The sequence below is a fragment of the Canis lupus genome, chromosome 1 (assembly GCF_048164855.1).
Source record: "Canis lupus baileyi chromosome 1, mCanLup2.hap1, whole genome shotgun sequence".
In the NCBI taxonomy this organism is placed as follows: domain Eukaryota; kingdom Metazoa; phylum Chordata; class Mammalia; order Carnivora; family Canidae; genus Canis; species Canis lupus.
In genome coordinates this window covers 76,486,090-76,592,143 of record NC_132838.1, presented here as the reverse complement: position 1 = coordinate 76,592,143, position 106,054 = coordinate 76,486,090, and the positions used below count along the sequence as shown (strand labels likewise).

General features: G+C 37.9%; 1 protein-coding gene and 1 pseudogene across 5 annotated transcripts; both read right to left on the bottom strand.

Moving 5' to 3' along the window:
* Window positions 1-11,687: 11,687 nt before the first annotated feature.
* Window positions 11,688-17,007, bottom strand: LOC140638814 (large ribosomal subunit protein eL6 pseudogene; annotated as a pseudogene).
* Window positions 17,008-19,205: 2,198 nt separating this feature from the next.
* On the bottom strand, window positions 19,206-105,355 carry KIF27 (kinesin family member 27). Of its 5 annotated transcripts, none has more exons than XM_072836520.1 (18): window positions 105,200-105,355; window positions 99,827-100,213; window positions 89,885-90,112; window positions 86,620-87,578; window positions 80,224-80,367; window positions 75,676-75,882; window positions 66,062-66,231; window positions 65,543-65,637; window positions 64,111-64,266; window positions 60,501-60,706; window positions 55,887-56,084; window positions 48,138-48,251; window positions 42,408-42,584; window positions 35,358-35,573; window positions 30,540-30,746; window positions 27,408-27,606; window positions 24,751-24,915; window positions 19,206-20,107 (listed from the first exon to the last, which is right to left on the bottom strand). In XM_072836520.1, exons 2-18 carry the CDS (start codon window positions 100,122-100,124, stop codon window positions 19,629-19,631), a joined length of 4,218 nt encoding a protein of 1,405 aa, XP_072692621.1. In that variant the 5' UTR covers window positions 100,125-100,213; window positions 105,200-105,355; the 3' UTR covers window positions 19,206-19,628. The 5 variants fall into 5 exon arrangements, with proteins under 5 accessions (XP_072692621.1, XP_072692644.1, XP_072692641.1 ...); XM_072836543.1 differs by having other exon boundaries at window positions 89,885-90,085; XM_072836540.1 differs by lacking the exon at window positions 105,200-105,355 and adding an exon at window positions 104,644-104,803 and having other exon boundaries at window positions 99,827-100,211.
* Window positions 105,356-106,054: the final 699 nt, after the last annotated feature.

Here is a 106,054-nt window from a genome sequence, read left to right as displayed (position 1 = left end):
GAAATGACAGTGAAGCAATAAAAAAAAGTATAAACCCATAACATGAAGCCTAGGAAAAGATCCCTGCTGAAGAAGGATGTCAACAAACCTTAGGAACATGAAAAACAGATGGGTGAGTGATAACTGACTTACCAAAACTGAGAAAATTAATACCTAAGCCTTTGGGAGGGGGTAGAAACAACCAAAGTGAACCCATTCACATCACAGACTCTGATGTGTGAAGGCTCTGAAACTAGAGCTGCCATGACTCTGAAAGCAGAAGTAAAATGGACTGAAAACCAGAATTCATTACGAAAGTTGTATGAAGAACAATGGGACCCTTCCTTCCCTGGAATCCCTATCCCATTCCATGCTGCCTTACCTTAGTAGAAGATAAGATGTTTATTTTCTGAAGAGGTTGAGTCAGAGCTCCTCTGGACACCAGGCAAAGCTGAGGACAGGAGTGACTCACTCCACAGAAAAGCAGAATTAAATGAAGTTGTATATATTGAATCACAAGATATCCCACCTGCTTTATTCCCAAATTCAGGTTCTAGATATTTGAAGAAACCTCACATGAAAAATCCTCAAATTAACTAACAGAAAAAAGAGAGAGGAGAGAGAGGGAGATGAAGGAAGGAAGGAAGGAAGGAAGGAAGGAAGGAAGGAAGGGAGGAAAAGAAGAAATAGAGCTAATGCAGCAAACAGAAAAAGATGTCAAAATGGAAAAAATCTCAAAAATTCTAACTCACACATGCTCAGGTAGCTACTGGAGGAGGTGCCTCACCAAGATCGGTATAACCCAAGACACAGAAACACACAGGACCTGATAAGCAGGAGTTCTAACAAAAGAATAAAAAAGAGAATTCCTGAGATGAAGAGGACACCTGTGTAGCAGCCTGGAGAGCAACCAGTCCATTCCAACAAAGGAGAGTGGAGGGCTCCAGAAGGCATGTCACTAAGAAAACACAAAAACAAAAACGCAGAAACTGATCAATTACCTAATGTGTTCAAACCTTATAAACAAAACCTCAAAGTTCCAATGGAACATATAGAGATGAAATGGTGACAAGTATATAGAAGAGTAAGCAACCCCAGAAAAAGAAGATTATAAACCCCAGGGGAAACAAAAAGATTTGTGATTGGCTGTGTGATGGTTTAAGAATATCTGATGTTACCTCCCTGGAGGAGAATTATACTTCCCTGTCCCATCATGAATTGTGGTGGCCAGTGAAATAGTGGCACAAGTGAGTATGTCACTTCCAGCCAGAAGCTTCAGGAGCCACGTCTCTGCCCTTGCTATAAGACAGGCACTGTTCAGAGGCTGCCTCTGGCCATCTAAGTCCTGAGTGAAGCCACCATGGCACAGAACTCCAATTGATCTGCCATCAGATAGAAAGTATAAATTTAGAAGTCAACCTTTATTGTTGTAGGCCACTGAGGTTTTGGTATTTATGAGTTTGTTAATGTAGCATGATTAACCTCTCCTGGCACAACACACAGCCCTGTGGACAACATCTAGTAGACATTAAAATATATACAATAAATACTGAATGATATGATGGAAACATATTGGGCAATTAGTAAATGGCACAGTGTCTAAAACTGAAAAACTAAGATGTGGCAGTAGAAATAAGACCTTTAGAAATGTGGAGTTAAGTAGCAGAACAACTTTTCTTTGAGAAGCAGGCATCAGAGTGACAATAGAGCAGGGATTCTGTTTATCATTATGAGCTTTGTAATCATTTGGCTTTTAAACCATATACATTGTCACTTTGAAAAAAATAAAAATTACATTTATTTTTTAAAATTAGCAAGTGAAAGGAGGGGGAAGCTGTATTATTGTTTTTGATTCAGCCAGTTTAATAGACTGACCATTAATCATCCCACAGTAATACTAAGATTGTAAGTAGAACCTAATCTTTGATTAATATTTTAAAAATACCTTGTTTCAAGAATATCAAATAAATCAAAGCATTAGAAGCTAAAGTTTGTTCATGTATTTTGCCCATTTCATGATTGGATTGTTTGTTTCTTTGCTGTTGAGTTTAATAAGCTCTTTATAGATCTTGGAAACTAGCCTTTTATCTGATACGTCATTTGCAAATATCTTCTCCCATTCTGTAGGTTGTCTTTGAGTTTTGTTGACTGTATCTTTTGCTGTGCAAAAGCTTCTTATCTTGATGAAGTCCCAATAGTTCATTATTGCTTTTGTTTCTTTTGGCTTCGTGGATGTATCTTGCAAGAAGTTACTGTGGCCAAGTTCAAAAAGGGTGTTGCCTGTGTTCTCCTCTAGGATTTTGATGGAATCTTGTCTCACATTTAGATCTTTCATCCATTTTGAGTTTATCTTTGTGTAGGGTGCAAGAGAGTGGTCTAGTTTCATTCTTCTGCACGTGGATGTCCAATTTTCCCAGCACCATTCACAGAGGAAGACATAGATATGGCCAACAAGCACATGAGAAAATGCTCTGCATCACTTGCCATCAGGGAAATACAAATCAAAACCACAATGAGATACCACCTCACACCAGTGAGAATGGAGAAAATTAACAAGGCAGGAAACCACAAATGTTGGAGAGGATGCGGAGAAAAGGGAACCCTCTTACACTGTTGGTGGGAATGTGAACTGGTGCAGCCACTCTGGAAAACTGTGTGGAGGTTCCTCAAAGAATTAAAAATAGACCTGCCCTACGACCCAGCAATTGCACTGTTGGGGATTTACCCCAAAGATTCAGATGCAATGAAACACCGGGACACCTGCACCCCGATGTTTATAGCAGCAATGTCCACAATAGCCAAACTGTGGAAGGAGCCTTGGTGTCCATCGAAAGATGAATGGATAAAGAAGATGTGGTTTATGTATACAATGGAATATTACTCAGCCATTAGAATGACAAATACCCACCATTTGCTTCGACGTGGATGGAACTGGAGGGTATTATGCTAAGTGAAGTAAGTCAATCAGAGAAGGACAAACATTATATGGTCTCATTCATTTGGGGAATATAAATAATAGTGAAAGGGAATAGAGGGGAAGGGAGAAGAAATGGGTAGGAAATATCAGAAAGGGAGACAGGACATGGAAGACTCCTAACTCTGGGAAACGAACTAGGGTGGTGGAGGGGAGGAGGGCGGGGGGTGGGGGTGAGTGGGTGGCGGGCACTGAAGGAGGCACTTGACGGGATGAGCACTGGGTGTTATGCTATATGTTGGCAAATTGAACTCCAATAAAAAATAAATAAATAAATAAATAAATAAATAAATAAATAAATAAATAAATAAAAAATGCCCACCTTTTGTTGAATTGTGTATACTTTCTTTTGTGAAGTGTTGCTTTATCCTTTTGCTCATTAGAGGGGGCATTTATATACATTATAAATAATTATATATATCTTAATATTATAATAATATATTACTATATATATTTAAAAAAAGAAGCTAAAGTTTTTCATTCTACCGTCACACTGTCCACTGCAAAATAGAAATGTTAATGCTGCTTTCCTAGTATTTTGACTCAGCTACCCCCCTCGCCCTTACTGTGATGTTATTTATAGTGTACTATTTATATGAAGTCAAATGTCACTAACTTGAATTTGAAAAATGACCTACATGTATATGGAATTATGTTGTGTAAAACTATTTTATACTTTCAAAATGATTATTTTTTAAAATACCCTCTTAGAGTAGACAATTTTTCCCTCAGATGCCTTGCAGTGATTAAATTGATGTTATGTATAGTTACAGATATGCATATATATATATATATTCTGCATATATTTATAAGGTTCAGATATGGATCCTATATTCATGATTCACCTATAAATTATTAGTAAACAATTAGTTCTACTTAATGGGTTTATAACACTCTTCTGGTATTTTATACACCATTTGTCTATGTCTAAAGGATCTGGAGCAGCAAAAGTAAACCAGTCCAATTGCCATATAAATTGAACAGAACGAATGCAGCAGGATTTCCATAGCCTTTGGACTCTTTACTGTGGCCTCTTTGTGATCTGAACTCTTTCCTATCCTCATTCTCAGTTGTCCCCTATACTCAGCACAAATTCAGTCTATCAACAGATACTTATTTGGGGTCTCCAGTGTACTAGCATGCAGTTCCCCGAGTATATGATGTTGTCTCTTACTTCTTAGCCTTTAGAATTTAGCCAAAGGAATTTCCTGATCTAAAATGCTATTTCTTCCATTCTTATACCTGCCAAAAGCCAACCTCCTGTCCATTAAGACACAAGGGGCACCTTCTTGGGAAAGCTTTCCCTTAACCCTGAAAGTTAAAAGCCCTTTCTCCATATTCCCATAGTACCCTCTATATTTTTACCAGAGCTATTATATTCTCCTTTCTATTGTGAGCCCCATTAAAGCAAGAACTTGGCCTGTTTTACCCACTGTTATGTCACTAGAGTGCCAGGCTCATTATATACATTCAAATGGGCAAAATGTTATTGTCAGTCTTTCCTCAATGGGCCATATGCTTCTTGATGGATGTCTGTGATTTATTCACCTTTGTTTCCTTTGTTTCCTAACACTTAGCACTCAGCATAAGACCTAGCTCACAAGAATTTGCTGAATAAATTAGCTCTCTATGCATTATCATTAATCCTTAATATATATGCATTGAGGAATATATAGAAAGTATCCTCATGATACAGAGAGACCAGATGCTGAGGATTATTCCATTTGTGTTTTACTTAAATAGGAAAAGTACATGCAAAAGACCAAAGACTGGAGACCACAAATGCCAAATTATCCAGCTGTGCTCTATGATCTTACCATCCTGACCTAGATAAGAAAAACAAATAATTCTGAAAGGAATAATATTAAAATAACCAGTTAAAAATTTATCAACAACAGCAATAAGTTGGGATTTCTGCTCTTTTAGTTAATTTGTATGGGTAAAAACTACCCTCATTCCTTGATTTGTGGTATGGTGCATTTCTAACCCAATTTACTATCAGTCAAAACAAATTACGATCAATGTACAAAAAACAGTTGTATTTCTATACAGTGGCAATGAACAACCTAAAAATGAAACTAAGAAAACAAGTCCACATATGATAGCATCAAAAGGAATAAAATATTAAGGATCAAATTTAACCAAAGAAACATACGACTTATACACTGAAAACTAGAAAACATAGTTGAAAAAAGTTAAACAAGATCTAAAGAAATAGAAAGACAGCCCATGTTCATGGATTGGAAGACATAATATTGTTAAGATGGCAGTACTCCCCAAATGGAGCTACAGGTTCAATGCAATTCCTATCTAAATTCCAACAGCCTTTTTTTTTCTTTCCAGAAATGTGTAAGTTGTTCTTAAAATTCATATGGAAACTCAAGGGACCCCCAAATAGCAAGACACATTGAAAGAGAACAAAGCTGGTAGTTGACACTTCCCAACTTCAAAATTTACTACAAAACTATAGTAATCAAGGCAGTATGGAATTGGCATAAGGAAAGACGTAAGCCAATGGAAAAGAATCAAGAATCCAAAAACAAACCCAAATATCTGTGATCAGTTAGTTTTCAACAAAAGTGCCAAGACAACTCAATAAGCAAAGAATAGTTTTTCTCAATAAATGGTTCTGGGACAACTGGGTATCCACGTGAAAAAGAATAAAGTTGGATCCCAACCTCACATCATATACAAAAATTAATTCAAAATATACCCAAGTCATACATATAAGAGCTAAAAACTATAAAACTCTTAGAAGAAAATATATGTATAAATCTGCATGATCTCAGATTAGACAATGGTTTCTTACATATGACAACTAAAGCACAACAAACCAAAGGGAAAAAATAAATTGATTTCATCAAAAGTAAAAACTTTGTAATGCAAACGCCACCATCAACAAAGTGAAGACAAATTATAGAATGGGAGAAAATATTTGCAAATCATATATCTGATAAGAGACTTCTATCTAGAATATATAAAGAACTCTTACAACTCAACACTGAAAAGACGATTTAAAATAGACAAAGGATTTGAATGGACATTTCTCCAAAGAAGATGCAAAGATGGCTAATAAACATGAAAAAATACTCAATGTCATTAGTCATTAAAGAAATGTGACTTAAAACTGCAATGAGATATATCTCATATCCATTAGGATGGCTATAATAAAAAAAAGACAATAATAAATGTTGATGAGCTGACCCTCATACACTGCTCATGGGAATGTAAAATGATATAGCTGCTTATAAACAGTTTGGCAGTTTACCCAAAAGTTAAACAATTACCATGTGACCTTGAAATTCCACTTAGGCATATACCCAAGAGGATTGAAAATATTCACACAAAAACTTAACACACAGATGTCCATAATGGCCAAAAAATGGAAATAACCCAAATGTCCATCAATTCATGAATGGATACACAAAATGTAGTATATCCATACAATGGATTGTTATTCAGCCATAAAAAGGAATGAAACAGTTACATACTGCATTAGTGAATCTTGAAAACATTATCCTAAGAAGGCAAACACTAAATGATACATACTGTATAATATCATTGATAGGAAAAGTCAAGAATAGGCAATTCCAAAGAGTAAATTAGTAGTTGTCAGGGGATGAGGGAAAGGGGAAATTGGGACTGACTGCTAATAGGGACAGATCTGCTTTGGGGGGGGTGGGGGAGATGAAAATGTTCTGGAATTAGTATGATTGCATAACATAATACCTATACTAAAAACTATTGAATTGTACACTTTAAGATGGTAAGTTTTATGTGAATTATATCTCATTTTTAAAGTGAAATCTGATCCTAAACTTGGAAAAAAGTCATAAGCAATTGTGATCAAAGCAGTATATCTAGGGGTGTCTAGGTGGTTCAGGCAGGTGGGCACCTGACCCTTGGTTTCGGCTCAGGTCATGATCTCAGGGTACTGGGATTCAGCCCCTCATCAGGTGCCACACTCAGCACGGAGTTGGCTTGTTCCTCTTCCTCCCCCTGCTTGCACTCTCTTAAATAAATAAATAAATAAATAAATAAATAAATAAATAAATAAATAAATAAATAAAATATGTATTTTAAAAAGCAGTAGAGGGGGACCCGGGTGGCTCAGTATGTTAAGTGTTTACCTTCGGCTCAGGTCATGATTCTAAGTCCTGGGATCGAGCCCCACACCAGGCTCCCAGCTCAGCAGAGAGTCTACTTTTCTGTCTTCTTCTACCTCTCTTTCTCAAATGAATAAATAAAAAAATCTTTTAAAAAATTAAATATTTAGAAAGCAGTAGATCCAGAACAGTTTTCAGTTTATAGGATAAAATGGCCTAGCAAAATTAATCAGTGCTCTTGTCCTCTCATAAAAACTGGTTGGATGAAAGATTGGGATCATCCCCTGCATATTCTCAGACCATAATGCCTTGAAATTAGAACTAAATCACAACAAGAAATTTGGAAGGATCTCAAACATGTGGAGGTTAAGGACCATCCTGCTAAAAGATGAAAGGGTCAACCAGGAAATTAAGGAAGAATTAAAAAGATTCATGGGGGATCCCTGGGTAGCTCAATGGTTTAGTGCCTGCCTTTGGCCCAAGGACATGATCCTGGAGACCCGGGATCGAGTCCCACATCAGGCTCCCTGCATGGAGCCTGCTTCTCCCTCTGCCTGTGTCTCTGCCTCTCTCTCTCTCTCTCGCTCTCTCTCTCTCTGTCTCATGAATAAATAAAATATTTAAAAAAAAAGATTCATGGAAACTAATGAGAATGAAGATACAACCGTTCAAAATCTTTGGGATGCAGCAAAAGCAGTCCTAAGGGGGAAATACATCGCAATACAAGCATCCATTCAAAAACTGGAAAGAACTCAAATACAAAAGCTAACCTTACACATAAAGGAGCTAGAGAAAAAACAGCAGATGGACCCCACGCCCAGCAGAAGAAGAGAGTTAATTAAAATTCGAGCAGAACTCAACGAAATCGAGACCAGAAGAACTGTGGAACAGATCAACAGAACCAGGCGTTTGTTCTTTGAAAGAATTAATAAGATAGATAAACCATTAGCCAACCTTATTAAAAAGAAGAGAGAGGAGACTCAAATTAATAAAATCATGAATGAGAAAGGAGAGATCACTATCAACACCAAGGAAATACAAACCTATTATGAACAGCTATACGCCAATAAATTAGGCAATCTAGAAGAAATGGACGCATTCCTGGAAAGCCACAAACTACCAAAACTGGAACAGGAAGAAATAGAAAACCTGAACAGGCCAATAACCAGGGAGGAAATTGAAGCAGTCATCAAAAACCTCCCAAGACACAAGAGTCCAGGGCCAGATGGCTTCCCATGGGAATTCTATCAAACGTATAAAGAAGAAATCATACCTATTCTCCTAAAGCTGTTTGGAAAGATAGAAAGAGATGGAGTACTTCCAAATTCGTTCTATGAGGCCAGCATCACCTTAATTCCAAAACCAGACAAAGACCCCACCAAAAAGGAGAATTACAGACCAATATCCCTGATGAACATGGATGCAAAAATTCTCAACAAGATACTAGCCAATAGGATCCAACAGCACATTAAGAAAATTATTCACCACGACCAAGTAGGATTTATCCCCGGGACACAAGGCTGGTTCAACACTCGTAAAACAATCAATGTGATTCATCATATCAGCAAGAGAAAAACCAAGAACCATATGATCCTCTCATTAGATGCAGAGAAAGCATTTGACAAAATACAGCATCCATTCCTGATCAAAACTCTTCAGAGTGTAGGGATAGAGGGAACTTTCCTCGACATCTTAAAAGCCATCTACGAAAAGCCCACAGCAAATATCATTCTCAATGGGGAAGCACTGGGAGCCTTTCCCCTAAGATCAGGAACAAGACAGGGATGTCCACTCTCACCACTGCTATTCAACATAGTATTGGAAGTCCTAGCCTCAGCAATCAGACAACAAAAAGACATTAAAGGCATTCAAATTGGCAAAGAAGAAGTCAAACTCTCCCTCTTCACAGACGACATGATACTCTACATAGAAAACCCAAAAGCCTCCACCCCAAGATTGCTAGAACTCATACAGCAATTTGGTAGCATGGCAGGATACAAAATCAATGCCCAGAAATCAATGGCATTTCTATACACTAACAATGAGACTGAAGAAAGAGAAATTAAGGAGTCAATCCCCTTTACGATTGCACCCAAAAGCATAAGATACCTAGGAATAAACCTAACCAAAGAGATAAAGGATCTATACCCTAAAAACTATAGAACACTTCTGAAAGAAATTGAGGAAGACACAAAGAGATGGAAAAATATTCCATGCTCATGGATTGGCAGAATTAATATTGTGAAAATGTCAATGTTACCCAGGGCAATTTACACGTTTAATGCAATCCCTATCAAAATACCATGGACTTTCTTCAGAGAGTTAGAACAAATTATTTTAAGATTTGTGTGGAATCAGAAAAGACCCCGAATAGCCAGGGGAATTTTAAAAAAGAAAACCATAGCTGGGGGCATTACAATGCCAGATTTCAGGTTGTACTACAAAGCTGTGGTCATCAAGACAGTGTGGTACTGGCACAAAAACAGACACATAGATCAATGGAACAAAATAGAGAACCCGGAAGTGGACCCTGAACTTTATGGTCAATTAATATTCGATAAAGGAGGAAAGACTATCCATTGGAAGAAAGACAGTCTCTTCAATAAATGGTTTGGGAAAATTGGACATCCACATGCAGAAGAATGAAACTAGACCACTCTCTTTCACCATACACAAAGATAAACTCAAAATGGATGAAAGATCTAAATGTGAGACAAGATTCCATCAAAATCCTAGAGGAGAACACAGGCAACACCCTTTTTGAACTTGGCCACAGTAACTTCTTGCAAGATACATCCACGAAGCCAAAAGAAACAAAAGCAATAATGAACTATTGGGACTTCATCAAGATAAGAAGCTTTTGCACAGCAAAGGATACAGTCAACAAAACTAAAAGACAACCTACAGAATGGGAGAAGATATTTGCAAATGACGTATCAGATAAAGGGCTAGTTTCCAAGATCTATAAAGAACTTCTTAAACTCAACACCAAAGAAACAAACAATCCAATCATGAAATGGGCAAAAGACATGAAGAGAAATCTCACAGAGGAAGACATAGACATGGCCAACATGCACATGAGAAAATGCTCTGCATCACTTGCCATCAGGGAAATACAAATCAAAACCACAATGAGATACCACCTCACACCAGTGAGAATGGGGAAAATTAACAAGGCAGGAAACAACAAATGTTGGAGAGGATGTCGAGAAAGGGGAACCCTCTTGCACTGTTGCTGGGAATGTGAACTGGTGCAGCCACTCTGGAAAACTGTGTGGAGGTTCCTCAAAGAGTTAAAAATAGACCTGCCCTACGACCCAGCAATTGCACTGCTGGGGATTTACCCCAAAGATACAGATGCAATGAAACGCAGGGACACCTGCACCCCGATGTTTATAGCAGCAATGTCCACAATAGCCAAACTATGGAAGGAGCCTCGGTGTCCATCGAAAGATGAATGGATAAAGAAGATGTGGTTTATGTATACAATGGAATATTACTCAGCCATTAGAAACGACAAATACCCACCATTTGCTTCAACGTGGATGGAACTGGAGGGTATTATGCTGAGTGAAGTAAGTCCATCGGAGAAGGACAAACAGTGTATGTTCTCATTCATTTGGGGAATATAGATAATAGTGAAAGGGAATATAAGGGAAGGGAGAAGAAATGTGTGGGAAATATCAGAAAGGGAGACAGAACATGGAAGACTCCTAACTCTGGGAAACGAACTAGGGGGGGTGGACGGGGAGGAGGGCGGGGGGTGGGGGTGAGTGGGTGACAGGCACTGAGGGGGACACTTGACGGGATGAGCACTGGGTATTATTCTGTATGTTGGTAAGTTGAACACCAATAAAAATTATTTTATTAAAAAAAAACAAACACAAACAAACTTTACCAAAAAAAAAAAAAAACTGGTTGGATGTTATTTCTGTGTTAAGACACAGTTTATGACACTTGCCCCTTTTGAGCATGCATATCTTAGGTCAATTGAAAAGCAATTTTTAAGTCTGTGAGTTTACAGCCTCGTTTTGACAGCTTTATTTATGTGCCTTGCTCAGAAACATATTTCCATCTAAAAAAGTCTCCTTGATTCTCTATTCCTTTACCCTGCTTTATTTTCTCCATAGTACTTATCATTGGAGTATAAGTTCTTTACTTATAAAAAAAAGACATGGCTTTTTTTTTTTTTAAAGGTTTTATTCGAGACAGATAGAGCAAGCATGAGCAGGGATAGGAGCAGAGAGAGATGGAGAAACAGAGCGGGAGCCCAACACAGGGCTGGAACCGAGGGCCCAGTGAGCCAACGGCAGATGCATAACTGACTGAGCCACCCAGGCACTCCATGATAGGGCTTTTAGTTCTCAGCTTTATCCTCAGTAATAAAAGGTTAATAGAAAACACTAAGGAAGAAGTCTTTATTTCTAAAATAAATATCTATAGAAATTTTCATTGTGATGTATATAGATACCCTTTTTGTTATGTTTTAAGAATACAGGTTCCTTCAGTTACCAGTTCACTCTTTGGAAGAGGCACAGATTCTGTCCTACATAAGAACCAAGTCCCAAGGCACTGACCCTGGCTCTGAAGGGTGTTTTGGTTTATGTGGCCTGTTCAAGTAAACTTACATAATCAGGTCCTTTCATCTAGTTTCTCTTTTCGGGGAAAAACTTTGTCATAAATCTCACTGAGAAGACCTCAGTACCACTGAAGGTAACTCTTCCAGGAAAAGTATACATTCTTTCTCTCTGATTTATTTGTTCACAATCCACTAGAATACTTCTGATTGTAAGTTCCATTACTCTTGAAGTCTTGGCCTGTTCTTTGATTACTTGGCTGTGCAAGTCATGATGCCCTGATCCAAACAGGGACAAAATACTCCGTAATATCAACAGATGCTTGCAAACTGAGGGGAATGAGCTTCCTTCAAAATGCTTATAAAGGAAAGACCACCATGGTAATGTCAGATTTAATTCTAACATGCTTCTTGTATATGATAGCTAAGAGTATCAAATGCCAAAGAATGAATGACTTTGCTGTTAAACTATTTTAGTTTCTTTTTTTTTTAATGGATCAGTTGTTTAATTAGGTTCTTTGTAAGAAATTTAGAACACCAATTTGTAAGGGTAAACTCCATTTGTGAGAGAAAACACAGAGCGGAGGTAGCCCTGAAGCTGAGGAAAAGCTTTGATTTTTGGCAGAATTTGCGAATCCACAGCTTTCTGATCAACCTTGTGCTGCTCTGTAATCTTGTATTCCTCCTTCTCTGTGTCAAAGATCTCCCCTTCCTGGTGTCTGCGTTTACGCAGCTTCTTCTTCTTGAAATAAGCGTCAGTGAGATGTTTGGAGATTTTCACACTGTTGATAACAAATTTGGTGGAAGTGGCAATGACAAATTTCTGGTGTGTGAGATCTACGCAGAGGAACTCGGTTGAGGGCCAGAGGTCCAGTCACAAGTAGCAAGCCACTGCTCAGTTGCTTCAGGAAAACTACCTTCTTGCCTCTGTGGCACCCAGTGAGGGTGATCAGAATGGTCCCAGGAGTGATGCTAGCTCGCAACTTTCTCACATGCTGACTGAAAGGTTTTTTGCCATGGCTCAACAGCTTTCAAGGCACATCTTCAGTAGGATAACACCTAGGCATTTGGGGAAGTTTAACCACTCAGGTACCACCATTCTTGTCACCACCAACTGGTTTTGTAACAGTAGCAAGAACCTTCTTCTTTTTCTTCTCAACCCTGGATATAGCTGTCGAATACTTCCTCTTGTACATGGCTTTTCTTAATACATAGCCTATCGGGAATATCTGCCAATTCCTCTGACTAGGACAGGGTTTCGGCTGCAGTGGGGCTTCCCCTTCTTTGGTGTTTTAGCCTTGAGGTTACCCTTCTTTGCCTTGCCACCAGCATCAGCCTTCTTGGCTTCAGGTTTCTTCTCTTTAGTATCCGGCTTCTTGGCTTTTTTGCCCATCATCTTGCAAGATGGAAAAGAGTATTTAAAAAAAAAAAAAAAAAAAGGAAAAGAGTATTTTACAGTTTCTTTGAGGGGAAAAATTGGGTTTAAAACATCTTTGTGACTACCAAATGGAAACCATTCTCAGTTTTAAGAAGTTTTCTACCAGAATTTATCAATAACTCACAAATGTATTTGTTACTAAAAAGTGAGGAACAAATAGGCAAAAACTGGTGGTTAAAAACCCAGTAAACGCATACTCTTTAATTCATAACTCAAATAGTCATGAAGCACTTCTTATGCCTATAAAATACTCAGCCAAGTCTTTATTTTCTTTGGAGTATAGATTTCACATGAAACTTTTCCAGAGAATACTATTATTTCCACTGTTGCTAACAAATATAACTAAAACTCAGAATTTGTTTAAAAATGTTTTAGGATATATGCATGAAATAAGCAACCACATTTGTGCTAAAACATTATCCCATTTTGACAGCCAACTCTATGGAAAAGCTACTTATAATTCCATCATAAACATATATGTTTTAGTTTTCAAAGTGCTTTCACATATTTATTTGATAAAGTAACAGATTATTTGCCTTATAGAAAAATTAGCAATTTCCCTCCCAATTAAATGATTACTTTGAGTTGCATTTGAAAGATAAGATTTTTATTTAAAATGCGAGGGAGTGGGGGCACCTGGGTGGCTGAGTTGATTAAACAACCAACTCTTGATCTGAACCCAGGTCTTGATCTCAGGGTCATGAGTTCAAGCCCTGCCACGCCCAGTGCGGAACCTACTTTAAAAAGGTAGGAGAGGAGCACCTGGACGGCCCAGTCAGTTAAGCATCTGACTCTTGATCTTGGCTCAGGTCATGATCTCAGGGTGGTGAGATTGAGCCCACCCAGCTCTGGGCTGGGTGTGGAGCCTGCTTAAGATTCTCTCTCCCTCTCCCTTCCCCAAATTAAAAAAAAAAAAAAAGTCCTATAAAATGCAGTAGAGTGATTCATAAATTGTTTTTTTGTTTAAAGAACAGGCTGGTGTTTCAGAAAAACATCATTATTTAATGTACTCCCATTAAAATTATAACCTGGGACATTCTGGTCATGTTGTGGTCATGTTTTACAGTTGGTGACATCTGATGCTAGCTGGGAAAATGTCCAGTGAAACAGAGAGGCTTAGTTCCATTCCAAGCTTCAACTGGAACAATTCAGATGCTGCCCAACCCCCAGGTGATAGGAATTTCAAAAGGAAATTGGCCTCTCGGTATACAAATATGTCGCCCTGTTCCTGTTTTTCCCATCTAGGAAAAAAATCATGCTAGAAAAGTAAAAACAAAACTTTGACCATTTTAATACTTATGAATTATTAAATAAATAAGCCAAATTTCAGATTAATTCCTCATTCCTTTTTATGGTAGACAGTTAAATGCCACCGCAGGCCACAAACAAAAATGAATAACATCAATTCAGCCTCTCAGGCAGGCCAATAGCTGCTGGTTTAATCATGAATAGGAGTCTTTTATCCAGAGGTTTTTCAGTAAAAAAATTCGGGGATATTTTAGCAGAGAGAAAAATTAAGCAAAATGGTTATGTATTGCATAAATCCTGGCAATTTTGCCTACAGTGTTTGTTTTGGCATATTATTCATGGCTCTTCGATGGTAAAATCACTTGTTATCTTTTCTTTGGTTTATGTCTTGGTTGTTGGAATTTATCCAAAACTGTTTCTTCTAATTCTCTATTGAATCATCCCACAATTTCCATTCAAATTATCTAGGGTGGCTTCTTTTCATATAATCCTGAATTTTAGCAATCATAGGAAGAGGACCCAGTAATAACAACTAGGATATATATTTTCAAATGGCAAATCCAATAGTAGCGGGGAGCATTCTTCAGGGTTTATAGATAGCCACAGATTGAACTTAAATTTTAATGTTGTTGCCAGGAAATAAAATATATTCTCTCACAATATTTTTGAAAATTCTTTGCTGGTCTGTAGAATGTTTTAAAATAAACCTTTTTATCTTTTGTTCTTATCAGAACTACTTGAATCCTGGAACACTGTGGGGAACGAGGGGTAAGTAAGTCATAATTGTCATATAATTTGTTTTTGGTAATTGGAGAGGAGAAGGTGGAGACCAAGGAGTGGTTCTCTTAAAAGACCTGTCAGATCAAATAAATTCTAGCAGTATTTAGCACTTTGGACTTGAAAAATTATAACTCCCTTTGTATATACTGTAATAAACTTGAAAACACATTAATATACATTATTTCAAAATATATTTTTGTGCTACTTTAATTATACAAGTATTAACTAAAAAATGGAGTTTTAAATTTCCAATAATCATTAAGTGTGAATTTCTTTTTAATGTTTAAATTGTTTTCTACTCTTCTGTGTGAATGATCTAGTTCCTTGGCCATAAAGGATCTTGCTCATTTTAATTGTCTATGAGATTGTTGTATTTTTTTTCTTTTAAAGTACTGTAGAGATAACTCAGCAGAAGTGTGTGTAATAATTTACCAGTAGAACCTAATAGTCTAAGTCAAAACATTTAGGTTTAATCATATTGCACTGCTAGTATCTCACATACTATCTATCCTCTTGATTCACTGTGGAAATTCCTAGGGAAAAACAATATTAAAAGGGACAAAGAACTATGGAAAATATCCAAACTTAATAACATCAAGTTTTTCTGAGCTTTTTAATAATTTCTCTTGTTCTAATTACCTCCATGTTGGGGTATTACTGGAGTCTATAAAAATCAAACACCATTCTAGTAGTTGGTACCATGTATGTATATACACTGCATTCCAGAAGCAAGGAATGGAAGCAGTCATTCCTGGTGCGGGTGATAAAGGGATGCATTATTAGTAGGGGATTTAAAACATCAAAACTTATGAAAAGTCAGTTTGCTTTTTACTGTCAGCATTAAGGTAAACAACGAGTGACAAAATATTTCTCCCTATTGGGCAAATGTCCTACCACATTTTGAAACATGACTCCCATACGAGCTAAAAAACATTACAAATCTAATGCATTTGAGATGATTATTATGGAAGGATTTCATTCCCACCTTCTTTTTCAATTTTTGAAAATAGAAATCTAGAGGGCGCCTGGGTGGCTCAGTCGATTTGGCATCTACCAGGGTCCTGAAACCCAGCCCTGCACTGGGCTCTCTGCTCCTCAGGGAGCCTGCTTCTCCCTCTCCCTCTACTGTTCCCCCTTCCTTGTGCCCTCTTGCTCTCTCTGTCAGATAAATAAAATATTTAAATATAGAAGAATGTGTTAGTACTAATGAAGGCAACCCGAGGCCAGTTATAAATTGAAATGTAAAATATACGTAATTAGTATTTTTTAATATTCCAGTGAAGTTGAAAGAATAGTGGACAAGTGGACACTGAACTTTCAGATACTGGAAGATACTGCCATGTTTTAAATAGTTAACAGATATGTGCCTAAGGAAATAACTGAAAGCAAAACATGTCATTCTGGCATTTGGTGAAACTTATGCAGACAACAGAATCAAACTCCTACTAAGGATCTGACTCCCTTGCAATTTACTCTAAGATTTAGTATAAAACCTTTATTAACTTCTTTCATACAAGACACCAATTCTTAAATGAGCACTTATGTTATTGACCTGAAAAAAAAACATCAGAAGAAAACGAACATTAAAGCACCAAAATCACCTTCACTGATATTCTTGCCACCCAAAGTTTCTGTACTTACCTAATTCTCCAGTTCTGTTAGCTTTAACACTCTGGAGTTAGAGAAGGCACTAGCACTTTACAGAGGCAAGTATATTCCCTTCCAAATGCTCCATTTTAACTGGGGGAAAACCCCATAATGAACAACAACAAAAAAAGAAAACCACAATGATATTTTATATGTGTAAAAAAGGGGCAGCCCTGGTGGCTCAGTGGTTTAGTGCTGCCTTAAGCCCAGGGCCTGATCCTGGAGACCCGGGATCGAGTCCCACATCGGGCTCCCTGCATGGAGCCTGCTTCTCCCTCTGCCTGTGTCTCTGCCTCTCTCTCTCTCTCTCTCATGAATAAATAAAAAATAAATAAAATCTTTAAAAGAAAATGTGTAAAAAAGGCAAACACAATGACAAAATGATTAGACTAAGGAAAGCATGTGAAACAAAGTAAAATTTATTACTAGTATATGTAAAAAAAAAAAAAAACTTACTTGCCTTGGGGGAGGCCCCTTAATTTTTCTTTCCTTTGTGAGAGCACTAAACTGGAATGACAAGAGGTTCACTTCCAGAATGTATTTATTATTCAGGACATTATTTATGTGTGTGTGTGTGTGTGTGTGTGTGTGTGTGTGTACATGGAATCTACTGTAGCATTTAAAGGATGTATGTTTAACCCAAAGGAAGAAAAAAATTGTACCTTTCTTATTTAGAAGTCAGTTCACATTTGCATTATCAAATCTAATCACTGTTGATTTGACATAAATTTTCTTGTTTTGTGAGTTGGCTTTTAGAAAATGTATTTCCAGAGGTAAAACAAGTATGTGTCAATTTCTTAGGCAAGCAAGATTCTAGGGTTAGAATATATTCTTATGTGAATAGTTTCTAAATTACTTAATCTTATAAGGAATTTACAGTTAGGACCTTCATTAATAAAAATATCATTGTTGTGCTCTGTGAAGGCCTTAGTGGCCTTTGCCACTCTATATAGTATACACGCACACACACATTACATATGATATATATATATATATATCATGATGATATGTATATATATCCACATATACATGATACATATCATCATGATATATATATCTCATACAAACTAAAGGCAAAAAGAAGAAGCTAGTTTAAAACCAGAATCTGACTTGTAATAGTCTCTCCCAAAAATATATTTTTTGAATTAGTTTGTAAATTTCTAGTCTAAAGCAGTTTCTCAGTGGGCCAATGCTGTACATTGTGGTTCAGTTCCCAGGTAAGCCCATGGCACAGTCTATTTAACCCACAATTTATATGCATTTCAGTACCATGCTTAAGAGATACAGAGGCTGTTCACCTATTTAGAAGTTTGTTTTGGTTTGGTTTTCTTCTCCTCTAGGAAGTGGTTTTTAGCAATGGAAACAAGGAACCCTACTCCCTCAGGCCTAGAAACCAGAAAAGAAAGCCCTAAGTATTTGAGCACAGAGTGACAGTTGGGGTCTTAGGTAAGATGGGTAGGGTCAGTAACAACAAAGAAAGAGGATACAAGAAAAATATTAGTAGCCGCAGCACTGAAGAAAAACTGGACTTGGCAAGGAAGCAGGTGACTCGAATTGTATATGTGCTGCCAAAGCGAGCACAAGGGTGACTCAAATTGAATAGATATCCACATGTCAGGGTGGTTTTACCACCGCCCCACCCTTACAGTAAGTAGTTTAAGAAACAACTCTATTTTACAAGTGAAAATTTGGAAAAGTAACTAGAATAACAACACAAGTAACAAAAAAGTAACAAAATACCTCTGGTCATTATAATGGGATGTTTTCTGTGATTAAAAAGTATGATGAAAAAGTACAAACTATTTATTGGGCAAATCAGTGTTTTAGTTCTTAATCCCAAACTGAAGTTTATATTATACAATATGATTTAGACTAAAAAAATCTCGAAGAAAAATTTCATTTACATATTTACAGCTCCAATGCAGTCTGGCCTGCCCGTGCTAACCTGAGTAAGCAGGCTGTAGAGAAAAATCTCCGATTAGGCCCATCAGATTATTAGCTAAAGAGCCTCTGGCGAAGGCTTCAAGCTTTACAGGCATACTCCATGTGAAAGAGAAAAGAAATGCTAGAATGCTTTACAGCTACTCTATCATTATTTCCCTGTGGCATGGAACTGCATTCTTTTCCCCAAATCTAGTAGCCTAGTGAGAGAGAGAGATGTTGAATAGACAGGGTAGGAGTGAGATGAAAACTTACATTCCATAATATTAGCAAACCAACAATAATGATATTCTAAAAACAATCCCAGAAAAAGAGCAGAGTACCATGTTTAAAAAGTCACGACTGAGCACTCAAGTTCTGTGGACTCTGAGGACCATAAATTAACTTCAACCCATAAACTTCGTCAGTTGTCTTAAACCCACAGACTGCTTTTTTGGCAGAGATTTTCAGCTGTGCCAAAAGATATGCATGCAGTAGGTGATTCCCCCTCTCATACAAGCAATATTTAACTGAGTATCTTCAAAATAACAAATATATTTGAGAATGACAATAATATAAGCTTATGAGATAGAATTAATGTATTCTAACATACTTTTATACTACATAGCAATACACATTTGATGGATAGTTTACTATTCTACTCTTTGTTTTGTTCTCTATATATGCCTGGATTTTAAAAGTGGAAATATTTAAATGTTCCATTACTTAATAGTGTTAGAAAACAGGTTCATTTAGTTATTGTAGAAAAATCTGCAAATAATTAAAACTCCTCAAATATACCAAAGAAGATATACACATCTCTAGTATACAAAAGGATTCCTTCCTCCCTTCCTTCCTTTATTCTGAAGGAAGAGCTAGTGAGCATATGCCTTAATTTCTAACAGGTCAGACAAAAGAATCTTATGCCTCTACTAAATTAAAAGTTCTATTATTAAAAGCCTAAGTTTTTAAGTCACTCGGTTTCCTAGCTACTTCAATGGAATCAGCAGTCATAGATCCAACCCCAACTCCAAGACTAGAACGCCGTAATGATAGTTCCAAGGCAGAAATCTGACGTAACTCTTTACGACACAACTTTACAGAAGTGACACCATGAAGCTGTCCCACATTTCCCACTAGCTGAATGTGGGGTGATGATTCACTGTGAGATTTTGTAAAATGATTTTCATCTATTTTATCCTCACTGTTCAATAAATGCCCACTAGTGGGTGCTAAAGAACCACAGATCGGAGGTAATTCTGGGTCATCTTCCCAGAGCTTCTGAGGATTGGACTGTATTCTTAAACTGTTTGCTGAACAGTCTAATTCTCTTTCTCTTCCACTTAATTTCATAGTTTCAGTTCTGGATGCCCATTTTAATTCTTCTGGAACCATGCCTGCTTCTTCAGCATTTGGGACTCCATCCCCAGCATCATGATCTAAAAATAATACAAAAAGCAAGAAAATAAATTAGAGATTTTCTCAAAAGCATATATTTTAAGCGTGGTATCCCAAAATAGCTATATTATTATCACTCAATGTCAATGATGTTTTTCAGATTTTTTGTTGTTGTTGTTAAGTGACTTCTTTTAGACAATAGAAGTTTCACTTAAAGGCATTTTGCCTGTAAAAAACTGAGAACTTCTAATTCAAGCACGAAGTTAAGAAAATAGTCATCTAGTGATTTGTTTTTCTCTGGAAACACAGGAGTCCTTTGGGCTTCTCTGGTGTCCTTCTACACCTGCCTTCCACTGGACTTGCCACTGGTGAATCAAAGTCCACACAGTGGCTAAGTGAAGCCAGAACTGCAGAATACTGGCTCCATGTCCAGGGAATCTTTGGGGACATGGCATCATGTATGTGAAAATCTAGTCTTGGTCAGAACTCCCAGCATGATGGTGGTAAGGTTCTGCTCTCTGAAGGTGCTCTGGGGATCCACCATCAAAATGGAGAGGACAGTGCACTCCCTCGGTGGGATACCCTGCTGAAATGAGTGAAGAGCTCAAGGCTTAGTGAGTGAAGTGAAGAGTGAAGAGCTCAAGGCTTAAGGTCCTCAAATCATAGAATTATCTAATATCAAAGACAAAAATTTACTTAAGACAAGTCCATATAGGCCCAAGACCTAATATGATGAAAAATGCCAACTTCAACATACACTGACATGTGATTAATACACTTCCAGTCCTATGAATACCAAGTACCCTGGTAGTCCCTAGCCAAATCTGGCCCACAGACATGTTTTATTTAACCTCTGAATAACATGTGACCCCCAATTTTTTAATTGGAAAGTTTCATATAAAAATACAGATTTCGATCTTTTCTAGACAAAACAAGAACTGACAACTAGCAACAGCAGCTGGAGCAGAGCTGCCCCTGCCCGTTTAGACAACTGCTACATTATCTACTGCTTGCTTTGGCTCCCTGGCTACTGAAGGCTTGTGACCCGTGGTTGGAAGCATAACTGATTTCCTAATTTTTAAAATACTCTCACAAACCAACCACTTGAGCTAACAAATGACATAGATCCTCTCATGGAACTGGCAGATATTCACAAAGTTGACCATTGACGGTGGTTCCCTAACTGCCACACATTAGTCACCAGGAAGCTTTTAAAAACTGAGGCTCCAGGGGATCCCTGGGTGGCTCAGCGGTTTAGCACCTGCCTTTGGCCCAGGGCGCAATCCTGGAGTCCCGGGATCGAGTCCCGGGATCGAGTCCCGGGATCGAGTCCCACGTCAGGTTCTCGGCATGGAGCCTGCTTTTCCCTCCTCCTGTGTCTCTGCCTCTCTCATGAATGAATGAATGAATGAATGAATGAATGAATAAATAAATAAATAAATAAATAAATAAATAATAAATCTTAAAAAAAAAAAAAAACTGAGGCTCAGGCAGCCCAGGTGGCTCAGCAGTTTAGCGCCGCCTTCAGCCCAGGGCATGATCCTGGAGACCCAGGACTGAGTCCCACATCAGGCTCCCTGCATGGAGCCTCCTTCTCCCTCTGCCTCTCTCTCTCTCTCTCTCTCTCTCTGTGTTTCTCATGAATGAATAAATAAATATAATCTTTTAAAAAATGTTTTTAAATAAATAAATAAAAACTGAGGTTCAGGTCCCAGTATCTGGGGAAGGGAACCACCAAGCATCTTATTTTTTAAAGCTCAAATGTGAAAGAGCAGAGATGGGCTCACTGGAGAAGCTAACGCTCTACCCGACTTGGATATTTCACAGTGGAAAGTTTCCCTCTTCCAGAATTTTACCACTAAAGAACAAACCAGAGAAAGAGTAGTTCACCTGAGGTCACAGAGCAAGGAAAAGAAGTTAGGATTCCAATCCTCACTCTTCTGACTCAAGCATCCTCACACAGAATTTTATAGTGATTTAAACTGATACAAGGATAGAGTTTTAAATACTAAAATAAGTACACAGACTGCATGTCCATATAAACTGATTTTATCCTCACATCCTAATGTATTTGTTAGAAAACAGATACACTATATCAGAGGCATGACTAAGAGGTTACCAAGATATTTTAGTCCAAAGATGAATCTTTCTGCATTTGAAAATGCTAAAAATACTCAAGATAAATAGAAGTGTGGTATGCAGACAATGAAAAGACTATTATCAAAAACCAATGAACTGAATACCAAGAGAGTTAACTATTAAGATCACTAATCTTAATGTGAGTAATTCTTTTTAGGAACTCAGAATTTGATATAATTGCTATATTTGTAATTCAAACAAACCTTGTTAAATGTCATTATATTAGAGTAGCATTTTGAGATAGTATATATATAGAACAAGCTGTATCTCCAATATGATTCCATGTAATTTTTTTAAAGCATGGGGACAAGACTGAAAAGAATTATGCTAAATGTTAACAGTGGTGGGTAGAATTATGGGTGACTTTTTCCAGTTCTTTTTCTATATATTCAAAATTTTCTACAATGACTATTATTTTTTACAGATGCTTCTAGGTGGAACAGCAAGGTAGCTGAAATATCTTCAACATTAGTATCAAGACTAGATTGCCTGGGGTGCCTGGCTGGCTTAGTCAGTAGAGCATGCAACTTGATCTCGGAGTCATGAGTTCAAGGCCCACGTTGGGAGTAGACTTTACTTAAAAACAAAACAAGACTAGATTCCCAAATAAGTTGGTCAGACATGTCATCACTTTACATAACTCCAAGATTACTTAACTTTTTCAAAGTTTTTTGCATTTGTCTCATTAAAGAGCAGGATGAGATATTAAACCTAACACCCTACCACAATGGCATTTTAAGAGATTGATTCATACTATAAACATGGGCCATCTAAACACTAGATATCTAATTTCGGATGTCTCAAGTTTGAAAGTGGATGTTTTTAAAGCTAAAATGTTCAGTTTGTTCTGTTGCTGATTGTCCTGTTTGCTACTTAATGCCTGTGTACATTTTAATTTTTTGTTAAGTCATGTTTCAAGGAAAAGGTTCAAGCTATACAGTGCAGGCAATATTCCAATTAAGTGTTTTAATTACATTAGTACCTCTGCATTACTACACTGAAAATCAGAAAGCTTAGTGTCTCTGGCAGGATCTGTATGTTTGTATCACATCTCTGGCCTAAAACAACTGTTATCCTAGAGTATTAAACCAGAAATCATAAGATGAAGGACCTTAGACCATGTTCTAATTACCGTTGTGTTTATAAGTTACTTGACCTAAGTTTCAATTCTCTTTTCTAAAAATGACATTAGCAGACACTAACCTACCTTGGGTTAAATAGAACTACTTGTGAGGGGCGCCAGGGTGGCTCAGTGGTTAAGCGTCTAACTTAGGCTCAGGACATGATCCGAGTCCCAGGATTGACCCGCATTGGGATGTTCGCATTGAGCCTGCTTCTCCTCCCTCTGCCTATGTCTCTGCCTCTCTTTCTCTATGTCTCTCATGAATAAATAAATAAAATCTTAAAGAAAAAGAACTACTTGTAAAAATGTCTATTTTATAAATATCCTAAGTATAAGGCAGCATTAGAACTACTTTTCTAAGATATTACTGTTTTAAACTTTAAAGCTATGTTAATCCTGCTTACATTCTATACTCAGCATGTATCTTTTCATTATGCATACATAAAGTTTTTACTGGTTTCTTTACAGTCTTGTTGTACCCATCTTAAATGGTCTTCTTTATTAGGTACAAAATAGGTCTATGTTCCTAACAGGTTGTAAAGTCAGCTTTGCATAAGCCATACCTAACTTGGTAAAAGAATACTTTCTCTAAAGAAAGAGTAATTCTTTAATAAAATATAAAATATATTATGTTAGAAGTATTGATTCTTCTCTAATAGGCAGACTTAAAGAGGGTATATTTTAATCATGGCACTTTCCAGTTTAGTTTTGTCGTGTTTTAGGCTGAAGCAGACAGTTGTCAGGCAGACAATTATTTTTATTTATAGAAACAAATACAAGTTCAATATCTAACTCTAAGTAACCAAATCAAAACATTTGTTCTGTTTCTTACATTCCATATAGGTGTGAGATCATTTCGTATTTATCCTTCTCTGACTTACTTCACCTAGCATTATCCCCTCTAGATCTATCCATGTCCTTGCAAAAGGCAAGGTTTCATTCTTTTTATGGCTGAATGAATATTCCATTAAAAGTATATACCACATCTTCTTTATACATTCATATATCAGATACTTGGGTTGATTCCATAATTTGGCTATTGTAAACAATGCTGCAATAAACACAGGGGTGCTTATATCTTTTCAAATTAGTGTTTTCATATTCTTTGGGTTTGGATTCCCACCAATAGCACACAAGGGTTCCTTTCTCCACATCCATGCCAACATGTGTTGTTTCTTGTGTTGCTGGTTTTAGCCATTCTGACAGGTGTGAGGTGATATCATACTGTGATTTTGATTTGCATTTCCCTGATGATTAGAACGAGATAACTATTTTTGTTTATAGAGACAAATATGAGTTTAATATCTAATTCTAAATAACCCAGTCAATTGGGAAAGGCTAAACTATAAGTGAGGCACAACTTCACCAAATACTAGATATACATATCCTATTAGCATGACAGGTTAACACTAAAGGTCTTACGTTCAGATGGTACTAATTGCCGTCGAACTGCTTCCCCTATCAATTCCTTAAGTTTCTTCTTAAGATCTCTGCTGGTCTTCTTATAAAAATAAAGATCTTTTTCCAGTTGCTGGATTTTATCTTCATATGCTCTTAATTTTTCTATAAGTCCTTCTCCATCTTGCTCTATGAAACAGAGATTTACATTTAAAATCAGTTTAAAGGACCAAAAATTATGTTCTAACCCAGTCTCCAGACTATATTTAAAGGGTCAGATGTATGTTACATGTACCTACATGGATTTGTTTTCAGCTACAGTTTGGATTCTTCTGCCCTGAGTCACCTTCTCCACCCTTCCCGCTGCCAACTACCGCATCTTCATGATTGATTCATAAACAATTTTTGAGGGCAGCCCAAGTGGCTCAGCAGTTTAGCACCACCTTCAGCCCAGGGCCTGATCCTAGAAACCCAGGATCGAGTCCCACATTGGGCTCCCTACATGGAGCCTGCTTCTCCCTCTGCCTGTGTCTCTGCCTCTCTCTTTCTCCCTGTGTCTCTCATGAATAAATAAATAAAATCTTTTAAAAATATAAATAAATAAACTTTTTGAGGAGCACTAACTAGATTTATCCTTAGAACAGCAGAAATAATGTGTTTTCTATAAAAAAAATTCACTTTTGGAACTCTGTCCATTGGGTGCATTGATATCTTTATTTAAGGGAGCTCCTGGGTGGCTCAGTCAGTTAAGCATCTGCCTTTGGCTCAGGTCATGATCCCGGAGTCCTGAGATCAAGCCCCACTTTGGGTTCCCTGTTCATCACCTGATGAAGAGGGAGCCTGCTTCTCCTTCTCTCTTTGTCAAATAAATAAATAAAATCTTTTTTAAAAAAAATAAAAAGTTCCTACCGGGAACTGTGGATATATGGAAAGTCATAGGCTCAGGCTTATAGGCCCAAGAAATCTATAGCCAAAAGACCCTAAAAACCAAAAACCTGTCAAAAGAGGGAGATTACAAAAGAAAACAGCATATAAAAAGAGGGGAAATAGCATAAGTTGTAGTTTATGCTACAATATAACTTAGAGCTTCTAACTAATATTTATGAATGTCTGAAACTATCCCTACTGGGTAGGTGTTAGAACCAATAAAACCTCGTTAATTGACCTTCTAAAAATACTACTCTCAGATACTCTTTCTTATTGGTAAATTTGTAAAATGATCCTACTGGTTTTAATGGTCTTTTGCTGTAACTGGCTGTTTTGAAAATTTTTATCTAAGTATATTGGAGAGTTTAAATTAACCCATTAAAATTTTTTTTAAAAATTAAAAAAATAAATTAACCCATTATCTCATATTTAAAAATACTTTAAAGGGAGCCTGGATGGCTCAGTCAGTTGAGCGTCAGGCTCTTGATCTTGGCTCAGGTCATGATCTCAGGGTCATGGAATTGAGCCCTGAAGCAGGCTCTGCGCTCAGTGGGGAGTCTTCTTGAGATTCTTTCTCTCTCCCTCTCTCTCTGTGCCTTTCCACCACACACTCACTCTCTAACAAATATTTTTAAAATAAATAAATAAAAAATACTTAAATAACACCATAAATCAGAATCCCCATAAAGAATATCATATATGTCAACAGAATTTTATATAACATATTCAAGTGAAATTAGAAAATTCATAAATTATCATTTTTAGCTGCAACTTTGTTATGAAAAACTTATCCCAGCAATAAAAATGATTTTTAAAATGTTCTCATTTGGCTGTAGCATGAGCTTTTGTGGTACGATGTCAATTACTCAAAAAATACATGAAAAATTATATTAAAATATTACTTTATAGAGATGTAAGACAGAACTATAAATAAGGAAAGGAGAGCATGTTTGAATGAAGTGATGTATAGGATCCTGTCAGGAAATCCTGTCATCAGGCAACTGGTTGCTAAACTGGTTATAGAATTAACTTAGAGGTAAATTGCCTCAACACTCAAATTTATATATTTTCCAATTTTCTGCTTACTCAGGTTGTTTCTCCAGCTATAGATTCACAAGAATCAAGACTAAGCAGCTAAGCAGCCTGGACCAAAGCATCACCAGTACCGGTGGGCAATGATTCTGTTGCCATAGCAACTCTGCGTACTGGCCAAATGCCCAGGTAACATGAAGACCAACTGCTGTGATAGCTCTTTCCACATTGAACTACTGTATACTGATACAGTATGTGTCCATAGACGGTAGACTAATTTTGACCTAAGACATAACCTTAATGCATAAAATTGACAATCGACTGAAAATTATAACAAGAACTTGAACTAGAAATCTGACAGAGCCTATCACTTTAGTTATGTGAAGGGAGAGTAACTTAAATATCAAAGTACTATGTCCTTGGGAGGTAGAAACTTTTCAACCATACGCCATGAAGCCAGAAATCCCACTTTTGTACATAAAAAACGGGCCGACGACAAACAGGGGGATGTGTGGCACTGGGGACAGGCAGAGGGATGGCATTTCAAGAACGAAAAGCCCTCCGTCAAAGTCAACCAACCCCACATGTGGTAACCTAAACATGTAAAGCACAAAAACAAATGAAAGTAGTAACTATTTATTCATGTTAGACTTTTCTGCAATCAAATTCTGTCCTGTCCTCCTGTCCCAGCCCCTCCACAGCTGACCAGAAGGGGCAGGTACCTTGAAAATGATGTAACAGCAGCTGCATTTTCTGCTCATGTTCCTTTTGCTGGAGGGTCAGTCTCCGGTCACATTGCAATTTCAGAGATTCCAGGGCAGATTCCAATTCACAAACCATATTATCCCGTTCCAGAACCTTCATTTTACTTTCTTCATTCTGTAACTGTAGCTTCCGTTCGGTTTCTCGCAAATTGACCACCTAGCAAAGACATTTTTTTTATCTTTTAAGTGTGTCTTAGATAGCCAAATGTAATCATCCACTTCTCTTAGACTGCATGAAGAATCTCCTTAGTCACCATGGTGTAAATAAGCAAATGCTTTGTGACGTACCTGACAAAATAACCTAACAGCCTTTTTAGTTTATTAGGATTCTGAATCGGTAACAACTTCATTTTAAATATAATGTTGTTCTATCACCCCTCCATCATCTCTCAGACATGGTCGCTGCAATTTACATTTATAATCCTATATATAATTCTATTTCTCTAGTCTAAGAAGAGAATGGGAACCTAAAGACTCTGGTAACATCTAGATAACTCCCAGTTTTAACTCCAACATGGATGTTGTAAATAAGTAACAGAATTTTTAAAACTATAAACACAGAATTCAGTCTCAGATTATGCATTTATTTTTTTTTATTTTTTTAAATTTATTTTTTATTGGTGTTCAATTTACTAACATACAGAATAACCCCCAGTGCCCGTCACCCATTCACTCCCACCCCCCGCCCTCCTCCCCTTCCACCACCCCTAGTTCGTTTCCCAGAGTTAGCAGTCTTTACGTTCTGTCTCCCTTTCTGATATTTCCCACACATTTCTTCTCCCTTCCCTTATATTCCCTTTCACTATTATTTATATTCCCCAAATGAATGAGAACATATAATGTTTGTCCTTCTCCGACTGGCTTACTTCACTCAGCATAATACCCTCCAGTTCCATCCACGTTGAAGCAAATGGTGGGTATTTGTCATTTCTAATAGCTGAGTAATATTCCATTGTATACATAAACCACATCTTCTTTATCCATTCATCTTTCGTTGGACACCGAGGCTCCTTCCACAGTTTGGCTATCGTGGCCATTGCTGCTATAAACATCGGGGTGCAGGTGTCCCAGCGTTTCATTGCATTTGTATCTTTGGGGTAAATCCCCAACAGTGCAATTGCTGGGTCGTAGGGCAGGTATATTTTTAACTGTTTGAGGAACCTCCACACAGTTTTCCAGAGTGGCTGCACCAGTTCACATTCCCACCAACAGTGTATGAGGGTTCCCTTTTCTCCACATCCTCTCCAACATTGGTTGTTTCCTGCCTTGTTAATTTTCCCCATTCTCACTGGTGTGAGGTGGTATCTCATTGTGGTTTTGATTTGTATTTCCCTGATGGCAAGTGATGCAGAGCATTTTCTCATGTGCATGTTGGCCATGTCTATGTCTTCCTCTGTGAGATTTCTGTTCATGTCTTTTGCCCATTTCATGATTGGATTGTTTGTTTCTTTGGTGTTGAGTTTGATAAGTTCTTTATAGATCTTGGAAACTAGCCCTTTATCTGATATGTCATTTGCAAATATCTTCTCCCATTCTGTAGGTTGTCTTTGAGTTTTGTTGACTGTATCCTTTGCTGTGCAAAAGCTTCTTATCTTGATGAAGTCCCAATAGTTCATTTTCGCTTTTGTTTCTTTTGCCTTCGTGGATGTATCTTGCAAGAAGTTACTACGGCCGAGTTCAAAAAGGGTGTTGCCTGTGTTCTTCTCTAGGATTTTGATGGAATCTTGTCTCACATTTAGATCTTTCATCCATTTTGAGTTTATCTTTGTGTATGGTGAAAGAGAGTGGTCTAGTTTCATTCTTCTGCATGTGGATGTCCAATTTTCCCAGCACCATTTATTGAAGAGACTGTCTTTCTTCCAATGGATAGTCTTTCCTCCTTTATCGAATATTAGTTGCCCATAAAGTTCAGGGTCCACTTCTGGATTCTCTATTCTGTTCCATTGATCTATGTGTCTGTTTTTGTGCCAGTACCACACTGTCTTGATGACCACAGCTTTGTAGTACAACCTGAAATCTGGCATTGTGATGCCCCCAGATATGGATTATGCATTTATTTAGTCCAGTGGGTTCTTCTCTGCACTGCTACGAAGTGAATATACTGCAATGTATGTGTCACAGAATTTGCTAATGTAGTGACCTTCTCTCTAGAAAAATACTCATTTCTATGAAGGGTACCCAGGGTCAGAAAATCCACTCACCATGGCCTGGGTGCTTTGAGTTAAGAACCCTTTCTCTAAAAATACCAGAAAAGAATTCTCCATGTCAAAGCTTCAGACAGCACTGCACCATTTTTCTGCCCTCCACTCATGCAGTGATAGGATGCATTCTTATCAATAATAATAGCTTACTACCACTACTACTACTATTACTGTCAGTAGCTACTGATAGTCATTATCCTAGAGGAGGGCTGTGTATAATATTTCCATTAATTTTTTCATCTTTATGTCACTTGTCTAACAGAACTAGAACTTTATTTTAAAAGTCCAGTGTTTTATTTTCACTAACTGTCTGATATTCCCTTAAACTGAAGATACCTTTCAGAGAAAAAGAGTTACTATTTGCTTAACACTTCACAATATATACCTTAAGAGAAGAAATTATTATTCAGGTTAATGCTAAAATCTATTATTATCTTTGTCATTGATGTAACACTTCATCTTCATTTCAATTCATAGGTATGATGATAAAGTACAGGTACCCCTACCCTATAGCAATGAAAGAAAGGGAGCCGAAACTTGGAGGGCCCTTGATTTTTCATGAATGCTGAGTAACAACAAGCAAATCTAGAAAATATCCAAGAAACAGTGACTGAGGAATATAACTTGAATTTTTAGTTTTTAAAACTATTTGAGAAAGCCTTTCTTTCAAAGGCCCTTCCAACTTTAAGAGCCTCCCAAAGTCAGGCCTACATACTTGGGATAAGCACACAGCTTCCAGATGACCACATTCAGTATTGTATGGAGAAATCATGCTTAAATCTGTAGTTGCACTATCAAATTTTTAGGACTTTCAATTTCTTAAATGTGAGATATATAAGCATCTTGACCCCTCTCCCCCCATATAAGAAAATCCTTCTAAGAAACAAACCTTATTGAAATATCTGAAAAGAATAGCTCTAATCTCAACAGGACGCAGGCAAATTAGTTTTTCTAAGACATTTGCTTCACTATGAGAGAGGTTTTGGAACGAAGCTCTGAGCGAGTTCTGGCGACTCTGGATGCTTTCATTCTTGTATTCAATTGCAGCTTCCAAAGCTTCAATCGCTTCTTCAAGTTGGAAAAGAACATGTTCCTCCTAGATATAACAGAAATCACTCATTTTAAATGAAATAATGTAACTTGGACTTTGTCATACACTAAGATCTCACTATGTTTTCTTGAATCTAATGGGCACAGTTACCATTTGTCTATTAAATATTAAGAAAAATGTTTACTGAGTGCTTGCCATGCTACACAGTGCAATATGTGTACACACACATATATAAAACATACAATCAGAGAATCCTCGCAGTAAACCTTGTGTATGAAATGTCTCAAGGTCATGGAGCAAATGCCGATAACCAAGGAATATACTTGAACAAAGCCTCACTCCTCCAGGACCAGCACTATTGCCATGTATCTCCCTCCACAGATCTTAGTGCATATTATGTGTCACAGAGATCTGGAGACTCTTTGCTATCCCTTCAAGGATCTATCAAAGTGATATACTGCCAGGAGGGAAAGAAGAAACAGATTTAGAATAATTATTAGGAACTAGTTATCAGGGACGCCTGGGTGGCTCAGCGGTTGAACATCTACCTTTGGCTCAGGGTGTGATCCTGCAGTCCTGGAACTGAGTCCCGCATTAGGCTCCCTGCATGGAGTCTGCTTCTCTCTCTGCCTATATCTCTGCCTCTCTCTCTCTGTCCCTCATAAATAAATAAATATAAAATAAAATCTTAAAAAAAAAAGGAATTAGTCATCAGAAGAGAGTCTCTAGGGAGAAAAGAGTATGACATAAAAAAAAAAAAGCAGGGAGAGGGCACCTGGGTAGTTCAGTTGGTTAGGTGTGTCTGCCTTCAGCTCAGGTCATGATCCCAGGGTCCTAGATCAAGCCCCACACCAGACTCCCTGCTCAGCAGGGAGTCTGCTTCTCCCTCTCCCTCTGGCCCTCCACCCCACTTGTGCTCTCTCTCTCTCTCAAATAAATAAATACAATCTTGAAAAAAAAAGTGAGGATTTAAGGACATAAAACATTTCATAAACTTTCTGTAAGATGTCACTACAGAGCAAAGGCATTAAAAATAGCAACAGTATAGCATTTTTTTCATAAGCTAGGAAGATCTCCTTTGTAGGGGGGAAAAAACCCTGATGAATCCCTGTCAGAAAACCTAGAAGTTCTCTGAACTAACCAAACAATGTCTTATTGGGGGCAGAGGGTGTTCAAATTTCTGGTAAGAAATTATTTCAGACTTGGTTAGATATTTCTGTATATCTGTATGTATGGTGGAGGTTACCAAAAACTTAGGTTCCTTGAAGGCAGACCATCTTGTCTATACCCATGTCCTTATTGCCTAGCACAGTACATATCACAGTTTCTACTAAGTATCTGCTGAATGAGTTAATGAGGGAAAAGGAGAAAAAAATACTTTCACATGTCTGATTATATGACCCAAATATTTCTCTCCACTCCTTCCCCCAGTACTTCATAGGAAAATAATGTGAATACTTCTGATCTACCTAAAGAATAGAGTGACTTGCTGAACTCCTTTTCTGGAATTCAGGGAAAAAGTATGTGATAACCTATTCCAGTGGGAGGTTGAGTAAAGCCATTGGTTTTAAATGGTTTAAAAATGGTTTTAAATGGTTTTAAAAGCCATTTTATAAAAATATCCAGAAAGAACCATTTTGAAAAAAATATTCAACAACCATTTTGTTCCTCTGGGCAATTTCTAACCATCAAGAATTTGATGATTTGATAATCACTCTGTTGAGAAGAAAATAAGATGCACCTTTTTAAGAAAAACAAACCTAAGTCCTGAAAGCTGCATCAATGAATGGATAAGAAGAACCAGAAAATAAAATGATTTATCCAAAGAACATACCTGACTTTCTGAATAATGCATACTATGATATTTTACCAAAAATGTGGAAAGTGTTTGCCTTTATATATGTCTGAGAACAATTTGGAACAAATTGAGTTTCTATAGTTTTGGACCTAAGTTAGGGAAGTCCTGACATATGTCTAAGACAGTATGACTCCAGAATCTGAGGATGGCCCACTCCAGTGAGGCTACAGCATGTAAATATTCATGCTTCTCTCTAGCCAGCAATAGGTGTGGCAAGATGAATGTCAATGAAAAACTGACCCAGGATGAAAAATCTGCCATAATGCAAACAATATATTATCAAGAGTTGACTATGCTCTATCAGAGAGCACTGCTTTTTACAAATGCACCAGGGATCTTGTTAAAATGCAGATTTCTAATTCAGCAGGCCTGCGTGGGGAGGCTCTGCATTTCTAACAGGCTCCCAGGTGAGGCTGCTGTTGATCCAGAGACAACACTGAGAGCAGCAAGGACTTAAATGACCACTTAAAGCAGTGGTCTCCAAACAGTTTAGATCGCACATCCCTATTAATAAAACAAAAAAACAGGAACAAATAAAGAGAAAACTTTTAAGTATTCATTGCATATTTGTATATTTCTCCATATACTATATGCACATTCTAACAATAAAACATGAAATTCAAAGTGTAAAAGATGAAATAAACATAGATATAATAGTTCTTATGTTTTCTTCCTATATCCCACTTATTGAACTGCTCTACATTATTAGAAAAATGGGGTTGGAACTATTTTTTTAAATTTGTTTCTAGAGTTTACCCAAAACAGAAAGTATCTGTCTATATTAAATTGTTGGGTAATCTTGTACTCATATAGTAATCTAAAATCTATCACTTCCTGTTAAGGAGTACAATTATAAAAATGATTCTGATTTATTGTGGAAAGAGAAAATAATCCTAAACTGGTTTAAAGAGATCAAAATAGCAAACTATTCCACCTAGATTTTATTGATGTCTTGCGTCACAACAGAATCTCATGTTCCCAATCATCCACGATTGGCAGATCTATCTGGTAATAGTAATCCTGACATTAAGACAGCGGTGAGAGTAGAGCCCACTCTGAGTGACACTGAGAAGAACCAACTTTGTGGAAGAAGTCTGCAGAGGCTCACATGGCTAATGGAACCCCACCAACTGCAGGAGGCTCACAATTCCCTCGAACCAATCCATACTGGCTGCTAAACAGGTATTATGCATGATGCTGTATTTTTCACCACAAACCCTACAGAGTGAATTTTGGTTACAGAATTCCACATGAAAGAGAAATGTATTTCTGGATGAGGATAATGGGGCCTCTACCCTTCTGCAAACATAATTTGTTCATGCCCTTCTCTGTACCTTATTTAATGGTGTTCTACCTTACAGACGCCTTCTTTCTTCTACCAATATTATGGTTTTCATAATTGCGCCCAAGATTCCAATCCACCAAAGCTGCCTTGATGAGTCTTCCCCCCAAATGACCATTGCATTGTTTTGTATAAATAATGTAACAAGTATGGTTTTATTACATTATTATATCTTGCTTTTTTTTATGTTTAGAGTTTTCTTATATCTCTTATCCCCAGAGAGAATATGAATTTTTCAAAAGAAGCATAATGCTATTTATTTATTTATTTATTTATTTATTTATTTATTTATTTATTCCATGGGATCTAGTAACAGTCCTGGGCAGGCAGGAATTCCTCAAAAACTCATATTTTGTGGTATCTTGGGCTCTCATACCTTCAAATATACAAGGCCAGTTTCCAATTCAACACCCTCAGGAGGACAGCCTGATTCTGTGATCCTCTGCACAGCTATGCAGACCCTACAACGGGGCAGTGAGGCTTATTATGCCACCCCCAATCAAGTTAGTTTTCAATTCCCTTCAACCGTGCAGGACACAACAGTCTAATTTTATGAGATTCTTGCTCCTGTTCCTCTTAACCAGCCTCCTTAACTTCTTCTCCAATCTAAAACTATCCAAGATTCAGCAAGGTGCATGATTTCCAGCTACTCACTTTCTCTTAGCAATTTTCTCTTGCTTTGGTCATGACAGGACATCGACAATAAACATTTCCAGAGAAAATTCATGCTCAAAAATTCAGACTTGTCTGATAAAATAAGTGATGAGCACCATTGCCAACTGATGTAGAATTTTGACAAAAGACAAAGTCTGAGACAATCTGGCAGCTAATAAATGTACTATCTTTTACATAGTTTTAAAAAGTAAAGGTGAGAGGAGCCATATGCTCCTCTAAATGAACTCATATTCAGAGGTATTTTTATTGGGATTTGAATTCCACGCATCTGCTTGGCTGGAACATGCTCTCGAAGGTTGGGCGTCTCTGAAAGAATTAACCTTGAATGCCCTGGCCATCCATAGTCTGTAACAGATGACCTAGTATCAGTCAAGAAAGAAGTAGAGAGAGAAGGTAGGTGCTCTCTTTGGTAGAACTGAGGAAAAAGAGTCCTTCGAATCATTATGTGTTCTGTGAGGTCACATAAGAAACCCCGGCTGAGAGGGGGTTAGGAGTTAGGGTTAGGATTAAGGGTTAGGGTTAGGGCCCTACTCGAGGTTAGGGTTAGTTTCCCAGGCCCTGGCAACGTTCATAGACTCCCGTGTGAGGATAACACAGTTTCTAGGTAAGCATGGACTGTGGCACTTAATAGGAGCCAGGTAAACTCATTATATCTGACACAGTCTCAAGGAAACAAAGTTTACCAGAGTTCTCATTTTTATGTTTTAGTTAACAAGGACAGAAGAAATCATCCCAGTGACCCATCATAGAGTACTTCCAGTTCTAAAGAATACTGACTTACTTCAGGTGTTAACACACTACCATTTTTAAGTTTCTCATCCACACTATTTCTTCGTCTCTGTAGCTGATCCTTTTCTTTCTGGAGGGCTTGGACTTGTTCTGCAATCTTTATTTTCTCCTCAGCTGTGCTGTGTTGAAGCTCGGCATTCTTTTCACACAACTCTTGATCCAGCAAGTTCAGGCGAGTTGATATTTTCAAACTATCTGTGTTTAAGATCTAGAAAGACACAATCAACCAAACACCCCAAAAACAGTTACTCAAAAGCCAGACTGCATATAAATTTTAAAAATAGGGAAAATTACTAACTGAATATATTTATTTTTAGCTTCCACATTATTGTTTTCCCTTGTGGGGGTGATTTTGGTTTTTTTTTTAATCTTAAGTTAAATGCCTTAAAAAAAAAAAAAAAAAAAAAAAAAAAAAGGAGATTCAAGGAGTGCCTGGGTGGTGCAGTCAGTTAAACAACTGACTCTTGATTTCGACCCAAGTCATGATCTCAGGGTTGTGAGATCAAGCCCAGCATGAGGCTCATGGAACCTGCTTAAGGTTCTTTCTCTCCCTCTCCCCTACCCCATGCTCTCTCTTTCAAAAAAGAAAAAAAAAAAGGAGTGGGGAGATTCAAATGTTGAATTTACTGCCAAGTATTGCTTGCCCACACCAGACTACAGAATATTGGTTTTGAGAGCTAGTATTTTTCCTTTTTTTTATTATTTCTTAAATTAAACTTTTCTTCCTTGGTCTGTTACATAGTTATATGGCCTGTAACTAATAATGTAATTTCCCTAAAGGTTGAGATTTGGTTTGTTGCTGTTTAAATATACAATTTGTTTCTACTCTTATTTCACTCTGATCAGAAAACACACCAGTTAAAGTAATGGAGATACTTGATATGGTCTAACCTAAGAGAAATCTTAAAATAAGTTTTGCATCTAAGTATGTATGTATATATACTACAGGTTTATAATTTTTTTAAAGTAATCCCCTTTAACCTGAGTCTCACTCCCCAGAAACAATCTTCAACCTTTCTAGATGTTTCTCCTGGTGTTAATGTTTCTAAATAACATTACCAATTTCACATACTGCCTACAGACTGACTATTGGGGAAGACAAGGACCTGGCTCTATCATGCCTCCTCTACTTCCCCTCCTCGAGTCTCCCCATATAAGGTATATTGCAGTTTTATGTTAAATCAATCAGTTTACATGACTTTGTGAATATTATTCATAGTTGAATTACCTAGTAGTATAAAAAAAATTTTCCATAGGATACAACTTTTGGTACTACCTACTAACTCTTCTCCAACAGAACTATACAATTCCTTTCAACACTGTTTTTTTCATTTGACCAAAATGTACATCAGGAAATTTTTGTTTTATTCTAGAAACATTTATCCCAAAGTCTCCATCCATGTGCTCCAAACTAGTTGTTCTAGAACTTCCTTTTGGTGTTATCCTGGGAATTTCCATGTTGGTCACACTTTCAAGACGCTGAGCCTTCTTTTTTCATAGTTGATGCCCTCATTTTTGTGAAGCACAGCCTCTTAGTCGTTTTCTGAGACAGGCTAGGGTGGAGATTTTTTCACCTGAAAATGTCCTTATTCTGCCTTCATATTTGATTCAGAGTTAGGCTCAAAAGAGAAGTCTTGTTTGGAAATCACTTTCCTTCTGAGTTAGAAGACTGCTGCGGGTCTTTTAGTTTCTACTAAAGAAGACTGAGAGGTCTAATTCCATTCTGATTGTTGAGATTTACAAAGGACTCATCTCTTCTAATTGGTAACTTTCAGAATCTTTTCTTTTCCTTGAGATACTCAAAACTTCTCAATGGCAAGCGTTTGGCCCTCATTTTGCTGGGCCCCTGATGACCTATTTCGATCTAGAGTCTCACATCTTCAGTGTTGGGAAATTTATGTTGCCTCTGATAATCCCCTCTCTCGTTTTCTGCTATATCTTCCTGAAATTCCTATTTCTTGGATGTTCTACTTCCTGGATTTATCTGCCAACTAAAGTTTTTTCCTCCTATTTTCTATGTATCCTTTTATTTGCTTTCTGGGATATTTCTTCAACGTTATCCTCCAAACTTTTACATATTCAGTAATTCTCATTTTACGATAAAGAGAGCATCATCTTTGAGCACCTTGAGGATATTAAGGGTTTTTGGAAGCTTTTTCAGCTCCTTCCCCTATCTCTAATGTCTCTGAGCTTCATTTTTTCTCTTGGTCTCTCTCTTTCACATTAGTAGCATTCCTGCCATGGCTGTCCCACTTAAGAGTCAAGCATGAAAATGGTAATACATTGTGTGATGGGTATGCTTTGTCACAACAGGATATATCTAGGGTCTGGCCACTTAGTTGGGGGGCCCAAGAGTGTTTTTAGGTCTTTTTTTCAGGGACGGTTTCAGAAAACCCACCAATGACCTGCTGGGAAGTATAAATCTGGCTGCCAGCATTCTGGGATCTAAATAAGGATTCAGGAAATAAATGGCTATCTCAGGATTTGTATGTAGACTAGGCTTTCATTCATTCCCTGTTTTGAGTATTTTGATTTACTCCAACCTTCTGCTATACCTGGTTCAACCTTCAGAAAATAAAGCGTTTAGCCTCAGAGTGAGAAAAGGATGGTTTCCTGATGATGCCCTGCTTTCATCTTTATGCTTCAGTCCTGCCTTCCAAAAATCTGGGTCACTTTGTTTCTGAGTCTTTTTTTTTTCTTTCAGGTTTTATTTATTTGTATAGAGAGAGACACAGCGAGAATGCACATGAGCAGGGGGAGAGGAAGGGAGAGGGAGAGAGACTCCTAGGCAGACTATGTGCTGAGTGCAGAGCCCCAGAGGGGGCTGGATCTCACAACCATGAAATCATGACCTGAGTGGAAGCCAAGAGTTGTACAGTTAATGGACTGAACCACTCAGGTTCTCCTCTGAGTCTTTTTTAATTCTTTTTTTAAAAGATTTTATTTATTTATTCATGAGAAACACACAGAGAGAGGCAGAAATAGAAAAGGCTCCCCATGCAGAGCCTGATGCAAGACTCGATCCTAAGACCCCAGGATCACAACCTGAGCCAAAGGCAGACGCTCAACCACTAAGCTACCCAGGTGTCCCATCTTTTCTTATTCTATGTGAATTCTCTCATAAAGCTGTTATTATTTTAAAAATAAAAAAAAAAAAAGCGAATGCTACAGTCAGCCTCTCATTCACGATCCTCTCAAGGCACTTGGATTTCAGCCTCCCCCTGCTTAGTAAGCACTTATCTATTGCCTTCTATTTTACATTTCTTGGTAATCTTTTGTATCTTTTTTCCCTTTATGGCCATACAGCTTTTTTTTTTTAATAATAGCTTTACTGAGAGATAATTTACATGCAGTTCACCTATTGATTGATTGATTGATTGAGACTTTTTAAAAGTTATCTCTATACCCAATGTGGGGCTCAAACTCACAACCCCAAGATCAAGAGTCACATACTCCACCAACAGAGCCAACCAGGCACCCTTAAGTCGCCTATTTAAAGGATATAATTTGATGGATCTTAGTATATTCACAGTTGTGAGTTGCACAGTTGTGCATCCATCACCATAATCAATTTGAGAACGTTTTCATTGCTCCCCAAAGTGAAACCTCATGTGCACTAGCAATCATTTCATTTCTTCCCCAATCCCTGACCCAGCCCTCAGTAACCACTACTCTACTTTCTATCTCTATGCAATTGCCTCATCTGCACATTGATATAAATGGAGCCAGACAATATGTGTTCTTTTGTGGCTGGCTTCTTTCCCTTAACACAATGTTTTTGGGGTTCATCCATGTGGTAGCATGGATCAGAACTTCATTCCTTCCTCTTGCTGAGTAATATTCCATAGTATGGATATACCACTTTATCTGTTCAATATCCATTCTCTTTATCCATGCAATAACTCTGTGTTTAACTTTTTGAGGAACTACAACGTAGTTATCCAAGGCAACTGCACCATTTTACAATCCCACAAGCAGCGTATGAGTATTCCAATTCCTTCATATAGTCACCAACACTTCTCATCTTTTTTTCTGACCACAGCTATCCATCCTAGTAAGTGTAAAGCAGGGTCTCATCTATGTTTTGATTTGCATTTTCCTGATGGCTAATAATGTTGAACATTATTTCATATGTTTATTGGCCATTTGTATATCTTATTTGAGAAATGTCTATTAAATCTTTTGTCCATTTTTTAATTGAGTTGTCTTTTTATTATTAAGTTATGACTTCTTTATATATTCTAGATACAATTCCTTTATCAGGTTTATGATCTATAAAAATTTTTCTCCATTCTGTGGGTTGTCTTTTCAAAACCCACTTTTTTTGATGGTGGCCTTTGCATAACAAATGCTTTTAACTGTGATGAAGTCCAATTTATCTGTTTCTTCTGTTGCTTGTGCTTCAGATATAATATCACAGAAACCATTGCTTAATCCAAGGTAACAAAGATTTACACTTTAGTTTTCTTCTAAGAGTTTTATAGTTTTACCTCATATTTAGGTCTTTGACTCACTTTGAGTTGAAATCATAAATGGTATGAAAATAGTTTTTTTATATCATGTTCCTTGTCCAAAATGCATAGGACCGAATTTTGATTTCTTAAACACTGAAATAAATGTAATCTACTTACACCTTTTGTTCAGAAAAGAACCCAGCAATGTAACAGTCTCAAATCTCTCTTCTGTTTCATTAAAATGATCTTCAAAGAATCAATTTTGCTTTGCTCTGCTGGGGTTTCATTTATCTGTACTCTACTTATTTCAATATGGTATTAAATTTTACATCTTGTTGGAAGTAGAAAACTTCATTTTTAAAAATTTATTTTGTTGTTGTTAGATCACTAATAAACTTATTTCAGGAAGATTTTCCTCCTCATTCCTTTTTATTTTTTTGCTCTTTATTCTTTGGTGATACAGAGCATATAATAAATGTCCCAGTTTATTTTCTATTTACTCACTTGATATATTAGTTTGTTCATCTCTTTTGCTGTCATTTACATGTTTTGGGAGATCGCTTTTAAAACTTAACCCTGACAGGCAGTGTGCACAAGCTACCTGGATACAGCACCAGCAACTAGGCTGGTCGGAGGGGCTGCTCCTACCCCTGTGTCCCACAGCCTAGTGCTAATAGCTATTCAACATGACTGGGGAATTGAAGACAGAGCAGAGGTAAATACAGGTCTCCATGTTTGAAATAGAGAGGTTAAGAACACACCACCATCATCTCAGATCCTACTGACCTGGCTGAAAGGCAGAATAAGCAGGTCACTGATCCCCTCTGTTCTCTTTCTTAACGTGTAAACTGTTTTTGGCCTACTGGGTAGAAAGTCCTCTTCATGTCTGGGGCAAGCCAGCTTCATTTTCAGATGCTACTGGTGCTATTGTTGAAAGTATCTATAGCTACATCCAAAAGAGTATCTCCTGGTTCTTCTACTCTCTCCACAATCATTCCTTTTCAGAACTTGAAATTGAGACAAATTCCTTCATAAAATCAGTTTTTTGATTCATATAACCCAAGTTCTCCAGCCAAAGTTCTTATAAAGGTCCCCAAGTTGTCATAAATTGAAAGTGAACAAATCTTAATTACATAAAATCTTTCTTCTAGAGGAACCCTGCAAATACCTAACTTTGGGTAGCAGTAATAGATCATTTTTAAGTCTATTTTTCCAAATTACCAATGCTCTCTACACAGCATCAAATGGTACAATTTATTTCTTAAATATCCACTTATAAAGAAGTTGCCAGGGGAATCTCTTGGTTCATGGTTATAGACTTTGTGTTTGGGTCCATAAAATGTTTTGGAAATAGGGTGACAGTTGTATAACACTGTGAATGTGGGGATCCCTGGGTGGCTCAGCAGTTTAGTGCCTGCCTTTGGCCCAGGGCATGATCCTGGAGTCCTGGGATCGAGTTCCACGTCAGGCTCCCTGCATGGAGCCTGCTTCTCCCTCTGCCTGTGTCTCTGCCTCTCTCTCTCTGTCTCTCATGAATGAATGAATGAATGAATGAATGAATGAATAAATAAATAAATACAAAAAAGCACTGTGAATGTAACTAGTGTCACTGAATTATATACTGAAAAATGGTTAAAATGGCAAATTTTATGTATATTTTACCATAATTTTTAAAATACCAAAAAAGATGAATGGATAAAGAAGATGTGGTTTATGTATACAATGGAATGTTACTCAGCCATTAGAAACGACAAATACCCACCATTTGCTTCGACGTGGATGGAACTGGAGGGTATTATGCTGAGTGAAATAAGTCAATCAGAGAAGGACAAACATTACATGGTCTCATTCATTTGGGGAATATAAATAATAGTGAAAGGGAATAGAAGGGAAGGGAGAAGAAATGGGTAGGAAATATCAGAAAGGGAGACAGAACATGAAGACTCCTAACTCTGGGAAACGAACTAGGGGTGGTGGAAGGGGAGAGGGCAGGGGGTGGGGGTGAATGGGTGACAGGCACTGAGGGGGGCACTTGATGGGATGAGCACTGGGTGTTATTCTGTATGTTGGCAAACTGAACACCAATAAAAAATAAATTTATTATTAAAAAAATAAAATAAAATAAAATAAAATAAAATACCAAAAAAGTTAACAATAAATCATACTTGGCAGAACACTTAACACTGGATTTCAAAATTGCAAGAGATTTTACCCGTACTCATTAAATAAACACTAACATGGAAAATACATTGAAAACCAGAAGAGTTTTCTTTTCGGTTTCTTTTTTTTTTTTTTTAAGATTTATTTATTTATTTATTTATTTATCCATGATAGAGAGAGAGAGAGAGAGAGAGGCAGAGACACAGGAGGAGGGAGAAGCAGGCTCCATGCCGGGAGCCCGACGTGGGACTCGATCCCAAGACTCCAGGATCGCACCCTGGGCCAAAGGCAGGTGCTAAACCGCTGAGCCACCCAGGAATCCCTCTTTTGGTTTCTAATTTCACAGTGGTATGATTTACTTCTTAGGAAAAAAAATCCCAGTTTCAATGGCTTACAACCACAATCAAAGAGCATAACAAAGAGAATACCTGACTTGATCTCAACTTCTTATTCTCCAGGTGGCTCTTCTCCTTTAACAGGGCCTCCTTCTTACAAACTATGGCCTCTCGCTTCTTTAAGTCTTCTTGCAGCTCCTCCAATTCTTGGCGTTGGTTCAGGACTTTCTCTACTTCTTCATCTAACCATTTCTTTTGCTCGTCCAGTTTCTATATTAAAATCCCAAAGAAATGTTACATCATTTGTTTTTCTTCTGCCATAAGATGTACATGGTAATAACATAACTTCTGATTGGCTAAAACACCTCAAGTGAACATTTTTTAACCATCTGGAAGACATTAAGTGAACACTGAATAACTCTCAGTGAGAATACTAAGACAGTGTTCCTGTCAAAACCCATCAAGAAGTGGTTCTGGTTAACACCTTGCTGTGTTTTATAAGGAATTAAGATGTATTCCCCAATATCTGTTCGAGCCTGGGATTTTCTAGGCTCACTGAGAAAGAGCTGACAATTTTCTATGTATATATTAAGAGACAGTTCTGAGAACATGCTCGGGATCTTTTTCTCTGTCGCAGAGGAGCAAGCATGCCTGCATCACAGCACTTACGCTGCTGGCTGCTCTACAGTCTGTCTCTGCTGCTTGAGCTCCTTGATGGACTGCAGAGACTGTCTTCTCTCCCTCTCTATCCCCAGTGCCTGGTATACTTCCTAGCCCATGACTGGCCTTCAATAAAATGTTAAATGATTGGATGAATGCCTGAATCCATCAATTTATCAATGAAGTGAATAAATGAATACACACAGTGGAAGACACATATGATAAGAGCATGGAAATATACTCTACACTCTAACCTGTCAACATCAAGGAATTATAAGATAAACAGAGCTGGAAAGATTTCTAAAACAAGCAGCTTAGTGTTCTCTTGAATTGAGGACACCCAGAAACAAAGAAAACAAAAATATGAATGGAATATGAACTTTACCAAGCACCCATCTGCACTGTGGACATAGTAATGAAGCAATGCCAGCTAAGCAACAAATAATACGAAAACAAATCAATACAGTACTATTTTCTAATTCTTCTCCAGATTAATAAAAATGGTGCCTAGAAATCTATATTAAAACAATGAGTGGCACCCAAAAGCATAAGATACCTAGGAATAAACCTCACCAAAGATGTAAAGGATCTATACCCTCAAAACTATAGAACACTTCTGAAAGAAATTGAGGAAGACACAAAGAGATGGAAAAATATTCCATGCTCATGGATTGGCAGAATTAATATTGTGAAAATGTCAATGTTACCCAGGGCAATATACACGTTTAATGCAATCCCTATCAAAATACCATGGACTTTCTTCAGAGAGTTAGAACAAATTATTTTAAGATTTGTGTGGAATCAGAAAAGACCCCGAATAGCCAGGGGAATTTTAAAAAAGAAAACCATATCTGGGGGCATCACAATGCCAGATTTCAGGTTGTACTACAAAGCTGTGGTCATCAAGACAGTGTGGTACTGGCACAAAAACAGACACATAGATCAGTGGAACAGAATAGAGAATCCAGAAGTGGACCCTGAACTTTATGGGCAACTAATATTCGATAAAGGAGGAAAGACTATCCATTGGAAGAAAGACAGTCTCTTCAATAAATGGTGCTGGGGAAATTGGACATCCACATGCAGAAGAATGAAACTAGACCACTCTCTTTCACCATACACAAAGATAAACTCAAAATGGATGAAAGATCTAAATGTGAGACAAGATTCCATCCAAATCCTAGAGAAGAACACAGGCAACACCCTTTTTGAACTCGGCCGTAGTAACTTCTTGCAAGATACATCCACAAAGGCAAAAGAAACAAAAGCAAAAATGAACTATTGGGACTTCATCAAGATAAGAAGCTTTTGCACAGCAAAGGATACAGTCAACAAAACTCAAAGACAACCTACAGAATGGGAGAAGATATTTGCAAATGACATATCAGATAAAGGGCTAGTTTCCAAGATCTATAAAGAACTTATTAAACTCAACACCAAAGAAACAAACAATCCAATCATGAAATGGGCAAAAGACATGAACAGAAATCTCACAGAGGAAGACATAGACATGGCCAACATGCATATGAGAAAATGCTCTGCATCACTTGCCATCAGGGAAATACAAATCAAAACTACAATGAGATACCACCTCACACCAGTGAGAATGGGGAAAATTAACAAGGCAGGAAACAACAAATGTTGGAGAGGATGCGGAGAAAAGGGAACCCTCTTACACTGTTGGTGGGAATGTGAACTGGTGCAGCCACTCTGGAAAACTGTGTGGAGGTTCCTCAAACAGTTAAAAATATACCTGCCCTACGACCCAGCAATTGCACTGTTGGGGATTTACCCCAAAGATACAAATGCAATGAAACGCCGGGACACCTGCACCCCGATGTTTCTAGCAGCAATGGCCACTATAGCCAAACTGTGGAAGGAGCCTCGGTGTCCAACGAAAGATGAATGGATAAAGAAGATGTGGTTTATGTATACAATGGAATATTACTCAGCTATTAGAAATGACAAATACCCACCATTTGCTTCAACGTGGATGGAACTGGAGGGTATTATGCTGAGTGAAGTAAGTCAGTCGGAGAAGGACAAACATTATATGTTCTCATTCATTTGGGGAATATAAATAATAGTGAAAGGGAAAATAAGGGAAGGGAGAAGAAATGTGTGGGAAATATCAGAAAGGGAGACAGAACGTAAAGACTGCTAACTCTGGGAAACGAACTAGGGGTGGTAGAAGGGGAGGAGGGCGGGGGGTGGGAGTGAATGGGTGACGGGCACTGGGTATTATTCTGTACGTTAGTAAACTGAACACCAATAAAAAAAAAATGCCTTTAAAAAAAAATAAAAATAAAAAAATAAAAAAATAAAATAAATAAATAAAAAAAAAAAAAAAAAAAAAAAAAAAAAAAAAGAAAACATCAGTAGAAAGACCGAAAGCACAAATCTAAGTATCTCACAATAAGTCATTTCTTCAACAGCTAAGGGATACCAAGGACCTCTTGAAATGTTCCCTGTGAACCCAGAAATATTTTTTAATAAGTGTGTGTGCCTTTTAATGATGTCTTGCCTTAAGAAATTCTTTCTAGTTTACAAAGCTTTTCTGAATACATGATTTTTCTTAACATTCAAAAAATAAAGTGACATAAGAGGGAAAAAAAAAAAATAAAAAAAAAATAAAACAATGAGTGAATATGCATGAGGAAAAAAAAAGGCAATGTGGCCAATACAAACTAGATCCAGAGCTAGGTCCTCCATCCAGACCTAGATAGCATGATCCTATATGCACTATCCCATCCAAATAATATTGAAACCTAAAATAGTAGCTCTATAATCATAAGGAATAGGAAGGATATCCCAAAGCAACTACAGAAATACTTTAGTTTTGTTATATCTGGCTCTACCTTAGAAACTCCACATATAGAGACCCTACTGACAGTCTACCAATTAACTAAAACATATTCTACAAACACTCCTTGACTGTGAGTAGGATCTGAAAGATGAATAACAGGTCTTTTGTAAGGTCCATTCCCAGGACAGGAGAGAAACCCCAAAAATATGTTGATAATAAATACTATATATACCTAACTCCTAGGTACCATGTCCATAAAAATGGAGGGAGAGATTGGCTCTGTCTGGGAAATGGAAGAAATGTCAGTACTGGCCTCACAGAGTAAGTAATATTTTAGCAGTGCTTTGAGGATGGGTAGGAGTCCATATAATACATATTTTTTAGGGAAAAAATGTGAGTGGATTTTTCTGCATTTGACATAAAGGTTATGATTTGTATAATTCACTGTATCTTAGTAAGTTTTCTGAAAATTTCTTGATTTGTCTTTTTATAGCAAAGGTTCCTATTACATATTTCCAATTTTATGTTTTCTTATAAAGGAGCTTCAGAACAAATCAATGTCCTAAGCTCTTCAGATACCCACACCAATTATCTTATAATTTTGTTCTTGTTTAGGGTCAAATTCTAGAAAGTGGGTTTTTTTTGAAGTATTAAAAAAATACCAAGCTTTGTTTTTTATTTATTAATATTTTTAACCCAACACAGTGCCAGCTGTGGAAATCTTTTTATTATTATTATTTTTTAAAGAACAAATGACAATTTTTTTTAAAAGATTTTATTTATTCATACATGAGAGACACAGAGAGAGAGGCAGAGACACAGGCAGAGGGAGAAGTAGGCTCCATGCAGGGAGCCCGACGTGGAACTCGATCCCGGGTCTCCAGGATCACGTCCTGCGCTGGAGGCGGCGCTAAAGCACTGAGCCACCGGCTCTTTTTATTATTGTTTTTAAAATCTAGATCTTTAACATTTTGAAAAGCAGTTCTCATTATTCTATGCATTCCTACCTCTCCTATTCCCCAACATACCCTTTCTGCCCAGAAATGTTATTGCCAAGCAGCACAGAATGTCAGTGACAGCACTTTAACTAATGTCGAAAACACCAGTAAAATAAATAACTGGGAATATATTTATGTCCTAAATTTTACTACTAAGATATACATAAAATTAAAGAAAGAGTAAATAATTTTTTTAGAATTAAGGTGATAAGTTAGTATTTGAGTGTAATTGAAGTTTTAAGTGCCTATTTTTCTTTCAGTTAGATTTTTAGAACTGCCATTTTGAATTTACATAAAACTAAAATTTTATTTCTGTGATCAGTTTATGGTTTTCTTTCTTTCTTTTTTTTTTTTTTTTTTTTTTTTTTTTTTGAGAGAGAGAGAGACAAAAGGAGGGGCAGAGGGAGAGAGAATCCCAAGCAGGCTCTACACTCAGTGCAGAGCCTGATGCAGGGCTCAATCTCAAGACCCTGAGATCATGACCTAAGCCAAAATCAAGAGTCAGATGCTTAACTAACTGAGCCATCCAAGTGCCCCTTGATTTCATTTTTCAAATGTGACACTAAAACAAAAATTTTTTTAATTCATCATATATGGTGCATATACAATTTGGTTATGTAGGAATGGGACGGCTCTGATTTTAGAAATTTATTGTTTCCAAAAAAAAAAAAAAAAAAAGAAATCTATTGTTTCCATGGGAATAAAGCAGTCTTTATTCCCATATCAATCAAGTGAACATGGATTTCATGTTAACATTCTAAAACCTTCAAATAAATCCATTTCTACTGAAGTAAAAATACAGTACATTTCTGGATGAGAGTAAATTTTTTTTCAAGATTTTATTTATCTAAAAGAGAAAGAGGGATCCCTGGGTGGCGCAGCGGTTTGGCACCTGCCTTTGGCCCAGGGCGCGATCCCGGAGACCTGGGATCGAATCCCACATCGGGCTCCCGGTGCATGGAGCCTGCTTCTCCCTCTATGTCTCTGCCTCTCTCTCTCTGTGTGTGTGACTATCATAAATAAATAAAAATTAAAAAAAAAAAAGAGAGAAAGAATGAGTAAGGAGGACAGATAGAGAAGCAAACTCCCCACTGAGCAAGGAGCCTGATGTGGGGCTCGATCCCAGGAACCCGAGACTATATGACCTGAGCCACAGATGCTTAACCAAATGAGCCACCCAGGCACCCCTGAGAGTATTTTTTAATGACAGAAAAGTTTTGGGAGAAATACTAGAAAATGTGCACTCAAGTGGTAAGTCTAGTGCTTAAAGATTTTATTTAGAATTCGCTACTTTTACCTCTATTTAGACAATCATCAGAGCAAAGAGAAAACTGCAAACACTAAATAGAATCGACAAACCTGGAGTTGGTCTATACTTCCAAACGAACCTTTTCTCTTTTTCATCTTAAATGCATCAGGGTCCTCAGGTTTCAGTTTCAGAGCTTCTTCCTGTTCTGTTTTTAACCTTAGTTCCTGCAGAGAACAGAAATTGAAAACACCTTACTGCTTGTACTACCTGGCCATCATTAAATATTTATGCAGGTAATCATTTTCTTAGCTTTTCTTTACTTCATTGCAAAAAGAGAAAAAATGAGTAGATGAAGGTTGGGGCTATTTGAGAAGAAAATAATGTAAGCTCCTCACAGAAGCAATACAATCTCACAGCAAAAATTAGGGTTTATTAACAAAACTAGGGTTTTGTTCCATTGTCTGCCAGGGTTACAAAACAGCATAACAGGGATAGAGTCTGAAAATTACAAATGTGGTTTTCTAGTCTGCCTTTCTGAGCTCATGACATTTAGGTGGGCCACACAAGGCACCCATCTGGACAGTAGAAATATGGAAAGTAATATTCAGTTTTGGGCATTGAGAAAGGATTTTGCAGCAGCACCTGGGTGGCTCAGTCAGTTAAGTGTTTGCCTTCAGCTCAGGTCATGATCCCAGGAATCCAAGGGTCCTGGGATTCAGCCCCATGTTGGGCCCTCTGCTCAATGGGGAGCTTGCTTCTCCCTCTCCCTCTGCCTGGTGCTCCCCCTGCTTGTGCTCGCTGTCAAATAAATAAAATCTTAAAAAAAAAAAAAAAAAGAATTTTGCAGCATGAGAGTAGCCTTTCAAGATAGATCACAGTCCTAGGAAGAGTATTTTCTAAATTCCTTCCATTTCCATCCACATCTTAAGAGGCCCCAGGTGCTCTCCTGGGGTTTAGAGAAGATGCCACTGTCTACCACTAAGGCTTAGCAGGAATTAGGAAGGAGGCCATGAACCAAAGTGGGCTGCTCGCCATTACTATTTCTTACTGGCCCATGATGGATAAGTACAGAAATTGAACGTGTTCAGAAACCTTTGTAACATTTGGACAGAATAATTTCTATGTCTATTGAATATTAACAGTAATAAGAAATACAAAAAAAAATGGGCTTACTACCAATTTCCAGGAGGCAGGAAGGAGAAAAGAGATGGTAAGAGAGATGTGTGTCCCAATTTTCCTGAGATCTGGCCTCTTGAGTTCTGGCCCCAAAAGAGGGTGATGAGGAATCACAGAGGGCAGAGAGAGGGCACAGATGGCAGAGCTGAGGTCCGACACCTATTCAGGACTGCCCAGCCTCACCGACAGAGCTGGAGTACAATCAGGAAAGACAGACTAATTATAGAATCCTTGGCCTCAAGTGACGTGGATCCTAAGAGCCAATGGGAGTCCGTTATTGTGGGACACTGACCCCAAAACTGAAGAGGAAGACAGGCCACTGGGCTAGCAAGCTAGACAAAAGGCCTTGCAGCCTCAAGGGGGATTTGTAATGCCATGAGGAGGCAAGATGAAGCCAAAACACTTCTGTGCTCTAAACTGAAAGCAAGATCAGACTACAAGTTATATCAACTCTGGGCTCCACTGTTAGGGCCCAGCAGAGAAAGGCAGATGAGGGAGGGCAGTCACACCCAAACACCAACTGAAATTCATGAGGTCGCCTTCTCTTCAATGCCATATGAGGCAGTAAAAGCTATAGACCCAACCATCACATACACTCGACTCGACTCAACCCTAGGGACAGAAGCACAGGGTGGAAGAGGAAAGAGGCTAAGAAACTGAGTATTCTTATGCAAGAGAGCTGGTAATTATTTAAAGAACATGGTAAAATTACCAGAGCAAGGTCTGAACAGACTGGGAAAATACATGGTTAGCTCCTCTATTTCCAGTAATTATCATGATGTGGCCTGGGCAGGGCGAGGGGTGGCGGTGTCATACAGAACACAGGTCTGCTACAGACTAAAGACATTTTCTCTGCTCACCTGCATTGCATTACAAGTGAATTTGACCCCGTTATATTTACCCATTTGTTTTTTCATGCTGCCCAGGCTCTGGTCCATAGTTATAACTTAGCCCCAGTCAGAGTCACAGCAACTCCAAGATGCGAAAATAAAGGTCCCTTGTAGTTACTGGGACCAGACTCTCTGCTATTCCTCTCCTTCCACAAATGCTTTTAAAAGTAACTGCAGTAGGTCTCATCCTCTCTGCTACATGCTGCTGTAAGCCTTATTGCCTTTGTCTTATAATATAATCCCCCTGCTATAATATTAAATAAAGTAACTGTTCACTGGGTACGACGCTAGGCTTTTCACATCTATTTTAATTATCCCCTTATATCCTCACAATAATCTTATGAAATGGAGACTATCTAAAATTCCATTCTATAGATGGGGAAATTGGTACTTAGAAATTTCTATTTCAGGGGTTCTCATACCTTCTCTTTATAGTTTATCCATAGACTTTAGTTAAGAACTGCTTCTCTAAGGAGAACCTACACAGAAGTCCTACTATTCTCTGGAAATGTTCAGTCAAATAGGGAATGGACAAACAGGAATTTTAGAAAGTTAGCTCCAAACAGAGGACTGTGAACAGGTTTTCTATTTTTGCATGAAGTAATGAAAACTTCCCTATTACCTTTGGGGAAGACTGTTCTTTTTTCTGGAATACACATTCACCCTTTAAATAGGGTCATTTCCCTAGAATGAAAGATACGGCTAGAAGCAAAACTGCCCTAGAAAAAAAATGTAAAAAGTTTAAGTTACAGGCAGATTTGCATTTCAGCAGACTATGCACTGTTTAGGGAAAAGAAAAAAAAAACTTTTGTTTCAAGATTTACAGAGTGCTTATGTTTTGTTGGTTTAAACCATCGTCTATGAGAGATGAGAGGCTGAGACTCAAAGATCACATGACTGACATGCAGGCCTAATCCTCACATTGGAGGAAGGATCATAACAAGGAGACTAGGTTGTTGGCAGTAGTATTAAGAAATAAACAGATTTGATATTCAGAAGCTATAATCTTTAGGACTTAGTGCTTCACGGGTAACAAGGAAGAAGACAGAATCAGGGATGATTGCTAGTCTACCTATATGAATGGATCAAAAGATCAGGAAAAGCACATAGAAAACTATATATTCTCCCCCCATGAAGGGAGTAGTAAGAGGGAACTGTGGGAAGATAAGTAAGGAAAATCGTGAATTCAGCTATAAGACAATCTCATGAATTAGATAAAGGAACCCAGAGCTCAAAGGGCAAATCTGGGATTAAGGATTAAATTTGGAAGTTGTCAGAATTTAACTGTAGCTAGGGGAAAAGATGAAGTATCTAAGACAGTATAGAAGAAGCATAAAGCCAGAGCTTTGAGGAGTTCTCATATGTAAAGGAGTGATAGTGTAGGATGAGTTAGCAAAGATGAAGCACAAGCAATCAGAGAAAAAAAAAAACAAGGAAAATGTAATTTCACAAAGGCAAAGGGGAAAATATTTCAAGATGCAGGGAGCAAACTATGCCAGATGCAGCTGAAGTTTTAAGGGCTTTAGTGACAGAGAGAGCACTAGGAATGCCTCAAGAGCTTTAAGTGGATGGTAGAGCTAGGAGCCAGACTTCAGACTGGAAAGGATGAGAGAAGGAATGGAAGCAGAGGAAACAAAAACAGATGCAGTCAACTTTTCCAATAAGTTTGGTTATAAAGCGGAGAAGAAAGAGAAAAGTATTTTAAGATGAGAAAAATCTAAGATGTTAAAGAAAGAATCTAGGAGAGAAGAAAAAGTTGAAAATACTGGAGGAAAAAAAGAATTACATGAGGTAAAGCACGTAAGTATTTAGAATGGGGCAGCCCGGGTGGCTCAGCGGTTTAGCGCTGCCTTCAGCCCAGGGCCTGATCCTGGAGACCCGGGATTGAATCCCACATCAGGCTCCCTGCATGGAGCCTGCTTCTCCCTCTGCCTGTGTCTCTTCCTCTCCCTCTGTATGTGTGTCCCTCATTAATAAATAAATAAAATCTTTCTTAAAAAATAAGTATTTAGAATGGTACTGAAGACAAATGTTACTGCTATAATAACTATTATATTATTAAGAATGAGTAACTCAAGAAAATTAAGAAAGCAACTCCATTTACAATAACATCTAAAAGAATAAAATATCTGGAAATAAATTTAAACAAGGAGGTAAAAGACTAGTACATTCAAAATTAGAAAAGATTGCTGAGAGAGATTAAAGAAGACCTAAATAAAAGACACCCCAAACTCCTGAGTAGGAAGACTTAATATTGTCATGATGTCAATACACCCTAAGAACTCTACAGATTGAGTGCAATCCATATCAAAACTCCAATGGCCCTTTTTGCAGAAAAGGAAAGGCTGACCCTTAAACTCATGGAATGCCACATGGCTTCCAAAAACCAAAACCATCTTGAAAGAGAACAACTAACTTGAAGGACTTATTTCCAATTTCAAAACTTAGTACATAGCTACAGTAATCAAAACTGTGGTGCTAGCATAAGGACAGACATAGAGACAAATGGAATAGAACTAAGTTTAGTAATAAATCTGTTAAGTCTATGCCAACTGATCTTTGACAAGGGTATCAACTCCATTCAATGGGGAAAGAATAGTCTGTTTAACAGATGGCACTGGCATAAATAGATTTCTACATGCAAAAGAATGAAGTTGGATCTCTACCTCACACTATATATAAAAATTAACTCAAACTCAATCAATAACCTAAGAGCTAGGACCACAAAACTCTTAGAAGAAAACAAAGGGGTAAATCTTTGTGACTTTATATCTGGCAGTGAATCTTTAAAAGACACCAAAAGCACAGGCCACAAAAGAAAAAAATAAATTGTACTTCATAAAAGTTTGCTGCATCAAAGAATATTATCAAGAAAGTTTAAGGGACGCCTGGGTGGCTAAGTCAGTTAAGTGTCTGACTCTTGATTTTGGCTCAGGTCATGACTTTACGGTTGTGAGATCAAGCCCTGTATCAGGCTCCACACTGGGAGTGGAGCCTAAGATTGTCTTGGGGTGCCTGGGTGGCTCAGTCAATTAAGTGTCCAACTCTTAGTTTCGGCTTAGGTCATGATCTCAGGGTCATGAGATCAAGCCCCACGTCAGGCTCTGTGCTGAGGGGGGAATCTACTTGAATATTCTCTCTCTCCCTCTCCTTCTGCCTCCCCTTCCACTCACATGCTCTTTCCCTCTCTCTAAAATAAATAAATCTTAAAAAAAGATTCTCCCTCCCTCTCCTTCTGCTGCTCTCCCACTCATATGCTTGCTCTCTCTCTCTAAAATAAATAGAAGCACCTGAGTGGCTCAGTCCATTGTGCATCTGTCTTTGGCTCAGGTCATGATCCCAGGTCCTGGGATAGAGTCCTACACTGGACTCCCTGCTCAGCAGGAAGTCTGCTTCTTCCTCTCCTCCCTGCTTGTGCTGTTTCTGTCTCTCTTTCTCTCAAGTGGATAAATAAAATCTTTTTAAAAAATGAAATAAATAGGGATCCCTGGGTGGCTCAGTGGCTTAGCGCCTGCCTTCATCCCAGGACATAATCCTGGAGTCCCGGGATCGAGTCCCACATCCGGCTCCCTGCATGGAGCCTGCTTCTCCCTCTGCCCATGTCTCTGCCTCTCTCTCTCTATGTTTCTCATGAATAAATAAACCACAAATAAATAAAAATTAAAATGAAATATATAAATCTTTAAAAAAAATTCTCTCTCCCTCTCCTTCTGCCCCTATTCCCCACCAAAAAAAAGTTTCAAGACAACCTACAGGGTCGGAAAAATATATGCAAGTCATGTATGTGAAAGAGTTTAATGTCCAGAATACATAAAGAACTTCTACAACTTAACAATAAAAAGATAATCCGTTTGGGGCATCTGGGTGGCTCAGTGGTTGAGTGTCTGCCTTTGGCTCAGGTAGTGATCCCAGGGTCCTGGGATCAAGTCCTGCACTGGGCTCCCCACAGAGAGCCTGCTTCTCCCTCTGCCTACATCTCTGCCTCTCTGTGTGTCTCACATTAATAAAATAAGATCTTTTAAAAAAATAATCCATTTAAAAAGTAGACAACTTGAACAGACATTTCTCCACAGAAGATACAGAAATAAGCACATGAAAGATCCTCAACATCTTTAGTCATTAGAGAAAAGCAAATCAAAACCACAATGAGATATCACTTTACATGCACTTGGATGAGTATGATTAAAAAAAAACAAAACAGAAAATAACATGTGTTGGCAAAGATATGGAGAAATTAAAACTCTCATACATTGCTGGTGGGAATGTAAAACGGTGCTGTTCACTATTGAAAAAAGTTGGTTGTTCCTGAAGAAACGAAACAGAATTATCATATGATCCAGCCCACTCCTAGGACTTGAACACATGAAGGCCAATTTTTACCATGGTATTATTCACAGAAGCCAAAATGTGGAAGCAACTCAAGTGTTTACCAACAAACAAATGGATGAACAAAACGTGGTATATACACACAACGGGGTATTACTTGGCCACAAAAAATAATGAAGTTCTGATACGTGCTACAACATGGATGAATCTCGAAAATGTTATACGAAGTGAAATAAGCCAGACACAGGATAAATATTGTAAGATTCCGTGTTTATGAAATAGCCAGAATAGGCAAATTCAAAGAGATAGCAGTAGATTAGAAGTTATGGGGCTGAGGGAAAGGTGTGAATTACTGCTTAATGGTTACAGAGCATCTATTTAGAGTAATGAAGAGATCTTGAAAATAGCTAGTGGTCTCAGCTGTACAGCACTGTGAATGTAATCAATGCCAAGGAACTGTACACTTAAACTTGATTAAAATGGCAAATTTCATGTTTATTTTACCAAAACTTACAAAAATAATAGACCCAAATCCACTGAACTGTGTATTTTACATGGGTGAACTGTATGGTATGTGAAGCATTATCTCAATATAGCTGTTTAAAAAAAAGAATCACTAACTGGGCTTAAATGCTATTTAACCTTTTTTCCATCACTAAATTTTGGATTTTTGTTAAGGTTTGAGAATAGGTTATATTCCAGAGTTAAAAATCTAGAAATTAATTATGTTCCAAGCCTTCAGTTCCAAGCTTGGAATTTGACTTCTTTTCAGTAGAAAAGAAGTGTCACCTAAGTGTTTGTTACTGCTGTTGTTATGAACATTATCACCATCCTCTTTTTCAAAAGAGCCCCGTGAAGTAAGTATGATTATGGCCATTTTTAAAATAAGAATAAACAGACTCAGAAAGTCTGAGTTGTTTACTGATTTTCTCAGTGAACAATCAGCCAGGAACTGAGAAAGCTGGGATCTGAATCCATGCTAGCCTGGCCCCAGAGCCAGGTGGATGGCATTAGTTCCTCCCCAGACCAGTCCATTTTATAGAACTGCTAGGCATACAGGTCTGATCATCCTTCTGCTCATTATAAATGAAATGGTACCATTTTACCTTGTGCTTTTTCCTATGCTGCCACATGGACAATGCATGTCGAAGAAATGGAAATGGGAAATCCTATCAAATGTTAGATATTTTTTAGAAAGTCAGCTTTTGTTTTTGACAGCCTCAAGTAAAGACACTATTATGACTGTTCCTTCTTTTATGAAGTCAAAGCCTTCAAGACAGTACTCAGAATTCAATAAATAGGTTTTACTATGTAGATGACCAAAGCTTTAAGTGAATGAGGACAGCAGCCAAGGACTGGCCAAGGTTAGATACCTCAGAAGCCACGTGAATCAAGACCTTGGCTTGGTCAGCCCTAAGACATTTAACATTTCCTATTATGCTTAGCAGGAAAGTATGACAGTATTACTTTGATTTTTTGTTGATCCCGTTTGATTTCTGCATCCAGTTGCTTCCTTTTTTCACTTTCTTCTCGAAGTCTTTTTTGCAGCTGTACCTTTTGACATTTCATGTGATCTACATTCTGCTCTAGTTCATTAGCACGTTTCTCATTTTGGATTGACAGTGATGCCAATTTCTTACTATTTTGTTGCTTCTTCTGTAAGACCTGTGAATCATATGCAATATTTCTAAATGAAAAATTGCATCCATTAACAAATCTCAAGTAGACTTAAACTTTTCATTCTATGGCAAAGGTAGGCATTTTGCCTAGATTTTCAATATTTCTGACAGGCTCACAATTGTTTTCTACATGTCTGCTTTGACAGTTGGGCCACCATCATTATTTTCACCAGATACCATGAATGATGTGACTCCATGATACTGACAGCCAAAGAGAACAAAACTGATATCTCTTTTTATCATTTTAAAAAATGAAAAAAAAATTAAAATACAAACCTGGACTCCTATTTTAAAAGACTTATCTCAGACCCCAAATCTACCGTCCTGCTTCCCAACACCAAATTACCAATTTCTTATTCTTCCAGAAATAATTAATATGCATGCAAAGAACTTCATATATATTCTAAATAGACTATTTTCACCTCCCTTTTTTTCTACTTATCTTAGAGGTCTTTTCACAGAGATTTGTTCTATGTGATTGCAAAGTAGTCTACTGTGTTCCTCTTTTGTATCCAGCTATAGCCTATTAATTAATCCCTGAGTTAACATGATCAGACGGATACCATTTTCCTTACAGTGGTCAACCATTTATGATTACCATTTTAATGATCTTAAATAAAGCTTCTCCTCATCTTGCTAAAATGATCAATGAGCAGCATAAAAAACTTGTGAACATTTGCAAAGAGTTTATACTCCAAATAGAAAATAACAGTGTTCCAATTTATTCCTGATCAAGAAACATATTAAACTTACACTTTGTACTTTAGCATCGCACTAAGTACTTTTTATGTGACATTTAAAAAGTAAGGTCATTTGTAAATTATGCAGACTACAGTTATTTCCTTTACCTTGGCAATAAATTGATGGCAAAACACATTGTTTTCATTAAACTAGGTATTCACAGAGGCATCATAGCTCAGAGCAGTACTACTCAAAGTGTGGTCCATGGACCAGTACCAGTCACAGATTGTTGTTGTCAGCCTGTACCACTAAGCACACCTTTGGGTTCAGCTGACATTGTTTGCATCAAGACTTTTGATGAAGGGAGCTGTGCTCCCATTTGCCTTTAAAATCTCATCAGAGACCAATAACGAATAATCTGTAGATGAATGACTGAGTACCACCAGCCTGAAGGCCACAGGACTCTAGTTTCCCATCCTTAGACTGGACACTGGTTTTGCCACTGACTTCGGATAGTAACTGCAATACTGGAGCAAAAATGATAATACTAGCATTTTGTCTCTCCACCTAATACTGAAAATATCAGTAGAAGTATTGATAATCTAAGTGAGACAGATTGCCATTGTCTTTTGTACTTATCCCACAGATACTCTAAAGTGCACCTTACTGTCAGCATTCAGCTATTAATCCATTACAGTTGTCTGTATGAAAAAAAAAAGAATTGTCTGTATGTACTTAGACATAAAGAATACAGATTTTAGATTTTTTAAATAAAAAAATTTAAGCTTTAAAAACTTCAAATAACTTCATTATATGAATAAAAACAAGTATTTCAACATTTAAAAATGGCATGAGAGGTTAGAGAATTGCAAACTGTTGTCATCTCAACTATGCAACTCTTAATGAGTTAACTTTACCTTTCTAAACCTTAGTCTTCTCATTTGTAAAATACACTAAAAATACTCTCTAAAGAGTTAAATAATGATTAAATAATACACATGAAACATCTGGTATGTAGATACTTAACCGGTAACTCTCATCCTTGTCCCCAGCCCCACCACCATCCTCATCATCTTTACCATCCCCATTCCCATTGGGTGTGCATTAACTGGTCAAAGGCACAGGCATTTCTAAAACTACATGAGAATCCTGTTTCAGTTCCCTGCTGTGGGGGATGTTTCTTTTGAGTTTAATTATGTTCTCTGTTTTCTTTCTCAGTGCCCTTAGCAGAAAAGGCTATGCAACAAGAAACATGGAAAACAAAAGAACGTGATAATTCTCAAACCTTATTAATAACTTTTCATTTAATCTTTTAATTCATTGTAGCTATGTGAAATACAGAATATAGAAAAATAGCCTTTGCTTTACCAATCAAAAAGTAATGATAATCTTTGCTAATTCAGGCCTTTCTAAGAAGCAAGAAAAGTCTCAAAATACACAACCTAACCTTAAACCTAAAGGAGCTGGGAAAAGAACAGCAAATAAAGCCTAAATCCAGCAGAAGAAGGGAAATCATAAAGATTCGAGCAATAATAAACGATATAGGATCCCTGGGTGGCGCAGCGGTTTGGCGCCTGCCTTTGGCCCAGGGCGCGATCCTGGAGACCGGGGATCGAATCCCACATCGGGCTCCCGGTGCATGGAGCCTGCTTCTCCCTCTGCCTGTGTCTCAGCCTCTCTCCTCTCTCTGTGTGACTATCATAAATAAATAAAAATTTAAAAAAAATAAAAAATAAAAAAAATAAACGATATAGAGATTTTTTTAAAATGAGTAGAACAAATCAACAAAACTAGAAGCTTGTTTTTTAAAAGAGAAAACTGATTTTTTTTTCAGCAAAACTGAGAAACCCCTAGCCAGACTTATCAAAAAAGAGAAAGAACCCATATAAAAAAAAAAATCACAAATGAAAGGAGAGCCCAATCAACACTGCAGAAATATAAACAATTAAAAGAGAATATTATGAGCACTTATGTGCCAATAAACTGTGCAATATGAAAGAAATAAATTAATAGAAATGTATAAACTACCAAAACTGAAACAGGAAGAAATAAAAAACTTGAACAGACCCACAACCAGCAAAGAAATTGAATCAGTAATCAAAAACCTTCTAACAAACAAGAGTCCAGGGCCAGATGGCTTCCCAGGAGAATTCTACCAAACATTTAAAGACATGTTAAGGGGCCCCTCGGTGGCTCAGTCGGTTAAGCATCTACCTTCAGCTCAGGTCATGATCCCAGGGTCCTGAGACTGAGCCCTGTGTCAGGCTCCCTGCTCAGTGGCAAGCCTGCTCTCCCTCTCTCTCTCTCTCCCTCTGCAGCTTCTCTCTGCTTGTGCTCACTCATGCTCTCTCTCTCAAATAAATAAATATTTTTTTAAAAAGATGAGTTAATACCTATTTTTCCGAAACTGTTCCAAAAAATAGAAATGGAAGGAAAACTTCCAAACTCTATGAGGCCAGCATTACCTTGATCCCCAAACTAGCAGAAACCCCACTAAAAAGGAAAATTACAGACCAATATCCCTGATTAACATGGATGCAAAAATTCTCAAGAAAAAAAAAATTCTCAACAAGATACTAGCACTGAATCCAACAGTAAATTCAAAGAATTATTCACCACGATCAACTGGAATTTATTACTAGGCTGCAGGAGTGATTCAATATCTGCAAATCAATCTATGTGATACACTATATTAATAAAAGAAAGAACAAGAATCATTATGATCCTCCTCTGAATAGATGCAGAAAAAGCATTTGACAAAATACAGCATCGATTCTTGATAAAAAAAAAAAAAAACCCTCAAGAAGTAGGGATAGAAGGAACATACCTCAATATCATTAAGGCCATACTCAAATCCCACAGCTAATACTGTCAATAGGGAAAAACTGAGACCTTCTCCCCTGAGGTCAGGAACACAACAGAGATGTCCACTCTTACCACTGTTGTTCAACATTGTTGAGGCTAGAAGTATTAGCCTCAACAATCAGACAACCAAAAGAAATAAAAGGAATCCATATTGGCAAGGAAGAAGTGAAATTTTAACTCCTCGCAGAAGTACTATGAAGGAAAGTAAAATGGGTGATACGTACCACTACCATGTCCTCCTTCAAGAAGTCCATAACAGATTATGGGTGAAAAAAATGGAGACAGCATTCCAACAAATTCATTATAATCAGACTAATAAAGCACTCTGGTCATCTCAAAAGCATCTGAAAATGGCTCCATTATACACAGAATCTATGTCTCATAGAATGACATTTTTAATGATAGCTATTTCTAAGGCCATAGCTAAATCCAGCATTAGGAAATCAAGAATGAGATGTCATAGTTATTAACCTTTCTTAAAGCAACCAGTTGTTTCAGAAAACCCTATGAAATAATTAGCATTTGTTGAGTGTGTCTGCAAGGTGCCATAGACATATCAGAAGACTTATATGTATTATTTAATCATCAAGCTTTTGTCCTTCAGAAAAGAATACAACTTCTGTGGTTATCTTTATTTCTATTTTTATCTTTTTTTGATAAAAAGTTTAAAATAATATAGTTCTCAGATGAAGAATGTAGCACCTGGATTGAAAGGAGGCAAACGTGCCAGCACACCAGGAAAGGAAAGCTGCCATTCAGCTTCTCTTGCTGGTGAAAACCGAATCCTACTTCTTTCCTAACCAGGGACGAAAGTGGTAAAAGCCTTAAGTTTGCTCAATTACATTTTTAAAATTACCTGGACTCTTAGCTTTGCGGCATCCATCTTTTTACGGAACTCCTTCTGCAATTTTACCTTCAAAGCAACGTCAGAAAGATCTTTGTTTTCTAGTTCCTGTAGCTGCTTCTCTGTTTCAGTCAATTCCACCTTCGCCTGTTCTGCTTCGTGTTCAAGTTTTGTTACTTTCAGAGAATACTGTTTGCTTACAGACTTGGCATCGTTACCTTCACCACAGTAATAGTAATAACAATGATAAGTTATGCTTTAAAAAAAAGCACCAACTAAGTAAAACATCAAAAAACCTAAAAATGCTCTATTCTTCAAAATCCAACTGGAAAAAAAAAATCCAACTGGGCAGTGTATCTATTTAAGGTCTAGCAGTATGAACCCAGCTGTCCCCACGCATCCCCATCAAACACAACTTGCCACCTGGCTTCGTAATAATCAGCTGCTTACTGACTGCATCTGGAGCCATTCCATCTTCTCACAGGCTCATCTCTGCGTTTTAGTGTGACATTTCTGATTTTCTAAATTTGGCGTTTAGCTTTGCTGCCATCAACCTCCAGGTAAGAAAAATATTTTAGGTGACTCTGGCGTTTTGCTAACTACACTTTGGCTTCTTGCTACCTATAATCTTGTTTTCTCTACTACGAAAAATTTCCAACATACCAAAGTAGAAAAATGATGAACCCCCATCACTGAGATTTCAGAATTGTCTAGATTTTGCCACAGTTGCTTCATCTATGCCTTTCTTCTGTTTCAATTTGCTGAAGAATTCTAAAACAATCTCAGATATAATGTCATTTCACCTACACATACTTCAATAAGCATCTGTACCAAATATGGATATAACCAAAAATTCTTTCACACCTAACAATACTAATCCCTACCTGACCCTGTCCAGACTTCCCCAATTGTCTTAAAATGTCTTTTTTTTAAGATTTTATTTATTCGTGATAGACATGGAGAGAGAGAGAGAGAGAGAGAGGCAGAGACATAGGCAAGGCAGAGGGAGAAGCAGGCTCCATGCTGGGAGCCCGACATGGGACTCAATCCCGGGACCCCAGGATCACGCCCTGGGCCAAAGGCAGGCGCTAAATGGCAGAGCTACCCAGGGTTCCCCCTAAAATGTCTTGTACAATTGGTTTATGGTAAACATCATCCAAACAAGGCCCACAATACATCTGATAGTTGTCTCTTATGAACCTTTCATTCTAGAACTGGCCCCCTCTTTTTCCATTCAATTGAACTTTATCAAAGATGAATTTTTCAATCATTTTCTTATATTTGGAACATAAAGGAAAACATAATACAGATATTTCTGTATCTTTTTTCATTCTAAGCTCAACTACTAACCCTAAAAACTTGGTTTTGATTTGTTCTGAACAGCCAACTTATCCCTGAACTAGACTAGCAGACTCACAAAGGAAAAGAAAGAATCCAAAGCTCGTGGGATAAATTATCATGAGGGGAAGTTTGTTCTATCATTAAACTGAAAAAACTGTATTTTTTTTAATAAAAAGGAATTACTGAACTAAATGCACTGAGTTGTCTTCTGGTTCTATGACTCTCTGATAACCTACCTTTACCATACCCGTATACCCGTGGCTACTATATTTTAATGAATTTAAGACCCTATATATTGTTCAACACACCAGCATTTTGTGAGTCACAAAGAAAAAAGGTTGAGTGCCAATTATACAAAGATAAAATGCCTGGATGCCACTGCAGGTAAGATGCATCCTGATTTCAGAGATATTAAAATGTGAAAGAATATGATTAGAATTGATGAAACACAGTGCAGTTGTCACTTATTGTTGGCTGAAATAATTGCTATTTAGGGGAAGACTTTGGTGCAGAGGCTTTGAAAAGCAAACACACACTAACCCTTTTGCAAGTCACCATGTCTAAAGAAAGCTCCAAACTGCTCTTTGTTCTAAGGAGTAAGAAGAGGACCTTCTCTGTGTTAAATTCACTTATCCTCTATTTTAAGGCAACCAGGATGAGTGTACTGGGCTACAAAAGTGTGCTTGTTTAGTGAGAGAGCCCATGGTAGCATCACCTAACTAAATCATTTTTTCCAGAAGGGCACATATCCTTAACTTCCACAGGCAGTGCCCTGATGGAGAAGCTATTTTAAACCCCTAGGGGTGGTTCGTGGCTTAGTTGGTTAAGCATCTGCCTTAAGCTCAGGTCATGATCCCAGGATCCTCGGATGAGTTCTGGGATCGAGCCCAGGGTGTCAGACTCCTGCTCAGTGGCAAGCCTGCTTCTCCCTCTATCCCCCCCTACTTCCCTCTTATGTGCTTACACTCTCTTTCTGTCTCAAATGAATAAATAACAATCTTTTAAAAAAATAAAATACGAACACCTGGCTTTGTGGTTGAGCATCTGCCTTTGGCTCAGGGCATGATCCCAGGATCCTCGGATGAGTCCTACATCAGGCTCTCTCCACAGAGAGACTGCTTCTCCCCCTGCCTATATCTCTGCCTCTCTTTATGTGTCTCTCATGAATAAATAAAATCTAAAAATATATGTAAAATAAAATAAATCCCTAAATGTGTTCCTAGACACTCCTACGAAAGACTTACTGGTATTGATCCTGCCTCTGAGGAAGGAGCACGGTCAAGCTCAATTAAACATCTGGGACAACTGGAGCCAGAATGATGCATAACACATTTGTCACTAGGACTGAGGAAGGAAAATGCTTTGGGACAGCAGTTAGGGAGAGAAGTTGAGAAAAGAGGCCAGCCAGCCAAAAAGCAAGCTTGCCAGAAAGAGGAAGGAAGTGAGAAGGCAGGTTGCCCCTTGCTGGCAGAGATGCTGGGAGCCACCATAATTCATGTATTCTGAGTGTGATTTTAGCCTTGGGCTTAAAGAAAAGGAAGACAATATTTCCTTCAGTTCCCTTAAATGTGACCAATGTTTCATTGGAGGTGAGAAAAAGAAATGCTATTGTCTATTATTCCTTGAATTTCATAACAAATTTCAAAGCAGTCAAAGCCCACACCTTCAGTCTATTGGGGGGAAAAACAACGAAAAAGCCTGAAACATGTTTTTCAGGGCAAGCCTAATAATTTATGTAGCTAAGGGTAAGGAGAGGATGTGGCACATACACCCTACTAGGAAGAATTTGAAACTGCAGGAAAGAGCTAAAAGCTTGGCTAAGGGAATAGCTCTCAAGGATAAATTCTTACATCTTTAGAGAAATAAAAATTATCTCTATTTTAAACATAAAGTTTATTAATGTTGAAAACAAACCATCCAAAAGCATCAGGACTAATAATTTAATATTAAAATGAGTTAGAATAACAGCTCAAACATTTTCCCAGATACCTAGTATAATGTTTCTTAAAAAGTGGCAAAAAATTTTAAGCGCCCATGAGTCTCAGCACAACACAGAGTTCACAGTGGTAGAACAATTCATAGATGAAATAGCAAAGTTCTTCTGAAACCTCCATCAATTGGTTGTGAAACACACCTTGTATATCAAATTCCAAGCTACACTGAATAGTCCTCAGTGTCAATTTTACTTTTTGTTTTAACAACTAAAGTAAATGTTACAACATCAGAAGCAATTTTAGAAGCTTCTCTTTCTCATATAAGCTGGTTTACAGGACAGTATTACCTGTTTTTATTAATTCTTTAATTAGATCTTCCTTCATCTTGATGTTAATTGTAAGTTCTCTCATTTTTTGTTTAGCTTCAGTGAGTATGAGTTCTGAATTCCTTAATTTTTGCAAATTCAACTCTTGACTTTGCTGGAGACATTCAATCTTTACATCTTTAAAGAAAATGAAGCACAATTGAGAAATAAAACTACCTGTTCATAAAGTGCTCAGCAGCAGAGGAATTAAATAAGAGAAGCCGACAGAGAAACAGTCTAGAGGTAACAGAGGTCGAGACAAACAGAAAAGGAAAGAAAGGAAAAAAATACATGACAATTGGGATTTTAATTTTCTAGCTCACAGTGAGTTTTGGTCATATCCTGTAGGTTCTAATACATAGTTTTTCATTGCCCTTAGATAATGCGATTTGAGTGTTTCTTTAACCTGAGTTATTTAAGAAAGGTATAAAATCTCCAGGTGGGTAGACAGTTGAAATTTTTTCCCATTAACTTCTACATTTATTGTAATCAGAGAATGTGATCTACACCAGACTACTCAAAGTGTAGTTCAGCACTGTTGGCTATTGGAACATAAGTCAACTATGTCACTGTCTTAATTCAGCTAACTTCTTTTTTTTTTTTCATATCAAGACTTCCTTGGTGAAGAAGCTAGTACACTGATTTACATTCTGGCATAAGTTTCTTACCTGGTTGTAGACCAGTAACAAATAGTTCAAGAATGGCTACTTGAGTAGCACCATTTATACATTTATAGCACTATCTATACTATTTATGCATTTTCAAATGTTTTATTTGTGAAATAGCCAATTTTTTGTTAATATGACACTCAAAGGCTCTCTAAAAGTTAAGATACTCTCTATTTTCATAGTGTAGGACTTATCTATCATGTAATTGGCATTCCCTATGCTCTTTCTTTTTGTGTTTTGACCACTCATAGACCAAGAGAAATGAATTAAAAATCATATTTTTGGCAATACAAACATTTTGATGCTGTTTTTTGATGCATGAAAATTCTCATCAGTTGTATACTAGAACATTACAAGCACTCAGTTGACTAATCTGACTCTAATGTTGCATGCATCACTACATAGGCAGGTGTGCCAGTGAAGCAGTAGACACCTAGTAAATTACTTAAAATGTATGTTAAGGTAGTCAAGAGTACAAAGCAAATATCAACTCAAGTTTGGATACAAAATCCCCATTTTTAGACACTTAGCTTACAACTCTAGCCAGAATTGATTGTTGGGAAAATTGTTTTATTGAGGAGTTGAGAATGAAAACTTAGAGAACATAAAGAAGTCCTACCAACCAGTAAAGCACTCCCACCAAGTTTCCATCTTTGAGAATTCCTAGATGTTTCTTAAATTATTGATAAAGAAAAAGAGAAGTGTCATAAGCAGTAAGTCTAAATTATTTGAGAAAGTCTATGTACCTTCATTCCCTTTTCGTGTTTGATCCTGAACATCATTCAATTCAACAAGAGAACAAACAGAGGCTGGCTTTTGAATCCATGAGTGACTTCTATGTCTAAGGAAAAAAAAAAAAAAACAGATCAAAGGTAACTTGTCTGTTGTTTTCTAATCTAATTTGCCCTCAAATTAGTTTCCCCAAAATAAAAGGATATCTCCTCCAAATAAAAGGATATCTCCCTCAAGTTGAACTCAGTGGAAAATTCATCATGTTTGTTGCCACTGTGGCAGCAAAATCAAGAAATCCAAAAACATTCTCTCCGAAAATTAAAATCTACAACTACAAAAGCCCTAAATACAAAATTATTTTTCAATTTTAAGATTGATGACTTGTGTTAAAACACTGTTTATAACACAATAGTAGTGCATTTAGCAAAAACTACTTACTCTTAAGTGGTAAAGAATATGTTAATGAAAAAAAACCTACATTATATACATTCATTACATCATAAGTTTATTAAATCAGTCTATATTTAACATACCTAATTTCAGAGTTCTCTTGGCCTTCTGATTCTTCATCATCACTGTTATCAGAAAATTGGCAGTGGAGGACTTCATCTTGTTCTTCTATGTGACCCAGCAGCATCTGACTTCGTGTTCGAAATCCAGCAACTACTCGATCCAGAGAGTACACAGAAGGACTTGTGTAGACCTTACAAGTGATTACCCCACCCAAAAAAAAAAGTTATTTTTTTAAATGTTTGTTTTTATCCTATTACTCAAGATGTTTTTAAAGAGGTTATTAGATAGTTAGACCGAAAATAGCCAATCACTGGAAATATGCAAATGCCAAAATAAATTCCAGGATACTCTTGTGCACGTGGACACATACATCTTTTGGAATCTATACAGCTCTTCCTCCTTCTAGAAAGCTATCTTCAATTATATCTTCATGAACCAAAGAGAGGCAGGAATGAAAATATTACAGCTCTTAAACATAGCATAGGCACTCCCAAACAAATGTGAAACCCATATACAGTGGGTTTCACTCTAGGAGGTGACACACCCCAAATGTATTTACTCATACTTTACATATGGTGGTTAGGGATGGCTGACTTAGTGCTCTAAGTGACATAGTTAATATGTATCATGGATAAATAGATTTTCAAGGGGCTACCCTGGGAACTTTCTATACTATAATGTGCTTCTATTGGCAAGGTGCTTTAAGCTCTCAAAAAATGACCTTGGAGGGACACCTGGGTGGTACATTCAGTTAAGCATCCAACTCTTGATTTTGGCTCAGGTCATGATCTGAGGGTCAAAGGACTGAGCCCAGCATCAGGCTTGTGCTCAGTGGGGTGTCTGCTTGACTGCTTGAGACTCTCTCTCTTTCTCCCTCTGGCCCACCCCATGCTCACTCACGTACTCTCTCTAAAATAATAAAATAAATAAATCTTTTAAAAATTTTATCTATTTTTTTAATAAATTTTTAAATGACCTTGGAAAATAACAAAAATTAGAAGCTGCTCGTATACTTTTATTCTAGTTTTTGTTACCAAATATTTCCTTCTTTCTATAACCAAACCTCAGAGTCTTTTCTCAAAAAGGTAAGTAGAATATTAGAGGAGACATTCAATTTATTACTAGAAATCATTATAAGCTATTAAAACTGTAACAGACAGCAGAATATGTATATCATATGGTGTCAAGATTCAAGTGATATACGTCTTGCATATAATCCCTCCCAGAAAAGCCTGCCTCATGCTAAAGATTCCTTGATATCTATTTTTTGTGGCTCCGCTGTTGGCCACCTAGTAAGACCATCTGTCACGTTGGTACCATGATGGGTGCAGAATAAAGTTTTCTAGGTGGACTCCCTACCCTGGGGTATGAGGGAGTAGGGAGGGGAATTATTTACAGAAGAACCAACTCAAGAAGTATTTATCAAACAAGTACAATTACCGCATGTTCACTTTGCCCCAGAACAAACAGGCATCAAGGTTTCTCTTTGTCAAAAGAATGGAAATTATTCCAGGAGCAAATAAAATTTTTTGTTCAGAGTCAAACTTTGTTCTCTAGAATTATAATCTGCTTTTGAAATGTCTTTCTATAAAGAAAATCAAATGATCCAGCTTAAAAATTAACACCAAGTAAATTCCACAACAATTGGGGCACCTGGGTGGCTTAGTGGTTGAGCATCTGCCTTTGGCTCAGGTCGTGATCCCAGGGTCCTGGGATGGAGTCCTGCATTGGGCTCCCAGCAGGGAGCCTACTTCTCTCTCTGCCTATGCCTCTGCCTCTGTGTGTGTGTGTGTGTCTCATGAATAAACAAAATCTTAAAAAAACAATTCCACAGAGCAGCCCGGGTGGCTCAGTGGTTTGGTGCCACCTGCAGCCCAGGGTGTGATCCTGGAGACCTGGGATCGAGTCCCACGTTGGGCTCCCTGCACGGAGCCTGCTTCTCCCTCTGCCTGTGTCTTTGTCTCTCTCTCTCTCTCTCTCTAATAAATAAATAAATAAATAAATCCACAACAATTAATGATATTTAGCAAATTAATTCCTCAACAGTTGTCCTACCCAATACAATGGCTCTTTGCTCCTTGTAGGCTCATAAAGCCGTCTATAACGGGGCCCCTTCCCACCTAAGTACTGGGTATTGCTTCCCTGAAGTTGCTTCTCCATTCCATGGTCCCTGCTTTAGCATTTTCAACCATACCCCGGACAGTACTGATGATCACTATGTAGGTACTCAAATACGCTGGTTAATAATTCAGATAACTGAGGTGTATACAACTACATGCCAATATTTCATTCTAACCATTTGTTCCTAGAATTATATTATCACAAGGCTAGAGAGAACTTTAAAGCTTACTGAGTTCAACTATTCATCCCATATCTGACTCTCATCTATAACATAACCTCTGCTGAAACATCTGCTGCAGGGGCCCTTACAAGCACTGGGGCCTCCCATATCATCTCTCGCAGTTTTCACTGACAAACATTTCTTTATATTCTCTTAGCACTTCTTCTCCCTAGTCCTCCTTCTAGAGACAAAATGTAACAATAATGACAAGGTTTCAAATATCTTAATTTCATTTGTTTATTTGTCTATACAGAGAGAGCATGAGCAGGGAGAGGGAAAAGCAGACTTCCCCCTAAGCAGGGAGCCAGATGTTGGGCTCAATCCCAGGACCTCAGGATCATGACCTGAGCCCGAGGCAGACGCTTAACTGACTGAGCCACGCAGGTGCCCCAAGCCTTCAAATATTTGAAAACAGACATCATGTCCCCTCTGAATCTCAATAAGTCTAGAGTTACTTCAGATGGTCACCAAGGACCTTTAGCAACTTGGTTGTTCTCTGAAAACACTTTAATTTGACTTAAAGTGCTGTACTCAGACCTGAACTTGATGTTTCAAATCATCATACAGTAAGATAATCTCTTCTCACTAGTGATGCATTTGATTTGGATTTGCCAGATATGTGGCAACTTTGCTTAGCTCATTCACCATAGACTGGTTTTCATAGATCAACTCTGTACCCAAGTTGCCATCAACAGTTCCACCAAGGTCCGTGAGATATCATTTGTCATTCTGCTACTGTGAGATTGGTGTGTTCTGCTGGAATGAGGCGCTCACATAGCAAAGGAACCTGGTTCAACCCAGGCAGACACATCTCTGTGCTGTGTTCACTCTTCATCTTGAACAATGATGTATGCAAAGAATTAAAAAACAAAGCCAAACAAAAACTAATTATTTTGTGAGGGGAAAAAAAGGGGGCCTTTGTGTGAGATAAAAATCTTAATGAAAACTGAAGAAGCTGTTAACATGTAGTGTGGGGGTTACTCACAGGAACTCTGTGACTCCACAAAAATGTAATTCATTCAGGAAAAAGTGAGATTTTACAAATATTTCCACTTTTGTGAATCTGGAGATTCCAGAAGATTTTTAAAATATATCCTTTAAGAATATTTTGGTTGGGGGGTGCCTGGGTGGCTCAGTGGTTGAGTGTCTGCCTTTGGCTCAAAGTGTGATCCCAGGGTCCTGGGATTGAGTCCCACATCAGGCTCCCCACAGGGAGCCTGCTTCTCCCTCTGCCTATATCTCTCTCTGTCTCTCATCATAAATGAATAATTTTTTTTAAATAAAAGAATATATTTTGGGACACCTGGGTGGCTTAGAGGTTGTGCATCACCTTTGGCCCAGGGCGTGATCCTGGGATCCAGGATCAAGTCCTATATCAGGCTCCTTGCAGGGAGTCTGCATCTCCCTCTGCCTGTGTCTCTGCCTCTCTCTTCTCTCTGTCTCTCTCTCTGAGAATACATGTCTGTATTCTCATGAATAAATAAATTTCATGAGAGACAGAGAGAGAGACAGAGAGAAGAGAGAGGCAGAGACACAGGCAGAGGGAGAAGCAGGCTCCATGCAGGGAATCCAATGTGGGACTCGATCCCAGGACTCCAGGATCATGCCCTGGGCCCAAGGCAGGTGCTAAACCACTGAGCCACCTAGAGATCCCCTCAAAAAAGAATATTTTGGTTAAGTTCTCTTAGCACACAATGGTGTGAAGTACTGAAAGCGGTATTAGTTACCTATTGCATTTACAACCACTTTATATCATACTTCATCAAATCTAAAATGCCATCAACTTAAGACACACCATTATCTTTATTCCATCAAGAAAGAAAAAGCTGTCAAGCCATGGCATGCCATCAATTATAAAACATACCTTGCTGTCAAAGATGATAAAATGTGAAAAAAAAATGTGAGTCTTACAATCAGTGAAACACGGCAGATTTTCATCAGCATTTGTGATATTATATTATACCTAAGCATTTCCTGAGACCACATCTGTAATTTTTTCTTTCAGAAGTGCCCTTGGAATGTAGAATACTGGCTTTCAAGTATATCATATTTACCATGTTAAAGTAGAAACCTGTTATACTTTTTTTTTAAGTTTAAATCAAGATTTGATTTTACATTTCATCAGATAAGATTTTGGTCTACTGAGACAGAGGAGTTTTTTTCTTTTTTCCTATTAATTTGATAACTTGAAAACTTTTTCTTTTATTTACCTATATACTATTTAGTTATGAGAGGCAATTTCTTTAGGAATTCTGTATAAGTAGGTATGTTCTATAATTTCATCTTGGTATTTAACTCTTCAGATTAAGAGATAGTTGAAAACAAATGTGCAACAATAGGAAAAAGTACACAATTGTTTTCCCCTGGTATGCCTGTGTGGCTCAGTGGTTGAGCATGCCTTTGGCTCAGGTCGTGATCCCATGGTCCTGGGATAGTCCCACATCGGGCTCCCCATGGAGAGCCTGCTTCTCTCTCTGCTTATGTCTCTGCCTCTCTCAATGTGTCTCTCATGAATAAATAAAATCTTTAAAAACATTTATATGCCCCTAGGATAAATATTATTCAGCCATTAAAGATCATGATGTTATAAAAAATATTTAATGACTGTCAAATGTTTGTGATAAATTGAAGAGTCATTAATGAAAGTATACGCATAAATATAACAAACAATACTTTTAAAATTAAATAAGAGCTTTTTGCTCTTTCCCTCCAATGTGTATAAACAAGCATGTAAGAAATATTTCCTTGGGACATTTTGGTGGCTCAACAGTTAGCACCTGCCTTCGGCCCAGGGTGTGATCCTGGAGACCTGGGATTGAGTCCCACATCAGGCTCCCTTCGGGGAGTCTGCTTCTCCCTCTGCCTATGTCTCTGCCTCTCTCTGTGTGTCTCTCATGAATAAATAAACAAAATCTTAAAAAAAAAAAAAAGAAATGAGGGCTATCTGCACTTCAAGAAAATATGTGAGCTAATGAACTCTAAATTATCAGGGCTAGAAAATATTAGGTAGACTTCTGCCAAGGAGGCAAAAATCCAGGGAGAAAATGAAATAGCATTTGAGATGTCCTCTTTGATGTAATTCAGTTAGTTTTGGCATTCAATACAAAAACCCTCCCCTCACTCTCAGAACAATGGAACAGTAAGCAGGACTTGAACAAGGCTTGCTGCACAACATGTCTTCCCACACAAGCCTGCCTCCTCACATATGCTGCAGTGACCAGTCCAAACAAGAGAGGTGGCCTGGATTCCTGGACACATGGTAGGGACAAGAGAATCCTCAAAACTGCTGATCTTACGACTTTTCCATCTTATTTATTTTCCCCCTCCTTTTAGTGGCCAGCAGGGCAAAAGGAAGATTTTAAAAACAAAACTAAACTAAGAATTTGCAAATTTGAAACAATAACCACGGAAATCGGAAATCGTTATTCTAGTCATGTCTGTTTTGGGTCTAATCAAACAGCTGGCGGTAAGAACCCTGAGGGCCTAATCTTTTTCAAGAGCCTACAGAACTCTATGTCCTCAAAGAGTGTACATCTATGTATCAATATCCAGTAAAAAAGAGAACTAGAAACTGAGAAAGTATAAATATGTACAACTTTTGTAATCAGGGAGGAAAAACCCAAATGTTATTTTTAAAAAATAAAAGAAACAAAATGCTTTCATGTTACTAGCCAATAGCAAATAAATAAATATAGAAGATATATAAAGTTGAATTAAGAGCTATCAAATTTAAAAAAAAAAAGAGCTATCAAATTTGAGGGGCATCTGGGTGGCTCAGTTGGTTAAGATTAAGAGCCTGCCTTCTCATTCAAATTGGCAAAGAAGTCAAACTTTCCCTCTTCGCCGATGACATGATACTCTACATAGAAAACCCAAAAGACTCCACCCCAAGATTGCTAGAACTCATACAGCAATTTGGTAGCGTGGCAGGATACAAAATCAATGCCCAGAAGTCAGTGGCATTTCTATACACTAACAATGAGACTGAAGAAAGAGAAATTAAGGAGTCAATCCCATTTACAATTGCACCCAAAAGCATAAGATACCTAGGAATAAACCTAACTAAAGAGGTAAAGGATTTATACCCTCAAAACTATAGAACACTTCTGAAAGAAATTGAGGAAGACACAAAGAGATGGAAAAATATTCCATGCTCATGGATTGGCAGAATTAATATTGTGAAAATGTCAATGTTACCCAGGGCAATTTACACGTTTAATGCAATCCCTATCAAAATACCATGGACTTTCTTCAGAGAGTTAGAACAAATTATTTTAAGATTTGTGTGGAACCAGAAAAGACCCCAAATAGCCAGGGGAGTTTTAAAAAAGAAAACCATAGCTGGGGGCATCACAATGCCAGATTTCAGGTTGTACTACAAAGCTGTGGTCATCAAGACAGTGTGGTACTGGCACAAAAACAGACACATAGATCAATGGAACAGAATAGAGAATCCAGAAGTGGGTCCTCAACTTTATGGTCAACTAATATTCAATAAAGGAGGAAAGACTATCCACTGGAAGAAAGACAGTCTCTTCAATAAATGGTGCTGAGAAAACTGGACATCCACATGCAGAAGAAGGAAACTAGACCACTCTCTTTCACCATACACAAAGATAAACTCAAAATGGATGAAAGATCTAAATGTGAGACAAGATTCCATCAAAATCCTAGAGGAGAACACAGGCAACACCCTTTTTGAACTCGGCCATAGTAATTTCTTGCAAGATACATCCACGAAGGCAAAGGAAACAAAAGCAAAAATGAACTATTGGGACTTCATCAAGATAAGAAGCTTTTGCACAGCAAAGGATACAGTCAACAAAACTCAAAGACAACCTACAGAATGGGAGAAGATATTTGCAAATGACGTATCAGATAAAGGGCTAGTTTCCAAGATCTATAAAGAACTTATTAAACTCAACACCGAAGAAACAAACAATCCAATCATGAAATGGGCAAAAGACATGAACAGAAATCTCACAGAGGAAGACATAGACATGGCCAACACGCACATGAGAAAATGCTCTGCATCACTTGCCATCAGGGAAATACAAATCAAAACCACAATGAGATACCACCTCACACCAGTAAGAATGGGGAAAATTAACAAGGCAGGAAACCACAAATGTTGGAGAGGATGCGGAGAAAACTCTCTAACACTGTTGGTGGGAATGGTGAAGCCACTCTGGAAAACTCTGTGGAGGTTCCTCAAAGAGTTAAAAATAGACCTGCCCTACGACCCAGCAATTGCACTGCTGGGGATTTACCCCAAAGATGCAGATGCAATGAAATGCTGGGACACCTGCACCCCGATGTTTATAGCAGCAATGTCCACAGTAGCCAAACTGTGGAAGGTGCCTCGGTGTCCATCAAAAGATGAATGGATAAAGATGTGGTTTATGTATACAACAGAATATTACTCAGCCATTAGAAATGACAAATACCCACCATTTGCTTCAACGTGGATGGAGCTGTAGGGTATTATGCTGAGTGAAGTAAGTCAATCAGAGAAGGACAAACATTATATGGTCTCATTCATTTGGGGAGTATAAATAATAGTGAAAGGGAATAGAAGGGAAGGGAGAAGAAACGGGTAGGAAATATCAGAAAGGGAGACAGAACATTAAGACTCCTAACTCTGGGAAATGAACTAGGGGTGGTGGAAGGGGAGGAGGGCGGGGGGTGGGGGTGATTGGGTGATGGGCACTGAGGGGGGCACTTGATGGGATGAGCACTGGGTGTTATTCTGTATGTTGGCAAATTGAACACCAATAAAAAATAAATTTATTATTAAAAAATAATAAGAGCCTGCCTTCGGCTCAGGACATGATCTCAGGGTACTGAGATCAAGATCAAGCCCCACACTGAGTCTCAGGTTGGGCTCCCTGCTCAGCAGGGAGTCTGTTTCTCCCTCTCCCTGCCACTCCCCCTGCTTGCGCTTTCTCTCTCTCCCTCTGTCAAATAAATAAATAAAATCTTAAAAAAAGTTATCAAATTTGAATCCTGCAAAGAATTTGCCCTTGTCCCATATGTTCCATGAAAATTTACTGTATATTCAACCATAAAGAACATGTTAATAACTCTACAAAGTAAAGCTGATATTAATAATAACAGCGATTTTAATAACAGTGATTTAAATGTTGAACCCAATCTCTCAGAATTGAAAAACACACAGGTAAGGAGAGCATCTGTCTTACTCTGAGGCACCAAGCCTGGGACACCGTAGAGGTGCCCCATGGGCGTATCCTAAAGACACAATGTGTCAGGCAGTTTCAGATTCACTATCTCATGTAAATCCTCCACATCCCCCATGACGTTTCCCCCAGTCTGACTGATAAAAGAACCTGGGGCCCACAAAGGTTTCGGCATACATACAAGCTTATGCACAGTGGTGGAGTTCACATCCAAGCCTGCCTGACTCCACAGCCTATGACACCTCTCATATTTCTTATCCCTTTAACTGTAACCATCATCAAGACCTCAAACAAATCTTTTCCCTTCATAAAATAAATAGAAACCAAAATTCATGAATCTGCTTAGTCTTTTCCATCAGAAATTTCTATTCCAGTAGAGATTCCTTGTTTTTCAAGAGAAATCTGTGTGCATATATATCATCCACAAACATATTTATAAATAAAAATTAAAATGAAATTTCATACTGATCTTCATAGTCTTGATTATGTCAGCTTGGCAAGGCCAAATAATAGATAAATATCATTTTGAAAATAATAAAGCAGGCCAAATAAATCAAAGTATATACCCTCCAATTTCCTCTCAACCTGGCGTGGTTAAAGAAAGAAAAAACTTCATGAAGGTATCAGACTAGCAGTGCCTGAGTGGCTCAGTTAGTTAGGCATCTGCTGGTGGCTCAGGTCATGATCTCAAGATCCTGGGATCAAGCCCTGCATCGGGGTCCCTGCTAGATGGGCAGCCTGCTTCTCCCTCTCCAGCACTTGTGCTCTCCTGCTCTCTCCCTCTCTCTCTAATAAATAACTCTTAAAAAAAAAAAAAAAGGTATCAGACTCAAGCATGTCTGAAAATATGATGACAAAGGATAGCTTTTTCTCCTTGGTGAATACAAGACATCATCTTTATTCCTTCCAAATACAACTATATATTCTCCTATGTATTATTATTTAAAAGAAGCATGATTAAAAAAGAATACACATAAAACTTCATGAGATCAAGCAGAAAAAAAAAACCTGCTGAAACCATACAAATACACTGTGATACTATACATAATATTTTTTAAATCTCAACATCAGAAAGAGATTGATGTTTAGACATTACCTTCCTGGAATCTGATCTGGCAGGGTTATAAATATAATGCCCCAAATGAGTATCAAACGGTACAGTATATGGCCTCTTCGCATCTGTCCTGGCATCTGGCCCATCTCCACAGGTTTCCGTAGCTGAAGAGGTCATTGACAGGTTAAGTTTTGTTAGTTCTTCGCTCAGTTGATCCACAAGAAGTTGTTGTTCTATTATTTTTTCATTCTTTGTAGAAGAGAGATAAACATATTTAAAATAGAGAACCTCAGTCTGTGCGTAATGGTTAAAAATAAATTGTACATTGCCCCAAATCACAACTATCTTAACACTACCATAAAACGTCATTTCTCCATAGAGTACTCTTTTGATGTTCACCAGCATCTAGGATTGTTTGGAATGGTAAAACCTCTGGAAGAGTAAGCAATGACAAACAGAGCCTAAAGAGTTAATACTCAAAGAAAATGCCCTGTACAACGTGATTGGTTGGTCTGCCAATGAGAAGCACTTTGTTTAGTTGGCCTTTCAGAGGGAAATCCAAACAGTAACAAGAGAGAAGAAAGTTGAAAAGTGGGGAAAGAATTACAAATGGCAGAGGTGGCAGCAAAGGAAACTAACTGGTCATAGTATAGTGAAGTGAAAGCCTTTACTCAGTGCAAAAGAAAGCCTAAGCATAGAGAGATAACAGACCGGTAACTGATAGCCAGCCCTGGGAAAAAAAAGAACTTGGAAATAAAAGGCTGAACAGGGACGCCTGGGTGGCTCAGCGGTTTGGCGCCTGCCTTAGGCCCAGGGCGTGATCCTGGAGTCCTGAGATCACAGTCCCACGTCGGGGCTCCCTGCATGGAGCCTGCTTCTCCCTCTGCCTCTCTCTCTGCCTGTGACTCTGCCTCTCTGTATCTCTCATGAATAAATAAAATCTTTTTAAAAATAAATAAATAAACAAATAAATAAATAAATGGCTGAACATACTGTGTATCAGGAGTGGGGGTAGTGGGGAGGCTTAGCTTTCTATGTATCCTCTAAAGAAACCTTTTGAAGTATATCCAGTCCAGAAAGCTCTAACATCAATCTCTGTTTTAGTAGCACAGAATTATGTAAACAAGAAGTTGTCATTCATCTTAATACTTCCATATACTACAATGTTTAAATAGGAAAAAAAAAAACTAAAGTTTTACAGTGCTAATGCTAAGCTATAAAAAGGCACCCTTCTTAAAAATTCATATATTCAGGGGTACCTGGATGGATTAGTGGTTGAGCATCTGCCTTTGGCTCACTTCATGATCCTGGGGTCCTGGGATCAAGTCCCACATTGGGCTCCCCACAGGGAACCTGCTTCTCCCTCTGCCTACGTCTCTCATGAATAAATACATAAAATCTTTTAAAAATTCATGTATTCAGATAATTAAAATACATGTCAATGACATATATTGGAGTCTTTATCTGGGAAAGGGTAAAAATACCAATAATATTGGACTTTATTAAATAAAGAGTGCGTAGTATACTCTCCAGGATAACCACCAAAACCAAAAAGAGTAAATGTATAATACTTAAGCTAATGAAGTAAAAATAGAAAAATTAAAAATACACAATCCAAAAGAAGATAAGAAAGGAGGGAAAAAAGAACACAGAGCAGGCAGGATAAATAAAAGGACAATGGTGGGATTATAACCAAAAGAGAAGAATAATTATGTTAAATTCATAAATGAACTAAGTAATCCAATTAAAAGATTACAATCCATCCGAGAGGATTATAAAGTCATCTAACTTGCTGCTTACTAAGAAATACAACTAAAATAGACTCACAAAGATTGAATATAAGATGGAGAAAGAGACATCATGTAATACTAATCAAAAGAAAGCTGGTAGAGCTATGTGAATACTCAAGTAGATTTTAAGGTAAAAATCATTATAAGAAGTAAAAAATATTAAAAAGGTGAATTTACCAAGATGATGTAACAATCATGCATTTTTATGTACTTAATAACACAGTTTCAACATGTATAATGCAAAAACTGTCAGTACTTCATGGAGAAATAGCACAAACCCAAAATCATAATAGGAGATTATAATATACCTCTAAATTGCTGATGTAACAACCCCAAAATAAGTAAAAATAGAGATGTGATGGGGCGCTTGAGTGGCTCTGTTGATAAAGCATCTGACTCTTGATTCCGGCTCAGGTCATGATCTCAGGGTTGTGAGATTGAGCCCCGAGTCAGGCTCTGTGCTGAGTGTGGAGCCTGCTTAAGATGCTCTCTCTCCCGGGATCCCTGGGTGGCGCAGCGGTTTGGCGCCTGCCTTTGGCCCAGGGCGCGATCCTGGAGACCAGGGATCGAATCCCACGTCGGGCTCCCGGTGCATGGAGCCTGCTTCTCCCTCTGCCTGTGTCTCTGCCCCCCTCTCTCTCTCTCTCTCTCTCTCTCTCTGTGTGACTATCATAAATATATTTAAAAAAAAAAAAAGATGCTCTCTCTCCCAGGCAGCCCAGGTGGCTCAGCGGTTTAGCGCCGCCTTCGGCCCAGGGCCTGATCCTGGAGCCCCGGGATCGAGTCCCGAGTCGGGCTCCCTGCATGGAGCCTGCTTCTCCCTCTGCTGCTCTCACTCTCTCTGTGTGTCTCTCATTAATAAATAAATAAAATATTAATCTTTTTTTCTCTCTCTTCCTCTCTCCATTGGCCCCTCCCCTCGTGCATGCACACATCACACTCTATCTCAAATAAATAAAATCTTAAACAAAACGTCCATCACCAAGAAAAAGCCCATCAAAAGAATAGAAAAATCAACTGCTATATAGTCATATAATGAAATCCTATATTCATACAATGAAATCCTATATAGCTATAAGCCTAAATAAGCTAGTCACGTTGTGGATGAATCAGAACAAAAAAACACTCAATAAAAGCAACTATACACCAGAGAATATATATACTGAATAATGAAATATATAAAAATTCCAAAATGTAAATTGTAGTGTTCAGGGATACATAGTAAAACCATAAAGCAAAACAGGGAAAGCATTACTATGAAGTAAGGAAAGTGATTCTCTCTGAGCAGGACCAACTCAGGACTTCTGAGGAGCTGACAGTTTACTATTTCTTCTGTTTTTTCTTTTTTTTAAGATTTATCTTTCATTTATTTAAATTCCATTAGTTAACATACAGTATAATATTAGTTTCAGGTGTACAATACAGTGATTCAACACTTACAACACCTGATGTTCATCACGAGTGCCCTCCACAATCCCCATCACCTATTTCACCCATTCTCCCACCCATCTTCCCTCTGGTAACTGTCAGTTTGTTCTCTATAGTTAAAAGTCTGTTTCTTGGTTTGCCTCTCTTGCTTTTTCCCCTATGCTCATTTGTTCTGTTTCCTAAATTCCACCTATGAGTAAAATCCTATGGCATTTATTTGAGAGAGAAAGAGAGAGAGAGAGAGAGAGAAAGTGCCCATGCCAAGGGGCCTGGTGGGGGAGTGGGGGAGGAGTGAGCAGAATAGAAAGAGAAGGGCAGAGGGAGAGAGAGAATCTCCAGTCCCACAAGCCAAGATCACAACTCCAGCCAAAATCAAGAGTCAGACTCAACAGACTGAGCCACTCAGGTGTTTACTATTTCTTGACCTGGTGGTAGTGGTTATCCAGCTGCTCTCTTTGTGATAAGTCGCTGAACAGTACATTTTGTTTTGTATATGTTTTATGTTTTAAAATTTTAAATTACTCTAGAATTGGAAGAGTTAAAAAAGAAAACAAAAATGAAATGTCAAAATCAGTATCTAACTTGTGCTGGATCAGGTTATTCCTTGGGACAGTAGCTGCTCCCTGATAGGAAGCTAAACCCTTTAAATGAAATTAACAATTTGGGAGTGCAGGAGATGGAGGGGGGTGTTCACAGACAGGGAGTATAATATTTAGGGACATACTACATTCCATGCAGGCATATTTGGTTTAATAATAGGGAGGCTAAGTTGAAAAGTTGAAAGATTTAACCAAAGTTAAAGAGTAAATCATTGATGGAATATGAAAGGATAATCTAATAAATTTTAAAGTATGTGTTTACCTTCCAACTCTTAACAACATCACAATGCCTGTTACCTTGGCGAACAACATAATGGAAAAACATGGAGAACAAGTAACCATAATGTGATATGCAAATTAAGTTCCTAGTTTCTTCATATTTGTAAAGGATAGATCAAGGTAACAATAAAAATGCTTTCTCCTCATACTGATTTAGGAGAAAACCCGTAATAATACTTTCAGTTGCCTGAAACTTCAATTGAAACCTGTTTTTGTGGGGGCACCTAGGTGGCTCAGTTGATTAAGTGTCTGCCTTTGGCTGGAGAACCGGCTTCTCCCTCTGCCCCTTCCCCTGCTTGTGTGCACATGTGCTCTCTCTCTCTCAAATAAATAAATAAAACCTTAAACAAAATGAGTTAAAAAAAATTCCTTTCTTTAAAAAAAAAAACAACATCTGTTTGTAAATACTCCCAATTATCATTTAAAATGCTATTCTGTTCAGTTAAGTACTATTTCAACTAAATCTACAGCACTAGATAGTTAAGAAACTCTACCTGCAATCTATTCACTTTCTGCGCTTCTTTCAAAGATACCACATGGCCTTTGTTTTCCTGGACCATCATCTGCACTTGATTCTTTAGTTCCTTCACCTCCAGTTCTCTCTGATTAAATACAACTTCATCAGCAGCCAGCGCACACTGGGAAGAGGGAAAAAAAGCACAAGAGACTCACTATGGAAAATACTCAAGACAGCCCAGAAAATACCACAAAAACTGGGATTTAATGATGGTTTGATGATGTCTCATGAAATTTTTCTTATCCTATTCACTTTCAACTTTTTTCTGTTCTCTTTATAGGAAAGACAGTGTTGAGGACCTATTATTGCTATAACCTAAGAATTAATTATTAGTAAGATAGAAAGTTTTCCCTGGTTTTTATTTCCTGAATTTTAAAATTAAAAAGTTACTCAGTTTCTAGAGTACAGTCACTAAGATTTTTACAAGTTTGCTAGAGTTGCCATGAGATTTTTAATGTGGGTTTTTAAAAATCAAAGAGGTCACATTTTCCAAACTGACCTATAGAATTATGAGTGTATTTGGATTTTAAAATAAAGAATATTTGCTAATTTTATGCACTTTCATTATGCAGAGATATTTGGAAAATATCTAAAAATATAGTTAAACAAAGTTTTCTTAATTTCTGGTGAATTATGCCTGTTTTCAAATAAACTTGGGATATGCAAATAATACTTTTATAACAATTCTTAAATTAAATAAATAAAAAGAAATTTAACATTGTCAAGAGTCTATTTTATGCTAGTGACTTGATATTTTAAACATATCTCACTGAATAGACAGGGTTTCTTTTTCATGAAGAAACCAAGAGATTAAAACCTCTCCCCAAGATGACACAGTAGATAAACCAAATTCCTTATCTTCCGCCCCAGGGCCTATGTAAATCCAAAGTTCATGCTCTTTCTACTAAGCTACAGGAAAAGACAAGAACAAGTAGGTGATTTACAAAAAACTGTTCATTTCACGTAAGATATAATTCACAAAAACAGGGTATGTGCGTGACTTCTCAGGCAGTGGTACAGGGGTGGATAGGTCCCTGAACTGAGAGCCCTGGGACCAGCCTTGATTTTGTCACAGCCTTAGGGCACTTAGGGCAAGGCCCTTCTTTTCTCTGCTTGGGATCCTCAAATGACCAAATAAGGAAAGGACACATGACCCTGGTGGGCCTTATGACTCTATATGTTTATATGACTTGTGACGTATTTTTTAAGATTTTATTTATTTATTTGAGAGAGAGAGAGAGAGAGAAAGAGAATGAGCACAAGTGGGAGGGACAGAGAGAGAGGCAGAGAGAAGCAGGCTACCCACTGAACAGGAAGCCTGATGCGGGTTCAATCCCGGGATCAGAGATCATGACCTGAGCTGAAGGGAGACACTTAACTAAGCCACCCAAGTACCCCAACTTCTTTCATAAAATAAGATATAACTGTAATTCACGATGGCTAATAATGGTAAAAATAACTGTTGATTTGACCTTAAAATGTAATTGTCTCAGGGCACCTGGGTGGCCAGTCATGGAAGAGTTGCATCCAACTCTTGATTTTGGCTCAGGTCATGATCTCAGGGTCCTAAGACAGCTCTGTGTCATCAGGCTCCGTGCTCAGCAGGGAATATGCTGGAGATTCTCTCTCCCTCTCCCTCTGCCCCCCGCTTGTGCTCTCTCTCCTTCCCTCTGTCTCTAAAATATTTTTTTATTTTTTATTATTTTTTTAAAGAGTATTCATGAGAGACACAGAGAGAGAGAGGCAGAGACATAGAAAGATGGAGAAGCAGGCTCCTCACGGGGAGCCTGATACGAGACTTGATCCCCCCCAACCCAGGATCATGTGCTGGGCCCAAGGCAGATGCTCAACCACTGAGCCACCCAGGTGTCCCTAAAATAATTTTTTAATGTGATTTGTCTCCTAGTATGGCATATTCAACTATTTTTACATATTTATAAACTATAGCTGTATGGGATGCCTGGGTGCCTCAGCGGTTGAGTGATTGCCTTTGGCTCAAGGCGTGATCCTGGAGTCCCGGGATCGAGTCCCACACATCAGGCTTCTTGCATGAAGCCTGCTTCTGTCTCTGCCTGCCTTTCTCTCTCTCTCTCTCTCTCTCTCTCTCTCTCACCACCCCCCTGTGTCTTTCAAATAAATTTTTAATATCTTAAAGAAAAAACCCTACAGCTGTATTATTTACTATTTACTTAAAAGTGTTTAACTGTTGAATAAACTTATATTCACATACGGTTCTTATATTCAAAAGGCAACAAAGTCCTTTCAGAGACATTTATTAGGAGACAGAGTGTTCCAATAATTGACAAATGGCAAAAACCAAGGATTACAACACTACCTGAGAGCATCTAAAAAGGAGAAGATGGTAACTTCAAAGTGACACTTATTTCCCTAGCAACAATCTGGCAGTAATTCTGCCTGCAAGATGGCCCACAATCTCATCTTGGCTAAGAGCCTTTTTTAAAGTACTCACCTGCTTGTGTAATAGGCTCAGGAAGCAGGTCCAAGCAAAGAGAACGTCCATGCCTCTCCCTGCACAGACTTTCTGTCTCCCTGCACAGAGTTTACCAGGCAGCCTTCATGGGAACCCCTGTACAACTACTAAGTCCAATCATGTAGCTGCCACTGCTACATAACCTCGACCCAGGCAGGTGAAAAATAAGTGAGAGGAGATAATAGTGAGCTGACATTTATGGAGGCTTACTCAGCCTCTTATCGTTTTATGGGAACTAGTGCTTTAATAATCTTCACAACAATCCTACAAAGTACTTAATATTGTTTCTATTTTACAAATGGGGAAACTGAAACAGAGAGGTTAAGTATTTGCCCAAGGTCACAAAGTGAGTAAGCAGAGGAGTCAGGATTCAAATCGTGGGGGTTTGGTACCCATGTTCTTAACTATCATGTTATTCTGTCACTCACAGAAAAGGAAATTTAAGAAACAACTTTTTAAAGAGACATACAGAATGAGGAATGATAGCTGCCATTTCTCTATTTGCTACATAGAGGTAGCCAAGATTACTAGTCCTACAAGATTGCAGAACCCCCCACCCCCGAAAAAAGGAATCTATTTCTTAAAATTAAGAAATATTGAAACTTAAATCTCTCACTTTGAGATTAATAACATACACCAGCACTTTCAAAGTTCTGAGAAGTCTTGGGATTTTAACAATCTAGCTAGCATTCTCAAAATCCATCTGATCACGGTCCCCTTTTTCACCAAGACTGTTAATATCTTTGGGAAGTCTTTATCTAGAAATACATCATCTAGAGCAAGTTTAATTCAGAGTTTCCAACAGATGGAGAGAAAAAGTTACTAGCCACCCCTCATCTAACCAGGGGATTTTATAGGCTTCTACTTTCAGCCACTTAGAGGCAGGAAGAGAAAAGTTCTTCCTCTCCCAACTCCTACACCATTCCAAAGTTCAAGCTTGGGATCAACTATACGTCCTGTTCTGCCAATTTCTTATACCAAGGAGCAAGGGCCAGTCCTGCTCTATCTACAAAGAAGGAAGGGCAGAGTTACTGCTTTAAAAAACAAAACAAAACAAAAAAATAAAAAATAAAAACAAAACAAAACATGATTTTAGAAGTATTACTTTAAATGCTTATATTTAAATATCAGAAGCTTTGAGATAGAGCAACAGTCCTCATAGTGTATTCAGTAAAGACCCTTTTGCCACGTCCCTCTGGTCCTTTCATGGCATCCAAGAGATCAAAACTATTTTCCTAAAAATACTAACACAATATTTGCCCTGTTTACCATGTTGACATTTGCACTGATGGTACATAAAGGTGTGTAAAACTACTGACTCCTAGCACAAATAAACGAAGTGTCACCAGACTGCATAAGTAGTCATTGTATTCCTTAGTGCCAGGCACTCACAAAACAAATAAATGCTAGTTTCACTTAAGAATATCTTGATGAGTCAATAAAAATTATTATTATTTTTACCTCAACCTATGAGTACATTTTAGGATTCCATGTAACAAAATGGAAGGTATACCAAACGTAGTTCTGCTGTCTAATGAAGAGTGATGTTTATCTGTCGGAAACAATTTTGTGCAGCTGTGTGAGTTGCAAGCTGAACCACCCACATTGTTCACAGGGAAATATTTTTATTCTAAAATATGACAGATCAACTTTGGTTACTCACACCTTGTGACAAACATTTTCTCAAAAATGAAAATTAGGGATGCCTGGGTGGCTCAGCAGTTGGGCATCTGCCTTCAGCCCAGGGCGTAATCCTGGAGTCCTGGGATCGAGTCCCACATTGGGCTCCCTGTGGAGAGCCTGCTTCTCCCTCTGCCTGTGTCTCTGCCTCTCTCTCCGTGTCTTTCATGAATAAATAAAATATTTTAAAAAATTAAAATTAGAAGGAAAAGAACAATATTTGTTGCAAATGATAAAATTCAAGTTTCATGCAAAAATTAGAATTTTGGAAAACATTTCTGCTACCCTAAGTGTGACAGCTTCCAATACTTAAAAGACTTTGCTGGTAGGATCAGTGGGGAAGATTAGTGAATGTAATTATTTGATACTATCTAATGAAATGTGTCAACATTTGGAAGATCAACATAATTCAGTAAACAAATATTTTCCAAATGACCAATAAATGACAATTCAAAATCAAGTGAATGAAAGATCCATTCAAAGTACAAAATAAAGATCAGTGATTTTTGAGGTATAGATATTAATATTAACAAAAATAGTTTCAAACTCCACATTGCAAGTAACCTTTAGGAAATCTCTACTGGTTGAGTTTTGGTAATACCAAAGAAGAATATCCATAATTATCTGAAAAAAGCCATTAAAAGACTCTTCTTTTCCACCTACAAATCTATATGAGGCTGGATTTTCTTCATGTACTTCAACTAAAACAACATCATTGCAAAAATTGAATGGTGAAGCAGATATGAAAATCTACCTGTCTTCTTTTTTTGTTGTTGTTTTTTTACATTTTTAAATTTCTTTTTATTGAAGTTCACTTGCCAACATATAGTACCTGTCTTCTATTAAGCCAGACACGTAAAATGTAAAACAATTTCACTCTTATTAAACTTTTGTTTTTGGAAAATAGTTATTTTTCATGAAAAAAGGTCTTTATTTAACATGTAATTGGGTTATTATTGTTAGTTTTGAGGCAATTAATAGTTTAAATTTTTCTGTCCTAATTCTAATATGGTAACTTTCGATAGATACAATCCCCATAAACAGAAGCTCTATAGGGGACCTCAATTTTAAAAACATTAAGAAACCTCTTGAAAAAAAAAGTTCAAGAACTGCTATAATAGAGGTTTCTTTCTAATACATATAAAAAGGGATTGAGGAAAGATTTCTAACTAGAAAGCTATGTTTTTAATGATACAGTTTCCTATTTTCAAAAACTGGCAGAACCATTTGCCCAATAGAATACAAATTCCATGTAGGGAGAACTATGTATATCTTGTTTTCCACGATTTCCCCAGTGATACAAAATCTTCACTTTTTTTTAATGAAAAGTGAGAAACGTTAATTCTGAACTCAATGTATGTTTATCTAATATGAATACATGTATATACCTACGTCCCTGACATACTGTTAAATATGATGATTTGTTTGTTTAAAAAAATCAACAATCCAGGGCCGCCTGGGTGGCTGAGTGGTTGAGCATCTGCCTTTGGCTCAAGGTGGGATTTTGGGGTCCTGGGATTGAGTCCCACAGGAGCCTGCTTCTCCCTCTGCCTGTCTCTGCCTCTCTGTGTCTCTCATGAATAAATAAATAAAATCTTTTAAAAAATCAACATTCCACACTCAAGGGATAATGTTTTGTTTTGTTTTGTTTTTTTCCTTCAAGAACCACTGACCCGGGATGCCTGGGTGGCTCAGCAGCTGAACGTCTGCCTTCAGCCCAGGGCATGATCCTGGAGTCTTAGGATCGAGTCCCACATCGGGCTCCCTGCAGGGAGTCTGCTTTTCTCTCTACCTATGTCTCTGCCTCTCTCTCTCTGTGTCTCTCATGAGTAAATAAATAAAATCTTAAAAAAAAAAAAAAAAAAAAAAAAAAGAACCACTGACCCAAAGAGGGATAAAGACACACTAAAGAACAATTTTGTTTTGTCCCTGAAGTTGTGTTTCTCTTCATCCTTTAAATTAATGAGCTGGTCCGCAAGATTCTGCTTCATAAAATAACAGGTTAAAATGGTAAAAGAGAAGGAAGCTGAGAAGGGTATGAATTAGGAGGACCAAGCAATAGAAAAAGGGAAGATGACACTGAGCAAAGGCAAAGGAGATTTTCCACACAATCCTTTTTAAAAACTTCTGAAATTGCCAAATGACCGTTGCCCAGACAAAATGAGTCCTTAACCAAGTCACTAATAAAAGGTGTCCACGTACCTGGCATTTCTTAAGCTCCCGCTTCAGCTGGAGAACCGTGATGTGTGGAGGCCCGTCCTCCAGGCTGCCGATGCCATGGCTCCTGGTGAAGGAGGTGAAAACCGCCTTCCTGACCTCCTGCGTCATGTTAAACCACTCCTGTAATTTATGTTGCTGCTTTGGGTTCAATCTGACAGCATCCTTTAAGTCCACCAGGAAGGTAAAGGCTTCCTCTATACAATTCTGGTAACTCAAACACTCTCCTTGTAGCTGAGCTATTTGCTCCTCTAGAGAATGGATCCTATTTTTATCAGGAGTCCCCTCTTGATGGGTCTGGCAGGCTTGGCCGATGCTAGCCTGTTGGCTTTGCAAAGCTTCTCGAAGCAACTTAATTTCAAATTCCATTTCATCCATTCGGTCTGACTCAGGGCTGAAGTTTAAGGTGGGTTTGTTTCTAATGTTGCGTGCTCTGTTGGCATATTTGAGGGAATTTAAGGACTCATCGAAATCTGAGGAGGATGGGCTGACACAAGTGATCATGACAGTCTTGGCACTGCCTCCCAGGGAATCTTTCAGAAGCCGGGTAATTTTAGCATCTCTATATGGAATATGTGAACTCTTCCTACGGGGGTCGCCCAGAGCGCTGATTACATTTCCTAATGCCAGCAACCCACTGTTGATCTGAATGGATTCTTTGAACCGTTCACCAGTATTCCCTGTTTTGGTTACTCTTTCTGAACCAGCCAAGTCCACAAAGTGGAACTTTGAAACAATCTGCCGACAAGAATACCACGATCCATCTTTAGCTGCCTCGATGTTTTTCTCCACTTGACAAATGCTGATTGTAAAAATTGCATGTGATCTACTGGAGTGCTCGTTCATTTGGGTGGTACCTGTGTGCCTGGCTGCATTCCCCATCTCCAGGAGACTCATCACTTCATCTGCACTCTCCACCTGGCATTCTTTGGCCCCAACAATCACTTAAAACAGCAAGTTTTTAAACCAAATTTTAATCAAAACCCAGTATAGTTAAATTACCCACACAACAGTTACTATTTGATAAACTGTAAAAGCTAAGAAAATCTTTTTTTAAAAAATCAATAGTATTTCGGGATCCCTGGGTGGCTTAGCGATTTAGTACCTGCCTTCAGCCCAGGGCGTGATCCTGGAGTCCCAGGATTGAGTCCCACATCAGCTCCCTGCATAGAACCTGCTTCTCCTTCTGCCTGTGTCTCTGCCTCTGTCTTTCTGTGTGTGTCCCTCATGAATGAATAAATAAAATCTTTTTAAAAAAAATCAATAGCATTTCAAACAATAGTAACATCAGCAAAATCATTACATAATTTTAGATGATTTCCCAAAGGAACTGTTTTAATAGCACTCATTTGGATATTTATATTCTAAAAGAAGTAATATATATCTGGTTTATTTGGAGCCACACTCAATTCTTTAAGATGACTGACAAAAGAAAAACTCTTTATTCCAGTATTTTGACTTGTGGAGTCTAAAAAACTTATTTTAAAAAATAGGTTAGGGATCCCTGGGTGGCGCAGCGGTTTGGCGCCTGCCTTTGGCCCAGGGCGCGATCCTGGAGACCCGGGATCAAATCCCACATCGGGCTCCCGGTGCATGGAGCCTGCTTCTCCCTCTGCCTATGTCTCTGCCTCTCTCTCTCTCTCTCTGTGACTATCATAAATAAATAAAAATTTAAAAATTTTTAAAAAATAGGTTAAATATATAATTCAAAAGAATTAATCAGTAGTAGATTAATTAAAAGAAATTAGCGTCTTTGAGTTTTGTTAATATTCAAGCCATCCTTAGGTTTAAGGTTTTTAGTATTGTGTGGTCATAACTAATGATAAATGACAAATTTCAGTATAAATAAAATTGGTTATTCATTTTAAAAACAGGTCTGCCCTACATAATAGCAGAGTACAAGGTAAACAAATATGATGGCAATTCAAAAAAGGCAAAGTTTCTATTTCAAGAACAGAATAAGAACCAAAAATAAATCAAAGCTTACTACCCACATGATTTATTTTTATCCAAACATACTTCAAAACAAAATAGGTGGATTTAGGATTTGAATCAGAACAGTAAAGCTCCTGAGTCTGTACTTGAATTACAGTGTCATGTTTCCTCTTCAGTCAGATCCTGTTATGTCACTGTTTTCTTGAAAAATAATCATTTTGCTTTCATTATTTCCTACATGACACCTTTTTTAAACAACCTAGTATATTGAAGTTCTAAAGTGCCTATACTACAAACAGGGAACGCTACAATACAATCTATTATAAAATATAACAATGTAACTATAAATCAAAGGATAACTTTCATAAATTTTTGTTAGGCTATGGCTTAGCACTATCTATGGTCCTCAAACCCATCTGCAAATTACCTGGAAGCTTTATAAAAGAGAAAGTACCAATGCCCAGGCCCCATCTCAGATAAATTCATCAGAATTTCTGAAAAGTAGGGCCTAGCTATCAATATTTTGTAAAAAGCTTCAACGGTGAAACTAATTGTGCAGCATCCAGGTTGGATACCAACCACTGCTTCACACAGAGGAGCTAAATAAATATGTTAAACAAATACATCTGGGTTGTGAGTAGAACATTATATAAGACACATAGCAATATGTCATAAGACAAATTGTGCATCTTTCCAAAACTTTTGCAGAATTGATATTAGTTACGAAGTTTATCAGGAGTGATAGTGTGTATATTTCTGCATTATTTATTTTACAATAAACATGTTATTTTTGTATTTTCTTAACAAAAGATAAAAAACATTCAATAATTACATTTTATACGATACAGAAGTTCAAAAAATTGGCCTGAAAAGATAAACTTTACTAAATTATCTATTAAAACCATAAACTACGATGTGTGCTTTCTTTCTAAAAAGCAAGACAAAAACCAGTTTCTCCAAACATCCAGGAATGCCAGGGCTTCCAAGACAAGGCCAAGAAGTCGACAAACTTCACCGTCCCCTGTAGGCAGTCTCAATAATGTTATTTTTCTATTTTTCTAACTGCTAAGGTATTCCCCCAAGGAATTAGTCACTCCTTGGGCAGGATCCTCTATCTCCAAGAAGGGTTCTACCTAAGTATCTTTTCTAAGAGAGAAACACATCCATGTCAGTGTTATTAATAATAATGAAAATAGCTAAAATGTCCAACAATGGAATATTAAATGTTAAAGACTGTTTGGAATACGTCCAGAAGCTGAATTCAATCACATCTATTTGCTAATGGAGGCTATCAGTTAAATAGGCTACTTTATACCTGTGTTTCCTTTTTCATCTTCTCGGATGTGAAGATCCTTCATAGATGTTTCCAATTCAAGAAGATCTTTTAGGTCTTCCTTGTATACTTCTATATAAGACACTTTAATATTAAAATCAATGCTAGGATTTTCAGAGATGTTTTGAAATATTTCTTGGATAGCTCGAGGAATGATACCCTTTTGACCCTCCACAACTGAAGCTAAAAATTTAAAGAAAGAAAGTACATCTGAAAATTAAAATACAAGAAATGCTAAAATCCAAAATTTATTATATATTTTCATATATATCTATATTACTAATTTTTAAACCATAACTGCAAAATTCATGTGTGAAAGTTTCCACAATTTTTTTAAAGATTTTATTTATTTATCAATGAAAGACAGAGAGAGAGAGAGAGAGAGAGAGAGAAAGAGAGAGAGGCAGAAACACAGGCAGAGGGAGAAGCAGGCTCCATGCAGGGAGCCTGATGTGGGACTTGATTCCGGGACTCCAGGATCACACCCTGGGCCTGGCGCTAAACTGCTGAGCCACCCAGGGATCCCCAGTTTCCACAATTTTTTAAAAAATATTTATTTATTTATTTATTCAGAGAGAGAGAGAGAGAGAGAGAGAGAGAGAGGGAGAGGCAGAGACACAGGCAGAGGGAGAAGCAGGCTCCATGCAGGGAGCCTGACGTGGGACTCATCCCAGGTCTCCAGGATCACACCCAGGGGTGCAGGCGGCGCTAAACCACTGCGCCACCGGGGCTGCCCAGTTTCCACAATTTTTAGAAACATTAAATACAGTCTAATACATTCAGAAGGCAAATTACCACATGACCACGAAGAGTCGTAAGTTTGAAAAATATTTAATAATATGGGAAAATGCTCACAATATAAAGTGAAAAAAAATAAGATGCAATGTTATATGTAGAATTGCAAGTGTATTACAAACAATTTATATGTAAGAAAAGCTAAAATCCAAAATTTATAATATATTTTCATACATATATTACTAATTTTTAAAAACCATAAACTGTAAAATTCATGTGTGAAAGTTTCCACAATTTTTAAAAATAGTTTAAAATTCTTAAATAAGTAAATGAACAAATTGAGACTTAAGGTTAAATAAGCTAGGCCAATTTAGAAATCTACCTACTATCTGTGGCATTATTCCATGGAAAATATATTCCAAGTTATAAAAAGTTGGCTTTGCAAATGAACCTTAAGAATAACTTGCTTCCAAGTTGAAAATTACCAATGTTTAGATCTTGGGCAGCATCCTAAAATTCCAAACATCTATTAACTTGGACTGCCTTTCACCTAATTTAAGATGCAAGACTGCCATCATGTGGCAAGGAAAGGAAGCTGTAAGTTTTTCTAACACAAAGGAATAAATGAAGACTGGAGATTACTTTTTTTTTTTTTAAGATTTCTTTCAGAGAGAGAGAATGTGTGAGCGGGGGAGGGGCAGAGAGAGAGAAAGAGAGAGAGAGAAAGGAAGCACTTCCTGCTGAGTGTGAGCGGACAGGGGCCTCCCTCTCAGATCATGCCCTGAGATCATGACCTGAGCAGAAATCAAGAGTCTGTCACTTAAGGGATTGAGTCACCCAGGCGCCCCTGAAGATTCCTTTTTGAGAGTTTCCAGGAACTTGTCAACAGCTTTATGTATTAATTACAGTGCAATATACACATTGTAGATTAGCGAGAATTTAAGGCTAAATCAAAATATCTCATTCATTTCCCACTCCAACAGAAAACAAAGCACAAAAATTTAAAACTTATCAAAACGCTGAATTTCAAATAATATTTATAACAAAGCTTCAATACGTATTTTAGTAACCCAAATATCCCATTTTCAATGTTACATGTACATTCCTGAGATAAACTGCTTCAGAGAGAAATTGTAAAGTTTTATATCTTAACAGTCATTATTTAGCTATTATATGTTATTTAAAGAACACACAAGAGTTTCTAGAAAATGTTATGCCTGGTACAAGTCAGCAAACCCAAAGTTCTGAGAAGTAGGAAGATGAATATTAGTAATAAAGTACCATATTGAAAAATAAGAGATTATTATTCTGCCACAGTGCCTAGCATGGTACCTTAGACACTACAAATGCTCGGTAACCTATTTATTAGAGGAAAAAACGGCATTATTTAAAAATTAAAAGGCAGGGCAGCTGGGTGGCTCAGTCGGTTAAGCATCTGCCTTTGGCTCAGGTCATGATCCCAGGGTCCTAGGATGAAGCCCATGTCTGGCTTCCTGCTCAGCGGGGAGTCTGTTTCTCCCTCTCCCTCTATGCTTTCTTTCATAAATAAATAAATAAATAAATAAATAAATAAATAAATAAATAATCAATCTTTTTTAAAAAATCAAACAACAGATGACTGACCCAGAATTGGTGTCCTTAACAACCTGGGAAATAAAAAATGTTTACCAATTTCACTAATACACCAAGAAATGTAACTTCAAACAACAAAGTACAATTTTTCACCTATTAGATGACAAAAAATATATAGATTTATAATGTCAAGTAACAAGTACACGAGCAAATGGCTTTCATATATTGATGGTAGGAATCTAAACTGCTACACGCTTCATTGGAGTGTGACTTGTCAATATCTATTTATATATTTTTTAAGATTTTATTTTTTTATGAGAGGGAGAGAGAGGCAGAGACACAGGCAGAGGGAGAAGCAGGCTCCAGGAGCCCAACGAGGGACATGATCCCAGGACTCCAGGATCACGCCCTGGGCCAAAAGAAGGCGCTGAACCGCTGGGCGGCTAAGCCACCCAGGGATCCCCTCTATTTACATTTTAAATGTGCATTCCCTTTGACTCAAGAAATCCACTATAGGAATCTTTTTTATGCAAATACTAACACATTATGCAAAGTCAAACATATAAAGATATGCACTGCAATTTTTTTATCATAGTAAAAATCAGAAACAACCTAAATGTCCGTTAATACTAGAATGGAGGAACTATGGTCCATTCAAACTGTGGAATATTATATAGTCCAAAAAATGAGGTGAAATTCTATGACCCAAATGGGAAGAAATGAAATACTTTATATTGTTAAATGCAAAAAGAAAGTTATAAAATCACAGGTATAATAAACCATTAAACAAAACAACACGGGATCCCTGGGTGGCTCAGCGGTTTAGCGCCTGCCTTTGGCCCAGGGCGCGATTCTGGAGTCTGGGGATCGAGTCCCGCGTCGGGCTCCGGCATGGAGCCTGCTTCTCCCTCCTTCTGTGTCTCTGCCTCTCTCTCTCTCTCTCTCTATGTCTATCATAAATAAATAAATAAATCTTTAAAAAAATAAAAATAAAAAATAAACAAAACAACACAAGAAAAAAAATGTGTATTTCTAAAATGCCTAAAAAAATATCTAAAGATGGGGACACTCAAAATTACTAAAGGGGAAAAATAAAAACCAGCATCACAGAAATGTGACAGAATATTATGAAAACCTTTATGACAACAAATTGGAACAACTTAGAAAAAACATATAAATTCCTAGAAACATATAACCTACCAAAATTAAAGAAGAAATAGAAAATTGGAACAGACCAATCACTAGCAATGAAATTGAATCAGTGATCCAAAAATTTACAAAAAAAAACAAAAACAAAAATCCAGGACCAGTCAGCTTCACAGGCAAATTCTACCAAATATTTAAAGAGTTGATACCCATTCTTCTCAGGGCACCAGGGCTCAGTGGGTTAAGCATTCAACTCTTGATTTCATGATGTTGGGGTTCTGGGATCAAATTCCAAGTTGGACTCCCCACTCAGCAGTCAGCTTGTCTCCCTCTCCCCTCCCCCTACTCTCACTCTCTCTCTAAAATAAATATTCAAAAAAAAAAGGTTAATACCCATTCTTCTTAAACTATTCCAAAAAAAAAAAAAAAAGAGAGAGAAAGAAAAACTTCCAAACTCATGCTATGAAGCCAGTATCACTCTGATACCAAAACTAGATAAAGACACCACACAAAAAAGAGAACTACAGGCCAATGTCCCTCATGAATACAAATGCAAAAATCCTCAACAAAATATTAGTAAACCGAATCCAACAATATATTTTATTTTTAAAGATTTTATTTATTTATTTATTATTTATTTATTCATGAGAGACACAGAGAGAGAGGCAGAGACACAGACAGAGGGAGAAGCAGGCTCCACGCAGGGAGCCCGATGTGGGACTCAATCCCAGGACTCCAGGATCACGACCCGAAGCAAAGGCAGACACTCAACCGTGGAGCCACCCAGACATCCCAGCCAACAATGTATTTTAAAAAATCATACACCATGATGCAAAGGCAGTTTAATATTCACAGAACAATAATGTAATACATCACATCAATAGCAGAAAGGATAAAACCATATGATCATTTCAATAAATGCAGAAAAAGCATTTGACAAAGTACAACATCTATTCATGATTAAAACCCTTTGCGGGGATCCCCGGGTGGCTCAGCGGTTTGGCGCCTGCCTTTGGCCCAGGGCGCGATCCTGGAGTCCCGGGATCAGGTCCCGCATCGGGCGCCTGGCATGGAGCCTGCTTCTCCCTCCTGTGTCTCTGCCTCTCCCTCTCTCTCTCTATGTCTATCATGAATAAATAAATAAATCTTAAAAAAAAAAAAAAAAAAAAACCTTTGCAAAGTAGGTCCATAATAAAGGCCATCTATGGGCAGCCCCTGTGGCGCAGCAGTTTAGCGCCGCCTGCAGCCTGGGGTGTGATCCTGGCGGCCCGGGATCGAGTCCCACCTCGTCGCTCCCCCTGCATGGAGCCTGCTTCACCCTCTGCCCCTCTCTCTCTCTCTGTGTCTCTATGAATAAATAAATAAAAATATTTTTAAATAAATAAATAAATAGATAGATAGATAGATAGATAAATAAATAAATAAATAAATAAATAAATAAATAAAGGCCATCTATGAAAAGCCCTCACCCAACATCACGCTCAATGGTAAAACTCTGAGAGCTTTTCCCTTTAAGGTCAGGAATAAGACAAGGATGTCCAATTCACTTTTTTCAACACAGTACTAGAAATCCTAGCCTCAGCAATTAGAAAATATAAAGAAATAAAAGGCATCCAAATTGGTAAGGAAAAAGTAAAACTATTTCCAGATGACGTGATATTATATAGAGAAAACCCTGAAGACTCCACCAAAAAACTGTTAAAACTGATAAATGAATTCAGTAAAGTCTCAGGATACAAAATCAATGTTCAGAAATCTGTTGCATTCCGATACACTAATTATGAAGCAGCAGAAAGAAAATTAAACAATCCTATTTAAAATTGCACCAAAAACAATAAAATTCTAGGAATAAACCAAATAGATGAAAGACTTGTAACTATCAACTTGAAAGCTATAAAACACTGATGAAAGAAACTGAAGAGGACACAAAGAAATAAAGATGCTCCATGCTTATGGATTGGAAGAACAAATACTGTTAAAATGTCCATACTATCCAAAGTAATCTACATATTTAAAGCAATCCCTATCAAAATACCAACAGCATTTTTTAAAAGATTTTATTTATTTGAGAGAGAGAGAGACAGAAAGAGTACAAGCAGAGGTAAGGGCAGAAAGAAAAGGAGAAGCAGACTCCCTACTGAGCAGGGAGCCTAACAGGGCTAGATCCCAGGACCCTGGGATCATGACCTGAGCTGAAGGGTGAAGTTTAACCAATTGAGCCCCCCAGGCACCGCACCAACAGCATTTTCACAGAACTAGAATAAACAATCCTAAAATCTGTATGGAACTACACAAGACCATGAATAGCCAACACAATCTTGAAAAAGAAAAACAAAACTGGGAATATCACAATTCCAGACTTCCAAGTTATATTACAAAACTGCAGCAATCAAAACATGGTCCTGGCACAAAACCAAACACATAAATCAATGAAACAGAATAGAAAACCCATAAATAAACCCATAATTATATGGTCATTTAATCAACAAAGGAGGTACATTTATACAATGGGAAAAAGTCTCTTCAACAAGTGGTGTTGGGAAAACTAGACAGCTACACTCAAAAGAATGAAACTGGAACACCCTCTTTTACCATATACAAAAATAAATTCAAAATGGATTAAAGACCTAAATGTGAGACCTGAAATCATAAAATTCCCTAAAGAGAACACAGGCAGTAATCTCTCTATCACAACATTTTTCTAGATATGTCTCCTAAGGCAAGGGAAACAAAAGCAAATGTAAACTATTGGGACTACATCCAAATACAAAGCTTCTGCACGGTGGAGGAAATAATCAACAAAACTAAAAGGCTGAATGGGAGAAGATATTTGCAAATAACATCAATATAGGGCCATTATCCAAAATTATATAAAGAACTGATACAACTTAACACCCCAAAACAAATAATCCAATTAAAAAATGGGCAGAAGGCCTGAACAGACATTTCTCCAAGGAAGACATCCATGGCCAACAGACCCATGAAAAGATGCTCAACATCTCTTGTCATCAAGGAAATGAAAATCAAAACTACAATGAGGGCAGCCCGGGTGGCTCAGCGGTTTAGCACCGCCTTCAGCCCAGGGCGTGATCCGGAGACCCAGGACCGAGTCCCACATGGGCTCCCAGTATGGAGCCTGCTTCTCCCTCTGCCTGTGTCTCTCATGAATAAATAAATAAAATCTTTAAAAACAAAACTAAACTAAGCTACAATGAGATACCACCTCACATCTGTCAGAATAGCGAAAATCAAAAGCACAACAAAACAGGTGTTGGCAAGAACACAGAGGGGAAAAAAAGGAACCTTCTTACACTGTTGGTGGGAATGCAAACTGGCACAGCCACTGTGGAAAACAGTAATGAAGGTTCCTCATAAAGTTAAAAATAGAACTATCCTATACCCAGTAATTGTACTACTATTTACCCAAACTATGGGAGCAGCCCAAGTGTCTACCAATAAATAAATGGATAGGGGATCCCTGGGTGGCTCAGCAGTTTAGCGCTTGTCTTTGGCTCAGGGTGTGATTCTGGAGTCCCGGGATCGAGTCCCACATCGGGCTCCCTGCATGGAGCCTGCTTCTCCCTTGGCCTGTGTCTCTGCCTCTCTTGCTCTGTGTGTGGCTCTCATGACTAAATAAATAAAATATTTTTTAAAAATAAAATAAATGGATGGATAAAGATGTAGTGTACACACACACACACACGATGGAATTATTCAGCCTTAAAAAAAGAATGGAATCTTACCATTTGCAAGGACATGGACAGAGGTAGAATATAATGCTGAGCAAAGTAAGTCAGAGAAAAAGAGATACTTTATGATTTCACTCATATGCGGAATTTGAGGAACAAAAACAAGCAAAGGAAAAATGAGAGAGAGAGCATACGAGGAACAGGTTCTTAACTACACAGAATAAACTGATGGTTACCCGAAGGGAGGTAAGAGGGGATAGAAATTAAAGAATTCACTTACCATGATGAAAAAAATTTAAAAAGCTAAGGGAAAAAATTAAAAATCACTTCTAATGGTGTTATCAAGTATAATGTATTTTACAGCAGTTAAAATGTTTTAGGATAATAGATAAACTTAATAACTTTTTCCTTTAAGGTATTAAAATTGTATGCATGGCCTCTTAATAAAAGCAAGATAGCTATAATTATGTCACAAAGCTCTAAACATTTTAGAACTCTTATTAGTATAAAAAACATATTGAGTCTTAAACATCATTAAACATTTGCCAATAAAAAAAGGCTAGAATCCTTAAAAACACACAACTTAAAGAGTAGAAAAACTGAATTTTTTGAGATCCTAAAATAATCTACTATCTTTAATCTCCTAAATCCTGTATAACAGTGATTCTAAAAATGGGGGTGGGAGAGTATTGGGCATTTATGGCCTCTCAATTTAATCTTTGTAGTCAGGGCTTCCTCAAACCACACAACCAGCCTCCAACTCTCCCCCACAATCCCTACATGTAATAAGAAATGTTACTGAAAGTCACATTCTATATTTGAGAAGCATGAAAGTAGAAAATACATTGAGAGTCATTACACATATACAGAATACTAGCAATAATTTTAGACAATAATGCATATATATGTACAATATTCAAAAGTTTGCTTTTAGAAGAAAGATACTAATACAGTAAACAATCTCAACAGAGGACTTAGCTTTCAATCCCAGCTGTCACTAACCCTCTAACTGAACAAGTCTTTTATTGATCGCTCCATAGCTGGAGCTCCACACTTATAAACGAAAAGAAATTATTTCCAAGTTTCCTTTTAACTCTATAGAAAATCCTAGCGATTCCACCTTTTCCAAACTAGAATTACAAGCAGGAGAAATTATTTCCTAAAATACTCAGTATTTAAAATAGAAATCCGGGGATCCCTGGGTGGCTCAGCGGTTTGGCGCCTGTCTTTGGCCCAGGGCGCGATCCCGGAGACCTGGGATCGAATCCCACATCGGGCTCCTGGTGCATGGAGCCTGTTTCTCCCTCTGCCTGTGTCTCTGCCTCTCTCTCTCTCTGTGTGACTATCATAAATTAATTAATTAATTAATTAATTAATTAATTAAAAATAAAATAAAATAGAAATCCGTATTTAGATGTGAGGTGATAATGTGTTAACTAGATTGGGGGAATCCTTTGACAACATATACATTCATCAAATCATCATGACATACACTTTAAATATGGTACAATTGTCAATTGAATCTCAATAAAATCGAAAAAGTAAAATAAAAATCTGACTTTAAAAATAGGAGAAAAAAGACACCTTAAGCCATGTGGCTTAAATTCCTCCTACTGCATCAAAGTTCTGGTCACAGGACTCTTGATTTTTTTTTTAAGATTTTATTTATTTATTCATGAGAGAAACAGAGAGAGAGAGGCAGAGACACCAGCAGAGGGAGAAGCAGGCTCCATGCAGGGAGCCCAACGTGGGACTCGATCCCAGGTCTCCAGGATCACGCCCTGGGCTGAAGGTGGTGCTAAACCGCTGAGCTACCCGGGCTGCCCAGGAAGCTTGATTTTACAAGACCATGTAAAAGATCAATATCTGGTCATGTTAATTCATTTCTTTCTACTTTAAATTCTGTTCAAAGCAACAAAGGGTTGCCAGAAGCAGGCAGTGGGGGAAATGGGTGAAGGTGGGTCAAAACATAAAAACTTCCAACTATAAGATAAAGAAGTTCTAAAGATGTAATATACAGCATGGTGACTGTAGTTAACAATACTTTATTGTATATTCGAAAATTGCTAGGGGCACCTGGGTGGCTCAGTCAGTAAAGCATCTGCCTTTCGCTCAGCTCATGATCCCAGGGTCCTAGGATGGAGCCCCACTCAGCTTCTCCCTCTCCCCCTGCTCGAGCTTGCTCTCTCATTCTTTCTCTCAAGTAAATAAAATCTTTTAAAAAGAAAAAAGTTGCTAAAATATTAACATCTTAAAAGATCTTATCACAAGAAAAAAATCACATATAACTATATGATGTGATCAATGTTAACTAAACTTATTGTGGTAATCGTTTTGCAATATATACATATATCATCATCATAATGTATGTCTTGAACTAATATAATGTTATACATCAATTATATCTCAGTAAGACTGGGGGGGAAATGGCAAAGGGCTGAACACTAAACATTGTCTTAAACTTGTTTTCTTAAGCAAATATAATCAAATTAAATTGTTGAATGAAACTTCAATATTTAAAAGTCTTTCAAAGATGATGATCTTATTAACACATCTGATTCCTATACATTATTTCATTCAATCAATATGCTGAACACCTACAAATAAGTCAGTTAAGCAGCATCTGCCTTTGGCTCTGGTCATGATCCTGGGGGACGGGGGGGAATCCCTGCTCAGGAGGGAGCCGGTTTCTCCCTCTGCCCCTCTCTCCACTCATGCTCATTCTCTCTCAAATAATTAAATAAAATCTTTTAAAAAAGGAAAAAAAGTATGAGAATCTTACCAACATGGCCTCCTCCAATGGTGTAGGTCTTCCCAGATCCAGTTTGTCCATAGGCAAAAACGGTTGCATTATAGCCCTCAATGAGTGACAACACTAGTGGTTTTATACACGTATTATAAACTTGATCTTGAGTGGAATTTTTGCCAAAAACAAAATCAAAAGTAAAGACTCTATCTCTCCCAATGATAATTTGCTGGGTATTCGGAATAACTCTCACACAAGCTTGATGATTATGAAGAACTTCTTTGCATAGCAGAGGTCGGATTCTTACAGCAACTTTTACTGGTATTTCTTCCATAGCAGCTTAGATTTTGCTAAATAACTTTCTATTAAATATTCAGTATCTAGTGTGAGAAATTTTCCATTTTATGTAAGATCTGGACTCCTGTGTACCAAAATAAAAACAACATTTAATTATGTACTTCTCTATCTTAATAAACTAACCACCTTCTAAAACAAAATCAATTAAAACAGGTTTTGTTCAAAATGAGATAGTTACAACAAGTAAATCTATCTTGTAAAACTATACCTATAATTTACAGATGAAATGATATGAAATGTCCAATTTTCTGCAAAACAATCTAAAGGGTATGGGCCATGAGTTGGTAAATGATGAAGCTAAAAAAAAAAAAATGATGAAGCTACTCTGTGTGCATGGAATTCCATCATGCCACTCTCTAGAGCAGTAATATGTTTCCCAGTTCCCAGTTTAATATTAAATTAAATATTTAATAACTGGAGAGTTAGAAAATTAAGGCAAGGAAATAACTGAGTAATTATATACATGTGCTGAAATGCTATTAGATTTTATAGCTATATCTCTTTGCTACAAATATTAAAAGTAAATCCAAGAAAACAGCTTTAACAATTTCCATAATGTAACTTTAAATCAATTTTTTTAAATAATCAAAACTAATTGAAAAAATGCTTTTCTACTCTTATGTTGTACTTGTTTCTGAAAATCACTGGAAGAATACATTAAAATTAAACTGGTAGCTATATTTGCAATGAATCTGAAAAATAAATTAAGAAAACAATTCCATTTATAGTAGCATCAAAAAGGATAAAATACGGGCAGCCCAGGTGGCTCAGCGGTTTGGTGCTGCCTTTCTGTCCAGGGCCTGATCCTGGAGACTCGGGATCGAGTCCCACGTCAGGCTCCCTACATGGAGCCTGCTTCTCCTTCTGCCTGTGTCTCCGCCCCTCTCTCTCTTTCTCTCTCTCTCTGTGTGTCATGAATGGATAAATAAAATCTTTTTTAAAAGAAGGATAAAATACTTAGAAATAACTTTACTAAAAGACATGTAAAACTTACACTCTGAAGACTATAAAATATTGTTAGTAAAGAAAATCTAAATAAATGGAAAAACATCTCATGTTCATGAAAGACTTAACATTTTTAAAATGACAGTATCCTCTAATTTATCTACAGATTCAATGCAACTCCTATCAAAATCCCAGCTTATTTGCCAGAATTGACAAACTGATCCTAAAAATCTTTTTTTTAAGATTTTATTTATTGATTGATCTAAAATTCATACGGAAATTCAAGGGACACAGTTTAGCTAAAATATTGAAAAAGAACAAAGTCGGAGGACACACTTCCCCAATTCTAAAACCAAGCAACAGTAATCAAGACAGTATGGTACTAGTATAAGACAAACTTAAAACCAATGGAAAAGAACTGAGAATCCAAAAATAAATCCTTGTATTTATGGGCAAACGATTCTTAACAAGAGCGCCAAGACAATTCGATGGGGGCAAAAACAGACTTTTCAACAAATGTTCATGAGATAACTGGATATCCACATGCATAAGAATGAAACTGGACTCCTACATCATACACAGAAGTTAATTCAAAATCGTTCACAGACCTAAGTGTAAGAGCTAAAACTCTTAGAAAAAAACATAGGGGTAACTCTTGGTAACCTTGGGTTTCTCAGGTGTAACACTAAAAGCAAAAGCAATAAACTTTATAAGGAAAAACAGAAGAAATGGATTTAATAAAATTTAAAAGTTTTGTTTCTCAAAGATATGACAAATGGCTAATAAGCACATGCAAAGATGCCCAAAATGATTAGCCAGCAGGGAAATGCAATCAAACCCACAATGAGGTATCATGTCACACTTGTCAGAACAGCTAGAATCAAAAAGGTGGGAAATAACAAGTGTTAGCAAGGATGTAGAGAAAGAGGGAATCTTCAAGCATGACTGGTGGGAATGAAAACTAGTGCAGCCACTCTGGAGAACAGTATGGAGGTGCCTCAAAACATTAAAAATAGAACTACCTTATGATCCCCTAATCATCGCACTACTGGATATTTTACCCAAAGAATACGAAAACACTAACTGAGAAGATATATGTACCACTATGTTTATTAGCATCATTTACAATAGCCAAGATATGGAAGCAACCCAAGCATCTATCAATAAATGAATGGATAAAGAAGATGTGGCACATATATACATATACATGTATATATGTATGCAATGGAATATTATTCAGCCATAAAAATGAATGAAATCTTGCCGTTTTTTAACAACATGGATGGACCTAGAGGGTATTATGCTAAGTGAAATAAGTCAGAGAAAGACAAATACCATGGTTTTTTCTTTCTTTTTAATGTTTATTTATTTATTTAAAGTAATCTCTACACCCAGTGTGGGGCTCAAGTCTCATGTGAGACTAAGAATTGCATGTCCCACAGACTGAGCCAGCCAGGTGCCCCCCATATGGTTTCCCTTATATATGGAATCTAAAAAACAAAACAAACAAATGAATAAAAAGCAGAATCAGACCCATAAATAAAGAGAACTGATGGTGGCCAGAGGATAGCCAGTTGGGGGGGATGGGCAAAATGGGTGAAGGGGAGTGGGAGATAATCTTCCAGTTATGAAATGAATGAGTCGCAGGGATAAAAAGTACAGGATAAGGTGAATGGTATTGTAATAGCATTATATGGTGACACAGGTTAGCTGTGCTTATGGTGAGCATAGCATACCATACAGACTTGTCTCTACACCTGAAACTAACCTAACAGTGTGTGTCAAATACACTTCAATTTTTAAAAAGATGGATATTAATATATTTTTTAAAAATTTTTTAAAGATTTTATTTATTTATTTATTTGGCAGAGAGAGAGAGACAGTGTGTGCACAAGTACACAGAGCAGCCAGCAAAGGGAGAGGGAGAAGCAGACTCCCCGCTGAGCAGGGAGCCTGATGCAGGGACTCAATCCCAGAACTCTGGGATCATGATCTGAGCCAAAGGCAGATGCCCAACTGACTGAGCCACCCAGGTACCCTTTAAAAATGTTTTTAAAAGACAGATCAAAACAAGTGTTGGTGAGAATGTTTAGAATATGGAACCTTCACATACTCCAGATGGAAATGTAAAATGATGCAACTAACTTTGAAAAAGAGTCTGGCAGTTCCTCAAAAAGTCAAAACATAGTTATCATTTGACCCAGAAACTCCACTCTTGAGGTATATACCCAAGAGAAATAAAAACATATGTTTTCATTAAAACTTGCACATGAATATTCAGTTTGTGCTGGATAAAGTTTACACCATATAAAAGATAAAAAGAAAATGTAACAAGTAGTCTCGATAATGTTTAAATGCAGATAATGAAAAAATAATCAGTTCAGGATGTGGCTGGGCTCTTTGTAGAAGGGGAGTCTTGCATAGTATCATTAAGTATATAGTAGACTATCAATAGACTAAAATAACATTTTCAGCCTTTGCTATGGAAATGTTAATAAAGACATATTTAATACTAGCCTTTAAAAGACTCTGCAGCAGTATAATTACAATTTTGTGAGTGGACATTATAATTTTGTGCATTATAATTTTGTGAGTGGACAGTCTGAAAGGGATCAAATAACAAATACATCACTCTACTAAAAGCCCACTGAGAGTAAAAACAATATCAGCTCCCTTGGGCTGCAAAATCCCAGCGTCAACATGCTATATTTAATGATCACAACAAAGAGATGCACCTAACCTTACCAGTTTTAATCATTCTAGTTAGAATCAGCTGTGAAAAAATACTCCTATGAATGAAGTAACTTTTCTTGGATCCTAAAGGACTCCACAATCACTTGGAAACTCTCCCAAATAAACAAGGATGCTATGTGAGTTGGTTCTTCCAAATGCCCCTAAACATGTAACATTTGAAGTCTTTATTAAACAGATTATTTTTTAAGCCATCACATTAAAACAAAAGTCATGGTCTATCTTAAGCCAAACCTAAGTACTTCCAACAAAACTGCTAATAAAAGATGCAGTGTAAGTGGGATATTTTCACTTTCTTGGTCTTTATAATGGGAAAGTTTTGCTACAAGGGCAAAAGAAATTCTATCTATTCTAATAAATAAGGGCCCCCAAACCTATGGATTGCAAAAAGTTAATATTCAAGAAGAATTCAAGCATTAAAAAATCCGTAACACTTACACTTTAGAGTTTGATCAATTGCAGTCATCAGAAGCGTATGTATTATGTCACCAATAAATTTAAGAAGGGTGATATTTAGGCAGACTGAATGGGGTTTTGAAATATGAGAAAGACAAGAGAATCTTAGATCACTGATGCCATGTCACTGATAAAAAGAAGTGTCTCCAAATACTGCTGCCATCCAGTGCCCCTGGTTTTTCAGTGGTAGTGGTTGTCTAAAAATTGTGGTTTGCTAATAATGTTAACGTAGGAAACTTCCCAGCAAATGAATGGACAATGAATCGCACAAGTATCTGAGAAAAGGTTCCAAATGCATAAATAACTAGACAGAGAACAGAGGCAGTAAAGTGGAAAAACAAAACCTGGAGAGGGCGAAGTGTTATGTAAAAGGTGTTTCAAAGTACGAACTCGGACACCCTTTCTTTCTCAATCACATCTGCCTCCGAGGGAGGGGACTTGCGCTTGGGTAGCACCAAAGTTTCAACGTCCGCGAGGAAAACACAAGGCCTGTGGCAAAACGAAAGCCCCATGAGGGTAGGTCTTCCCATGGCCTCCAGCTCCCGCAGCTGGAAGCACGAGCGCCACAAACTCCGGATCGGACTTCGTGGGGTTCCGTCCGGCGCTCCCGCGCGTCCCTGGTGAGGTCCCCGGACCTGTCTACCTCCAGGGGGGCCCCACCTCCGCCCGCGGCGGGGTCCCCAGCGCCGACCCTAGCCCCCCTGACGCCCGCCCCGGCTTAGCCGGCGCCCCAACCGCCCCCTCCCGCAAGCCGTCCCGCAGCGGCCCCCGACCCCCACCCCGAGCGGCGCCCCCTCCCCCGCAACGGCGCGCTGGACAGGAAGGCGGGAGGGCGCCGCGCCGCACCCGGCCCCGCCGGCCCCGCCGGCCCCGCCACTCCTGCCCACCACTCACTGACAGGCTCGAGAAAGCCCCGGTCCCCGGCGACCGGCACAACGCAGGCCTCCCCAGCTTCGCTCCGCCCGGCCGCCGCCGCCGCCGCCCCTGCCGTTCGCGCCTTTTGTTGTCGCGGGTTCTCCCGGCAACCGGCGAAGCCAGTCCCGGACGCGCCCCCTCCCGGCCGGGCGTTCCCCCGGGCCCTAGGCCCCGCCCCCGGCAGGCCCCGCCCCCGGCAGGCCCCGCCCCCGGCAGGCCCCGCCCCCGGCAGGCCCCGCCCCCGGCAGGCCCCGCCCCCGGCAGGCCCCGCCCCCGGCAGGCCCCGCCCCCGGCAGGCCCCGCCCCCCGGCAGGCCCCGCCCCCAGGAAGCGAGGGTCCAGCCTAGCTGCAAAGCCAGCTCCGACGGCCTCTCTGCGGAGCCGAAGTAACTCCCCGCCGTTTGTAAAGTGAATGTGACGAAGACTCACGTTGCGTTTCAATATTTAAGTTGCCAGTTTATTTTTTTTTAATTTTTCAGATTATTTTTTTTTAATTTTTATTTATTTATGATAGTCACAGAGAGAGAGAGAGAGGCAGAGACATAGGCAGAGGGAGAAGCAGGCTCCATGCACCGGGAGCCCAACATGGGATTCGATCCCGGGTCTCCAGGATCGCGCCCTGGGCCAAAGGCAGGCGCTAAACCGCTGCGCCACCCAGGGATCCCTAAGTTGCCAGTTTAAAAAAAAAGTTGCCAGTTTAGTTATTTTTATTGAAATAAAGTTCGTATAGCGAACATAAACCGCTTTAACGTGTGCAATAGGCATTGTCAATGTTGCGCAAACATCACCCCTGCTTCCAAAACCTTTTCATCACCCCAAAAGGAAATCCCCGTGTGAGTGA

What these genes read in the sequence shown, in the direction of transcription:
- KIF27 (XM_072836520.1), bottom strand. Translation starts at nt 100,124, where the DNA reads ATGGAAGAAATACCAGTAAAAGTTGCTGTAAGAATCCGACCTCTGCTA. An exon ending in GTAGTGTGTTAACACCTGAA is followed by an intron (nt 30,747 to 35,357) that starts GTAAGTCAGTAT and finishes TGTTATATCTAG; the next exon opens with GAGGAACATGTTCTTTTCCA. An exon ending in GCTGTTACATCATTTTCAAG is followed by an intron (nt 24,916 to 27,407) that starts GTACCTGCCCCT and finishes TCTGTTTCATAG; the next exon opens with AGCAAGATGGAGAAGGACTT.